This window comes from Dipodomys spectabilis, unplaced genomic scaffold (assembly GCF_019054845.1).
Source record: "Dipodomys spectabilis isolate Male_0828 unplaced genomic scaffold, ASM1905484v1 ptg000157l, whole genome shotgun sequence".
Taxonomy (NCBI): domain Eukaryota; kingdom Metazoa; phylum Chordata; class Mammalia; order Rodentia; family Heteromyidae; genus Dipodomys; species Dipodomys spectabilis.
Genome location: NW_024870834.1, coordinates 23,488,584 through 23,632,762, shown reverse-complemented (window position 1 = coordinate 23,632,762; position 144,179 = coordinate 23,488,584). Strand labels below are relative to the sequence as shown.

Here is a 144,179-nt window from a genome sequence, read left to right as displayed (position 1 = left end):
GCACATTTTGCATGCCAAGCACTGTGCTGTTCTCTCTGCTTTTTTCTCTTTTAGTACACACAATAACCTGTGTCTATTTTACAGATAAGAAAACTAAGGCTCAGGGCTGGGAAGGTGGCTCAGTGGTAGAGCGCTTGCCTTGCATGCCTGAGTTCGATTCCTCAGCACCACATAAGCAAAAAGAAAAAAAGCTGGACGTGGCGCTGTGGCTCAAGTGGTAGAGCGCTAGCCTTGAGCTGAAGAGCTGAGGGACAGCGCCCAGGCCCAGAGTTCAGGCCCCACAACCGGACCCAAAAGAAAAAAAGAAAAAAGAAAACTAAGGCTCAGAAATTTTGTTCTGTGTCCAAGGTGATGTCTGACTTCACAGTTTTAAGCTCTGTAACAGTCTTCACCTCTCTCTCAACTCGTAGCTATACCCCTATTTGGGTCCTCTGGCTTTCTCGCCTGTTTAAAAGCTTTCTTGATGACCCCCCCCATTTCAACAACAAGCTGACACCCAGATGCTTCTCTGCATACTCTGCATCTAAAACAGCCATCTCCGCTGCGTCCAACATCCTGCCCTAGGGATTAATGTTGTCATTAAATATTAGCAAGAGAAGGAAGGAGGGAATCTGGTTTATATGAGGAATCTGGCCACTATAAGATCAGCTGGGCCTGGGGGTGTGGAGTATTGGGGAGGGGGTGACATCTGGACAGCACTTTAGATTTATGAAGAATTGATGTGAGGTATGGGTAGCGGTGAATGTCTGTAATCCCAGCACTTGGGAAGGAAAAGGAGGATCATAAATTCAAGGCCAGGCTAGGCTACAAAGCAAATTCCAGTCCCCTATAGCTCCTTCTCCTCCCAACTCCCCACAAAACAACAACAAAACTGCAATCCCAAGGCGCTGGCATCCTGTTCAGAAACTTGTCCTTCTTGCTGATACGTCATAATTTTTCTCCTTTTTTCAATTGCAACAAAAAGCTTTCAGGAAGCAAAGAAACCCAGCTGTCCTGCACTATTTGGCTTGTGTATTCAAGTAAAGGGTTATAAATGATCTAGAGCTGCATAATCTGCTTCCCTGTCCTGCTCGGGTCTCAAAGCTCTTCCCTGGATTTGGAATGTGCAATCCCGAGAGTGCCTTACAGTTGAGGCCAAATTGTAGGGTTTCCAGCTGTCCTGTGCTTCTGCATACTGTCTGCCCTAAGGGCCTCTCTTGGCTGGTTCCAAGCTGGCAGCCTGCTTCCCACTCCATGTTGTCATGGAGAAGGTTTTAGCAACATACTGTTGGATGGAGGGTGTATTTCTGTCACCTAGAAACAAGTGGGTTTGTAGAAAGGCAATGTGAGGAAGAGAAAGGGCTCTTTAGAGGGCAGAGCTGGTGCCAGGGAAGCTGGCTTGTGGTGTAGGGGCAGAAAGCCTGTGCGGCTGGATGCTATTTGGTATTCCAGGCAGGTAGCAGAGTGCTGATTGCCTGGATTCTGTAAGAATCCTGGGAGCTTCTGTCAGACAGAAGGCCACAGCCTCTGCAGAAAAGTTTACAGATTCTAGGGAAATTGAGCTGCAGTACAGCCTGATCTGCAAGAGGGAGAACGGGTGGCTCTCAGCCATCTAGACACATTGATACAAAGTTATGCTTCACACTGGGGGGAAAAAAGCTGTCATCTGCCCGAGTACGCCAGCAGGCTGCCCTTGACATGTCTGTTGGTAGATCCTCATGGGACCTGGATGTCCAGCCATCTGGGTACCCCTTGTATTATCTCCCTCCCCCACCCCACCCCACTTCTCCAATAGCTCATTTAGAGCATCTGCCACCCCGCTGTCCCTGCTGCTTTGTAGGTCAAAAACAGTTGAATATTGACAATTTCATATTGTTCAATCTAAATGAAAGCTTCACGGTGATTTGGCACTTTTAATCGGGATTAGATAAGAATATTAATGATAGTAAGCAATAGTGTTTTTTTTCTTGCTCTACAAATATAACCTATTGCCTTCTAAATCATTTCAAATTCTGGTTCTCCACATATATGTCAAACTATCAACTTCCAAATGTTGTAATGCTACCAATTTTCCTGGAGAAAGCTGGTTCACTTTCTCTGCTACCTGAAGTAGTGCCTACGTCTGTCCTGTTGCCACATAGAGAAGAGGCATCTCAAGTGTCCTCTAGTAGATTCCAAAGATTAACGGGCTTGATCGTAAGTACAAAAATCTATAAACTTTCCAGGTGGTGATGGCTCACACTTGTAACCCTAGCTACTCAAAAGACTAAGATCTATGGATTGTGGGCAGAATAATCTTCCAGATTCCATGTCCAATTAACCAACAAAGAGTTGGACAAGAGGTCTGGCTCAAGCATTAGCTGTGAGAGAAAAAGCTGAGCAAAAGAATCTATAAACTTTATTCATATATTCCTCATATATTCTTTTTTGTTGTTGTTGGTGGTGGTCGTGGGGCTTGAACCCTGGGCCTGAGTGCTGTCCCTGAACTCTGCTAGTCCCTGAGACTAGTGCTTTACCACTTGAGCCACAGCACTACTTCCGGCTTCTTTTGCTTATGTGGTGCTGAGGAATTGAACCCAGGGCCTCATGCATGCAAGGCAAGCACTCTACCACTGAGCCACTTCCTAGCCCCTCATGTGTATATATATATTATTTATTTATTTATTTATTTATTTTTTTGGTCAGTCGTGGGGCTTGAACTCTGGGCCTGGGCACTGTCCCTCAGCTCTTCAGCTCAAGGATAGTACTCTACCATTTGAGCCACAGCACCATTTCCAGTTTTCTGAGTGGTTTATTGGAGATAAGAGTCTCAAGGTCCTTCCTGCCCAGGCTGGCTTTGAACCGCAATCCTCAGATCTCAGCCTCCTGAGTTGCTAGGATTACAGGTGTGAGCCACTAGCACCCGGCCCTCATATATTCTTTTTACTAGAAGTTTTGGTAAATTTGAAAAGCCATTGGCTAACCTTACCTATATAGACCTGGTTTCTATAAACTATGAACATATCTTGAGTCAGGACCTAAACAGCAACTGCTTTCTCCTCTCCTCTTATTCATCCAGGAGCTACCTTGAGGTTATTTCTATTGAGTTTTGGAGTTGTTTCAACATCTTCAGGCTCACAAAATATTCATTTATACCTCCTGAATTTCTCTGTTTTCTCCTAGTATTCCCTAACTCTTCTTTCCCTCTTTACTTGTTTATTGTTACAGTCTCACATTTTCTCCTTTCTTTAACCTAAAGATGGTTTTTAAGCTGGATGGCTTATGCCTGTAATCCTAGCTACTCAGGAGGCTGGGTTCTGAGGATCGAGGTTCAAGTCTGCCTGGGCAGGAAAGTCTGTGAGATTCTTATCTCTAGTAAACCACTAGAAAACTGAAAGTGGCGCTGTGGCTCAAATGGTACAGTGCTAGCCTTGAGCTGAACAGCTAAGGGATAGTGCCCAAGCCCAGAGTTAAGCCCTATGACTGACAAAAAAAAAAAAAAAAGATGCTTTTTTAATAGCCTCTCATAAATCAGCCCTTTCTCTTACTACAGATTTTGCTCCTTTCTTTCTCTTTTGTTTCTCCCCCTAGGACTACCCCAGGCAGTACCATCAGAATGCATGGAGCATCGGGAGTGGGACCCAGAGCGCAATGTTTGTCAGAGGAGAGGCTCACTCATAACATTCAAATGGATAGATGAGTAGATGGTGTCTAACTACCTTTTTTGTTGTTGCTGTTGTTGTTTTTGGGGGGGGGTCCAGTCGTGGGGCCTGAGCTCTGAGCCTGGGCGCTGTCCCTCAGCTCTTCAGCTCAAGGCTAGCACTCTACCACTTGAGCCACAGCACCCCTTCCGGCTTTTTTCTTTTTGCTTATGTGGTGCTGAGGAATTGAAATCAGGGTCTCATGCATGCAAGGCAAGTGCTCTACCACTGAGCCACCTTCCCAGCTCCTACCCTTTGAGTTCTAAAATAGCATGGTCTAGTAGCCTAGAAAACTGTATAATGGAAATGATTGTACCCACCTCATAGTGGTCTTGTGAAAACTAAGTACTTAAAAATGTTACCTACAAGCTACTCAGGTGGATAAGTTTGGGAGGATCTCAGTTTGAGGAGAACATAGGCTGAAAAGTTCACAAGACATTTTCTCAATAGAGGGCTGGGGACATGGTGACACTCACCTGTTATCCTAGCTAGATGGGATGTCTAATAGTAGATTCTACCCAAGACAGCCATTGGAAAGGAAGCAAGACCCTATCTCAAAAAATAACCAGCAAAATTGAGGCCAAAGGTGTAGCTCAGTGGTAAGAGCAACTGTTTAGCAAGCACAAGTTCACAGGTCAAACCTCAGTGCTAAAATCACTTGCACAGTGTAAGAGCCTAGTAAACATTAGCTATCATCAATCCCTGAAACCCTAGCTTTAGCAATTTTTTCCCTTCTGCTATCCATTTTGCTTACCCAGGGAATTCTTTTCAAACTAGCAGATGTTCCTGAGAGGCACATTCTGATTATTTTATTTTGCTGAAGACTCTAGAGGACTCTGTGGCCCAAAGGGATTTCCTCCTAGGGCATCCAAGGGCAGATGAAAGGTGACAAAGTAGGAATATACTGGCAGCTTTCCCCCAGTTGTTTTTTTTTTATCCTCACTGTCCTCATGTGCAGCAAGAGCTAGCACAGCACACCGTTGTGCACCCCCATACTAGGCTTCTAGACATCCTGACATTAACCTCTACACAAAGTATGCAGGGGTTGGGAGCCAGGGAAGGAGACTGGGAACATTTGCTGAAGTCTCTTAGAGAAAGACATTTGCTAGGGATGGGTCAAGATAATGGAGCAGAATGAGAAAGGTGACGTACTGAACATCTCCTGCTATAGTGCTTTCATCAACATCCAACCAGATTGAGCTGGTTCCAGACCCACATCCTCATTCTATGTGGCTATAGGAGAGGTGGCTCCATATACCAGAATTCCTGCTAGGTGCCACCACATCTGGAAGTGCCACAACCTCCCAAAACAGTGGTTCTTCCCACTTGGTCCTGCCAGGGTGCTATCATAGGATCTGCTTATCACCAAGACAGTGGCACACCTTCCTTTACTTCAGAAAAATACAAACATTTTAAAAGCATTATGCCAGCAGAGCACTATTGGCTCACGCCTGTAATCCTAGCTACTCAGGAGGCTGGGATCTGAGGATCAAAGCCAGCCTGGGCAGGAAAGTCCATGACACTCTGATCTCCAATAAACCACCAGAAAACCAGAAGTGTGGTGCTGTGGCTTAAACTGGTAGAGCACTAGCCTTGAGCTGAAGAGCTGAGGGGCAACGCCCAGACCCAGAATTCAAGCCCCACAACTGACAAAAATAAATAAGCAAACAAATAAATAAACAAAAAAGCATTATGCCACTTTAGTCATCATTGAGGAAACCATAAAATAAAATGTCCTAAATTATCACCAGATGACAATTTTATTGCCACATAAACAAGACAATGTCCTCCCCCACAGCCACCAATCGAAGACAGCTGCATATTTCTAGGACAACCATTATTTTCAGGACCCTTCTTATGGTATGTTTGAGGTTTTCTACACAATGAAGGAAGCAGACAATCCCATAAGGGCTACCATCCAAACCTGGCATCTACCAGCACTACCTGGCTTAAGCTCAACCTACTTCTTTTCTTCTTTCCTTCCAAGTTGAGATCACAGGGTTCATGAATTGAGTGTCACTTGCTTTGTAAGTATTGGCTGACTTCACAGATCCTACCAAGTAGGATCTATTGTCCGCATTTTACAGATGACAAAAGATAATATAGAAGAGTAAAGAATTAGCTAAATCAAGTTATTAGGCCCTTTGGCAAACTCTTTGCTCTGGAGGTGTGGTAATCATGGGGACTGGATTTTCAGAGCTTTGTGGGTGTCATTCTGTTACAGAGATGGTGAACCTCTCCTAGTGAGAGAACACATTGGAAAGGTAGAGTGAAACAGCAACATGAAAATCCTTTGTCACCCATAAGGCTCACTACTGACTGAACAGACACCAAGCTTATATCACAGCTTTCATCCAAAGGCTGCTTCAGGCTATCAGCCTGCTGGAGATGGGGTAAGCCACAGACCCTCATCAAAGGGAGGCTCTATTTCCCTAGAGCTTCTGTTCTCTGAGATAGGAAGATGACAATAGATTCAATTCCTCTATAGGATGCTGATGCTGGGATTGGCAGGGAGTGAGTGTACACCCATGCTTGCTCAGTCGCAAGCATGCTCAGTCACTGTCATGAAAGTCCCATGAATTGTGCAAGTATCAGAGCAAAAACATGCTATCACTAATGTCCTAACAAGGAGGACTTTAAGCTAATTTAAGAGGACTTTAAGCTAATTTAAAAACCACCCTGGATCATGTTATGTGATCATGAGGGGCATGATTGTACAAGTGGAGAATACTAAGCTTGCAAACAGTAATGTGATTCCCAGAAAGAAACAATCCCATGCCCCACATCCCTACACCCGTAACTCACCCGTAACTAACTCTAGCCTTGGTTCTAGCTCTGACCAACTGGAAAGCAAAGCAGCATCAGGATGGTAGAGAAGAGCTGGGGCTCACTGGAGAGCAGATCAAGTAGAAGAACACCTAGCAAGTACAAAGATTTGAGTTCAAACTCCAGTACCACACACACACACACACACACACACACACACACACACACACACACACACACACACACACACACAGAGTCCATATAGCTAAGTATAATTAAAGCAAAACCAGGACAGAGAGAGGAAGGTTGCATCCAGGAGCTTTAATAACAGCACACATCGGAGTCAAGGAGGTGTAAACACACAGAACCCAAAGCACATGGCCAGGTGTAATACTCAGGCATATGCTAGACAACCAAAGCCAAATGTGCTACACAGAAAGCTTCAAGAGTTCTAGAACCAAGAGTTGTGTGCTGCTATGTCCCCGAAAGCCTTTTCAAAAAGAATCAAGAATGCCAAGTTCTGCTGAGAGTAGTGGTGAACACTGATAATCCCAGCACTCAGGAGGCCGAGGCAGGGAGACTATGAGTTTGAGGCTGGCTTGGACTACAACTGATATTTTTGTCTCAAAAATTAAAATAAAAAATAAAAGAGGAAGGAAGGAAATTAAAAAATCAGGGAAAAAATCAGGCTGAAAGTATGACTCATGTGGGTAGAGTTCTTGCCTACTAAGTGCAAAACCAAGAGTTTAAACCTCAGTATCACCAAAATAGTTATTAGGCTGGCTTCTGTGGTTCACATATGTAATCCTAGCTCCTTTGGAGGCAGATATCAGGAGGATTGTGATGCAAGGCCGGTACAGGTAAAAACGTTAGCAAGATCTCATCTCAACCATTAGAGCTGTGTGTGTGTGTGTGTGTGTGTGTGTGTGTGTGTGAGTGTGTGTGGGGGGGGGTAATATATATCTATCATCCCAGCTATGCAGGAGGCCTGAATAGTATGATGAAGATTCAGGCCTGCTGGGTCATAAATTCAAAACTTATTCAAAAGATAACTGAAACAAAAAGGTCTGGGAGTGTAACTTGTGGTTACCTATCTAGCAAGAGCAAGGCCTTGAGTTCAAATCCCAATACTTAGCCGGGCGCCGGTGGCTCACGCCTGTAATCCTAGTTACTCAGGAGGCTGAGATCTGAAGATCATGATTCAAAGCCAGCTCGGGCAGGAAAGTCCGTGAGACTCTTATCTCCAATAAACCACTAGAAAACCGGAAGTGGCGCTGTGGCTCAAGCGGTAGAGTGCTCGCCTTGAGCTGAAGAGCTGAGGGACAGTGCCCAGGCCCAGAGTTCAAGCCCCACAACTGACAATAAAAAGGGAGGGAGGGAAGAAACATGAAGTTTCCTCATATCCCTCTGCCTAGTATTCTTTTAGGACCACAGAGTAGAAACAGTCACATGATCTACATAGCAATCTGTGAGTAGCTTTGATTACTGAGAAGCCTTAAGAATGGGATATTATGGCTCACTAAACTTCATCAGCTCAGTATTAACCAGAATTTTCTTTGAGGGGGGGACTTTTTAAAGTTGAAAATGCTTATGAAATGTTGACTTTCTCCTCTCACCAGGAGCAGCTGAATGAGTCTGGAGGCTGTTTGGTGAATTGGGACTCTGCATGGCCTGAGGTTGTTCTCTAGGTTTGTGGTCATTATTTAGGTTGCCTCTGTAAAAGGAGGGCAGATGAAAGCCCTGGAAAGTGATTAATGTTGCTCCTTCCTCCCCACTTCACTAATTGAAAGTTGGTCACGTGTGTGACAGCACATATTTGACTTGATCAAGGTTCCTCTGGAGGACAAAGGGCAACAATGACCAGTTGGTGGCTAATTGGCAGATGGCTTGCTACCAGGAGACACCAAAAAGACTTGAATTTAGTGCAAGGGACAATTAGGTCTGCCTAAAAATAGGTACCAGACAGGAAGGTAGCTGAATCCAATAGACATCTGCTCATGACATTTCAGTGAAAGTGATATCCTGAGTCAAAGGTCAATGAGATTCCATTTTACTAATAGTGCCTGGCATGTTGCAGATGCTCAGCGAAAATGTGTTGAACAAATAGTGACCTCCCTACCTGATGTGTTCTATAAGATTTCCTCTGGATAGCATTCATTTGTCCATCATTCATATGCCCCATCTTTCCATCCAGGAATTACGTACATACTGTGTGTGAGGTGCTAAATCATGGCCCTAGGGGAGTCAATGGTAAGCAAGATCCAGTCCTCATGTAGTCACCTGTTTCAAGGAACTGTCTAGAGGAGAGGGATGAAGAGGTAGACTTTACAGAATAGCTTGAACACAGACTGTATTCTCTTTGCTAAGACTAGGATATGATTTGTATCCCCAAATGTTCATGTGCTGGAAGTTTGGTTTCCAGGATAATGGTGTTGAGGTGGCGGAGTCTTTAAATAAGAGGGCAGGCCCCTAACGGAAGGTAATTAGGTCATGGGTCTCCACCCTTACGGATGGACTAACTAGTCTTTCAGAATGGGTTGGCTTTTTATAGGAGTAGATGAGTTTAAGAGTAGGTTGTTATGAAGGTGTTTGTTCCCCTGCCCCCAGCACTTCCCCACCCCAACCTCTCCCTTTCTATCTTGCCATGTGACTCGTCCTGTTGTACACCCCTCTGCTAGGTTAGGTCATCCCCTTTGCAGTCCTCCCCAGAAGCCAAGATGCTAGTGTCATGTTTTCATAGACCTCAGAACTATAAGCTCAATATATTTTCTTTAATTTCCAAATTGTCCAGGCTTAAGTATTAGAGTAATGCAAAATGGTCTAAAATGTTCCTCTGTCTTCATTACTCCATAGGCTCTCCACTTTAGGCAAATCTGAGTTACTGCTTCCATTAGTCTACCCATAGTTGGTGTGCTTCTTAAAGGAAATATCCATTTTCTAGTCCAAGTGAAGTGTAAGCATTGGTCATTGCCTGAATAGAACATTGGACTAGCTCTACTGATGATTTTATCTAAAGTGTTTTTGTTTGTTTGGTCATGGGGTTTGAACTCTGGACCTGGACACTGTCCCTCAGCTCTTGAGCTCAAGGTGAGCACTCTACCACTTGGGCCACAGTGACACTTCTGGTTTTCTGAGTGGTTTATTGGAGATAAGAGTCTCACGGACTTTCCTGCCCGGACTGGCTCTGAACCATGATCTTCAGATCTCAGCCTCCTGAGTAGCTAGGATTACAGGTGTGAGCCACCGACGCCCAGCTCTCTAAAGTGGTTTTGTCCAGCTTACATCCTTGGTAACCAACCAGCATTACTTCTACCCCTTTTCCTACTTCACATTTTCTCTTTTCTGAATAAAGGGATGTTTCAAACAGTAAATGTGAAGGTCTGTGGCCACCGTTCAAGGCTGCAGTTCCAGTTCCTTGGATGGTAAGGAAACTTGCAACACGGTACTCTGAGATCAATTCCAGGCACCTGTTCAAATACTGTTTAGGGACGGTTCTTCCCAGCAGAATACATGGCAAGAACCAATCTCCATCCATCATCCTGGCCTCCTTCCAGTATTTCCTCTGTGTGTGTGTGTGTGTGTGTGTGTGTGTATGTGTGTTTGCGTCTGTGTGTCTGTGTAGGTCTTGGGGCCTGAACCTGGGCAATGTCCCTGAGATTTTTTTGCTCAAGGCTAGCATTCTACTGTTTGAGCCACAGCTCCATTTTGGCTTTTTTTTTTTTGTAGTTAATTGGAGATAAGAGTCTCACAGGCTTTCCTGCCTAGGCTGGCCTTGAATTGTGATCCTCAGATCTCAGCCTCCTGAGCAGGGAGAATTATAGGAGTGAGCCACTGGCACCTGGCTCTGCTGGTGTTTTCTTAATGCATTTCAGAATAAAACTTTTTTTCCTCTCTGTTATTTCAAAGACAGTCATTTAATTTTTAAGAATATGGCTAAATGGCACACACCTCTGATCCTGGCAGAAGGATACTGAGTTCAAGGGCAGCCTATGCTACATAGTGAGATCCTGCCACAACAACTAAACAAAGCTGGGTGCTGGTGGCTTACATCTGTAATCCTAAGTACTCAGGAGACTGAGATCTGAGGATCATGGTTTGAAGCCAGCCTGGGCAGAAATGTCCTTGTGAGAATCTTATCTCCAATTAATGGCACAAAACTGGAAGTGGTGCTGTGGCTCAAAGTGGTAGAGCACTAGCCTTGAGCAAAAGGAGTTTAGGGACAGCACCTAGGCCCTGAGTTCAATTGACTGACTCCACAATTGACCCATATATATATATATATATATATGGACCTAACAAAGAACAGAATATACAGGTAGATCTATGTTCTAGTGGATGTTCTGGAGCCTAGCAGAATCATTCCTTACTATCACTAGATTTGATTTCTGGTTTTGCTTTAATTATACTTAGCTATATGGATTTTGTGTATGTATGAATGTGTGTGGTTCTGGAGTTTGAACTCAAGTCTTCGTACTTGCTATGTGCTCTTCTACTTGAGCCATTCTGCTGGCTTTTTGTTGGATACTTTTCTTTTTAGGTAGGGTCTGGCCAGCTTGGACTGTGATCCTCCTATTTGTGCTTCTTCACCATCACAGGGATGACAAGCACACCATGGCCAGCCATTGGAGTCTCAAACTTTTTCTTGTGGACATGGGATGGCCTCTGATCTTTGTCTCCCAAGTAACTCAACCAATGTTATTATACTTGGCTTTTTGGATTCTTTAAAAAGTGATTCATAAGCATTTGCATTTATGTTTTTACATAATTACCCTTAGTGCAAGTCTTTACAACTTGGTGATATTAAACCTTGGCTTTTGTCAAGTCATATATGACCCTATGATCTTCAATATGCTTTTCAAAGTTACTCCTATATGACAGTATGGTCAGTGACCCTTCCTGTCTATGGTGAGTGTACCTGTGGTTCCAGAGTGATAGAACTTGGGAGTGTCACTTGTACATTTTCACAGTGTTTATATGAAAGGAGGTCAGGAATTATGACCTCCATTCCATAGGTGGGGGAAGTAAGACGTAGAAAGGTGATCTGCCAAAGTCACCAGGTAAATCAGAAAACAAACTTGGAAAAATCAGAAAACTTCCAGTGCCTTATCCTAAAAAGCAGATTGTCTCCTCAAGGAATATACATACTTGGAAGTAGTTCTGAGGGTGGAGCTTTCTTCAAAAAGAACTCAGAAACCACAAGGTAAAAGGACCAGAATCACATTAACTCTTTAGTTAAGTGCTCCTGACTCACAGACAATACCAATTGATACAGCTCACTGATAACCAGAAGAGAAAAATTCACCCATTCAAGAATAAGCCTTTGTTCACAGCTCCTTTCCCGGTTTCACAGCTCAAGTATAACATCTAACATGTAACATTCTTCTACACATCACTCCTTTTACATTTGTTAGTGATGGGGTGGGGATAGACAAGGGCTGTGTGTATGCATGCATGTGCATACGTATGCATACATACACACACATACACATAAAGAACCAGTCATGTTAGGGACAATTCTGTCCAGTGGAACACATATGAAATATGTATTATGTAGTTCTCTACCTTGATTTTGCTTTCTTTTTGGTAATTTAAAAATATCCTGACCTTGATTTAATGTCAAAAGTGATGTTCTTGTCATTTGATAAATATAGCTTGGGCTAACTTCTCTTCAAGGAAGAGAAGCCCTCTCAGGGTTAAAATTACCTGGTGATAACTGAACCTTTTGGGACATGAGTAGCCTGGTATTACAAGTGCTTCCCTCCAGAGCTAAATGATCATCTGTGATGCACCGTATGTCCAATGCAGGAATCCATATTCCCAGAAACAAACTGATAGCAGTCTACCTGCCTCCCAACTCCAGGTCAAGAAAGGCACAAAGAAGACCAAAAAGTAATACTGAAGTGGTGCTTTGGATCCAGGAGAACTTGAGGTACCAGAAAAGGAGTTCTAATGGCCCCATCTGGCCGATGGGAAAGTTGAGGCACCAAGAAACCACTTACATACTTTGTTATAGACGAGGGGGTATGGGAATTTTAGGGAAAGACCTTCTTTTTTCTTGGGAAGGGGAAACACACTACCAGCAATAGCAAGCACAATTCTCAAGAGAAAATTCCAACCCTGTTAGCCACCACAAGCAAGCAGCCAAGGATCACTTAATCAGCCTCTGAGTGTGGAACTGATTCCTTCACAGAGGGAATCCTTCAAATTCTCTGGGGCCCACCCTCAAGACTGCATTGAGGGCTGGAGCTTGAGGCAAGAATGGCCTGGGCAGGCACATAAGGTAGCTCTTCACTGTCTATAGGAGCCAGCCCACACTGGAAGGTGGGCATCAGATACTGCCTCCTCTGAAATAAATCACCCTGCAAGGACGCTTCATGGGGAAGAACACTGCTGCCTAAAGAAACCACCACTCCAAAGTCTGTGACTTCCATTAAAGCTAAACAGTATCACCAAACCAATCCATTTCCTGTGCCACATGGAAGAATAGAAGAAAGGGGGAGGGAGGGAGAGAGAGGGAGGGAGGGAAGAAGGGGAGAAAGAGAGAGAGAGAGAAAGTGACCATTATCAGCAGATGATTGTCTACAAAACCAAGACACCTCAACTGGAAAACTATGGGAACTGGATAATTGCTCAGATGTCCGATTATTGGACAAGCATACAAAGCCAGTCGCCTTTTCCATCACTTGTGCATGGCCTGACATTTTTCAGGAGCTGTGCTTTTTTGGGAGGCCTCAGGCTTTGTACAATTTGTCCTATTTTGAAAGATGGAAGTGAGTCACAGAGATGGCCCCTCGGCTGCCACCACTCAAAAGTTGTCTCAGACACCCAAATCCGAAAGATGCCTGGGGCGATCGCGAGCAGGGATTTTTCACCTCTGTGCTTTCTCCTGGGGAGCCCCTTCCTCCTCCAGAAAGTCTTATTTCAACCCAAAGACGCATAGGGGAAGAGGGTTGGCAAAGGCAGATGTTGGCAGATTGTCCCTCATCATCTCCAAATTTTGTTTTTTCTTTAAAAAAGGGGGCGGATTGAAAAGTTACTCTCTTTGCTTCATTGGTTAGAAGCCTAGAGAGTCCATGATGCTGTCCCTAAATTGGGCTCTCCCAGTTTGGTCAAAGTGGTCGGGAGGGCCCATCAAGGTTGTGTGTCCAGTCTGGCCGTCCTTCAGCGGTAGTCATTTGCGATCCAGGCTGGCATGTAGTTGGGCCTCCCGCACCATGCGGTCAAAGGAGCGCGTGTTGGTCTCCTCGCGCACCTTTTCGCGCACGTGGAAGGAGGCACGGGCAGTGGAGCGTGCGCTCTCCAGCGCGCTGCGCCGTTCCCTCGACAGCTGCTCGCTGCGCTCCAGCTTACGCCCAATGGCCTGGAGCAGCTCCCGCCGACGGCAGTCTTCATCCCTCTCCACTTTTTCCTTGTTGGCGCGCTGAGTCCGCTCTTTCTCCAGCCGGGTCTGGACCACGCGTCGAGCCTTCTGCTGCACGGCCTCTTCGGCCACCTGCGCTGCGTGCTGCAGTCGTCGCTCTCCCGCTCGGGCCAGCGCCTCGAGGTGCGCCTGATGCTCCCGCTCTTTGCGCTCCGCCGCTTCCTTGGCCCGTCGACTCTGCAGCTCCTCCCGCCGAGCCCTCTCTCGAAGCTCCCGGGTACGCTGCTCAACCAAATGCTCATAGTTCTCCTGCGCGCGGCCCAAGCTGGCCTCCAGGGAGCTCCGCAGACCCTCTCGCTCCTCGTGCTGCTGCCGTACTCGGCCCCGCAGCAGCGCCTCGTGGCGCGCCCTCTCGGCTCGACTCAGCTCTCGTTTCTCCCGCTGCACCTGGCCCTCCTGCCGCTGCTTGGCGCGGGCCGCGCGCTGGGCGCGCTCCCTGCGCACCTGCTCGGCCCGCTCGCGCCCTTCCTGCAGGCCCTCTTCTCGCTGCTTCAGGTTCTGCTCTTGATGCAGCTTGCGCAGTCGGTCCTCCCGGGCCGTGCGCTCGGCCCGCTCCCGCCGCAGCAAACCCTGGCGCTCCGCTAGCTCTCGTCGCCTCTCCTCGCTGCGCTCGCACTGCTGCTGTCGCCGCTGCGCAGCTTCGCGCTCTTCTCGGCCCCGGCGACCACGCCGCTCTTCCACCTGCGCCGCCCAGGCTCGGCGGCCTAGCTCCAAGGCGCGCTGCTTCTCTCGCTCCTCGCGCTCCCGCCGCTGCTCGGCGCGCACGCGCTGCTGCTCCCACTGGCCGTGGGCCGCGGCGCGCTGCTCCAGCAACAGGCGCTCCTCCTGGTGCCGCGCCAGCATGAGCGCCGCGATCTTCCGGTCGCGCTCGGGCACCCCGCGTAGGCCGCGCTCGGCGCGCACTTGGCGGACGATGCGCTCCACATGCCGAGCGGTCTGCGGAGAGTGGCTCAGGTCACCGAGGCTGAAGCTGCGGCCGGTGAGTGGAACCAGGGCAAGGGCGGAAGGGCGGCCCAGAGGGTTGGGTGCGGAGGACGCTGAGCCCGCGGGGTAGCTGTTCCTGGCCGAGGCTCGCGGAGGCCAGCGAAGCTCCCGCAGGCTCTCTCCACTGTAGGAGGAGGACGATGCTCCGGACTCGGAGCTGAGGGCACCATCCCGCCGGCGGGAAAGGGAGTCCAGAGAGTGACTCTTCCTGCCTGTCCGGGACCCCGCGGGTGGAGGTTGGGTCCGTCCGGAGGAAGGATTTGGAGAGGTCTTTCGGGCGGCACGCGGCGCAGGCGAGGCCGGGAGGCTGGCGCTGCTGCAGCTACTGCTGCTGCCGCCGCCGCCCGCGCTCGGGGCGGAAGCCGAGGCCGAGGCGGCGGCCGCGGAGGCTGCGGGGCCCAACGGCGTGAAGAGGCGCCGCTTCTCCTCGCGCACGATGCGCTCGCGCTCCGCCCGGCACTGTTGTAACTTGGCGCGGCGCTCCGCCTCGTACGCCTCGTACAGCCCGGTGGCCACCCGCATGGAGCGCCCGGGGGCCTCCCGCACCAGGTCGGCCAGCGCCCGCGGCAGCAACTCCACTGGCTTGACGGCACAGCGGGCACAGGCCTCCAGCGAGCGGGGACTGGTGAGCACGTAGCGGCTGCCCTCGGCCTCAGGGCAGTCGAAGTTGAAGAGGTCGAGGTGCAGCAGCGGGGACTGCTCCCGCCGCCCGCCGTCGGCAGCGGCAGCGCACGGGACTTCTGCCTTGCGAGGCACCCCCGCCGAGGCGGAGGCCGAGGCCGAGGAGGCCGCGGGCTGCTGGGCGTCCTGGGCATCGGGAGGCACAGACGCTGTGGCCCCATCCCCTTCCGAGCCACCCGGCTCGGCTCCCTCTTTCTCCTCTTCAGGCACCGGGTCCACCATAGTGGAGCCTCTTCCCTTGTTGGAGTCTCTGGGGATGACAAGGAGGGACATAGAGGAATCCATCTGAGTGCTCTTCCCCCCCTTTTCAGCCATATTCATCCTCCCCAATTTAATCCTCTTTCGGATTAGGCCTGATGAAGCATAAATCCTAAAACAGACCCCCCCCTCCCCCCAACACACATTCCCAACCCGGGCTGGGCGGTGGATGGAGGGGATATGGAGGCTTGGAGAGCAGCCTCCCGTCTCCCTCAGTACTGGAATGCGGGGCCCGGGATGAGGCTCCCACGGCGAATGGCCCGCTAGATGCACCCCCTCTTCCTATTGAAAAGATCTCGGTGCAACCCGCAGCCGGGGAGGCCGGCGCTGGAGGATTCCCGGGAGGATTAGCGTGTTTGTTTGCAGCTTAGGCGGGCTCCCGTGGATGCAGCTGTTGGGGCGGGGGAGGAGAGGAGGCCTGTTCATCTAAAAGGGCATTGCAGTGAGGACCCTATTTGGCCTAGAAAGAAGTTTATGGTTGATTTTTTTTCCCCCACTGCCAAAAGGGACCGGGTGTGGGGCCCACAGGAGATGTAAAGGCTGAGAGGAGTCCCCGAAGGCCCTTCTGGGAGGGGTGATGGATTCTTGCTCCTGCCTCTCGGGCCGGGCTTGCTCTGAGCTCTGCCCGCCTCCTCCACATGCAACCCCCCCCCCCCTTCCTGCACCGGCTGTTTGCGGGGAATGCAGAAGGCGCCTAGATCTTCCTAGATGTATCCGATCTCCTTCAAATCTGAATTGCTCAATCTACCCTCCGCCCCAGTGAGGACTCGGACACCTGCCCCCAGATGCCCACCGGTTCCCTCACCGCATCTCATGGGCGGGGGAGGGCTACTAGAGCTCATCTAGCCGGGCCTCGCCAGTGCCCGCAGCTGCTAGGTCTCCCAAGTGGGTTCACTTACTCCAGGTCCAGAGCTTCGGCCCCACGCCCAGGGCTTTTGTTCGCTGCTCTCGCCTGTGCCTCTTCAATCCCTGCGCCGGCGGGGTCGGTTTACTGCCGGCTGCTGCAAGCGGGAATCCAACCCCAGCTGCCACCGCCAGCGTCTCTCCATGGGGTCTGCGAGCAGGGTGCACACACCCCAGACGCTACCTACAGGAGGGAGGGGGAGTGCGGCAAAGTCTCCCCAAAATAACGCAGCTTTGCTCCCTTTGCACGCACTGATTCTTAAAAAAGGAAGCCCGCTTCCATCCCGGCTGCATCCATCTCCACCGCTACCGTGAAGGTACCGCAGGTCTTTCGCTGCCCCTGGCGCCTCCTGGTGGACACTAAAGTGTGTTGGCCTGTTTGTTTAGAGGGCGATGTGAATAAATAAAAAAATGCAGCGGCTATCTATGATATTGATGTATATGTAACATTGAGGTACATGCACATATATCTTCTAACATGCATATCTGTGTGGATACTTACCATCAATAAAAGATCTTTCAGCACCTTAACTGGGTGAAATGAAGGGATTACTCAGCATATTTCTCTAGGACCCTGAGAAGCAAACAGACTTGATGGCAAATAATTGGGTAGAAATATGTTAACTGATTTAAACTGTGATTTTGTTTTGAAGAAAACTGTAGTTTTATTTTAAACCTGCCTGAATGGTCAAACAGGTTTGAGGCAGGCAGAACATAGGTGACTAGTTAATGCAACATCTTATGATTTACTAGTTTTTTGGTTGTTTTTTTTTTTGGGGGGGGTCCGGTCATGGGGTCTGAACTCTGGGCCTGGGCGCTGTCCCTCAGCTCTTCAGCTCAAGGCTAGCGCTCTACCACTTGAGCCACAGCGCCACTTCCGGCTTTTTTCTTTTTGCTTATGTGGTGCTGAGGAATCAAACCCAGGGCCTCAGCCATGCAAGGCAAGCGCTCTGCCACTGAGCCACCTTCCCAGCCCCTGATTTACTAGTTTGAGATAATAAAACTAAAACCATGAAGTGTTTTGAAATACATCCTCCTTCATTCCCCCCACACACACCATTTTGAGTAGTAGTGGCCATAGGAGATGGATGAGAGGAATTCTTTAAGGAGAGGAAACAAGTGGGCATTGCCCTTAAAAAGCACGATGAACTATGATGTTAAATTGCTTGACACTGTAGTGAAGCTGTGAGGAGCAAATGAAGAATTTTAAGCAAGACACAGGCATGATTTTACTTATATTTTAGAAACATAACTAGCAACAATAGGCTAGGGACTAAGAAGAAGCAGAAAGCTCAGTTAGAAGCCTGGTACCAGTGACTCACGATTATAATCCTAGCCACTCAGGAAACAATGACCACAGTTTGAAGAAAAGAGAGGCTGAGAAGTCTGTGAGACTATTATCTTCAATTAACCAGTAAAAAGCCAGAAGTGGAGCTGTGGCTCAAGTGGTAGTATTCCAGTCTTGAGCGAAAAGGCCAATCAAGAGTGCAAGGAAGGCCCTGAGTTCAAGCCTCAGTATCAAGATCAACTACAAAAAAGTTAGAAAACCACTGCAGTTAACAAAGGCAGTGATGATTGACACCAGATGAGGCAGAAAGGATTGGGACCAGTTAGAGAGCTATAGTATAAATAAAGGGATGTGGGGGGAGGGGCTGGAGTTTAGAAATACAGTAAAAGAAGCAGTACTCCAGAATATCTTGGCTCTGGCATATGAGGAAGGGTCAAGGATAGCCACCTAGAAGAATGAGATAGCTATGTTTACCCTACACAGATCTAGGAGGAAGGATTAATTTGTGGCACCAGGGATAGACAGGTTACTTTTTTTTTTTTTTTATTGCGGGATAGGGCTGCTTAACAGGTTTCTGGGTAAGTTGTGTCAGTTTTGGACTAGAGCTAGGATTTAGGGCATTATCCTATGTAAGGTTCCTAAGACTGTGTGTGAGATCACCCAGGGAGGAAAAATAGAATGGTAAGAAAGGCTGCAGGACATGGATGGGGCTGCTGAGGGGTAAGGAGTCAATGGAGGATAGCAATAAGGAGGGAGAGGAAAGTGGCCTTGTGTAAGCAGAGCACTTCAGGAGATTTGCCCTATCAAATGGCTATATATCCACTTAACGGTTAGGAGGATGGGCTTAAGAGTCTATAAATCAGAGTTCAAATCCCAGCCTGTTTGTGACCTAGCTGTATGATCTACGGTATTCAACTTCTCTGAATTGCTATTTGTTTGCTATAAAATGGATACAGTACATGTCTCTGAAGATAGTTGAGTGAATCCTTTTATTTCTTTTTTCTTTTTTTTTTGTCGGTCATGGGGCCTGAACTCTGGGCCTGGGTGCTGTCTCTCAGCTCTTCAGCTCAAGACTAGTGCTCTACCATTTGAGCCACAGCGCCACTTCTGGCTCTTTCTGCTTATGTGGTGCTGAGGAATCGAACCCAGGGCCTCATGCATGCGAGGCAAGCACTGTACCAGTGAGCCACCTTCCCAGCCCCTTATTTCTTACCTGGTCCCAATCCTCTCTGCCCTTATCTGGTCCCAATCATCACGGCCTTTGTTAACTTCCATGGTTTTGTAACTTTTTTGTTGTTGGACCTGATACTGGGACTTGAACTCAGGGCCTTCCTTGTACTCTTTTTCCACTCAAGATTGGAGATTGAATTAAGTGAGTTGAAACATGTCCAACTCATAGTACATTGTACCATTTATCTAGCACTATCATGGAAAGGAGATACTGTTAACTAAATTTCAGGGAAATGAAGAACATGTCCAAGCTTTCTTCTGGTTGGGTCCTTTATACTTATAGATCATGTGTCTCTAACTGGGAGTTCAGTTCCTCTGCTCAACTTGAAAACTTTGCCTTCTATTTTTCCATTTGCCCCTGGGAATCAGAGGGTTTCCCTTATGCTTAGCTCTTTCATAGAACTGAATAGGAACAAGGATTATTTTCTCCACCAAAGGCATATATTTCGACGGGCACTCAATGTTCATTCTACACTCCCACCTCCAGGTGGCGCCACAGCTCTGCTCATCTACACATAGTTCTGGGGTCAGGCCTGGAACAACGAATGAAAATTTTAATCCCCAGAAGATTGTAGAGCACAATAAAGGGACTCTAAAAAAGTTGTTGTCATAGTTTCCTAAGGAGATGGGGGTGTCCAGCAGGTGCCACTTTCCAGGCAATACACTGCCCCATGCTCTCTTGCCACCCTAATTTCTTCCTTTGTCAAAACTCAGTTCCAGTGTCACCTCCTCGGTGGAGCCTTCCTTGGTTGACTTTTCAGTTTGTGCTGGTTACCTCTCCACTGTGCACAGAATTTGGGTAGAACTGCAAGATGTAACTTTATTATTTGTGTGCTTGCATGTGTGCATGAGTGGGTATGATGGTACGTGTGCATGTGTGTGCATGTGCTAGTCCTAGGACTTGAGCTTAGGATCTGGACTCTGTCCCTGAGCTTGTTTTGCTCAAGAACAGCACTCTACCACTTGACCCACAGCTCTACTTCTGGCTTTTTGGTGGTTAATTGGAGACAACATTCTTATGGACTATCCTGTCCCAGCTGGCTTTGAACCACAGTCCTCAGATCTCAGCCTCCCGAGTAGCTAGGATTACAGGTGTGAGCCACTGGCACCTTGCTACGTTTTTAATGTTTCATCATAGGGAACTTCAAACATAAAAATAGAGTAATCCAATAACTTTCCACAATATCAGTCTGGCTAAACTATAATTTTCTACCTCTTACCTGCTCACTTGGTAGATAGTGGTCTCCGTAAGAAGAGGAAACACATTTGATGACATTTTGTCTGTAGCTCTTGTATAGGGTATAGGTAAAGATTTGAGGTAAAGAATGGAAGTATATTGATCCCATTTCTCCACTTATGCTTTTCTCCCTCTTCTTCTTTTCATCTATGCCTTAGTCTTTAAGAGGAGAACAGTTGTGAGGAGCCAGCTACGCTAAGGAACAAGGGAAGCTTACTAGGATGCCGTCTTCCCCCAAAGCTCTGGGTGTTAGAAATAGTGTGATCCATGGAAGTAGAGCTGTGGCTCAAAGTGGTAAAGTGCTAGCCTTGAGCAAAAGGGCTCAGAGACAGTGCCCAGGCTCTGAGTTCAAGCCCCACGACTGACCAAAAAGAAAAGATATAGTGTGACCCCCCCACATACAGCTCTTCCCCTCCTCTCTCCACCCCTCTACTCCCTTTATCTCTCCCTCCCTTTCTCTCTCCCCATTCTCCTCTCTCTTCCCTTCTTCTGAAGTTATTTAACATCTCTGAGTCTCAAATGTATTGTCCATCAAAATAGGAATTAATTTGCTTTGCAGAGTAGTGGTAAAAAATCACAAACATCTCAGTTGCTTGGTATGCAGTAGGATACTAATTTCCTTTCCTGTGGGTTTTATGTTGATTTCAAAGAATTTACTTCATCCCAGGGGAGGAAAGCTATTACTCTGTACAGCTGGGACAGTGCTGTGGGTCTTTGGGAAACATCAGCTTCCTCTGACCTGGAAGAAGAACTAGATATCACCCTTGCCATATCCAAGCTGTCTGTATATGATGACAGGCCATATTGAAATGAGACAGGGATACAGTGCCCTATCCTGTCCCGTGCCTCCCAATCTACTTATCCACTCTTCTAGTCACTTATCCTTTCATGTCCGACTCCATGTGTTTGAAGGCCTACTGAATAGCTCCAAAATCACTTTTTTGTTGTTGTTATGCTTCTAGAGATGGTGCAGCCCCCATTCTTCCCCCTCCCCCGCCCTGTACTGGGGTTTGAACTCAGTGCTTCCTACTTGCTAGGTTGGTGTTCTACTTCTGAGCCAGGCCTCCAGCCATTTTTTGTTGGGTTTTTTGTTTGTTTGTTTGTTTTTTAGAGTAGTATATTGCTTCCTGCCCAGGCTTGTGCCTGGACTTTGATAGGCTTGTTATTATTTCTGAGTTTGCCCCTCCACATCCAGTTTGAGAGGGAACCTATCAGACTTCTCTGTCTGGGCTAGCCTGACACCACAATCCTCCCAATTTTAGCGTTCCACACAGCTTGCGGTGACAGGCATGTGCCACTGTGCCCAGAGTGAGAAGGGCTCTTATGAGCTTTTTTGCCTGAGGCTGAGTTGGAACTATGATCCTCTGTATCACAGCCTCCTAAGTAGCTAGGGTTACAGGTGTGTGAGTCACCTGTAACAGGCTACAACTTTCACTTGTTAAAATTTTAAAAATGATATACTTAAGTATGTCTTGCCCTTTACGCTTAGTAAATATTCAAGACATTTCCTATGATTCCCAGCCACTTTAACGGCTGTATAGTACTTCTTGTCAGGGACAGACAGTAATTTAGCTAAGGATTTTAATGATGTTTGATGCATACCACTGATATGTTTTTATCAGAATCAAGCTCTGATTTATACTATTCCTCTGTAACTCGGCTAAATCAGAATTGAAACCTAGCATGGCTCAAAGCTATGCTTATCTCTGCAGAGATATTCAAAGACTATATAACAGTCTTTGCTTTGGGAAGGGAACCAATTGCTAGAGGACATCCCCTAAAGTCTTCTAGAGAAGATCTGACTGAACATGTTCAGATAGAAGCATCCTCCACAACAGGTTCTTGTGAGTGTGTGAGGTGTAGGGCAAGGCAGAATGGAGGGAGCCATGGCTGGATGACTGACATGCTCTCTCTTATGACAGTCATGTTCCAACACATTACCACAGCGCTGGGCAGACACCAGGCTGAGACCTTAAGATAGCAAAGAGATCACTGCATGCATGTAGCTGGCTAGGTAACTAGTTGTGATCTTTGCTGAGCCCTGAGTATCTATCTCTTCCAAGGATGCTTTCTGTAAGTCTTTCAGGTGAGGCATAGAGAGGAAGAAGCTCCTTGCCAAAGTGATGAGGAGAGGTGTGGGCCCATAGGGAGACTTCCTGAGGTTCTGAGGACATCTTGATCAGAGCTGGCTTCAGGGACTCCGCCCCACCTCCAGACTGCAGTTTCATGTGACTCTGGAGTTTGGTAGACTGTTTAGAGTATATATATCTCTCATAGGATTATAATCCTAGCTACTCAGAAGATTGAGAGCTGGAGATCAAGTCTCAAAGCCAACCCAGCCTTGGGCTGGGAAGGTGGCTCAGTCGTAGAGCGCTTGCCTTGCATGCCTGAGGCCCTGGGTTCGATTCCTCAGCACCATATAAGCAAAAAGAAAAAAGCCGGAAGTGGCGCTGTGGCTCAAGTGGTAGAGCGCTAGCCTTGAGCTGAAGAGCTGAGGGACAGTGCCCAGGCCCAGAGTTCAGGCCCCATGACCGGACCCAAAAAAGCAAAAGAAACAAAAACAAAAAAACAAAAAAGCCAACCCAGCCTGAAAAGTACATAAGACTTCCATCTCCAGTTAATCAGCAAAAAAAGCTGGACTGTAGGTATGACTCAAGTTGTAGAAAACTAGCCATGAACAAAAGAACCAAGCAAAAGTATGAGGCCTTGAGTTCGAGCTCTGGAACAGGTGTGCACACATGTGCTCCCACACAATGTTTTATGAAGCTTTGTTTTAAATGCAACTTCTGTAAAGGAGACCTCAGGCACTCTTACACTGTTTTAACAGGGCTCTGGGAACTAGCTTAGTAAGTTTGTTTTCCATAATCCTCTTCCCACTGTACATTCACCTTTGAGTTAGAAAACACAATAGAAAACCATTGCTTTTTTTCTACATAAAATGGAGATATGGTGCCATGATTTCCTATCAATAACTGTAAAATCCCTGAAGTCCTAAAAACTGAAAGTTACCTGTCTCAGGCAAGTGTGTAAGGCCTGGCATTCAATCCCCAGTCCCACAAACAAAACAAAACAAACAAACAAACAAAAAAAAACAGAGACAAAAATACAAAAAGGTGTACTTACGGGATATTTGTGCCTAGTAGGAAGGAATGAGCTGGCCACCCTTCTGCTTTCCTTGCCATAGGAAAGAAGTACTCAGAAGCTTCATTAGTGACCATTTTCCACCCAATGATGCCAATTTCAAAGAGATGAGGCCTCTAGGAGGTGGTTTAAGAACCCAGGAGGAACATGAGATTCCATCTCACTCCAGCGTTGTGAATTCTAACAACAAATGATGGTGGGGATGTGGGGACAAAGAACCCTATTGCACTGTTTGTGGGAATGTAAACTAGTACAACCACTCTAGGCAGCAATCTGCAGGTTCCACAAAAAAAACCTAAACGTATATCTTCCCTATGACTCAACCATACCACTCTTGGGAATCTGTCTGCCCAGAACATCGTAAGTCAGGATACTGTAAAGACGCTTGCACATCCATGTTCATTGCTGCACTAGTTACAATAGCCAAGTTGTGGAAACAGCTCCGATGCCCTACAATAGATGAGTAGATTTAAAAATGTGGTACTTATATGCAATGGAATTTTACCCAGCCATTAAACAGAATAATATGTCATTAGCAGAGAAATGAATGGACCTAGGACAAATCACGTTATATGAGGTTAGCCAAGCTCAGAGACACAAACAGCTCATGTTTTCTCTCATTTGTGGAAGCTAGGCTAGATTTAAAAATATAACGGGACATGATAAATTATACAAAACTCTAGTCATTCACATACAAAACTCTAGTTATTCACATGCAGTGAGACCAAAGGAAGATACTCATAGGGGAGGAGTATAAAGGCCCAGTGCCTCTATGCCTCTGATCATATATTAATCAAAATGAACTATAGGAAATGGGAACAAGTTTTTTTTTTGTCTTGTTTGTTCTTTTATCTGTCATTGGGAGGGTAAGAAGGGTACAGAAATGGAGGGACAAATGGTGAACAAATAGCAGTGGTACTCACTAGACATTATGTTGAAAATGAACTATATAACACGTGGGTGGGGATAGGAAGGAAAACTGGGAGAGTGAAGGAAGGGGTGACAGTGTCCAAAAAATTTACTCATTATCCGACTTATCTAACTGTACCCTTCTGTACATTACCTTTATGATAACAATAAAAATATTAAAAAAAAAAAAAAACAGGAGAGGCCAGGCATCAGTGGCTTATGCCTATAATTCTAGCTATTTAGAAGGCTGAGGTCCACAGGATTAAGCTTAACTAGGCAAAAAGTCTGTGAGACTCTATCTGCAAAATAACCAGCAAAAAGACTGCCTGGAGGCGTGGCTCGAGTGGTAGTGTACCATCTGAGCAAGGAAGCTAAGGATGAGGTCCTGAGTTCAAACCTTGGTGCTTAAAAAAAAAAAAAAAAGTTCAGGTGTTCTGGAGAATTTGCAAAAGCAACCAGAAGTGATAGCCTTTCACCTGCTCCTGCTCTTGAACCCAGTAAAAGAGCCAGTCCTACAAGAGTTGGGAAGGAGTTTGTGGGGGGTCAGAGAGCTTTGGCTTTGAGGGGTTCTGGAGAGAACTGGACATATAGAAGGCTAGGAACAGTGGACCAAGCCTTGAGCTGGCTTTAGGAATGTGTGGTAGGAGAAGCCTGAGGGGTCCTAGGAGAGTTTCACAGTGTGAACCCTCAGGGTTTCTACAAGGGTCCCAGGCCCACTGGGGACAAGTGTGAGTATCCTCCTGATGGAGGCTTCTGAGGCCCAAGTGACCTAAGAGAACTTGGATCCCTGAATTTTATGGGGTTCAGGACTCACTGAATTGTTAATTACATAGTCTTTCTCTGCAATATTGCTGTGATTTTTGCCAAATTACTTCTTGTGTTTGTTTTTCTCCATACTGGGGATGGAGCCCAGGGCCCTGTAGGCAAATGCAGTACCACTGAGCCAGATTCTTCTTGTTTTTGAGCATTCATGTCATCAATAATCACAAAACCCATGTCCTTTTCTTAGGCATTTATACAGCAATAATTTAGAATAATCTGTGATAAATCCAGACTATAGTACTATAGAAATAGTGTCTTGGTTACTACGATCACAAAATATTTAAAGGCCCAATAAATTAGATGAAAAAGATACCTTTGTGGATACTCCCTAACACCAAAAGATATCAAGGTGCATTTCTAGGCACCCTCCTTAACTCCAAATTCCACAATATACCGCTAGAATTGAGGACAATTTCTGCCTGAGGCTGAGTATCAAAGTTGAATGTTGAGTATGTAAATCAAATCTGTCAGTTCTTTAAGCTGTGCATTCTTCCATGCCTGGTGGAAAGGCTTGGGCTGGAGCAAGTGTGTGCAGGCCTTCCTTTCTTCCTGTCTTCATTCCTCTTCTCTCCATTCACAGCCCTTCCCCCAGCAACATGGAGATCAAAGTCACTCCTTGGGCCATACAAAGCCTCTGCTGGAAAAGCCACAGAAATGCTGCAGATCTTGCTGGCTGGGGCTGGGAGTGGTGCCAGGCCAAAGACTGGGGAAGGGAAACTTTCCCAATGCTGGCTTAAGCCTCTGGAACAGATGTTGCTGTGGATTGACAGCATTCAGAGAGCTGGGTGGGCATTAGGCATGGACTGGAGGATTGGAAGACTCCAGAAGCTCTTGAACAAAGACTTGTAGACACTGCACCAATGGAGAGACTGAGGAAGGGTCAGCTGTCAAGGATTCCCAGGGGAATTGCTTTGTTTCCCCTCCTCCTCTCAACCAGGAATCCTAGTGAGTCCTTTGAAATATGAAAGAAAGGGCTCATAACAAGGAGATTGTGGGATCATCTCCCTGGCATCTCACCCACAGAGTGCTGGATACAGAATCCTTCCTCTTCCAGCTTTGCACTCAGTCTTCCCATTTTTAGAATGGAGTTTGTGAAGGAGTCAGGATTTGAGTCACAGTAGAAATAATGTAGGCACCAGACCACAAACCACATCTGCATAAAAGCCTACCTGCTCAGGTATCTTTTCAAACAGGTGACTTGAGAGACAAGGGAGAAACTTCTTTCCCCACAGGCAAGCCTGAAGTGCTGCCTCTGACAATCTGAACCTCAAGGTTGCTGAGATGGAGCAAAGAAGAGAGTAAAAAGGATAAGACTCTGGTATAGTGCACGATGAGCATGTGAACAGTACACAGTCCAGTCCCAGCACTAGGATACTATCAGTTAATTGATGATAGATAGATTAGATAGGTAGATACATACATACATACATACATACATAGAAACTAGGAGACTGGAAAAGACATGAAGAAATGGCCAATTTGTGATTACACTGATCTGCTGAAGGGCCGTTTTAGAGAAAAGGCACATTATTCCATAGTATAGAGAAAAGAGTTCAGATTTGCCATCAGGCAGCTGTGGGTTTGAATCCTGGCTTTGACACTTTCTAGCTGGTGACTTTGAGGCTCTTGTTTGCCATTTCTGAGCCTCTGTGTCCCATTGCTAAAGTAGAGCTAATGATTCCTGCCACACGGGGTTGTTACCCATGCGGATCTGCTCTTTTAACTGAGACCTTGTGTGTGCACATGTGTCATTTGTTAGACTTCTATGGCCCCAGAGCCCTCACTGACAGTGTGTCTGGGGCCTGGGTGTTGTATTTGCTGAGCCACTTCTCTTTGCTGCCGTTGTTCTTCTCAGCTCAACAGCCAGGCTCGTTCTTGGGCAGTGACTTCAGAAGCTGCAGTGACATTCCCTGAGAGTTGTGGAAAGACTTGAGTTTCACTGAAGGCTTCAAACAGGACCGGCATTTTGAGGCCAGTTTCTCTATCATGTTGTTTCCATTTATTCTTGGCCTTTGAGAGAACACTTTTCATCTTTCTAGTTCCTCTGAAATTAATTTTTTTTCTCGGAAAAGATTTCTTACCACCAACGAAGGGCTGGGCTGGGGCCCCCAGGCCGCCTTCATGTGCGCAGAGGGAGTCAGGGAAAAGGTTGGAGTAAAGACGGCAAACACATCCCTGGGACAGCAGCAGTCACAGGGTGCTACTGGCTACAGGTGAGGGGCCTCATAAGAACAGGTCATGTCCTAAATAATGGGATCAGCAGTCCCTGTGGATGGGCTTTTGGTGACAACAGGGTGCAGAGCAGGCAGCTGTGTGCCATCTGGGTAGGAAGGGGATGCCTCTTAGATCTGAAAATAGACATGTTTTCTCTTCTAGCTTCCCTTCATGCCTCCTGCCCCTTCCAGAGGCCAGTGGATTCTTGGAGTAACAACTATTCTCAGTAAGCCCCTACCTCCTTCTCCTGCACTGCCTGTTATTGCCCAGTACAGGGCCAGCTGCCTGGCATGTGATCTACACAGTTGTAGATCTTGTGATTAGAAGGACATTGCCTTGGTTTAGTGCCTTCTCATCTTGAAACTTATTTTTTTTTCCCTTTTCACACAATGTCTCATGTAGCCCAGACAGGCCTCAAAGTCTGGATTTTTTTTCTGCCTCAGCCTCCTAAGTGTTGAGATTACAAGGTAGATACTATAACCATTTGGTCTCTGAACCTGTGTTTTTTGTTGTTGTTTAGTTTTTTTGTTTGTTTGTTTGTTTTGTCCAGGTCCTGAGTTTTTGCTCAAGGCTATTGCTCTACCACTTTGAGCCATAACTCCATTTCAGACTTTAGTGTTTAATTGGAGATGAGTCTCTCTGACTCTCCTACATGGGCTGGCTTTGTACTGTGATCCTCATATCTCAGCCCCCTGGGTAGTTAGAATGTAGGTTTGAGCCACCAATGCATGGCTGAAATTTGTGTTTGATAAGTAAAATCCAGTAGATCAACTTTGGGTGTGGGAAGTGAAGATAAGACCATCAGGGATGGGCCAAGGGGAGGTCAGGGCAGGTACCCAGGGCTTGGTGGCTCAAAGTATACACACATGACTGAGGCACTCTGGAGCACTGGACTCAGATTGGTGTTATCCTCAGCACAACAGCGGCAATGACATCAGAGAGAAGGAGCTACATAAGGGGATGGCGCTGGGTCTCCCCGTGGGAAGACTTCCTCCTTGTTCCTAGCTGCAAAAAATAATAAGAGGTCTAGATTTGAGGACAGGAAAAATTAAAAGTTCATTGTAATCCGTGGAAAAGAATGTTTTCAGAAGCTCCTGTTAAACAAGTTATTAACAAGCAAGGCAATTTCAAAATTAATTTTCCTCACTTGAGAACACAATGAAACAATGGCTAAATAGATGTTCGAATTATGCACAGAAGCTGAGGCCACTTTTAGTCTCCTGTATCCTCTAGAAATTATAGGAAATATCAGAAGAAGCCCTAAAAGGCCATTGTGTGCCTGACACAGTTGGCTTACGCTTGTAATCCTAGCTATTCAGGAGGAGGCTGAGATCTGAGGATTGTGGTTGGAAGCCAGCTCAGGCAGGAAAGTCTGTGAGACTCTTACCTACAATTAACCACCAAAAAGCTGGAAGTAGAAGTATGGCTCAAGTAGTTGAACACCAGCCTTGAGTGAAAAAGCTAAGGGCAGACTACTTAGGAGGCTGAGGTAGGAAGATCACTTGAGACCAGTAGCTTTTGTTGGGCAACATGGTGAGAAGCTGCCTGTAATCCTAGCTATGTAGGGCTCTAAGATCTAGGGGATTAAGGTTTAAGGCCAGTCCCAGGCAGAAAAGTCTGTAATATTCCATCTTCAAAATAACCAGCAAAGAGCAGGGCTAAAGGCACGCCTGAAGTGGTAGAACCTCAGCTGAGCAAGTAAGCTTAGTATGAGGCCCCAAGTTCAAGCTTCAGTTCTGTCAAAACAAAAAACAATAAAAAAAGATTGTTAGGTGCATGGCTTAAGTGGTGGAGTACTTGATTTCAAACTTCAGTACCAAGAACAAAAAAAATAGACAAACCGGAGAGGGAGAGGAAGAGGATGAAAGGAAGAAAAGAGTAAGGAGAAAGAGAAAACTGGATAGAGCATTTGGCTAGTGTGTGTGAGGCCCTGGGTTCCATCCTCAGCACCAGAGTGGGAGGGGTAAGACTAGCATAAAACTAGTTTGTGTCTAGAATTAAATTTGTTTGGAAAAATAGTTCCATGAGATTCATTGATTCTAAATGCATTAAAATTTATATTTGGGAGTGATTTATCAAGTTTTTAGAATGATTTATAAGTATTCCAAGATTGTTTTAGTCCATAGAACATCAGCAACAAAAGTTTAGTAGCAGAAAATGCCTTCACAAAATTAAAACTTATTTGTGCTCTTGCATTTGTCAAGAACAACTGACATTGCTTCCAACTAATTGAAAGTAAGTTCACTAAAATGATAAATTGTGATGACCTAATAACATAAATGTGCAGAAAAATCAACCATAAAAATATTTTAATCACTGGGTACCAATGGCTCATGCCTGTAATCCTCATGCCTGTAATCGGGAGGCTGAGTCTGAGGATCATGGTTCGAAGCCAGCCCTGACAGCAAGGTCCCTGTGAGACTCTTATCTCCAATTAACCACATAATTAACAGGAGGTGGAGCTGTGGCTCAAAGTGATAGAACACTAGCCTTGAGCGAAAGAGCTCAGGGATAATTGCCCAGGTTCCCCCCCCCCCCCCCCCCGTGACTGACCCCTCCTCCCCCTAGCCCCCCCAAACATGCTCAGCATATATTAGGCTTGTGTTTGCTGAAGGAGGAAGAAGGAAGGAAGAAGGAAGAGAAGAGGAGGAATGGAGGAGAAAAAGAAGTAGGACCAAGAATAAAGAAGTACTTGTAGTCTATTCCCAATCATAACTCCTCCTCAAGTTAAATATGATCCTGACTTCTAAAGTCTTAAGTTTGCCTGTTTTTAAGCTTGACATAAACAGTAATATAAAAATGAAAATGGCTACTGAACAGTCAAAAAGAGTAAAAAAACCCTTTTCTAATTCTTCTGGTTTTTGCCACACAGACATCATGTCTGGAACTGAAACTGTCAGAGGGAACACTTTTCTGGAATCTAGCAATATTTTGCAAGGTTTGAGAAATTCTAGATTAGCCAAATTGCCCCTGGACTTAGACATTCCAACAGTCTTTGCAACCATCCTGGCTCCCAGGGGAACTTACCTCAATCCTGTTTATCTTCTCCAAACAATGTTCTTTGTCTTGAAAGCCTCAGTCTTTCTTATCTTCTGTGGACACTCACCTGCTGTCTTACTTGAGCAGGTGTTCCCAATTTGCAAATCTATTCTGTACCCGGTTTTGCTTTTATTTTAGCCCCTTCTATGATTTCTTTATGTACAGTGAAACATACAGTACATGCTTTATTTGGTGTCTGGCTTCTTTCGGTCAAAATTCTGTTTATGCAAGATGTAGTAGTATATGCCTATAATCTTAGGTCTACAGTCAAGAGGATCACTGGTTTGAGGCAGGAAGAACATGTGTTTGAGGGCCAGATTGGGCTATAGAGAGAGACCAAGTCTCAAAACAGGACTGGGTATGGAGGCTCAAAGGAGTCTGTAACTAGGAAGATTGAGGTCTGAGGCCCATCACAGGCAAAAATGATGACCTTATAAAAAAGGATTTAGGGGCATAGTTCAAGTGATAGAATAGCAAGAGGTACTGAATATAAACCCCAATACTGCCTGCCAAATTCTATTTGGGGAGATTTCTCACATGTGAATTGGAAGTTTGCACATTTTTGCCTGCTGTGTAATATTTTACCATATTAATACACACAGACTGTGTATCCATTCTTCTGTTGGTAGACATTTGGGTTGTCTTTTTTGGCTTTTGTGAGTTATAGTGTTATAAACGCTATTGTCTTTTGATGAAGATATACATGCATTTGTTTATTTTCTGCCATTAGTGTATGGGCAGATTCTGTTACCTAAGATCTTCATTTCATGGTAGTAAAGAATGCAGTTAGTAATGGGATGTTTGTAAATGCTTGCTATCCAAAGGGGCCATAGGTTCTGAGGCTCTCTGGTTTGAATGAAGTGCTTCTTTCCATGGTCCATTTATCTGTCTTAGAAGATTTTTTCCCTGTTGCCCTGTGTTCTGTGCTGGGGATCTTGTGGTTGTGCTCTGGAGGGAGAGGGTTTGACAATCTTGCCAGTCTAAAGAGCAGAGGTCTGCATTCTCACTCTCACCACTAGAGGTCAGGCATTCACAAAGGCTGAGGACCAACTCCTCACTCCAAGCAGTCTTCCTCTCAGACTGCTACACCTTTATCTCCTTTGATAACTAGAGATTCAACTCCATGGAGGAAAAGAGAGAAACAAAGAAAGTGCAGGCAGGACTGGCTGTTTAGTAATGGTGGCCTGAGCCCTATCTTTAATTTTCCTGAACTTTAGTTTCCTCATGTACAAAATGGAAGTAATAGATTACTGTAAGGTTTGAAAGCATCAGTAGTAGGGCGCTTGGCAGGCAGTATAAATTTAATCCATGAAGCTTCTCTGTGTGGTGTTGACTAACACAGCTGGGGTAAAGCTACACTTTGGATTTCATCCTCAGCACCTTTAAAATAGCTGAGGTTATAGCCTGTGACCAGCCAAAAAAGGGGCCTGTTCCTTGAGTGCCAGCCAACACGATCTGGAGCCAAGAGCTAGGCTAGCAAGAGCCTTACCATCAGGCCCTGCTTTCCACCAAAGATTGGAGGAGAAGGCCACCCTATTCCTCCGTTCCTCCCACCACTTCCTCTTACAGGAAAATGAGACACTAGGGCCATCTCTTGGAAGACAGGCACCACAAGAATGCATTGTCACATAACTGGAAGCAGTATGGGGTATGGACTTTACTGCCTGGGTTGTACTGCCTGGCTTTGAACCACAATCCTCAGATCTCAGCCTCAGCCTGCATAGCTAGGATTATAGACACTAGCCATGGGTACCTGCTTCTCTTTTTCTGAGACAAGGTTTCACTCTGTTGCCCAGTCTATTGGTTGTTTGGATTTTCTGGTGTAAAAAGTGGTTAGAGCGGGGGCTGGGAAGGTAGCTCAGCGGTAGAGTGCATGCTTTGCAAGCATGAGGCCCTGCGTTCGATTCCTCAGCACCACATAAACAGAAAAAGCCAGAAGTGGCACTGTGGCTTGAGTGGTAGAGTGCTTGCCTTGAGCTGAAGAGCTGAGGGACAGCGCCCAGAACCAGAGTTCAAGCCCCAGGACCGACCAAAAAAAAAAAGAGGTTGGGGGTGGGGAGAGGGGGGAAGGGCTGAGGGTATGCTTGTTAGGAAAAATGGAAGAGAAAGGAAGGAAACAGGCCGGACTTGATCTTCCACAGGTGAGGACTGTTTATTGAGATATAGCAGTGAGAGGGCAGCAACCCATGGGATCATGGGTGTGCAGGAGGTGGAGCCTGAATTGGGCTTTTTATGGGGTCTGAGCAAGGAGGCAGAGATGAATGAAAAAGCCATTAGGTCTAGGGAGGTGGGGGGCTTTTGGTTGGGCCCACAGTGGAATGTTTACAGCCAGGCTTAGGTGGATTGTCCTGCCTGCAGGACAAGCCTGTCCATGCATGCCGGGGCTTTTGCCCGGCATCCTTATGTGCCTGGGATACTAGGGTGGGGATCAATCCTTCATATTCCATCTTTAGATACATAAAACATTTGGGCCAAGAGGGGAGAGGCAAGTCCTTTATATAGAGTCTTTGGATACATAAAAAGATTAGGCCAAGAAGCAAGTCCTTCAATGCTCAAGTGATAGAATATATGAAGCCCTGGGGTAAAGTACTGGAAAAAAAAAAAGCCAACACTGTTACCTAGCTTACCTAGTGTGTATTATGAATGAAAATACTGCCACAGTGTTTATTGCTTCTGAACAGTGTGAGGGAAGGTTGCCCACATTGGCTTGGCTAGGCAGCCTCTAGTGCACATCCAGGGCTGGGGTCATAATTGCTGGTTTGGGCAGGTGCCTTTCTCAGCTCTGACCTCTACAAAGCCCCCCCTGACCAGGGGCCTATGGGGTTTGGGAACTTGGCTCTCTTAGGCTCCCAACAAGCTCTAAGGAGGAGTGTCCACTGATGGTGAAGGTTCATGTACTCAAACAGCTAGTTCAACTCAGGATCTTCCTCTTCTAGAATGGGAGCGGCCCATAGCTTAGGCCTTAGAGTCATTGTGTCTGGCCTTCCTGTGTGGACTTTGACTTTCTGTGCCACCTAAGGGTGGCAGAACACATTCACCTCACCTGAGTTTACTTTCTTGGGCGTTGAAGCCTGCCCAGGAATCTTGAATTAAAATATGAAACCAGACTAATTCCTGTGTGAGACTAGATAAGCAAACATGCTGAGGGGCCTTAACTTCCTTATAGGTAAAATTTTTATAGGGCTGTTGTGAGAAGAAAATTCTGGATGTACAAAGAAGCACTTTGAGACAGATCAAGAGAAATGTAGAGACATTTTTGCTATTCTTGTTGGGGGTAGGAAGCACCACATGATTTGTTGGAAAAATTTGACCTTTGGAACAAGCAAGAACGAATTCTGGTTTTACAACATACCTGCTATGTGGTTTTTGATGTCATAAATATCTCTCCAAACTGCCTGTGTAAGTGGTGTTGATGATCCAGGACTTGAAGGATTGTTGCCAGAATTAGAGGTTATAAGGATAAAGCTCCTAACAAGCACCTGACACACAGTAGTGGCTGCCATTATTGCTCTTAAATGTAATAACCATGGCAACATAGACACTGTGGACTTATTCTGAGCCTTCACTCTGATGGAGTCAAGCTTCTCTGCCCTGATACTGGCAAAAGCACACACTCCAAGAGCAATATCTGCCTACTGACTCTTTTCAAAGGACGGACCAGTTCATCCCACTTTGTCTAGGACTGTCCTAGCTTAAGCTCTGGAAGCGCCATGTGTGAGTAACCCTCTCAGCCCCAGGCAAACAGGGATGGTTGGCATCTCTGCTTGACACTCTCTGGAGTTAGTCTAACCCTGCTGACATTTGCCAGAGTTTTTTTTGGGGGGCTGCAGGTGTAGCTCAGTGATAGATCTGTCTTAGCCTGCTTGTAGACTCTAGATTCTATCTTCAGCACAACCTCTCCCCTAGAAAAAAAGAAAAAGATTGTGAAATCTAAGAAGACCCAGCCATAAGCAATATTGGCTGGAAGAACCACCACAAATCCATTTAGAATAAGGCAGGGTCTAAATAAATGAAAAAATAGCCTTTAAATTAAAATTTATTAGGTTGGACGTAAGAAACCAAAAAAATCAGTCATAAAGACTACATATTGAACAATTCCATTTATATGAAGTTTTTAGAATAAACAAATGTAGAGAGACAAAAAGTAGGTTATTGGTTGCTAAGGGCAGAAGATTTGGGAGGACCCCCAGAAGTAACTGTATATAAAAGTGGCTGTGGTAGTGGTTTTGCAATGTTGTGAATATATAATAAGATCTTGAATTGTACATATTAAGTGTATAACTGTGTATTTAAACTGCAAATTAGTGGGAGTTATATCTCAAAATTTTGTGGCAATATTAAGGTTGAATTAAAAAAAATCATTAAATTTTTAGAAATATTGTCAGGCATGGTGGCTCATGCCTGTAATCCTAGCTAATTAGGAGGTGGGGATCAGGAACATGGCTGTTCAAAACCAGCTATATTAAAAAGTTAGAGACTCTATCCCAGCAAAAAAGCTGGGCATACAGGCTTGTCATTCCAGCTATTTGGGAAGTATAGTAAGTAGGCTTGCCATCCAGTCCAGCTCAGGCAAAAAAAAAACCAAACAAAAAAAAAATTGCAAGACCCTTCTTGAAAAACAACTAGCACAAAAATGGCTGGAGGTATGGCTCAAATAGTAGAGCACCTGCCTAACAAGCATTAGGCCCTGAGTTCAAACCTCAGTAACACACAGAAAGAAAAGAAAGAAGGGAGAAAGGAAGGCAAGGAAGGAAGAGAAAAAAGTTTTTAAACAATTTTTTAAAAATTAAAAACAACTAGGGTGGGTTGAGAAGGTTGAGTGGCAATGCTGGAAGGAGTGACATTGCTCAACATGCACTGCATTCACAAACTGCTTTGTTGAATGGCTGCTCCTTTGTACAACTACTTATGGGTAATTTTTTTTAATTGGTAATGCTGGGTACTGGTGGCTAGTTACTTAGGAGGCTGAGATCTGAGGGTTGTGATTTGAAGCCAGCCAGAGCAGGAAAATCCATGAGAAGTGAAGCTGTGGCTCAAAGTGGTAGAGCAGTAGCATTGAAGAACAAGCTAAAGGACAGTGCCCGGGTCCTGAGTTCAAGCCCCAGTACCAACACACACACACACACACACACACACACACACACACACACTTGGCAAGATGTGCATGCCTGCAATCCTAGCATTCAGGAGGTAGAGGTAGGCTAGCCTGGGCCAAATAGCAAGACTAAATCTGTCAGGTGGGGGATATAGCTCAGTCATAAATCATTTGCCTATCACATAGTGCTCTGAGTTTGAGACTCAGTGGCATTACAAAATAACAAACCAAATAACAAAAAGCCTAATGTTTCCTTCTATTTGAGCATCTGCAAGTCTAAGTTATTCTTAACCGCCATCTTTGGGATATCATTTTAGTGACATAAAAATATCACTTACCCTGAGCAATGGAGGATAAATCCTATTTTTTAGGTTAGAAGACCAAGGCCCATATGCAGATTAATAGGGGGCTTGGCCAGGTCTATAAGGAGAGCAGGAGAGCTAAGGAAGGGAGGGGAGAGGCTTGTGATCCGACATTTGCCAAGGTAGAAATGTACTCTGATGCTGGCAATGCAGAGAAGAAGGAAATAAATATTGAACAGAGAAGCTCAAGTCACACAGAAGGGCAGAAGGAAAAGTCCTAGAGAGGTTGTGTGAAGGCCAGGCACTGGTGGTTCACACCCGTAATCCTAGCTATTTAGGAGGCTGGAATCCAAGGATTAATGTTTGAGGCCAGCCTGTGCAGAAAAGTCTGTGAAACTCTTTATCTCTAGTTAACCAGCAAAAAGCTGGAAATGGAAGTGTGGCTCAAGTGATAGAGTAACAACTTTGAGCAAAAAAGCCAAATGAGAGCTTGAGGTCCTGAGTTCAAGCAGTACTCTCTCTCTCTCTCTCTCTCTCTCACACACACACACACACACACACATGTTGTGTGAAGGTTTAAGTAGGGTAGGACATTGCAGATAGAAGGAAGAGCAGGCATAGGCTGCGACATGACTGCAATGGCTTGTTAGAGTTCATCAAGAAGGATGGGGAGACTGAACAGGAGGCTATGTGGAGGGGTAGGAGATTTGAGTACTGGGTGTAGTCACAGTGGGGAGATTGTTTTCTTTCTGAGGACTCAGGAGTGATTAGCAGAACCAAGTAGGGTGCCAGATTCTTTTGTGAGCCGGGGGCTCACTTGCCTTTTCAGATGATCTGACCACTACTTAGGCTTTTCTACCCTTCTATCCATTTGTCTTCTTCCAATTCTTTTTGTATTCTTTTCCCTTGCTCCCTTTCCTCTTGTTCTTCCTGAACCTTACATCTGCTTTGGGGTGCTACTGCCAGGGTTACAGGTTTTACTAAGCTTTTCTGCAGAGCCAGGCAGTTCTCTTGTTTATCAACCCTCTAAGGTCCCCCTCCCCCCCATCCCATCCCCTCCCTCCTCCTTCCCTCCCCCCCCCCCCACGAGGGGGGAAATAAACTGGAAGGCAGGGAAGGCAAGGAAGAAAAAGCAAAAAGACAAGGCAAGGATAGGCTTGTGGAAAAAGCAGCAATAAGCTGTGGGGTCTAGTAGGGGGAGGACTTTCTTGGTGATCAGTGTGTTTATTGGTGAGGGGGGAAGGTAAAGATCTAGGTGGGGCGGGGGGGGGGGGAGAACTACTCCTATTCTGTTTGTTGCTTATTTAACATGCTGTTAATTCATAGCACTTTCCCCCAATGCCTGGTAGAACTCGATGAGGTGAGAAGTCCTGAGGGAATGTAGTCTTATCAAAAGAAGAAAGAAAAAAATTTCGAGTGAAAAGCTCATGTAGTATGCATCAGTTAGGCCCTGGTTCAGTCCCCAGCACCAAAAAAAAAAGCATCTGGTAAAACAAGCCCACCTGGTAGGATGACGCCCCCTATCCCACCCCTAGCCGCAGGAGCACTTGAACGAATAAATGTACGGGTTTATCTCGGAGACAAAGTACAAGGGCCTGGGGCACAAAGATAAAACGCCACAGAGAAACATCACCAGTAAATGACGTAACCATCCAATGAACAAAGTGCTCACATAAGATGTGCTGGAAAGTAGTCCCAGGGAGGCAGGGTTCAGGAACAGAGCGAGGAACCTGGCCAGGATCTGGCTCCAGAATGGAACTTCAGTTGTTTCAACCTTAAGTGTCCCGAAGTAAGACTTCCGAAGATTAGTTAAAATAGAGAGAGGCAGACCCCTGCTTTGGTGGGACTCCAGATCTGCATTCCCGCGCTCAGACCTCCGTTAGGGGCAATTTTGAGGCAGGCAGGCTAGGCACCATAATACTGCTTCATAAGGATGTCAACCTGCGTCAGCGACAGGTCGGAAGGAGCTAACAGGGGAGTCGTGGGCGGAAGAGCACAGCTGTCCACTTCTTTGCAAATGACAGTGTTCCAAATAATATCCAAGTGACAATAATAGCCAAAGAACCGACGAACGTACAGAAGACATCTTGGCGAAAAGCCTCAAGTCGGCAACACTGCGGGACCTCACCAGCTCGGTCAGCGCGACTGTCTCTTTAAGGACCCTCCCCAAGTCTTCTCCTTCCGCAGGACGTCCGACTAGACCTGCGGCGCGCATGCGCCTGGGGCCTCCCTTTCGGGAGGTCAGCCCCCTCCCCCCTCCGCCCCCTCCCCCCTCCGCCCCCTCGGCGGCCCAACGCCGGCGTTTGTGGCGTGCGCGCATGGCCCCGCCCCTCGCCCCGCCCCTTCCCCTCCTCCATCTTCAGAAGGGGCCTCCCCCGCCCGCGCCGTACAGCTGGGCCAGTGACGCTGGCGCCGCCGCCGAGTTCTATTCTCTGAAGCCGGCGACTGCCTCGCCGCCCCGCCGCCCGCCCGCCCGCCTCCTTCCCTCTTTCCCTCCCTCCCTCCCTCCCGTTCGCCTCCCGCTCCTCTCCCAGCGCCGACCAGCGCGAGCCAGACCAGGGCAAGCGGGGGCTCGTCCGAGACCCTAGAGGATCGCGAGCGGGCGCGCGCCGCGGCGGAGCGCCCCCCTTCCCGGAGGTCCCCGCGCGGCTCCCTGGTGAGTTGTCACCGAGGCCCGGGGCCAGCGGGGCCGGCTTTGTGTCACCCGCGCGCCGGGTCGGCTGTCAGGGCGAGGGTCAGTCTGAGGGACGCCGGCCCGAGCCCGGCCGTCCTTGCTCCGCGCTCCGGCCCGTGTCATCCGGTCACCAGCGGCGCCGCCCGGAACCCTGAGCGGAGGCAGCCCCGGTCCGGCGGCCGGAGGGGCCGGCGCCCAGGGGCAGGAGGCCGAGGACTTGAAGGTGTCCGGGCAGAGCCGGGCGGTGCGCGGGGCGGTCGCGGCCGTCCGTGTGGCCGCCGTTCTTGCCTGTCTGCGATGCGAGGGAAGCTGCGGGTCCTGGGCCGGGCCGGGCCGGGCCGGGCGGTCTCGGGCGGGGGTGGAATTTCCTGAGGAAACCTTGCCGCCGCGGGCGCTCGTGCGGGAGCTTTCGGGTGTCCCGCGCCTCCTCCGCTCTGCAGTCTCAACAACTTATTTTCTGAGCCGAAACTTAGGGAAACCACTTCCTGTTTTGTGTCTTTGAATATGCATGTGCATATAGACTTTTTTGACGCCTTTTTAAAAAGAGAAACTGCAAATATTAGTGCCAGTCTGACTCTTCTGCACAGTTGTGGTTAAGTTCCCCGTAACGGTATTGGAAGGGAAGGGCAGGTAGTGCTGGGGACGGCAGGGACTCCAGGAGAGCAGAGGCTGCTCACCGGGAACTTGGGCTGATTGTACTGAACTTCAGGTGGCTAAAGAGAGGCCTGCTGCTGCTGTTGCTACAGAATTGTTTCTGGGTGACAGACAATGTGCTGGGCTTTGTTACTCTTGCTGAGGTTTTGTGTGCTTGCTCTAGCTACCCAAATACATTTATAACTCCCTTCCTAGATCTGCAGATCGACAGTGTCTTTACACTCTTCACAGTGACTACTTCACTTCTTACTGTTTGGATTCCTTTGGCTTTAAAAAAAAAAAAAAAGTATAATGCACAACACACATACACTCATACACTCACACTTTTTTTCTGCTTTGGGAATTCCATACCCAATTGTCACCATTTAGTTGAGGCTAGTAGAGACATGCCCTCGGCACTTAGTTCTGGGTTTTCTGAGCTTTGTATTTTTTTTTTTTTAGGTGTATATTTAAGCAGAAACAGTGTTTTTTCCCCCCAGTGTTAGGGGAATATCATTACACCTCAGTAATAAAATAATTTGGTAGAGCAATAATAATAATAATAATAATAATATGGAAATGTTCTTGGTTTACTATGTGCCAAGGTTGTACCAAGAGTTCGCTTTTGAAAATCTCCCTTAACATTATCCCCATTTTTCCAATTGAGACCAGCACTGCACAACCTGCTCAAAGTCACAAAGGTAGCTTCTAGAGTCTTCCTAGAATCTTTTCAAAGCCATTTCTCATGTTGTAAACATTATATCAAGTTTGCACGCTTACTTTTTTCATTAATTCAGTTTTACAAATATTTGTGTGATACATAATGTCTTCTCAATACTGAAAGGTTTTGGAGATACTGTGAATAAGATAGAACCCAGTCAGGTCTTCATGATTCACAGTCTTCAATTTATTCTGGCTCATGTTGTTAGCTTTCATTGGTGGCCACTTATTGCTTAAGGAATTTATTATGCACAGTAAGCATAGGGACACAGAAGATATTGGTATGAAACTTGCAGATGGGATCCCTGTTTAAAGAGTGACTTTTGGGTACTTCAGTAGAGATGGTACATGAGGCAAATCCTTACCTGCTACATGGAGGGAGATGTCTGGATGCTTAGCGTTAATCTTGACAACAAACCACCATTTCATGACACAGTTGGATATACTTGCTAAGACTAACTTTCTCAAAGCCTAGAAATTGGGTGCATTCAAAGAAGAGTTAGAGAATGAGGTGCTGCAGATGCAGGCTGGCAGGTGACAAGACCTCAGCACTTTGTGGTTTCCTGGCTAGGCTCCATGCTGTGGTGATTGAATTTTGTGCTCTTATGTAATGATGTGTCTTCTGTCTGGGGATTTCCTCCTTGGCTGTTGCTGGGACAGCAGTTCCTGCTGCTTCTGCTTCCTCTACTCTTGCATACATACATCCTCCAAAGGTAGATGACTTCTTTCAAGTTCCTTGCTACTAAACAATGTTTCACTCCCTCCAAGCTTGTCTACTTCTCAGATAAAAATTTACCCTTGACTGGGCTTGGTGGGTTCTGCCTGGGATCCTAGCACTAAGGAAGGCTAAGGCAGGAGGATTGTATGTTAGGGTCTCTCTAGGTAGCCCATGGTTGACACAGTCTTAAAACAAACTCTCCCACCGTCCCCACCCCCACCCCTATCCCTACCCCCACCCCCAATCCTTGACTTTTGTTTCAAACATTTCCTTATGCCTTTCCGTATCCTTAACTTTCATGACACCCAGATTGGTGGTGTGAGGAATATAATCTTTCTCATTTCAATATTCAAACAGATAAACTGGGAAAATGAAGCAGAACTGGCAGTGCTGGCAGTGAGAGAGCCAGGGAGCCTAGGTCTTTCCCCTTTAACTCTTCATTTACCAAGAGAAAATTCACTATAGGCAGTGGCAGGGTCACATAGCCCACTTGAACAGCCATTGAACTGGCTTGCAGAACTGCTATACGTGAAGCATTTTACCATGTCTCTTCTGAGTTGACATGCGATCTCTTAAGCTGAAGATGACAAAACAGGATTCATTTTCCCTCATCTATCTGGACTGCAAAATTCTTATTTAGGGAATATTCTTTCAAACAGCAGGATGATGGGAAGGAGCAAATAGAAGAAAGAATCCTCTGTTTGTTTTGCTGATTACCAGGGCCTAGACAAAGCACCTTGTCTTTTGCTTGGCTTCATTGCTCACCACTGATGTTCTACCACTTGAATCACTGCCTCTAATCCAGCACTTTGCTGATTAATTGGAGAAGGAATATGAAGACTTTTTCTGTTGGACTGGCATTGAATGGCAATACCTAAGCTCTCTCAGCCTTCTGAATAGCTAGGATTACAAGCATGAGCCACCAATGCCCACTGTTGTTGTTTTTAAACTTTGAAAGCAAACATTGCTCTGTTGCATACTTGCTATTGAAGATTAGAGCATTTGGGTTAAGGGTAAACATGAAGAAGTGCATATGTGGTACAAGAGATTCCTCTAGGGCTGGGGATGTAGCTTAACAGTAGAGTGCTTACCTAGCATGCACAAAGCCTTGGATTCGATTCCTCATCACTACATAAACAGAAAAGGCTGGAAGTGGCACTGTGGCTCAGTTGGTAGAATGCTAGCCTTGAACAAAAAGAAGCATTAGGGACAGTGCTCAGGCCCTGAGTTCAAGCCCCACGATTGGCAAAAAACAACAACAAAAAATTCCTCTAGTTTCTCTTTAAGATCACTTTCTTTATATTTCCCCTGTTCTTGGGCTTGAACTCTGGCCTCACACTCCCATTCATCATTTTCAATTATAGCTGGTGCTCTACCACTTGAGCCAACTGTCTACTTCCAGCTTTTTTGCTCATTAATTGGAGTTAAGAGTCTCAAGCCAAGAGCTTGACATCATCAGTATCCTAAATCATATTATAGTACAGGAAATCACAGAGTAAAAGGAGAAACCTTGATAGCTTGGATTTCTCTTCCTCTTCTTGTGAAGGCACTAATGCTATCTTGGGGCCACACCCTGGTGACCTCACCTAATCCTAGTAACCTTTCAGTGCCCCCAGCTTCTGTCTCTACCTCCAAATAGCATTAAAATACAAATTTGAGGATTAAATTTCTAACATGAGCTTTTAGGAGACACATTTAAACCCTAGTAATCTTGGGAGGCAAAGCAGGAGGATCTATTCCCCCTTCCCCAAATAAGACATATCAGCCTCTTCAAAAATATCCCCTCCTAGTGAAGTTTTATGTAGTAGAATAGATTTCACAAAATACATATTCTTAGAATACGTTGCAGCGGGCCACCAGTGGCTCACGCCTGTAATCCTAGCTACTCAGGAGGCTGAGATCTGAGGACTGTGGTTCAAAGCCAGCCCGGGCAGTAAAGTCTATGAGACTCTTATCTCCAATAAACCACCAGAAAACCAGAAGTGTAGCTCAAGTGGTAGAGTGCTAGCCTTGAGCTGAAGAGCTGAGAGACAGCACCTAAGCCCAGAGTTCAAGCTCCATGACCCACAAAAAAAAAAAAAAAAAAAAAAAAGATTTTGCCACATTGCAATATACTTGGAAACTAGACAAATGAGAATTATTTTTATAATTTTTATTGTAGTTAAGTGATTACATAAATTTCACAAATTTCACAACATTGTGAGATAGTGACATTTAGTTAAAGTCACAACACCTAACCTTCACTAGGCAAATTGTCATCGTGGTCTATAAAGTGCAAATTCTGTGAGCTTTGACAATACAACTATTTCTTCCACATTGGGTGATATGTACATTTCTTTCCTTTTGTTTAGTGTAAGCTCTTCCCTCTTTCCCTCTCATTCTTTCCTTCCCATTGCTGCCCTTGAGTTGTTTAGTTCATTTTCATCAATGTCCAGTGTGGCTGATGGACCCCTCTGTTGTATATTTTCCCCTGTTTCCCTCCTTTTTTGTGCCTTCCTAGCTTCCCTCAGATGTGTGCATATATATATATATATATATATATACACACACACATATATATGTATATATATATATATACACACACACATATATATGTATATATATATATATATATATATATATATACCATATATGTGGTTAAGAACATGGGGTCATTTGGTAATGATACAACAAAATGAGTGGAGGTCCTTTGTTTTTCGAGTCCCTGTTTACTTTGTCATATCTCCTTGCATTTTGGATTTAACATTCACATATCAGGGAAACCATGTGCTGTTTGTCTTTGCTCTTGGCTTACCTCTCTCAAAATGATTTTTTCTAGTTCCATCCATTTCACTGCGAATGCCATTATTTTATCCTTTGTAATGGCTGTATAATATTCCATTGTATGTAGGTACCACAAATTTTGGGTCCATTCATATGTAGTGGGCATCTGGGTTGTTTCCATGTCTTGGCTATTGTGCACCGTGTGAACAATGTAATGTGGGAAAGTTATTCTCCTGTTAATAAAAGTGAAAGATGCAGCTGGTGGTTGAGAGCTCCATGCTTTGTGATTGGTATTTGAAGCTCTCAGCAGCTGGGATGGGAATCTGAGACACCCAGGAAGCAGTCAGGCAAGCCATGGAGTAACTGACCTTGAGCATCAAGATATGTACTGTAGACCCCTCAGATTCAAGGTGACAGCCATTGTTCTCTTGGATGATTGTAAGTTTATGAGTATTTCTGTGTAAAAAACCTTTTATGTGAGAATGTAGAGGTTCTGGAAGGCATCAGTGTCTTCTTGCTTCTCGTGCTCATGTCTGTCTTGTGACTGACTGTATCTTTCTTCTTTCCATTTTAGTTTTTTGTCTTAGAAACCATTAGTACTTCTCTATTTGCTTTCTTATCCTCTGGTTCTCACCTGGGTATGGAAGTCACTCCAGTCTGCTAGTAGTCCTCACAGTGGTACTGAGCTGGGTCACTGCAGCTGTGAAAGGCCAGCTGTGCTACTGTCAAGGCAAAGGGACAGTTGAGCCTCTGTGAAGGTACTGGGTATAGAAGCAGCAGGGTGTATAATAGCCATAGTGAGAACTGAGCTGAGTTTCACAGACTCTGGTGTTGTCTGTGATGTATGCTCCCATCCTAGCTCTTACATCTCTAAAAAGAAAAATAGCCACCCTGGAAACATCTGAAGGCCACATGCCAAGAATTCGTGCAGTACTCCCGAAACAGGATATTACCAAAGCATTTTTCTCAAGCAGAAACAGATGTAGTTGCCTATTACTGTTGCTGGTGTTAGTAGAACCTTTAGATTACCTGATAGCTGTGTACCCTAATGTACTATACCCCTATACAAACACATTTGTATTTTTTTGTGGAATCCCATTGCTTGATTTGGGGGAGGTTAGCCTGAGGTTCCTAAAGACAGTAGATAGTGGGTAGGCAGACTGTAGAGGTGGTGACTGACAGTTACTTATTACTCAGAAGAGAAGCTTCTCTGGTGAAAAATTAAAATTAAGTGATTCAGGGCTTTCCTGTAGTTGGAGATTAGATATATGTTCCTCCTCCTTGAGAAAGTGATACAAAGGGAGAGTCTCTATTCACATTTCTTCTCTGGAGTTTTATTTCTAATCTGCTCAAATTCAGTCCACTGTCAGAATAGCTTGCCTGCACTTTCAGAAGTTTAAAATTAGAGTATGGAATCGCTCTTTACATCGATGACTTTGCTGAGGTTTTCTTTGGCTGGAATAGGCTTTGGCTTCTGACAAGGCCAATAAAATGAAAGTGGCTTCTGGGAATGGGATAGGAGCCTGTTTATCCTATTCTTCCTTCTTTGGGCTGTTTTCAGTTGCTATCAATAAACTAAGTGGGTGGAAATCTGAAAAAGAGAATAAGATAGTTTTGCTTATTTTACATTTTAAATTATAGTAATCTCTGCAAAAAGTTTGAGGGAAGATAGAGGGAGAACTTTTTCTTAGTTGCCCATGTAATGGGAAAAAATTACAGGAATCTTGGATTATAGAAGGGCAAACAATTTTCATGATTCTGCTACACTAACACATTCTTTTTATGAATTCTGTTTTTTCCATCTTTTTATGCTAATCTGTGCACATTAATTTTATATTTTTTTCACTTAACATTATTTTAGGAACATTTTCTGTTATATCCTGTATATAGCTATTTTAATTGGCTTTAGTATTCCATTAAATAAATGAGCTATGATTCAACTATTTTCATTTATATGTCAACATAATTTCTAAGTTTATCCAAGATTGTTTTGAGGAATTTTCTGTTTTCTTTTGTTACATGGGCCTTCAAAAAAAATGAACCCGCTTTGTTGACAGATTTACATATCATAAAATGTATCCATTCTTTTATACAGTCTGGTGAGCAGTGGCTCAAACCTGTAATCCTATCTACTTGAGAGGCAGATGTCAGAGGATCGTAGTTCAAGGCCAGCCCTGGCAAACACAAAAAAACTTCATGAGATTCCCATCATATCCAATGACTGGGTGTGGTGATTTATACCTGTTGTCCTAATGAAAAGGGCCAGAGGAATGCTCAATTGGTAAATCACCTGCTGAGCAAACCTAAGACCTGAGTTCAAGTCCCAGACTGCCAAAAAATAGTGCATGGAGTAACTATTTTTAGCATATTTTATAGAGTTGTATGACATCACCATATCTGATTTTAGAATACTTTCATCCATACCAGTGAAACCCACAACCCTGGGCCACCTATGTGTTTGCCTATTTGGACATCTTATGTTAATAAAATCATGACCTGTAGTCGTTAGGATTATTCTCTCTCTCTCTCTCTCTCTCTCTCTCTCTCTCTCTCTCTCACACACACACACACACACACACACACACACACACAGAGTATGTACTGTAATTAATTACTCATTTTATTGAGGAATATTCTTTGTATAGATATACCACATTTTTGGGGTTAATTAATGGGTTATTTACCTTTTTTAGTTATGAATAATGTTGCCAAGAGCATACTGTGTAAGTTTTTGTGTGACATGTATTATCATTTTTCAGGAAGATATTTTATTTTATTTTTTTGGGTCCGGTCGTGGGCCTGAACTCTGGGCCTGGGCTCTGTCCCTCAGCTCTTCAGCTCAAGGCTAGCGTTCTACCACTTGAGCCACAGCGCCACTTCCGGCTTTTTTCTTTTTGCTTATGTGGTGCTGAGGAATTGAACCCAGGGCCTCATGCATGCAAGGCAAGCGCTCTACCACTGAGCCACCTTCCCAGCCCCAGGAAGATATTTTAAAGCTACACCTGTATTTCTACTTTCATGTTAATATTCTACTTGGCTATGCAATTTGTTTGAGGAAGAAGAGTACTAGAGCCAAGTCTTTTGGTCCTATCATGTTGAAGAATTGCACTGAATTCTTTGGGGGAAAACCTTATCTAGTTCAGCATTTTTCAAAATAAAGAGGATAAAGAGGGTTTTTGATGTGAAACCTCAGTTCTAAATTGTGCCATTGTGAGTTTTCTGTTTTTGTGACTGTATGGGGACTTGAACTCAGGGCCAAGGTGCTTTCTCTTAGCTTTTTAGCTCAAGGTTGGGGCTGTACCACTTTAGCCAAAGCTTCACTTCTGACTTTTTGCTGGAGAGATAAGACTCTCAAAGACTTTCCTGTACCGGCTGGCTTTGAACTGAGACCCTGAATAGCTAGGGTTACAGGTTTGACCCATTAGTTCCTGGCTCACCCATTGTTTTTTGTGTATCTTGGGGCTTGAACTCAGGGACTGGGCACTGTCCCTGAATTCCTTTTGCTCAAGGCTAGCACTTTACCACTGGAGCTACAGCTTTACTTCTGTCTTTTTGGTAGTTTATTGGAAATAAGAGTCTTAAGGACTTTCCTGCTCAGGCTGGCTTTGAATCGTGATCCTCAGATCTCAGCCTCTTGAGTAGGATTTTAGGAGTTAGCCATCAGCTCCTGGGCTCTGTCCCTGAGCTTTTGTTTGCTTAAGGCCTAGTGCTCTGCCTCTTGAGCTACAGCTCTGCTTCTGGCTTTTTGGTGGTTAATTAGAGATTCTTACTGGCTTTCCTACTTTGGCTTCAAACTGTAATCCTCAGATCTAAGCCTCCTGAGTAGCTAGGATTTCAAGCTTTGAGCTATTGTGCCCAGCAGCCATTATATTTTAAAGAGTGAATCTTACTTGTTTGCCATAGAGCTGTCCATATCAAATGTAATTTGTAATTCTCAGAAGTGTCTTGTGAAAAATTCTGTGCCTGGGCTCTATGTACCTGCTTCTGCTAATCCTATAAGTCATCCAGCAAGTTAAGGAGGACCTAGTAGGGAATGCAATGAAAACGCATATATAGCCACTCTATGTCTAAAGGATAATGCTAGTTAGAACTGCATTCACAAGGCTCTTATGGTGGACCTTGGATATAGCTGAGGTTAAAAATACAGATCAGACTAGACATCAGGAGCAGCAGATGGTGCTGCTGAGAGTGTCATTTCCTCTACAGGATCTATCCCTGGGTGGTTTCATCATGCCAGCCATCTTACTGAAATAATGCAACAGCACGTCTCCTTTTGTCCTTGTCCTAATTAGAACTAGCATTTGTGATCAATAGCTGGTCCTGCAATCCCTGCTCCTAGAGTCTCTACTAAAAGCTCTTGAAAGTACACTTGTGCAGATTTCCTTTCATCAAAGACAAAACAAAGAACTTACCTGTCTCTGCATTTCTCTACCTAGAACCAAACCCAAAGATTAGTCCCTACAGAAAGTTTCCTCCTGTGTGTATCTACATGTGTATGAAAATGTGTATGAATACAGCCATAACGTCCCTTGGAAAAATTCACTTTCTAAAGTTTTGGGATTTGGAGCAGGCCCTATGGGTTAACACAATCTAGTCCCAGGTCCTAGCAGCTTTATAGGCTGAGGTGAGACTTTTATCTGAAGATTTAAGTTCTTGAATATAGGTATCAAGATGTTATTAAAAACTCTTTGTACAACAAAACAAAGTGTGAAGAGAGACTCTGACATTTCATGAGCCTACAGAGTCTCTCAGAGTGGGAAGAAAAGAATGAAAATCATCTTACTTTACTTCTCCATTTTGTAGAAAAGAAAAATGGGAAATGAATGCTCAAAGCTGAATTTGAAAGGGCCCATGGCGAAGCTAGGCTCTTGATTCTGTCTAGTGCTTTTTTTATGCCAGTATGATCACTTTGTTTCTCCTCTTCCTTAGGCCTGTCCCAGGAAGGGGTCTGGGAGCCAGCAGGGTTTTTCCCTCCCTCCCTCCCTCCCTTCCTCCCTCCCTCCCTCCCTCCCTCCCTCCCTTCCTCCCTCCCTCCCTCCCTCCCTCCCTTCCTCCCTTCCTTCCTTCCTTCCTTCCTTCCTTCCTTCCTTCCTTCTTTTTGCCAGTCCTGGTACTTGAACTCAGGGCCTGGGCACTGTCCCTGAGCTGCTTTTGCTGAAGGCTAGCACTTCACTACTTGAGCCACGGCTTTTTCTGTTTATGTGATGTCCAACCCAGGGCTTCGTGCATGCTAGTCAACACTCTACCATTAAGTCACATTCCTAGCTCTGTGTGTGTGTGTGTGTGTGTGTGTGTGTGTGCGCGCGCACACGCGCGCGCGTGTGCGCACGCACGTGACGCTACTGGGGCTTGAGCTCAGTACCTCATGCCATTATTTGGCTTTTTCTACTCTAGGCTGGTGCTCTACCTCTTGAGCCATACCTCCACTGCAGCTTTTGTTGTTAATTGGAGACAGGTCTCCAGGGTTTGTCTGCCTAGGATGGCCTTGAACGTTGATCCTCAGATCTCAACTTCCTGAATAGCTAGGATTGCAGGGTATAAGCCACTGGTGCTTGTCTGTTCTGTGCTTCTTTATAGTCAAAGAACATTATCTGACCCCAGTCCAGTGGAATGTCTTGTCATTTTTTCCTCAGGGCCTTCAAATGGGACAATGGCAGGTGCTGTTAGCTTCCTAGGCATAATAGGATTGCTTGAAGATCACTAATTTCACTCTTCCTCAGCATCCCATGAGTAGACCCAACCTTTTCACGGCTGTGAATTTGACTTCTTTATTTTTGTGGAATCTCTAACTATATGTTTCTAATGAGCTAGGAAGGAAACAGTTCATAAATGCTACCATTCCCCCATCCTAGTAAGCCAGTGAGCAGAATTTTTGTTAAGTGGATAATGAGGTTTCAGTTGGCATGCTCTGGACATTTCTAGAGAATGAACAAATGGTGTGTTGGCAGGTGCACACCTTTATCAATCTTTGATTTCCCATCTGCCTCTAGGTAGAGACTCTGCCGTGGGAAGGCTATCCACCTCCTTATTTTGCTTGTTACAGAGAAGGATAGCAAGAAAAACAGGCTCTGGTTTTCATAAGAGTTCATTGATCCTTTTTGTCCTATTTACACATACCCTCAAGCCATAATAATTTGTGAGCTGATAATCTGGTTAGGTTGAGACGTTGGGCTAGTGGGAGGCGGTAGGTAGTTGCTACCGAAACCAGAGGCAAGTAAATTTAGTCATTTGTTTGGAATATAGTGAATGCATACCTGTACTGGGTACTAGGTATATAATTGTAACAAAAGAATGGGCACAGTAACTTGGAGTTTACAGTCTAGGGGATCCCAGGAGTTCATGTGGTATAACACCAAAGAACTCTGTTGTGAGCAGTAGACTCACTCTGTCAGGATAACCTCCATGGCTTTGTGAGTAACTTCTATGCTCCTAAGCAGCAGTTACTCTGAGAAGAAGGAAGAGGAGGCTTGGAGAAGTATCCTTAGAGAGCTCCCTAGCAAGCAAGCAAGTTGCTTTTATCTGTAGAGTGGACTAGGTCTAGACATTTCATCTGGTGTAAAGATTCCTGCTGTGATTTTAGACCCTGAATATTCCCTCCCTCCATTAGGAAAGAAGAGAAGGTGAGAGTTAAGTAGAAAGAAATTAGAAGCCAGGCACTGGTGGCTCATGCCTGTAATCGTATCTACTCAGGAGGCTGAGATCTGAGGATCGCACTTCAAAGCCAGCCCAGGCAGGAAAGTCCACGAGACTCTTAATTCCAGTTAACCACCAGAAAGCCGGAAGTGGCAATGTGGCTCAAGTGGTAGCGCACTCACCTTGAGCTGAAGAGCTGAGGGCCAGTGCCCAGGTCCAGAGTTCAAAACCCATGACAGACAAAAAAAGAAAAAAAGAAAAAATAGATTAGGAGAAGGGAGTACATAGGATCAGTGATGTGAATACCTTAGGGTGTCTTTCTTCCTTTTCTCATTGTCCCTACACTTCAATTTTAATGTTAAAGGTATTGATCTTTTTTCAGTACTAGGGATTGAATTCTGATTGATGGCAGCTAGAACTCTTCCACTGAACTACATCCCCAGAATTTTTGTTTGTACCTACCCTGACTGAAAACTCAAGATACTTCTAACTGGTCCTCCTGAGCAATTATAATGTCTGGTTAGAAATGTTGATTTGTAAGGTTTCCTCTCTTAATACTGTGTATCTGTGGCTATGTAACTCCTTAGAACAGTTAAAGATTCAAGTTCCCATATATTTTACTTCTGACTAGTTATTTCTGGGCAGGCCTAGGTTCTAGGCTGGCATTGGAAATTCCCTGAAACTAATGACTGCCTCATCACCTACTCTTAGTTAGATCAGTTGGCTAATAATTGACAGACCAGATGTAGAAGGTTAAAATATAAAAACTATGGTTTTGGTATGGTGTTGCAGACCTTTAACCTCAGTACATTAGACTATGAGCCAGGAGGATGGCCAGTTCAAGGCTAGCTTTGGTTATGTAACAAGACCCTGTCTCAAAAAATAACAACAGAAAAAGTGTGATGTGTGATGGAGGGGTAGGGGAGTTGGGCAAAGTGACATTGAGTCCCTGAACCTTAATGACTAAGAATGAAACAATATTATGAAATTCTAAAATCAAGACATGTGGTAAGAGACTTGGTTTGATTGAAAAACAAATGTAAACAAATTCACACCCAGACTGGTAGCAGAGAAAGAAGACAACTCAAGAACGGTGGTGGCGGGAGGCAAAGGAAAAAAGAAGTATTAGAAGTTCTCTAAAATGGTTAGCAAGGCTCCGAACTCTTTTAAGTGATAATAGTTGAAGACCAGAGAAGTAGCTCTGCTTATTTTCAGGTAAATGTCTTTGCGTCTAGAATCCTGTTGCTTTTATAAAAACTTTAGAAGACAAGAGCTAAAAAACTACCTTACATATTTGCCTCTGCAGTTTGGAGAAATAAATATATTTAATGTCCAGTATGAATTTAGTTGTAGACAAAGAAGTACTTAATACAGGATGACTTATTTCCCTCTTTGTGTTCAGAATTGAGCTTTATAGTGGCACTTTTATTATTTCTACAGTTATAGAATAGAATTACATGGCCCATCATGTTTTAAAAGCATATTTTGAAAAAAAGGGCTGCTCTGTTGAAATGTTGGTATGATTTTTCTAGGAATATAGATGAACAGCGGTAGCATGAACAAATTTCAGAGCTGTTGGTATTGGTGTCACTGTGAATATGAAAGATTTTCATAGGGTGAAAGTAAGGTGACAAGAGGAGGAATTTTTTAAGTTGTGCATATGAATTCATTTGTTAATTGAACAGATATTTACTGAATATCTTCTGCCCTGTAGTTATCTCCACTCAGGGATTCTTTGTAACACACAGTTTAACACTTAATGATGCATTTTGGGGGAGGGGGGAATTGTTCTCCATTGGTTGATTAGATTGGTTAAATTGGTTAGATTTTTCTCGTAGATTTCAGATTCCCTGAGGATGGATTATGATGGCTGGATATACATAATAACAACAAGGATTTCTTTGTTTTAAAAGTGATTTCACATAAGACACAATGAACCTTCCACATACTCTTGAGTTCTGATCTCTCTCTTTTTTTTTTTTTTTTTGGGTCCGGTCATGGGGCCTGAACTCTAGGCCTGGGCGCTGTCCCTCAGCTCTTCAGCTCAAGGCTAACACTCTACTGCTTGAACCACAGCACCATTTCCGACTTTTTCTTTTTGCTTATGTGGTGCTGAGGAATCAAACCCAGGGCCTCATGCATGCAAGGCAAGCGCTCTACCACTGAGCCACCTTCCCAGCCCATGATCTCTTTTTTCAATACTGAGTTTGAATCTGTCCCTAGCTACCTTTGGATTCTGAATCTACATGGATAGAAATTTTTTTTTGGCTGGGGGTGGGTTGGGGGAGGGAATTGTATCTGTACTGAACTACATGTATCAACCTTCCTCCCCTGCCCACTGCCCCATTCCCTAAATGATGCAGTGTAACAACAATTTGCTTTTACATTGTACTAGTCTAGAGATGTAATCTAGAGATGATTACACACACACACACACACACGGGAGTATGCATGTAGGTTATTTGTATATAAGGGACTTCAGCATTCTCAGGTTTTGTTTATCCATGGGATTCTTGGAAGCAATCCCTGTACAGATACCAAGGGGATCTGCACTATAAGGAAGATATTAAGTGGAAAGACAAGATTTTTGGCAACTACTAGGCATATAGCAACTATTGTAATTGTAAAATAGGAATGTTGAGTCAAGCTTGGGGCTCAAATCCTAAATCCAATATTGGTAGCTCATGCTAGGGAACCTCCAGAGATTGTAGACTTGACTTGCTGAGCAACAGCAGTAGAATAGTAGTATCTCATTTCATATCTCTACCCTGTCTCAACACTGTTACTTCAAGATTGATATATCTGTATGATTTTGTGTACCGATAGTATGAAAATATGTGTGTGTACCTAATTTTCTGGAGGAAAATGTTCCCATATAATACAAAGGTTTGTAGTTTTACTTTTTTGGGGGAGGTGGGTATTGCCTTAGGGATAACAACCCTACTATCTAGAAATCCATGCCAGTCATTAAATGGTCCAGGTTGAAATAAAGCAGAACAGAATTTTTTTTTTGGTGGTGGTGGCACTGGAGTTTGAACTTGAGGTTGGAACCTAGGAACTTGTACATGCTAGGCAGGCATTCTACTGCTGAGTCATACCCCAGCTAAGACTCATTATTCTAAATACCTTCTGCAGGAATATTCTGACTCTAAGACGGAACGGTCTCCTCTGAGATGTTCCCATGATGTTTCCAAAGGGAAACATTTTCACCTCAGAACTTATGAGGACTCCTGAAGTTGCCTCCTCCTTTTTGCCGCTTCTAGGAAGAGTCCAGCATTTCCTGTAAGCCAGGTTTCTCTTCTCTGTCACCCTGCCCTTTTTTTCAGAGGCCAGAGATGAGCCTGTATAGCAAGTGAAGTAGGTTAGAGACTGAGATATCCCACCTTACCCATGGCCAGAGTAAAAGGAATATGAAGCAGTGCTAATGTTCTTGTGCAGAGATTTGCTTGCACAACCCATTTTTCCCATTTAGATGGAAAAGTGGAAGAGTAAGACTGTGGGCCAGGTACTGGCGCTTTGCTGTGTTCAATGAAAATGAACAGTTGTTTTCAGAAGTAGGTACTTAGTTGAGGCAGTAGAGGGCAGTGGGCTTTGGGATCTGAATGGCCCCGCTTTCATTCTCAGCTCTGCTACTTACCAGCTGTATGGCCTTAAGCAAATTTAACCTCTTTGATCCTCAGGTTGGTTGGTTGTTTTTGTAAAATGGAAATGATGTTACACTCCCTATCTTTGGAAAGTTTTGCTATGAAAATATTAATGAATACCTGGATAAGGCATTCTGAATCAGAGGGTAAATTAGTGGTATGTATAATTTGAGTAGTTTATTAAGACTACTTTTAAAGATATCCCCTAGGGGCTGGGAAAGTGGCTCAGTGGTAGAGCGCTTGCCTTGCATGCCTGAGGCCTTGGGTTCGATTCCTCAGCACCACATAAGCAAAAAGAAAAAAGCCAGAAGTGGCACTATGGCTCAAGTGGTAGAGCCCTAGCCTTGAGCTGAAGAGCACCCAGGCCCAGATTTCAGGCCCCACGACCGGACCCAAAAAACAAAATATCCCCTAATAGAATTGTTATGAAAATCAAATGAAAGAAAATATTTAAAGCAGGAGGCATGGTCTGACAACTAGAAGATGTTAAGTTTGGGGAAGAAGTGTTGGGGTTTCTGTTGGTGCATGCCAGGGGTTTGTCTTTTTGCTAAGTCACAACTTCTTCAACTGAAAGTGGAGGATAACATGTACTAGTGCTTTTTTTTTTTGTCTTTTAGTCTTTTTGTGCCAGTCTTGAGTCTTGAACTCAGGACATGGACACTGTCCCTAAGCATTTCTTTACTCAAGGCTGATGCTCTACTGAGCCACAGATTCACTTCTGGCTTTTCTGGTGGTTAATTGGGAGATGAGTCTCATAGGGTTTCCTTCTTGGGCTAGTTTCAAACTGTGATCCTCAGATCTTAGTTTTTTGAGTAGCTAGGATTACAGGATTGAGTCACAGGTGCCCAGAGTACATGCATGGGTTTTGAGGAGTAAATAAGGTGGAACATGCAAAACGTGGTATTTGACCTGGTATTTGGCACCTAGTAAATATTCAGTAAGTACTAGTGTTTTCAGCTGTTCTCCTCACAGTTATGTTTGAGTGAGGAAGGAGTTATACTCACTTTAAACTTACTGAAAGTGAGGATCAGAGTGACTAGGTAACTTGTTTGTTTTTTTTCATTTTGTGGGGCTTGAACTCAGGGGCTTGGGCCTGAGCTCTTTTGCTCAAGGCTAGTACTTTATAACTTTGAGCCACTGCTCCACTTTAGGTTTTTGCGTGACTAATTGGAGATAAGAGTCTTAGGGGGGCTTTTCTGCTTGAGCTGACTTCAAACCATGATCCTCATCTCAGCTTCCTGAGTAGCTAGGATAACAGGTGAGAGCCACTGGCACCTGGCCTTTTTTTTTTTTTTTGAGACAGGGTCTCACTATAGAGCCCAAGTTGTCCTTGAACTTGTGATCTTTCTGCCTCAGCCTCCTGATTAGAAGCATGGGCCATGCCTCACTTCATGCTTAGGTGCCTTTTCTTAAGGGCCCATGTTGATTACAACAGAAATAGGGCTAAGACTGTCAAGAGTGGAAAACAGCCAATTGGAGGTCTCACTGATGTGTATATAGAAACACTGACCATGGACTTACGATGTAGCAGAGCACTGTTGATCTGATCAGAGAGGTTAACACTGGTCAGTTTGTTTGGTAGAACCTAGGCCAGCTACAGACCACATCCTTGCCCCACTTCCCATGGCAGATGGACCACATCCTGAGTGACTAAAGGGAGGAGCTTGTTTTCTTTTTCTTCTTTTCTTCTATATCTACCTGGCATGGTAAGTTGACAGCTTTCCTACCACTGTCTTCATTGTTGTTCAAGTATATAATTGTGAGGTTCAGTCCATTAAGATCTAGCCTTCTCTGTGAAGCTGTCCCTGATGATGAGGTTACTGTGACATTCATACTGCCCAAACCTGCACAATCTCTCTCTCCTCTATCCTGGCATGTGCAGCTTTTTATTTTTTATTTTTATTTTTTATTGTAAAGATACTATACAGAGGGTTACAGTTACATGAGTGAGGTAATGAGTACACTTCCTCTTGAACATTGTTACCCCCTCCATTGTTTTCCCCCTAGCTTTTCTGGGGGAAGTTTTCTCTTGACATCCACTTTAGTGGTCCCATGACTGTCTACCTGTTTGGGGTCCTGAATGGTGGAGTTGAAGCCATTCTTGGTAGCAAATAGGTTCTGAGCTTTGCTGTGGCCTTCTGTTCCATGTATTTACATTTTGAGAAGAAAAAGCCCTTAACAATTTCTGCCCTATGACTGTTTTTAGAGAGCAATAAATTCTTGTCCCCAAGCTCAATCCTGAGGCCAAGAGCAGATTAAGCCCCTGAGCTTCCCACCTTAGGTTTTTACCATAAAATTCTCACCCTTCTTCTTTCCTTTCTCCTTATCAGACAGTTCCACATTTGCCCACTGTCTTCCTTCTTCACAGGGGTCATGAACGTTTTACTGATTAGGAACAAATACAGACAGTGTAGTGCCAAAAGTTTTACCAGTCAGTATAGTGAACTCATAGAAGCAGTGTCTTTTTTGTTGGTGGTGGTGGTTGTGGGGCTTGAACTCTTGGCCTAGGTGCTGTCCCTCAGCTCTTCAGCTCAAGGCAAGCTCTCTACCACTTGAGAGCCACAGTGCCATTTCCAGTCTTCTGGTGGTTAATTGGAGATACAAGTCTCACAGACTTTGGTGCCCGGTGTGGCTTTGAACTGTGATCCTTAGATCTCAGCCTCTTGAGTAGCTAGGATTACAGGCATGAGCCACTGATGCCTGGCAGTGGTGTCTTTTTATACCAAATTTTGCACTTGGTGATTTTCATATTGTTTATATTTCAAATGCACTTTTTTCCAAATTTTCATTCGGTGGTGGTTGGCAAACCACATAAGGTATTTTTGTTTGGAATAACTCCTTGCTCTGAGTACTGGGTTCCCCATTAATTATTCCCCTCCAGGGTTTGAAAAATCTGACAGGCTACCCTTGAATCACACCATTTTTCATACTTAGTATCATCCAAGTGCCCTCACCTCTTCAGACAAGTCTGTTCCCGCTTTTATTTTTTTTATGCTGGGCCTGGGACTTGAGCAAAAGAGCTCAGGGACAGTGCCCATGCCCTGAGTTCAAGACTAGTGTTCTACCACTTGTGCCACAGCTTCACTTACAGTTGTTTTTGTGGTTATCTAGAGATGAGTCTCACAGCCTTCCTGCCTGGGCTGGCTTCAAATCACTATTCTCTGATCTCAGCCTCCTGAGTAGCTAGGATTATAGACATGAGCTACTGGCACCCAACTTATTCTCATTCTTCTTGGTTTTCATTCTAGGAAAGATCTTAAAGACATCATGGAAAGGTACCTCTTATTCTTAGCTAATTACAAAATAGAATCTTCAATGGAGAAGGTACCCTCTCTCCCCCTTTGTAAAAGTCTCTCTGAAAAACAAATTACTTAGGACCTTTATCGTGTTTCTCTAGTATTCATCTGGTTTTTGAAGATAGTCTTGCTTAACCTAATTCTGGTTTTAAGGGTGATGATTGAAAGATTTAGAGAAGGTAACTTAAGAAGACCTGAGTTCTGGTTTTATTTTAAAGCTAATTGTGAGTTTGCAGGAGCAGCTTCAGGATATCAGGGGAGAGGAATGCCACCCTGCCATGAAGCTGTCATCAAGGATGGCACTTTTGGGAACTATATATTGAAGACAATCCCTGGCCTACGTAAAGTCATGCCTGAACCAGATTGTATTTCTTACAAAACCAGCAGATGTTCTTGCTGTGAGAATTAGTTTTAAAAATTTTTGTATGTAAATGTGGAATTAGGAGACACTTGCTTTTTACCTTATAGAGACTCAGTAACTCTTATCTTTTTATCTTATAGAGACTCAGTAACTCTTATCTCCATTTCCCTATTCTTTCTGATTACTTTTTCTTCCTAAATAGATCACTTCTCTGGGGCAGGTACAATGAACTAGTGTTGGTTGAAGATTCCTAATTGAAGCACATGCTGACTAGAGAGATACCATTAATGATAAAAGTGCTCATCATTTGGGTCACTCCTTTAGGTTAAGATTTTTGGATTTAGCAAATCTGATAACATGAAAAGAGTGACTATATTGAGTAGCCCAGGAAGAGAGAAAAGGCCCATGGGAAGTTGGACATACAGGAAGTATTAAATGGGTAATACTGTTCTAGGTGCTTTGCCTTGGTGGGGTCTTTGTAGATTAGGACACCAAAGTAGACGTTAAGTACTGTAATGAGCTGTGTTGAAGCTTGAACCAAAATTGGAGTGGTTCCAACAATTGCATTTCTTTCAAGGCAGATAGTAAGCATTAGGGAGATTAGAAAGTTGGGATAGGGGATGATGAGATGAGGAGACAGAATATGCCTAGAGAAAGGAAAAAGGGTTAGCGGGAATTACAGTGCAGTGGTGCTTGGGCGTGGGTTGTCTAGGTGAAGGATGTAGAGAGGAAAGGTCAGCAAAATTAAGCTAAATAGAAAAGAGAGGTTGAAGCGTATATGAGGGGGGTACTCTTCTCTAAGGGATGCTCCCTTGGATTTATTTGAGACCTGAAGCACCAAATAGGTTTTGTGTTTAGGCAGGTGTATTTGAGCCCCCACAGGAAGCATTTTAATCCCTGGTATTTATAGACTGGTCTGTGCTCTACTGAAAAGCAACTTCCATTTAGGAAGGCAGCATTATGTGCCTTTGAAATACCATATTTATGCATTTCCATTTGGCCCACTGGGAGGGCTTGGGTAATACCCCATTATCCTTATTTCCTGCTGCTTCAGAGGTCATTTGAGCTGGGACAGTTTTGACATTTCTTTCTCAGTGACCTCTGGCTCTTCCCTTTCTTCTCATGGATGAGTTAGAGTCAGCCTGGGAAAGACAGTCCTCTTGTCTGTGTTCTAGTTGACTAGCAATACCCAGGAAACAGTATGATTCTGGCTATCCCTTAGCCTCTGACCACAAGTTGTTTTGTTTACAGATTGACCATCTCTGTAGTTAGTCCAATTTAATGAGAATTTATTGAGTACCTGCTAGTACATGTGTGTTGGGATTGGTGTATAGAGTTGATGGAGACAGGTCTCAGATCTAATGAGAAAATGGTGTATAATCAGCTCCTCCAGTCTAGCTAGTTCTTTTTCCTTATTACAGGAAGTGTCTGTGAGCTTTTCAGTGTGGTCTAATTTATGTGGTTATTGTGAGGCTTATATGCAGTCAAAAATGAATTGAACCTGCTTCAAAAAGCATAATGCTCTAAATGTATGTAAAAGTTAGTATTGTAAGGTAGGCTGATAAAAAGGTTAGCATGTATTTATTTGTTTCTTTTGAAATAAAAGTTTGGAAATAGAACCCAGGCTGGCCTCAGATTCCTGAGTGCTGCAATTATAGGCATGTATCACCATTCCTAACTGTATTGAATGTTTTCTTTCTGGTAGCCACTTTCAGTCATGGGGCTTGAACTCAGGGCTTGGGCACTGTCCCTGAGCTCTTTTGCTCTCGAGGCTAGCACTCTACTCCTTGGAGCCACAGCTCATCTTCTGGTTTTCTGGTGGTTAATTGGAGGTAAGAATCTCAGAGACTTTCCTGCCCAGGCTGGTTTTGAACCTCGATTCCTAGATCTCAGCCTCCTGAGTAGTTAGGATTAAATGTATGAACCACCAGCACCCGGTATATGTGTTAATCCTGACAGCAACTTTGCAGAAGTTATTTGTATCAATCTTACAGTTAAAAGAAGACTTAGAAATCTTGTCTATATCGCACAGCTGACAAATAGCAGAATCCGGCTGTTCGAACTCTTGACCACACACTGTGCCTCCTGTAATGACCTTATAGAAGTCCCATCCCAAGGGGAGGCAGCAGTCAGGACTTAAGAGAAATCAGAAAGGAGCAGAGGAAGGTCAGCCTGGTGCCCAAGAAAGAATCATTATTTCTGTACTAAATAATTCAATTATTGGAACTGTTTCTTAGTTTGGAACCATCTTTCTTAGAAAGCAACGTAAATGAAATAAATAAGTTGAGCCGCGGTGAAAAGACACAGTAAGTTCAAATATGTGGTGGATTTTAACTGATGGGGAGGCAAAAGTGAGGGCATGTTTACTCAGTTTATAAACAAGTGAGGAGACCCCAGCAAAATGCTTTGTCCTCTAGCAAAACCAAAACACCTCCTCTTCTGTCAATTGAGTTTTGAAGAATGACTGAATTGGATTATCAACATGCAATGAACCATCTGTGACAGTTATTTTCCAGAGAATCCAGGCACATTGTGTGTGTGTGTGTGTGTGTGTGTGTGTGTGTGTGTGTGTGTGTGTGTGTGTGTACTGGGCTTGAACTCAAGGCCTGCCTGTTGTCCCTTAGTTGTTTCATTCAAGGTTGGTGCTCTGCCAGTCTGGCTTTTTGGTGTGTAATTGGAGATGAGTCTTAATTGGGCTTTCCTGCCTAGGTTAACTTTGAATTGCTATCCTCAAATCTCATCGTCCTGAGCTTCTAGAATTAGAAGGGTTAGTGGCATGAATCACTAGTGCCTGATCAGGCTCATTTTTTGAGGTAATTTCTAGTCACGGAATTTCAGAGGTGAAAGATTTTGCATAAATGTATATACAGACCATGGAAAAGGCAATCTCAGACGAAGGCTGTTAAAGAGAGCACTGTGAATTCTGTTTTACTCCACTCCATTTTGTCAATGGCTTTCTTAACATGTGACATGTATTACTGAAAGTGATAGCAATTCAGGGGAATTACCCATCATCTACTGATCTATATTCTCAAGTCTTATGGTAGCTTTAGAAGTCTCCTAGAATGTCACAAAGCAGAATCTCTCAAGTGTGTTTTGACAATTATCTGGCCAGGTGTGGTGGTATGTGCTTAGACATTTGGCACTTAGGAAGTGGAGGCAAGGAGGATCCATGGGTTCCAGGTCAGCCTGAGCTACATAGTAAAAACCTGCCTCAAAACAAAAACAAAAATTAAACCAAAAGAAAAAAGCATCTAGCCCCACTGTAGACCTTCAGAATTAACCCTCTCCTGGATGTGGCCCTGGCATTTATATGTTCAGTAGGATTTCTTATGTTTGAATTCTGAAGCAGAGTTGGGAAGCCAAGTTCCCCCTCCCAGGTTCCCCACTCCCAGGGTGTATTGCTACAAACAGTGGGTTCACACCTATAATCCTAGCTTGTGGAGTGCTTGTATTGAACAAAAAAGCTCAGGGACAGTGTCTAGGCCCTGAGTTGAATGAAGCTCCAGGACTGGCATGCATGCACGTGTGTGGGCACATGCACACGTACACACACACACACACACACACACACACACACACACTCTCTCTCTCTCTCTCTCTTTCTCTCTCTCTCTACTCTCTCTCTCTTCCTGTTTTCTTTCTTTTTTCTTTTTTCAATTTTTTTTTTGGTTGTGGGTTTGAACTCTGGGCCTGGGCGCTGTCCCTCAACTCTTCATCTCAAGGCTAGTGCTCTACCACTTGAGCCACAGCACCACTTCTGGTTTTCCAGTGGTTTATTGGAGGTAAATCTCATGGACTTTCCTCCCCAGGCTAGCTTTGAACCATGGTCCTTAGATCTCAGCCTCCTGAATAGCTAGGATTGCAGGCATGAGCCACTGGCACCTGGCTTGTTTTCTTTTTAAAAAATGTATTTTATTGTTGTCATAGAGGTGATATAAAGAGGGGTTAACCGTTACATAAATGTGTTAATGGGTACATTTCTTTTGGGACCATGTCACCCCTTCCCTCACTCTTTTCCAGTTTTTCCCTTAACATTCCATTCCTCCTGACAAATTGTAGCATTCATTTTGCACATGGCATCTAGTGCCTGTTTTCTTTTTATGAGAGTGCCTCCTAGATTACAACTTCTTCTGGTTAGTGTTAACATTTAAAATGCATTGCATTATATGATGTGGAGTAAATTTGTACCTCTAACAAGAATGCATGTTTTGGGTGAGACTGCTTGGTTTGAAATCTTGGTCTTACCACTTTCTGTGAGACTTTGGACAGATAATCTAATATTTTGTACTTGGTTCCTTGCCTAAAAATGGAAATGATAGTAATGCCTTTTTAAGGTTATTGTGAGGATTAAATCAGATGCTAGATGTGAAATTCTTAGATTCATGGCCAGTGAATAAGCACTCAGGTATCAGTTAATAATAATGATGATGTTATTGCTGTCTGAGATTTTGTGTTACTGGGGTAGGATTTTTATTAATTTTTTTGTTTTTGGGTCCGGTCCTGGGGCCTGAACTCTGGGCCTGGGTGCTGTCCCTCAGCTCTTCAGCTCAAGGCTAGTGCTCTACCACTTGAGCCACAGCACCACTTCTTGCTTTTTTCTTTTTGCTTATGTGGTGCTGAGGAATCGAACCCAGGGCCTTATGCATGCAAGGCAAGCACTCTACCACTGAGCCACTTTCCCAGCCCCTGGGGTGGGATTTTGAGCACATCTTTCCCCCTATTTGTACAACCAGGCCACAGACTTGTAAAGGTCTGTTTGCCATCTCTCAGAGGATTGATCCTTGGAAATGCTTGCAATCACAGATATTCTCAGGTTGCTTTTTAGTTCTAGTTTTCTGAGGCCCCTGTTTGGAAGGATACAGCATGACTTTCTAGAGTATCCAGAATATGTCACAGGTGGGAGGGAAGTACTTATTTTTAAAATGTCAGAGAACTCACCAACTTGTTATTACTAACAATATGTTCTTCATTCAGTCTGGCCTCTTTTTCCCTTATGCTTATTTATGGCTAGAAAAGAGGGCCAAACTGCACTTTTCCTCTGCAAAAATGTACATTTCAAATTTGTTCCTTCTAGGAACTGACTTAGAAGCAAAAAGAGAGAGAGGGAGGTATAGTCTTCCTATGTAGGTAGCCCAGTTTTGCCTCAAAATCACTATATAGCTCCTGTTGTCTTTGAATTCTTCCTGTCTCAACTTCTCTAGTGCTGGAATCACAAGTATGTGCCACCATGTTCACCTTTAGGCTTGTTCCTTGATAAAAATAACTAGGAAAACACAGGTTAATCATTCCAGAGAAGGCCTTATTCACCCTGTCTTTGTGCTGCTATTTTCTCTGCTTTAGGAGGATCAAAGATGGCATTTTGGCCAGCTGGCCAGAGGGGCTGTATTTCTGGGAGCTAGGCTCGCCCTCCGGTGGCTCATACATAGCCTTTCATTACCAAAGCACCTACTTTTGGACAAGCAGTTGGCAATGTCCATGTAAGGACTACTCCCAGTGCTCAGGCTGAACTCTTGTCAGCCTCTTCCCTGCCTTTTACTAAATGCAGCTGGGATAGCACAGACTAGAAGGGGAAACACTTTCTGTGTAAGGATAGCATTTCTCTTATGCCTTTCAAAATGTAATGCTTCTTTTATCTGTTCTCTTCTTCCCAGAAGAGCTGGCAGTAAAACTATAGTACAGGACTCTTGAGATGTGTTTATCCCAGTGTGATGGACAGACAAATTGTCAGTGCCTCCTGTCCTTATCTTCCCATCGATCCCCTTGTAAATGGAAATTACAGGAAATCACAGCTAGCCCATAAAACCACAGTCAGATGGGAAGGATGGAATGTGTATCCCCCATTCCCAGAAACAAGCAGAATGCTGAACTGATTGACCTTAGTTATCACTTGGCACCTGCTGACCCAGACCATTGCATGAAGATACTGGTAGTTTTCTTGCGTTTCTTCTGAGCCTCTCAGTGACTAAATCTGGCTACTTCTACAGCCTTGCTGACTGGACATTATTGTCCTGTCTGGCTTTCCAGGCTGCTTTTAGACTCTTCTTGCCAGGCTAACCTTCCTTTCACATAATGCTTATCTCAAGGGACTAAGTAAGACAATAAGGCCTATATGTAAAGTGTGGTGGCACTGCTGTCCCTTCTTATGGTGGGTGCTCTTCAAACGCCTCTAGTAGATGCTGTGGAATTGAATTATGTCAACATTATTGATCCTTATTGCCTAATACCCCCTTGGCTGAATTTCTCTGCCTGTGTATCATGGTTGTGTAAACTGGCCTTACTTAAAGGTTCAGCTAGATACTTAATACTTTGTGGATTAACCAGAGTCTGCTAGGTAGCAAAAACTAGAAAACCAGCAAGAACTGTCTTTTGCACTGAAAAATTTAAAAATGGAATTTCTTTTCTATTTGTCCTTGATCTTCCATGTAGTATGCATACTTAAGCATTCCTTCCACAGAAGGAATATTCTCTGTTTATAGCCTCCCGCCCCCCCTCCCCCACTTCTTCATACTTTTTCAGTCCTTCAAAGCAAGATTTAATCAGTAAATTATCTCTGATTATCTTAATTCACATCAGCTTCTCTGGTCTCCTTTTTATTATTTTATCCACTGCCAGTTTATTCATATTATCTCATTATTTAGATCTCTTAATTCAGTGTTTATTACACCTATTGAAATAGTTATCTTGTCTTTTGTGTGTTTTGGCTATTTTTGTCTGGATAATACAGACTTCTAGCCTCCAGAGGTAACAATGCTCGATAGGAAATGTACTGATTACCTTACTCATGTAACTGTAACCCCTCTGTATACTATTTTTACAATAAAAAAAATTTAAAAAAGCTCTGGTGGGGTAGGTGTCTCCTTACATTTTGTAAGCTGTATAAGTAGAAAACGGTTAGGAAATGACAAAACACAGAAAAAGGTAAACCATGTGCTTTCTAACATGGTTTTAGGTAGCCTAGAGCAGAGCAGGGGTTGGAGACGGAGTGCTACCCTGGGAACCAAGACCTGAGGGAAAAAACTAGAAAGGGCAGGCAGAGTCAGACATCTGCCCTAAGAGTTTGTCCAAGCTTGAGAGTCTCTTTGAAGTTATATAGGGTTCACAGAAGAAATGTTTTTATCCTAGAAACTAGGATTTTTAGAGAATGGTGATAAGGACAGATGCTTCCGTTTGAACTGGGTTCTTTGGTGAATCACCCCACAGGGGAACTTTCTGGCCACAGGGGAACTTGTAGCTAATGGAATGGACATGTAGAGGCAACATCGAACAGGCTTGTTAGACTGTTTTGCATTGATTTCTTTGGAGATTTGAATGTGTTCTGCAAATATAGTCATTTTTCTTTGCTTTTATCTTTCTGTCCGTCTGTGTCTTCTTGTCTCTTTTTGTCTCTCTTTAAAGTTCAAATCAGTACGGAGGCTTTGAACTCAGGGCTTCTCCCTTGTTTTTTTTTTTCTGCTCAAGGTTGTTGGTATTCTTACTACTTGAGCCATTCCTCTGCTTCTGGTTTTTACTGGTTAATTGGATATAAGAGTTTCACAGACTTTTCTGGCTTTTGAATTAAGATCCTTAGAGCTCAGCCTCTTGAGTGAGTAGTTAGGATTATAGGTGAGAGCTACCAGTGCCCCGCCTTTTTTTGCTTCTTCACTGATGGGCTTATATATGGGGTTGTTGCCCCACTATTGTTCTGATGGCGGGATACAGTTACCAACACAAGCACAAATGGGTGATTTCCCAGAATTATGAGCCTTTGAAAAATGCTGGTTGTTTTTTTTTTTTTGTTGGTCATGGGGCTTGAACTCTGGGCCTGGGTGCTGTCCCTGAACTCCTCAGCTCAAGACTAGCACTCTACCACTTGAGCCACAGCACTACTTCCAGTTTTCTGGTATTAATTGGAGATAAGATTCTCACAGACTTTCTTTCCCCTGCTGGCTTTGAACCGTGATCCTCAGATCTCAGCCTCCTAATTAGCTAGAATTATAGGTGTGAGCCACGGGTGCCTGGCTTGCTGTTGGTTTTTTAAAGCAATCTAGCCAGGCTACCTGTCTGAATATAGACACATAGTACAATTCTTCTTGGACAATATCACCCACTCCCCCTCATCCCTGACACAAATTTCATAGTTCATTTTTTTATATAATATATATTGAATTCTATGACTCAATTTGTTAACCCTGCCTCTGTTCATTCCCATGCCTCCCATATGCCCCTTCTAAAAAGGCAACAAAAAAACCCAAAAATAAACACCAACAATAACAACAAAAACCTGTTTCCATTTCGTTGAATTCATTTTGATAAGTAGTATTTTAGATGTTCAGAGGAGTTACACCTGTGGGTTCCCCCCAAAGAGTATCTTCCTCCTTTGGTCTCTTTGGGCATAGATGCATAGAGCCTTGTATAAATGATCATGTCCAGTTGTATTTTAGTTCTAGCTTCTACATAAGGGAGAAAACACATGTGCCATTTGTCTCTCTGAGCATGGCTTACCTCACTTAACATGATTTGTTCTAGGTCCATCCATTTCCCTGCAGGTGACATGTGGATGAGTAAAATCCCATTGTGTATATATACTACATTTGTTGATCCACACATCTATTGTAGAGCATCTGGGCTGTTTCCATAATTTGGCTATTGTGAATAGTGCAACAATGAACATGGGTGTGCAAGTGTCTACCCAAAAGTGGTATGGTTGAATCATCGGAAGTTCTGTGTTTCATTTTTTGAGGAACCTTCTCACTGCCATCTAGAGTAGTTATACTAGTTTATATTCCTACCAAGAGTGTAATAGGATTCCTTTTTCAGTTCTCAATCATGATGTTAGCCAATCTAACTGGAGTGAGATAGAATTTCAATGTTGTTGCATGGAAATCAGGGTTTTTTTGGTTACCATTTTTTTTTTTCCTTTGGGTCCGGTTGTGGGGCCTGAACTCTGGGCCTGGGCGCTGTCCCTCAGCTCTTCAGCTCAAGGCTAGCGCTCTACCACTTGAGCCACAGCGCCACTTCCGGCTTTTTTCATTTTGCTTTATGTGGTGCTGAGGAATCAAACCCAGGGCCTCAGGCATGCAAGGCAAGCGCTCTACCCCTGCGCCACCTTCCCAGCCCCAGGTTACCATTTTTTAAAAAATTAGATAGGCTATTATCTGTAGTCCAGGGGGCTGGATGCATGGCTCAAGGGGTAGAGTGCTTGCCTTGCAAACTTGAGGCCCTAATTTCAAACTCCAGTACTGGGGAGAAAAATGCTGCTCAGAAAGCAAGAAATTCTCTGGAAGTTGGTATTGCATTGCCTTCAGGAAGTCAAGTTCTGAAGTATTAGTATAGAGAAGGCAATCTGGATATAACCAGACTTTCTTCTCCCCTTCCCCCTTTCTCCTTCTGTCTCTCCCCAGAGGTTTCCTATGATAGCTTTAAAAGAACTTACTTTTAGGATACAAAGTGCCTCTTCTGACTTTTGTATTAGACCAAACATGGATTTTCAGCCCTTGAGTCAGTTTTTCTGACAGGCTACTTCCATGCCTTGGATATCCCAACCTGGTGTTGACCCTGAAGATCAGGGCCAAGCATTTGTGAAACATATTTTTTTCCTTATGATGCTGGGAATGGAATTCAGGACCTGTGAATACTAATAATCAAGTGCTTTCCCACTTCAGCCCCCATGGTCAGCCTTTAGTGACTGCACCAAAGAGAGAACAGTCAGAGGGAACAGAGGACAACATCTGAGGTAATTTTAGGCAGCAATGATTTCTGCTCATTAGGGTGTTTTCCTCACCCTTGCTTTAAGGTCTCAGAGCTGAGGACCAACAGGCAGGAAGTCGACTCATAAATGGACTTAGCCCTTATGCTCCTTAGCTTTTTTCTGCAGTTTAATTAGCTAGCCAGGTGTTGACATGTTGCTTGGCTTTGTTATGAGCAGGAGGAATCCTGCAGGCATTCAACACAGTTGAATAATGGTCTTCTCTTAGATCTATTGAAAGTTTTACTAGAAAAGCAAAGGAGTGCATTCTTCCACTTTGTACATGCTCTGATCCAGAGTGGGTAGCAGCCTTGAGTGCTAGGGCCTACAGTTGACCAAATGTTGTAGTCAGGGATTGAGGTGACTGTATAGACAGCTTAGGGCTGATGAGATAGACTGATGGCGCCCATCCCTGAAGACTGTATCAAGAGGATGCAGGCAACTTCTCAGAAGTGACTTGTACTCACAGCTAGGTTAGTGTAACCAGCCAGAGAAGGTGGGCCCTTGGGAGATAAGGTTGGAGAGTCTTAATTCAGTCTGCTTGGTTTGGCACACCTCAGACTTTCTGAACTGACAGATCATTTCTCTCAGCTCTCATAACACCCCGTTTTGTTTCTAAGGGGAACCGATTTCTGACAGTATTGTGTATGCACACACACACACACACACACACACACACACACACACACACACACACACACAGAGCATCTTGGGTACTGCTGTATGTACCTTCTGCTTCCTTCCCAAAGAGGCATGTAGCCACTGCTATTTTCTCATGATTCATTGCTGCCATTCTGGAGTTCCTGAGGCCAGTGCTGCTGACTTTGTCTGGGAAAAAGGCCTGAACAACAGTCATTCCTAAGTTGCTCAGAGCAGAACTAGCCCAGTGAGAAGAGTGATGGGACTGCCACTTTGTCCCAGGGGATTAGTCAGAGATCTGGTCCTGATTGGAAGATAACTGAGAGAACTTGGTTCAATGAAAGGTAGAAGAATTGTGTTTTGATTCAGCCATTCATAAGCTTTGATTCTGTGGGCAAGTCTTGATACTCTCTAGGGCAACAGTTTCCTTTTCTAAAATTTGTTAGGAACCTCCGACATACCAGAATTTGTTCCTGGTGAGGGTGACAGAACTCTGTAGCAGAGTCTAGGCAGCATCTACTCTCTCCTGCTTCCTAGCTTAGACATGTGTAGTTTCACCTTGGATGCCCCCTACCTACCTCTTTCTTCTCTGCCCAGCAACCTTCCCAGGTTAAGTTTGAACTGCTGTGGAACTGTGTGTGGATGTGGGTGCCCTTCTTCTAGGCTGCCTTACTACCCTGTGCTCAGCACTTCCCCATTGCATGGCCATCTGTTTCCTTGTTCATCCCGACCTTACTGTGGAGCTTCCTGTGGATAGAGTGTCTTTTATCACCATTGTTTACCTAGCTGCTGGTGCAGTGCCTGGAATGTGGCATAGACATAGTACCAAATAAATGAATGAATGACCCCTCCTAGGCTAGCACATCCCAGTGCAATCTGGGAGCTGTGTTGGGTCTTCCCCTCAACATCTGCTTCCTTACCCCTACCTAGGCTCTCCTTCTGAACTCTGGGTGCTACAGAACCATGAATGACCCAGAGTATTGTTGGCTGCACTCTGTTTTACTGGTACCAAGCTTCAGTGAATTTGCCACCCCAACCTTCCTCCAGGCCAGTCTTGCAAACCAAAGTGGGCCTTGACTCTGTCCTGCTTTTCTTAGTCTGCAGCGCTGGGGGAAGGGCCCACCGGCACTTACAGATTGCTGTGCTGTCAACTGCCTGGGGCTGGGCCATCTGTTGCCTGTGGCGAACAACTTGAGTGGGGGCTAAAGTACAGGGTGAGCAGGGCATTGATTGCATGGCATGGTGCAGCCTCCTTACCCTGACTGTTTTCACTTGGAGTGCTCCACTATGTTTCACTTCTTTTTGGTCTTGGTTTTGTTGCAGCTGCTGCTCCCCACTACTTTGCTAGAACCCTTGCTGTGGCTTATTGTTTACTCTGTGTGTGTGCTTTGCCCTTTTGTCCAGAACTCTTAAGAATCTTTATGTAATATAAGACAGCTGCAACAGAAGGGGTTGAGGAACAAAAAACAAACAAAAAAAAAACAACAAAAAAACTTTAGAAACTTTGGACTTCTATTGATCTCTGTTCAGATGCAAATGATGAGCCTCTTCCCATCAGAGATTATATCTGGGTTCACTGGGAGGTTTTTCATCTCATCTCTTGGAGGAGCTGTGAAACTGTAGGTGTGGGCTGAAATCACCTAAAGAGTTCTAATGGCCAGTGCTTCAAGGCTTACCTCTCTGGCTTTCTGTGGACCATAGAAAGGTTCAAGGGGAATGTTAACTGTCCTCATTATTCTTGGTAACTAACTCTAGGTTTGGAGGTTCTCAGCTGGTAGCTGGTATGTTTGAGTGCATGCCATATAAATGATGTAAAAATGTGGGATTAAGAGAGAGTTACAGAATTGTAGAGTTTGAACTCAGGGCCCGAGTGCTGTCCCTGAGCTTTTTTTGCTCAAGGCCAATGTTCTACCACTTTGATCCACAGCTCCACTCTGGTTTTTAGGTGGTTCTTTGGAGATAAAAGTCTCACAGCCTTTCCTGCCTGGGCAGGAAAAGAGCTGGAATGGAGCTGAAAGTTTGAATTTGGGGGCTTGCACTTGTCCTGCCACCGTGCCAGCCTCCAGCCATTATTTGGTTTCATTTGCTTTTCAGATAAAAGACTTTTAAGTCTGGCCTTGGACTGTGGTACTCCTACCTTCACTCCTGGATAGCTAGGATTACATGTAACTTCCATCATGCTTGCCTTGTCTTGAGATAGAGGTCTGACGTTTTGCCTAGGTTGGTTTTGAACCTCAGTCCTCCTGTCTCTGCTTCCATGGTAGCTGGAATTATAGATGTGAGCTACAACATTAGCTAGACAGATTTTTCTGTTTCTAGAGTTTAAACTTAGGGCCTTTGCATGGTTAGTGTCCTACCACTTAGGCTACACCTTCAGCCTGGATTTTTGTTGTTGTTGTTGGCTTGTTTTTCTTTCTTTCTTTCTTTTTTTTGGTTGGTTGTGGGGCTTGGACTCGGCCTGGGTGCTGTCCCTCAGCTCTTCAGCTCAAGGCTAGTAGTGCTCTACCACTTGAGCCACTGCACCACTTTGGCGTTTTCTGTTTATATGGTACTGAGGAATTGAACTCAGGCCCTAGATTTCCCTAAGAACTATTTGGATACACAAAGTTCAAGCCCCATATTGATACATGGACACACACACATGCTAGTGCGTGCACACACACACATACATATGCACACAGATACATACATTAGTGCTAGGTGCCAGTGGGTCAAGCCTATAAGCCTAGCTGTTCAGGAGGCTGAGATTTGAGGATTGAGATTCAGAGCTAACTCAAGCAGGAAAGTCCATGAGACTCATCTCCAATTAGTCATCAAAAAGCTGGAAGTAGAGCTGTAGTTCAAGTGCTAGAGCACTAGCCTTGAGCAAAAAAGCTAGGGGATAGTGCTCAGGCCCTGAGTTCAAGCCCCAGGACTGTCATACACACACACTCACACACAAAATACTAGTGATGGGGAGTAAGAGCCTCTATTTCCTCCTGGCTTGTATTATTTGAAACAGTAAATCTACTATAATTCCTTGCTCCTCTTATCTTGTGTGTTTGCTTCTCATCCTTCAGTATCCCACAGCTGCTTTTATGGTTTTGCTTTTAGCATTAATATTCAATACTTTGATTGTGTTCTTTTGTTTATTCTTGTGGTTTGATGAATATATCTAGTATGTATGTTTTTATAGTTTTCATCAATTTTTGAAAATCTTTTATCAAATTTTCCTGAACATATTTCTCTGATTCCTTGCTTGCTCACTCTCTCATTAGCTCTTTTTTAAATTTTTATTTTTGGTGCTGGTCCTGAAGCTTCTCAGGGCCTAGGCATGGTTGCTGAAATTTTTTTGTTCTTTTTTTGTTGTTGTTCAAAACTAGTGCTCTACCAATTGAGATACAGCTTAACTTCCCACTTTTCGATGTTTAATTAGAGAGAAGTCTCACAACTTTCCTGCCTGGACTGCTTCTAACTGCTGAGATCTTAGTAGCTAGGATTACAAGGTGTGAGCCACCAGTACCCACTTATATCTGGTTTGTTTTGTCTTTTTTTTTCCCCTGTGGGAATCATTTTGAATAGTGTCTATTGCTGTATTTTCTCTGTTTTTTTCTTCTGCATTGTCTTATCAGTCCCCTCCTATATACTTTTCATTTTAGATACTTTTTTTCCCTCTAGAATTTCAATTCAAATTTTCTTAATATCTTCCATTTTTCTCCCCATCATATTTATACTTTTTTCTTTTCTCTTGAACAGATATTTAAGAGTTTTGTTTGTTTTTGTGCCAGTACTGGTGTTTGAACTCAGTGCCTTACACTGTCACTTGGCTTTTTTGCTCTAAGCTGACCCTCTTCCACTTGACCCAAACTTTCACTTCCATTTTTTTTCTCTGGTTAATTGGACATAAGAGTCTTAGGGACTTTTCTGCTCGCCCTCGCTTTGAACCATGCTCCTTAAGATCTTAGCCTCTGAGTAGCTAGGATTACAGGTATGAGCCATTAGTTTCTTTTTTTTTTTTTTGTCAGTTGTGGGGCTTGAACTCTGGGCCTGAGCGCTGTCCCTCAGCTCTTTAGCTCAAGGATAGCGCTCTACCACTTGAGCTACAGCGCCACTTCCGGTTTTCTGGTGGTTTATTGGAGATAAGAGTTTCACGGACTTTCTTGCCCTGGCTGGCTTTGAACCTCCATCCTCAGATCTCAGCCTCCTAAGCAGCTAGGATTACAGGTGTGAGCCACTGGCGCCCGGCCATCTGTTTGTTTTTGAGCCAGGACCTAGCTGGTCTGGAACTCTGGATCCTCCTGTCTCTTGGGTGCTGGAATTAAATATGTGTGTCCCTTTGTCTGGCTCTATAATAGAAGTTTTAAAATCCTCTTTACTAATTCTATGGTCCTTGTAATTTCTTGATCTGTTTCGATTATTGATTGTTTTTCTAGTTTGGGATGATGTTTTTGTTTCTTTGTATACTTGTTTTATTTAGTTATTTATTTAGCCAGTCCTGGGGCTTAAACTCAGAGACTGGGCACTGTCCCTGAGCTGCTTTTGCTCAAGGCTAGCACACTACCACATGAACCACAGTGCTACTTATGGCTTTTTCTGTTTATGTGGTACGGAGGAATCGAATGCAGGGCTTCATGCATGCTAGGCAAGCACTCTACTGCTAAGCACATTCCCAGCCCTGCTTGCTATTTTTTTTATTGGGCACCAGAATAACTTTTATTTACCTTGGTGGGATCTGAAACTTTGTTTTGCTTTAGATATATGCTTTAGGGAGGTTTTAAGTCAAGGCCTCAAGCTTGCTAGGCAGGTAGGTACTCTACCACTTGAGTCATGCTCCCAGCCCTGGCTTTGTTCTCATAAGCAGTTCACTTATTTGAATTCATTTGAATTTCTTTCTCTTCCTTCCTTTCTTTTTTTAAAATAATAATTGTAAGAGACAGCAATAAGAAAAAATTATATTTGTGTCAGAAATATTGTGCTGGAGGATATGGTGAAAAGGACTAGGATAGAGGCAAGCACAAGGCCCTGGGTTCAATCACCAGTACTGGGATGGGGCACAAAGTTCTGTTAGAACAAATTAAAATCATTGATGCTAGTGAGACTAATATGCAAAGGTATTATGAGGCAAAATAAACTTTCGGGGCAACTAATTTTATTTTCATTACCTGTTACAAGTATTCCACCTTTCTTAGGACTTATACATATAACCTCACTATGTCTAGACTATTGCAATTTAAAATGTATCTATAGGCAGCATATTATTGCAGCCTTAAAAACCTTCATTTCTTTCTTTAAAAGCTCACCTTTATGATTTGTTGAGGCTGGTACAGGACAGCATTTGATTTCCATTATGATGGTCCTGCTGCAAGGCAAAGTCCTGCTGAAGATTCTACCCAAGATTTTTCTGTTTTGGATAGTGAGAGCATGAACCATTTCTGATTCTGAGTAAGCTTGGAAGTTGTGCTGCCCATTTCTTCCCAGTGGTTATTTCCCCAGCTTTGCTAGTTCCTCAGACACACAGATCTACACTCAGCCAAAATCCTTGTCAAAGTTATATAGGAATCTATGCACATCTCTTCAGCCTTTACTCTTTGAAGCTCCTTTCTCTTAGTTATTCTGCTTGGAAATTCTCGCTCTAGATTACTGACTCAACACAGAGAGATTGCTGAACTCTCAGGTCTTTCCTTCCCAATCTGGCATAGAACTCTGTAGGTGCTCAGTATATGTGTTGAATAAAGTCAGTGAATTCCTTTAAAAAGTATGTTAGGAATGAGTCTAGAAGCCATGTCTGGAGGAAAATAACAGAATTCTTCACTAATTAATGGTATTTCTTTCTCATTGGCTATTGTATCACAATGTCTCCCAACATCTTCCAGGATATTTCTGTAACTTTATGAAGAAAACAACAGCAACTCCTCCTCCTCTTCCTCTTCTCTACTCTCTTCTCTTGGAGGGTCTTGCTTTGTAGCCTAGACTGTCCTTGAACTGATCCTCCTGCCTCTTCCAAGTACAGATGAAGTTCTTTTGGTGTCTCTGCCTGAACTTTGACAAAGTTTTTCAAATTACGTTTGGAGTCTCTATTTGAAGTTAATGGAGTATATCCCTTTGATGTATTAGGTTAATGGAATTTCTTCTCAGTGCTTGAATTTAGATCCTGTGTGGAGAGAAGTGGTAGTATGATTGGGGCTAGAATGAACATGTACCCCTTGTTGGAAGACTTCATACTATTTAGGGGCAGGAACTTGGGAGTAATCAAAGAAAAGAACAATTGGCTAGTTCTTATTTTTTGCTTGGGCCTCACAGTCCACTCTGACAGTTTACAGAGTTAATTTGGGAGGAAGAGGACAGGAGGAGTCATGGTTTGGTTATAAATTAGGAGACATACTGAAACTCACACAAGGTAGAGAATTCTGGATGCCAGAAGATACAACTCTTGTCTGGCTAGAGTGTGTGCCTTATTAAGGGCTTATTAAGCTTTGGTAGATGGAGCTCACAAAGGCCTGATCCTCAGGAGAAAATACTCTGGTGACATTTGAGTAGGAAGGAGGGACATGGCAAGAACTGGGACCATATTTGTAGAGAACTTTAACATCTGAGAGACGTTAGGGAGATCACTTCTTGAGGCTCTAGAAATTAGGTTGCAGGAGAGGTAGCAGTTTCAGAAAGAAGGTGTGATGGACTGGCTTTTTTCTGTTGCTGCTGAACATGCCTCTTTTGGTATTGGTCCTGGGGTTTGCATTCAGGTTCTGGGCACTGTCCCTGTGCTTTTTTCTTCAGTTAGTGCTCTACCACTTGAGCCACAGCTCCACTTCCAGCTTTTTTTTTTTTTTTTTTGGTGGTTAACTGAAGAAAGTTTCATTTTTCCTGGGCTGGCTTCTCAGATCTCAGTGTCCTAAACAGTTAGGATTATAGCTGGTGCCTGGTTGTTTTTGATATATTAAATATGGTCAGTTGTGGCAATAGAAAACAGACTAAAGTGCACTGTCCTATAACATTTGGTATGTCAAAGACACTGAATGAATGTATTATTGTATCTAAATTTAATTGCACTTAATACCTTGCCTTTGGTAAAGGTGTAAACACTCCTAATTATACTCTGTCTTTGGGAATGTCATTGGATCTTAGGCATTAAAGTTGTATTAAGTAGACTTTTTTTTTTAAGGGGGGAGTACTAGGGCTTGAATTCAGAGCCTTGAGCTGTCATTCTACCACTTGAACCACACCTTTACTTCTAGCATTTTGCTGGTTAATTAGAGATAAGAGCTTCAAGGACTTTTCTTCTCCAACTAGCTTCTAACCTCAATCCTCAGATCTCAGATCCTGAGTAGTTAGGATTATAGGTATGACCCACTAGCCCACCAGCAGAGAGACTTACCTTTAAACAAATAGTGGAAGGATTACTATTAAAAATGGGTGGATTGTCACTATGCTTTAACAGCTGCCTGAAGATGCTGGGGAAATCTTTAATATAGTTAAATGTGAGGGTAGATAAAGTTAGTTTATGTTGGTTCAGGAGTTGATGTTAGTGGCATTCATGGGAGTATGGATGGTACAGTGGGTATACTTGTTACAGTTCTGTGGATTTACTGCAAGAAATGGTCAAAACCATCCATTGAGGAGCATTGATATGTTTTCTAATTGTCTCATACTACTTCTAAGGTTGAGGATGTATGTTTAACTATACTTTACCTAGTTTAATCTCCCTTTTCTTGTTCCCCACAGTTAGAGAAAGAGAAGGAAAGGATATTTAAAGAATCATAGGATTTGATGCCAGAGAAGTTCAAGATCATCTGTCCTAACCCTATGTTTTCAGTGATGATGACAAAATGATGTACATGACTGTTAAAGTTTTGATGATTCAGTGTGTCAGGCAGTATACTGCTTGTGTACATTTCCCTGTATAGTACTTACAAAGCCCTGTGAAATGGGTATTTTAGTGCCATTTTACAGATAGGGGAACTGGAGGTTCAGATAGATTGGATAACTACAGGGGGGATTTAAGGAATTCATTTCTGTACTTATAGCCTGAAGCAGCTATTAGTGAAGAGTTAAAACAGTAGCTTGTTCGAAGTCAGTTTCTCTAGTTAGGAGGAAAAACATACAATCCCAGTCTCTTTTCCCTGAACTCAGTTTAGTTTTTTTTTGTTTTTTTTTGACTTGATGATTCATTTTCTGTGGTCATTTTGTCTCATTCTTGGTCTTTGCCCCTTTTAATTTCAATGAAATTGATTGAAACAGAGGGGAGGGTGGTTTAGGGCTGTGGTTTTTGGTGACTTTTTAATGTTTATTTTTAAATAGGCATTCTTCCCAGGCTGACTGGGAATGAAACACAAGGCCTGAGAACCAGGAAGTGACACAGACCTGTTTATACTATCCCACTTGGGGGCCTTTGGAAAGCTATCCACAGATGGTAAAAAGTAAACACAACTGTAGCATCTCTTTCCCTTGGGTTTGCTATTTTTGACTTGGAGAAGGTATTTCCTACGCAGCTCCTGATATCTAGCTCCTAAGTATCCCCTCCATTGAAGTTATGTAGATATATTTATTCCTTGTTACCAGACAACAGCTTTTAGTGGTTCTATGCAGACAAAATGATCAGGGTCCTCCACCCACATCCTTTTTGGCGAATTGTTCTTTTGAATGTAACTCTTCGTGCAAGAACACTGTCCTGGGAGTTCACTAGTGTGCATTGAGTTCAGGGTCAGCTCAAAGCTGTTTCCCTTCTTTCTTGTTCCTATCGGAATTCTTTGTTCCTGACTCATTTGCTTTTTCACAGCACTTAAAAAAACAAAAACACTTTAGGGCTCCAGTAACAATTTGAGTGTTACACAGATAAGTATATATTTACTCTCTTAATATATTGTGAATTCCTTGGGTGTAAGAACTATTTTCCACTTTATCTCTGTGGTCATCTTGCATTGAAGAATACAATCAATGGAAGCACAGATCCCTAAGAAGTCAAATTGAGCAAATCAGCTTCTTGTGTTATCGGACAGAGGTGAGGTTTAGTGAAGCTCCCCTTTAAATATAGGAACTCTTCACTTAGGGTTCTTGACGTCAATTGCAAAATAAGAAATTTTGGACAAGTCACAATGGTAAGAAAACTTGGCAGAACTTTAGTAAGTAAACAAGCAAGGAAACAGACAAACAGACAAAAAAGCAGACAAATAGAAGAAGCAGAGTGTGGGTGCTCTCATAGTAACCCAAAGACACACACACAGACTAGGAGACACCCAGAGAGACCCCAGTTCCTTGGGATGTTGGGTATTTATAGGTTAAAGGCAGGTGGTGTGACATTAAGTTATGCAAAGCTTAAGTGCTTTGTCTTTGCTTTATCTGAGTTTCCAGGTAAGAATGCATCCTGCCATAAAACAGATCCTTATCCTTGAAACAAGGAGACATCCTGCTATCTGCATTTTGGGGGCATCTGACCAGGCAGTTGTGAATCCTTGGGCGAGAAATGCATCCCTCAGGAAAGAATGCACTCAGTTGTTCTTTGAAGCAAAGATAGCATTTCTAAGTTTTTAGATACCATATTTCTGAGTTGGCTACACCAGGCCTCAGTTTCCCTAAGTTATCCTGCTTCATTTCCCCCAAAATGACTTTTGTTCCCATAATCTTAAGGGAAGTACATGAAGGAATATCTCCTGTATTTGCTATTAGCTGACCATACCTCATTTTTCCTAGTCTATCTGGCTTCACCTGGACTTTATATGCAAAGTGGGTATTGAAGCCTGTTCCACTCAGCTCTGGCTAAAAACAAAGCAGAGGGTATGATGAAACATAAGGATGTATCGCTGGGACCCAGAACCAATTACAGTCACTTCTGCTTAAGCATCTGTTCTGCTACCTGCCAAAACTTTGAAAATTCATACTCTTTTCCCCTCCTGTTTTATATCTGCTGCTTCCTTGCCATATTGTGTTTTCTACATAAATTATCTCTCCTGGGTGTATATTTTCCCCCTTCATTCAACAAGTATTTGTTGAACATTGAATGAGGCATAGTTGGTGGTCTCTGTAGGCATTGGTTATCTGTAGTAAATCTTGTAGTAAATGCTCAGTAGCTTGAGTGTGCTTCATGGAAAGGATGTACTTGATTGTCCCAAGATAGAATTCAGCTTGATCTTGTATTTAGAGAACAAAAGAGCAGTGAGCCCTTTTCAGCAGGGAAATGGAAAGGGGAAATGTCTAGGTCCTTTGAATGTCCATTTATTTGTAATATAATACAGATATTCTTATCTGTAATACCCGCTATTTAATGAAGTAATGAGTGTGTCTATGTAGATATATTTCCTAGGTCCCCAGATAAAAACAAATATTACTTCAGTCACCAACAGGTATTTATTTAATTTTGGGTGGAAAAAAGGCAGTGCTTAAATACCTTAAAAAATATTTTTGTAACTGGACACTGGTGGATTACACCTGTAATCTAGCTATTCAGGAGGCTGAGAGCTGGGAATGATAGAGTGGCTTAATAGTAGAGTGCTTGCCTAGCATGCATGAAGCCCTGGGTTTGATTCCTCAGTACCACATAAACAGAAAAAACCAGAAATGGCACTGTAGCTCAAGTGATAAAGTACTAGCCTTGAGCCAGAGAAGCTCAGAAACAGTGTCCAGTCCCTGAGTTCAAGTCCCAGAACTGGCCAAAAATCAACTTAAAAAAGGAGGTTGAGATTTGAGGATCACAATTTGAAGCCAGCCTACTACAGAAAAACTTGTGAGATTCTTATCTCCAATTAACCAGCAAAAAGCCAGATGTGTAGTTCAAGCCCCAAGACTGGCCAAAAAATAAATTTTAAAAAAGGAGGTTGAGATCTGAGAATCATAATTTGAAACCAGCCTACTACAGAAAAACCTGTGAGACTCTTTATCTCCAATTAACCAGCAAAAAGCCAGATGTGTAGGTATAGCTCAAGTGAAACAGTGTCAGCCTTGAGCAGAAAAGCCAAACAAGAACATGAGGCCTTAAGTTCAAGGCCCAGTCCCAGCACCCCTGGTGCTGGTTGTACTTATGCTGATAGCCCTAGCTAATTGAGAGGCAGAGATCTGCAAGATCTGGAGGATCACAGTTCAACCAGACAAATAGTTTATAATCCCAGCCACACAGAAAGTATAAATAGGAGCAACATGGTCCAATTGAAGCCTAGGCATAAATGTAAAATCCTACATTAGAAATAACTGAAACTCACTCTCTCTCTCTCTCTCTCTCTCTCTCTCACTCTCTCACATGCAGGGTTGGGAATGTGGCTCAAGTGATAGAGTGCCTCCCTGGCAAGTGTAGGGCTCTAAGTTTAAATTCTAATACTGCTAAAAAATAAAAGTAGCAAGTGCACTTGTTTAACCTGTTGGCTGTTCTTTTGTCTGAACTGACCTTGCGTTTTGAGCAGTCTCAAAGGGATATGTTTCCATACCAGCTTCAGGGGTGCCTATTGGGGATCAGCCCTAGACTGCTAGAACAGGAAGAAAGAGACTTCCCAGGCACTGATTTGAGTGTGCTCATGTTATATTTCATGTTTATCTCTTTCCCACCTCACCCAGACCCAATGAGATTGGTATCATTTATCCAGTTTACAAATGGGAACTGAAACTAACTTGCATTTAATAATATTTAAGCGGTTTAAAGATTCTAGTCCAGTTTGTCCTTCTGTGATCCAACTTCCCCATTGAGCTGCTTTCTTTTATACCAGAGGCATGGAAAGTAAAATGTTTGTTATAGGCCAGCTGGTCAGTCCATGGTGTATTGAAGCTGGGCCAAGAAAACTACTTTCCTGCCTTCATGTTGGAAATTTATGGCAGGCCAAGTTCCTGCTTCCAGTTGCTATCTCCTTGTTCTTTTCCCGAGTCTTTCTTGTTTTGTTCTCTTCCACCCTTCACTCTTGTATCTTCCCTTCTCTACTCTACCCTGCTTCTGCAGTACTGCAGTGATCCTTGTCTGTGGAAGCTGGTGTTTTTTTGTTTGTTTGTTTTTTTAGATGTTTGTTATTTTTGGAAAGTACTTTAGGAACACTGTGTACGGATGGCCCGTACAAATGTGCTGGTGGATTGATTAAGCTCTAAATGGGAAAGTGGATTTTGCTGCACTGCAGAGGAAGATGCTAGAGATTAGTCTTGGAGGATGAAAAAGGGAAAGGCTGCTTTTGTACATCAGTAATATTTCTTCCTTTTAGTTAGAACTTATTTTGACTTATATTTTCAGGAGAAATACTTTTGGGCCTCTCCTGTTTCCTAGAAGACTTTGAATTCCTTAGAACTGAAAGGGACTTTGAGAGTCCATCCAGGTTCATCCCTGAGCTGACTTGCTGAAAGCTAAACACTGCTTCATGGTGGAGCTGCTGTCTTCAGAGTTCAAAGCCCTGCTGTAGTGGTCTTACTGTTAGATTCTAGAAGAGAACCTGAAGGTAGTAATGGAGGAATGTATGATACCCAGAGGGTATGGTGAGCAATTCTGGGGAACAGTATAAGTATGTGGTAAGTATTGCCACAGTTCATGAAAACTTCTGACACCCTGTAGTAGCTTTCAGATGCCTTTAAAAGCTGAGGTTATTTTTGTAATTTGGAGGAGGTAAAAATCTCAACATGCCTATAATCCCAGTATTCAGGAGGTGAAACAGGAGTATATTTAAGGCCAGCCTGGGTTATATGGTGAGACTCTGTTGGTATTTGTGCCTTTTGGACTAGGATCTGGAGTCAAAGGAAAGAATAAGATAATTTTATGCCCAATAATCTCAATTCCAAAGAAGAATGTGTGGCTGTTTAATCACTCAGATATTAGTAGCACAGTGAAAATAGAGATAATATTCCACAGAGGGAAGAAAATAGACTGCATCTCCAAAACTTTAATTTTGGTCTTCTTAGAAGGGCACAACAGGAAGTATTTAGATGTCACCTTGATTGTTTCAGAGTTAGTGGGAGTAAAGAGGGATGACATTCTCTAGACCTTGTGAAAAAAGATGAGGAGAACTTGGAAGGGCCTGGGGAGCTTAGCTATTTGTTAGTCATATTTCTTACCACTCCCCTCTGTCTTATCTGAAATGTAATTTGCTTGCTAAATTCTATTTATACTTAAAGAACTGATTTGTTTCCTACTATCACATGATAGCAAGTTAGTAAAGATGGTTGATCAAAGTTATAAACCTTCTTATATGAGACTCATCCCTTCACATTCCTCCTTTTCTAGCGTAATATGAAGCAAGAAAAGGATTCAAGTTGGTTTTCACTTCCTAGGTTTCACTCCTAATAGATAGATTTGCTTTGGTTTAATAAATAATTTGTTCTAAAAATTACATGTCTGTTGACGCTGACTGTCCACCAAGCATATGGAAACCAAATCTCAGTCCTTCCTCTTCTTGACTCAATGGAGGAGAACTCAATGTGGCATGACCTTGCACCTGCAGGACTGTGACATTCCCCACAGTGTAGGCCTGGACAGCTAAGAAACAGGATGACTTAGCTGCATCCTCAGGCTAGGAGCCCATTTTGAAGGTGACTCTAAGGCACCTTTAATCTTAGCAGGCTCTTGAGTTAATCTGGAAGCATCTGTAGCAACAGCAAGCAACCAAACCATATGAACTTTGGGCTTGATTTGCAGGTTCTCCCTAACAGCAAGAAGCCATTTGTGCTTGGTATCATTTTTCAGGTAGCTCTCTGTTGTGCTGGTTTCTGGCTAAGATTGTAAATAGAAGCACTGGGTCTTACTAGTTTATAGAGTTTTTTCTTGTCTTTTGTCTCCTTTCAGCTGTACCTGAGCCTAGAGAGATAGTTGAAGCAAGCAACAACTTCATTTGGCAAAGGAGGAAACAGGGGGGCTGGGAAGGTGGCTCAGTGGTAGAGCGCTTGTCTTGCATGCCTGGGGCCCTGGGTTCGATTCCTCAGCACCACATAAGCAAAAAGAAAAAAGCCGGAAGTGACGCTTTGCCTCAAGTGGTAGAGCTCTAGCCTTGAGCTGAAGAGCTGAGGGACAGTGCCCAGGCCCAGAGTTCAGGCCCCACGACCGGACCAAAAAAAAAAGGAGGAAACAGGCAGAGAGAAGTTTTTCCCAAAGTCTGAGCCATGGTTCAAGGATACTGGAAGTGAATGTCACGGTTACACTGTGTAGTTAAGTAGTTTTTGGTGTATGGATTCATAACAGGTGGGGAAATCCAGCTTCTGATCTTGCAGTGCTAACAGTCTAGCTCATAGGCCTTTCTGCACCTGCCCACAGTTGGAGCAACAGCTATGTTCATGAGAAAAACACAACAAAAAAACAGAAAGTAAAATTCAGGTTTTCCATGTCTGTTCCTCATCTGTGTTTTAGAGTGGAAAATGGCTGCTTTAGGAAAACCTAAAGAGAAATCTAGAAGTGGTAGACAATTCTATGGCTGAGCCAAGAGACCTTTGAGCCATTTTCAGAACTAGAAACAGAAGCAAAGGGAGTCTTTTTGACCAGCAGAGGTGGACTTAACTTAGGCAGCTCAGACTCTTCTCTGGTCACCTATAAGTTATCTTCCCGTGAGACTAGTGAGTACTCACTTTGAAAAGGAAGCTTAGTTCTTATTCTCTTCAATGACTTTTAAAAATCACTAATATACCAAAAGAATACTGAAATAAAATGCATTATACCCCCTTTTTGTACAAGTTTGAATATCATTATTTCTCTAGGATAACGAATACTCAGTCTTAATTTGTTCTGAAACGTTTTTACTTTTCCTAAGTATGCTAATGCTACAACTTGCAGGGCTTAAAAAAGTTATGTTCAAGCCGGGCACCAGTGGTTTATGCCTGTAATCCTAGCTACTTAGGAGGCTGAGATCTGAGGATTGAGGTTTAAAACCAGCCTGGACAGGAAAGTCCATGAGACTCTTATCTCCAATTAACCACCAGAAAACCAAAAGTAACGCTGTGGCTCAAGTGGTAGAGTGCTCACCTTGAGATGAAGAGCTGAGGGACAGTGCCTAGACCCAGAATTCAAGCCCCACAACCAACCAAAAAATCAGTTCAAAACAGATTTCTAAAAATGATCAGGTTTATAGTATTATCCTTTTTGCACAGTAGTTGGGTTCTCTGGGGGGCTTGGAAGGTTGGCTTTCCTCTGTATTATTTCTGAAATAGTAACCCTTAGAGTGGCATTATACAAAGGCTCTTTTAACTATGCTCTATTTTTTCTTTTCTCTTTCTTTATGCACATTCTTCACTTCTATCACTGTCCATTCTGTACTTGACCAGGTCCTAGGCTTCATGGTGGAGTTAGTCCCTTGGCTAGGGTATCTGCTTAAGCAGTAGGAGAGGAGTCATTTGTTTGTGTAACAAACCAAAACAAAACTCAGGAGCTCATATATGTACATCCTTTCCACAGTTCTGGCTCCTCCCACAGTATACATAAATTTGGCAAATATTTGTGACCTGCTTGTCAGGTGCCAGGCCTCATGCTAGCTGATGAAGATTCCAAATTGAGTATTCACAGTTAACTGCCTTCAAGGAACTCTGGTGAAGTGAGGAAGATAAACAAATAGACTCTTAAAGGTGCAGTCATAGCAGGATAATAACCTGTTAAAGGTGCAGTCATAGCACGGTAGTAGAAGACCAGTTTTTCTGGGAGTGTGCATGGCAGGAAGTGTCAGGAAAAGGTTCCTCCCAGAGATGACCCTGATACTAGGCCCTTAAAGTGATAGTACTCCTGGCAGAGGGAGAAGTCAGGTTCTTAAGGTTTATTTAATGCCACTTTGTTTAGGGAACAGATAGGTTCTCTATAGAAAGGCCTGGTTATATTAACTTGATTTATATATTTTTCTCTTTGAATAACTAATGTGGGTTTTGGCTTTTTTTGTTTGTTTGTTTGGTTGGTTGGTTGTGAGGCCTGAACTCTGGGCCTGGGCGCTGTGTCCCTCAGCTCTACCACTTGAGCCGCAGCGCCACTACCAGCTTTTTCTGCTTATGTGGTGCTGAGGAATCGAACTCAGGGCCTCATGCATGCAAGGCAAGCACTCTATCACTGAGCCACCTTCCCCGCCCCTAATGTGGGTATTAAATATGGAGCTCAAGTGGAGTAAGAGAATAAACAGTGAAAAATGTTCTTCTCCTATTAATAACTTGATTCCCTTTCCTAAAGGCAATATTTAGCATTTTCTTTATATCATTCCCAAAGGATTTTTCAGTGTATGCTTGTATTTGTTCAACATGTATCCTTTGAAAATATAAGCATGATGAGGGACAGTGCCCAAGCCCAGAGTAAGTTAAAAAAAAATCTATATATAGATATATGCATGAGTTCTCTATGGTGTTGAGCTCTGATAATCCTAGCACTTGGGAGGCTGAGGAAGAAGAATCTTGAGTTTGAAGTCAACCTGGGCAGCACATCAAGGTTGGGACCAGCTCAGAAAGTACCGCCCAGTTTTCAGGGTAATGTTTAAATCCCTCAACTTATCCCTGTCCCAAGACTCTATCCAGTAGTACTAGCTTGTACAGTCCTCTGTTCCATTTATATTTGGTACTTCCTCCCTCCCACCACTCCATATAGTCCTATACATCCCTTAGGATTCAATCTAGCATAAGCTCTTCTGGAGTGTAGGTAGCCTTTCCTGACTACCTACACTTGTGCACAAGACTCCTAAGCACAATTTGATGTTGCCTTATCTACTTGAGTATGTGCTGTGCATATGTTGTTCTTTTTTTTTTTTTTCCCTGGTGCCAGTTCTGGGGCTTCAAAGCAGGGTTTGTACTCTGCCTTAGCTTTTTCTCTTACTTGTAAATTGTTTAGAATACTGGTTATAACAGCTGGCACTCTATTACTTGAGGCATACCTCCACTACCAGTTTTTTGCTAGCTAATTGGAGATAACCAGCAGGCCGACTTCAAACCTTAATCCTCAGATCTTAGCCCCCAAAGTAGCTAAGATTACAGGTATGAGCCATGACTGCTCGGTACATGTGCTGTTCTGAGTTGTTGCCTTGGGAGGATAATGGATGCCTCATAGGCATTTCTAGTATGGCTGCATCTGAAAAGGCAGTACCATAGGCCGATTGCTAATCTCTCACTACTCAGTTGGAACCCTGGGCACATCCTTCAGCCTCTTTAGACCTGGGCTTCAGTATCTGTCAATTAGAAGTGTCCCTGTTGCTCAGGTCTTACTGGTAATTATAGTAATGGCAGCCAGGGATTACTGGGGATTCACATATTACATAGGGCCACTTTGTCAAGCATTTGCCTGCCCTTAATTTTTACATCAATCCAATGAAAACTATGTAGTTAATATCCCGAGTTCACAGATGAGGAAACTGGGGCTATGAGGTTCAGTGGCAGCCACAATTGTCCATGACAGAGAAGTATATTTGAATGTAAGCATTCTGACACTCCTATTCTCAGTCACATACACATCCTACACATTTATACATACAGTTTTGTGGACTGTTTGGATCTCTCACAGGCTTCTCCTCCAGACCACTCCCTGAATTACCCCATCTACAGCTTTAAAGGCTCAAGTTAGAGGGGATAAAAGCTGGGGACAGGGCTGGGAAGGTGGCTCAGTGGTAGAGTGCTTGCCTTGCATGCATTAAGCCGTGGGTTCAGTACCTCAGAACCATCTAAGTAGAAAAAGCCAGAAGTAGCACTGTGGCTCAAGTAGTAGAGTGCTAGCCTTGAGCTGAAGAGCAGAGGGACAGTGCCCAGGCTCAGAGTTCAAACTCCACAACTGACAAAAAAAAGACAAAAAGAAAAAAAAAAAGCTGGGGACAGAAGATGTTACAGTCACAGTTATCAAAGAAAGAAGGTCTGACCAGTGTTCTTGGTTCCTGGATAATGCTTACTAAAGGCTCTTGTAGCTGTCCCTCCTTCCAACTGAGAAAACTCATATTGGTATTTGCAGTGGCTTTCTAGAACAGGATTTAAGCCTGAGTCAAGTCATTGGACTGATTAAAGTCAGGTCTACTTAATATCTCTTGGTGGTTCCAAGAGCATTCTTAATTTTATTTTTTTATTTTTTTGGTCAGCCGTGGGGCTTGAACTCTGGGCCTGGGTGCTGTCCTTCAGCTCTTCAGCTCAAGGCGAGCGCTCTACCACTTGAGCTACAGCGCCACTTCCAGTTTTCTGGTGGTTTATTGGAGATAGGAGTCTCATGGTCTCTCCTGCCCGGGCTGGCTTTGAACCGCGATCCTCAGATCTCAGCCTCCTGAGTAGCGAGGATTACAGGCGTGAGCCACCAGCGCCCAGCTCCCAAGAGCATTCTTTATTAGGTGGCAGATGGCAGGTTCCCTTATGTGTGCATATAAAGCCATCTTAGTAGAAAAGGAAGTATATGGGATTTTTAATATGGAAGTATGATATTATGTACAATACTGCCTATAAACTAGAATATATTAATAACTAGGAAATGAAGTCAAATAAGTTAACTAAAATATAGTAGACCACCATTATAATGTATCATCAATCCAACCTTTCCCTAATGACACATAGAAAATAATGTCTATTATTTGTCCATTTGTCCATTAATTGATTTTATTTTTATCTTATTTTATTTATTTTTGTCAGTTGTGGAGCTTGAACTCTGGGCCTACGTGCTGTCCCTGAGCTCTACACTTGAGCCACAGTACCACTTCTGGTTCTCTGGTGGTTAATTGGAGATAAGAATTTCATGGACTTTCCTGCCCAGTCTGGCTTTGAACCTCTATGTTGAGATTTCAGCCTCCTGAGTAGCTAGGATTACAGGTGTGAGCCACTGGTACCTAGCTTGATTGATTGATTGATTGATTGATTGTCGGTCTTGGGGCCTGAGCTCTGGGCCTAGGAGCATCCCTCAGCTCTTCAGCTCAAGGCTAGCATACCACCACTTGAGCCACAGTGCCACTTCCAGCTTTTTTTTTCTGCTTATATGGTGCTGAGGAATCGAACCCAGGGTCTCATGCATGCAAGCCAGGAACTCTACCACCTAGCCAACTTCCCAGCCCTTGATTTTATTTTTTAAAGATAGTTTCTACTCTTCTGAAGTCAGACTGGGCTGGGTGCTGGTGACTTATGCCTGTAATTTTATCTGCTCAGGAAGTTGATCATAGTTGATCACGGTTCAAAGCCTGGCTGTGCAAGAAACTCCATGAGACTTTTATCTCCAATTAACTACCAAAAAGCCAAACGAAGAGCTATGGCTCAAGTGGTAGAATGCTAACAAGAAAGCTCTGGGACAGCATCCAGGCACTGAGTAAGAAGTCAGCCTGAACTAGAGTGGTAGGATTAATTACCAACCACAGTTTGTCCCATTATTGTCGGGGATAGCCAGCAGAATGCTGCGCTTCTTGTCACAGGCTTGTCAGGTGAGCCTTGATTAATTAGTCCATTTTTGAAATTCATTGCTGTGGAGTCAGATCTTCAGAGACTCCTCCAGCCTCTGCCAGGTTAGCAGCAGACTGTGTGGCCTTGGCTCCTGTGGTGCATTCCTTCTCTAGGTGGTGTATTTCTCCCTTTAAAGCACATGCTTTCTCTCTCCTCCCCACTCCTTTCTCTCTTTTTCCCCTTTGGGTTAGTTGAACTTGTTCTGAGTCCAAGTGGCAAAGGTAGAGCCTGTAGCAGCTCTGTCTCTGCTGGAACCACTGAAGCCAGCAGTGGGATAGAGCTTAAAAGTCTGAAAGCTCCACAATGCCTGACAGACATCAAGTTGATGTCCAGGTGAGCTGGAGCTGACTCCTGGCCCTATCATAAGGATCTGTCTCCTGTACAGGACTCTGATGGTAGCTGACTGCAGACTTTTGCATTTCCCCAGGAGGCTAAAAAGCCACTTCTGTGCTTGTCTATTCTCTTGACAGCAGGGATTCAATTGTTACAATTCTTTCAACTTTGTGATTATGACTGCCTTACCAAAGTGCATGTTTCCAACTAAGTTCTGACTGAAGTTTTCTTTACTTACCTTCTTGTTTTTTTGTTTTGTTACAGGTGAATCTACTCCTTGGCTGACTTTGGAATTCTTCTGTACTTAAATTTTTTTCTTTAAAAAAACACTTGGACGGATAAAAGATGTGCCATGGCAGGATAGCACCAAAGAGCAGCTCAGCATTTGCCGTGGCCTCTGTGGGACATGGAGTGTTCCTTCCACTGCTAATCCTTAGTACCCTGCTTGGAGACGGACTTGCCTCTGGTAAGTCCAGATCTGTCTTCGGTGTATTGGAGAGAGGGCCTTAGATAGAGGACTCTTTGGCAAGGAGCTGTGGAGAAAGTAGAGGATGTGTGTTGGAGGTGAGGGTGGGGTGCTGTGATATACAGCAGAGATTCAAGGGAGTCTTACCTCACAGTAGGTAAAGGTATCTGATGGTGATTACATTATTTTTTCATTTCCTCAGCAGGCAAGGTCTGGGACCTGAGGCATGATATACAGTGTTTGGAATCAGATTACCTGAATTCATAGTTTGTTCTTAGTCTTGTTCTGTTCTATGACCACCCTGAATAAGTCACTTTGTTCCCAAGAGCCTTTATCCTCCCCAGCTGTAGAGATAGTAAGTAGTAAGATAGTAATAGTACCTACCTCATAGGGGAAGTACTATAGAGGTACTGAGATAATACAGTTAGTACTTAATGATGGTTCACCCTGTGTATATGTGATGTGCATATGTGCTGGTCTTGAACTTGAATTTAGGATCTAGGCACTGTCCCTGAGCTTTTTTTGCTCAAGGCTAGCACTCTTAACCACTTAAGCCACATTCCACTGCAGCTTTTTAGTTGGTTTCTTATCTTTCAGTCCTTTTCCTTAAACTAGGTAAATCATTGAGGTATGTGACTTAGTGAAACTAGGACCTGGTAACCAACACAAACATCTTAGGCAAGTCATAGGATGCTATGGTATAGTTTTATCTGTCTGTTAATGAAAGGGTTGATCTGGGCAAACTTGAAGCTACTTCAAACCTCCTTAGTCTGTATGTACATGATTTTTAATGATTTGTGCTGTCTGTGCCTTTGACAATGCTCTGAAGACCCTTCTTACATATCTTCATGTGATCCTCCAGACCTGGCATCCTTTCTAAAAAGAATATACTTGGGTGTATCCAGTAGGCGTATGGGTGATATGCTAGAACTGCTTCTCTACCTATAAGTTCTGGTATGATCACATCACTGAGATCAACAGTAATGGTTGGTGCCTTTGCCAGACTTCATTAGAAAGGAGATGGCGATTTCTTGGAGCATGATCTCGGACCTAGATTCTGGAAGGAAACTTTCTTTAGTGGTGTTGGTAATAAGGAGTGGCATGTTGTAACTATTGAGTCCCCATAGCTCAGCATTATTTCTTTCATTACCTTTCTGTCAACTTCTACCCACTTCATAGCACATACAGATAACAATGCAAAGCAATTTTTTTCTTCAGAATTATTGTGAGAAACAATAATTGATTTGTTCTTGTCCTTTGATCATAGCATTTCCCATCATACACATACCTGTTTCTTTTTCTGCTGCTTCTCCTTCTAACCCATTCTGATATTAAACTTATACCTCCTTGTTAGGCATGAGGATTCCTAACACTCCTGGACCATGATGGTTAGGATCCTATAGTAATGAGGATCATGGTTGTATGAAGATTTCAAAGGAAAGAAAGACCAGACTATGTCAGTGCACATGTACAATATCAACAACATGAAGCAGGGCTTATATTAAATAGGCCATTTCAAAGCCAGAGAAGGCCTTTAGAAGTGGTAGTTACAGTATCACAGAGTGTAAAGTCTGTCTTTCTTACCATACTAACTCTATAGCAGAAGTTAGCAAACAGTGGTCTATGGGCCATATACTGCTTTTTTTTTTTTGGAGGGGGTGGGAGGCAGGTTATCTGCTTTTTAATTTTTTTTTTTAATTTAATTTTGTGTGTGTGTGTGTGTGTGTTAATACTAGGGCTTGAACTCAGAGCCTGGATGCTGTCTCTGAGCTTTTTTTTTTTTTTGGTCAGTCCTGGGGCTTGACCTCTGGGCCTGAGTGCTGTCCCTGCACTCTTGAGCTCAAGGCGAGCACTCTACCACATGAACCACAGTGTCACTTCCAGTTTTCTAGTGGTTTATTGAAGATAAGAGTCTCACAGACTTTGTGCCTGGGCTGGCTTTGAACCACGATCCTCAGATCTCAACCTCCTGAATAGCTAGGATTATAGGTATGAGCCACCAGCTCTCTGAGCTTTTTTTTCTTAAGATGTCATGCGTGTGTGTGTGTGTGTGTGTGTGTGTGTGTGTGTGTGTGTGTGTGTGTTGTGTGTGTGTTTGTGTTTGTGTGTTGGGCCACGTAGTTCTTGACCACGGCACCATGATGATCCTTGGGGGATTCCGTCCTCCAGAGCTAGACTTGGTGCTTCATGTCGAGAGACAGACTATCCAGCATAGTCCCTAGCATGGTACCTTCCCAAGTGAAGATGCTGAAGTAGGCCAGCATCTTTGGCTCTTGAGTGGTCAGCAGTTACTATAGTAGAGCTAGTATTATATGGGCTTGTGCCACCATGCCTGGTTTACCATCTGCTTTGTATATTTTTGCAGGCTATTTATATATATATATATATATATATATATATTTTTTTTATTTATTTTTATTTTTTTTTTGCTAGTCCTGGGTCTTGAACTCAGGGCCTGGGTGCTGTCCATGAACTTCTTTTCTCAAGGCTGGCCCTCTACCACTTGAGTCATAGCACCAATTCTGTATGTGGTACTGAGGAATCGAACCCAGGGCTTCATGTATGGTAGGCAAGCACTCTACCACTGAGCCATATTCCCAGCCCTGTATTTTTAACTGAATAGAAAAATTAGAAGAGTGCTATTTCATGACATGTGGAAATTATATGAAATTCAAATTTGTGTCCATAAATTAAGGTTGAGAGGAAACTAGCATGCTCATGACTATATTGCCCATCGCTACTTTTGTGCAACAGAGCTGAAAAGATATGACAAAGATGTCATACCTTTCAAAATCTAAAATATTTAGGCCTTAAAATACTTTTTTTTTCTTTTTATAAAAGAGCACCCTCCCAATCTCCAGCCAGCCAGCGTAGAACAGTTGGTACTCAGTAGGTATGTGCATGAATGGAAGCATTATCAAAGTAGAAAGGAGAGGAGGAAGGACTTCTCAGAGCTATGTCAGACTTGAGGTTAGGTACTTGTTTAGGGCCTTAAGGTTAATGGTAGACTAGTTCCAGAACCTGGCCTAGTACCTGGCATAGGGTTGAATCCTGCCTCTTCTAGGGCTCCTCTAGAGAAGCTGTCTTAGTATGTTAGGCAGCAGTATCAGTAGCAGAACATGAGAAGTCTTTAGCCTCTTTAGCTTCATTAAGCTGCTTTACATAGCCATCCTCTTTTTGTTTGTTTGTTTGTTTGAGACTGGGACTCAAACTTGGTATCAGGTAGGGTGCTTTCCTTCCATTCTCCACCCCATTTTTCTTTTTTTTTTTTTTTTATTTTATTTTATTTTTTTATTGTAAAGCTACTATACAGAGGGTCACAGTTACATGAGTGAGGTTATGAGTACACTTCCTCTTGAACATTGTTACCCCCTCCATTGTTTTCCCCCTACCATCCCCTCCCTCCCTCCCTTCCCCGAGGTTCTTTTTTTTTTTTTTTTTGATTCCACCCCATTTTTCATCTGCCCATACCTTTCCTACTTTCCACCCAAGGTCTGAAATCAATGATCAGGTTCCAGACTAGCTGGATAAAGGGATTATTATTCTCTAATGTGGAAAAAAAAAGTATCTGCAGTGTAGGCTAAAACTGAGATGGGAAAGTTGGCTCTGTTGTGTTGTGTTTTCTTTCCCCTCCCCTATTGCAAATATTTCTCTTATCACCCCAACACCCAGGTCTTTTTTTATTCCCCATAAAACATACTGGCATGAAGCAGAGTATAGGCAAGGAGAAGGGGATTCATTATTCACCACAGTGATGAGAATGTTTTTTCTTCTCTCTGGAGTGGTTTCTGTGGGAGAGAGATACCCATCCTTCAGCCTAAAACCTGGACACACCTGTATAATTGTGACTACCATAAGCAACATGCCAAGCAAGCTTGCCAGGAAGCCAAGACTTACTGTGAAGGCACAAGGAAAGGCAGTTTCTTTCAGGAAAAGTCCCGTCTTCTCTTTCCTGCATTTCTTGCCTCTTCCTTTTGCTGCTCTTAAACACTCATTCAAGAGACATTTTTAACTGGTGCTTGTAACATACATGGCCTTATTACCAATGGCACTAGTAGACTCTAGACATGTTCTTATGACATATAAATTCATGACTATGAGACTCCCACTGGACCATAGGTAAAATGAACTTCCCAGGGGCAATTTGCTGCCATTGTATCTCATCGTAAATATCACAGTCACATTCCAGTCAGTCATGAGCTCAGATTGAGTAGAAAAGAATTATGTGTGAACAGACACTTGAGCGGTCTGGGGTAAAATTATATTGTGTTTGGGTTTCAGTTAACATTCTTGTTTCTCCTCCTTTCCTCTCCCCCCTCCTTTTTTGTGGGTTGTAGGGCTTGAATTCTGCCTAGGTACTGTCTTGAGCCTCTTTATGCTCAAGGCTAGTGCTCTACTATTTGAGCCACAGTGCTCCTTCTGGTTTTTGAGTGCTTTATTGGAGATAAGAGTCTCATAGGGACTTTTCTGCCCACGTTGGCTTTGAACCGTGATCTTCATATCTTAGCCTCCTGAGTAGCTAGGATTACAGGCATGAGCCATGGCACCCAGTGATCCCCTCCCATTTTTTGAGACAGGGTCTCATCTTGTAGCTCAGATTGGCCTTCCCAACATGCTAGGACTATCTGTATGCACTGCCACACTTGACTGGTTTTTCTTTCTTTTCTTTTTTCCTTTCTTTTCTTTGCCATTCATGGGCAAAGAACTTGAACTCAGGGCCTGGGCACTGTTCCTGAGCTTCTTTGGCTCAAGGCTAGCGCTCTACCACTTGAGCTATAGCACCACTCTGGCTTTTTCTGTGTATGTAGTGAGGAATCGAACCCAGGGCTTCATGTGTACTAGGAAAGTACTCTACCACTGAGCCACATTCCCAGCCCTGGTTTTTCCCTCCCCTTCCCTTCCTCCTTCCCTCCCTCCCTCCTTCTCTTCCTGCCTCTGTCTCTTTCTTCCTTCCTTCCTTCCTTCCTTCCTTCCTTCCTTCCTTCCTTCCTTTCCTTTCCTTTCCTTTCCTTTCCCTTTCCCTTTCTTTCTTTCTTTCTTTCTTTCTTTCTTTCTTTCTTTCTTTCTTTCTTTCTTTCTTTCTTTCTTTCTTTCTTCCTTTCTTTCTTTCTTTCTTTCTTTCTTCCTTTCTTTCTTTCTTTCTTTCTTTCTTTCTTTTTGTCAGTCATGGGGCTTGAACTCTGGGTCTGGGCACTGCCCCTCAGCTCTTTAGCACAAGGCTAGCACTCTACCACTTGAGCCACAGTGCCACTTCCAGTTTTCTGGTGGTTTATTAGAGATAAAGAGTCTCATGGACTTCACTGCCTGGGCTGGCATTAAACTTCCATCCTCAGATCTTAGCACCTGAGTAGCTAGGATTACAGGCATGAACCACTCGCACTCAATCATGGTTTTTCTTTCTACAGCTTGGGAATTAGAAGTGTTAGAGAAGCATTGGCCAAGGTTCTTCTTTTCTTGGTCTTTGGGGAGAAATACTAAAAAGATTTTTTTAGGAATAGCAAAAGGAAATATATCTTGTTCTTTATACTTAGTCTCATCATGTAGTGAGAAGATTAGAGTTAAACATAAAATATTTGCACATGCTGCCCAACTTGTCTTCCTTGGACTACCAAGGGACTAGGACCCAGCTGTGTAGCAGCCTCTCCCAGATTTCACAGCTATTTCCCTCTGCCTGTGATCTTAAGAAACCTGCTATATGACCCTAGGCAAATCATTTGACCTCTTCATGTCACCTGTTAAACAGAAAAACAATCCTTAAGAATGTTAGGTTAGTGTTGTTGTGTAGACTAATAAAAATGATTGGCAGACATTTAGCATATAAAACATGTGACGCAATTCTTATATAATAACTACAGAGTTGGTATGCGACCTACTGTTGAATCATGCTGTGCAAGAGACTTCATAATCTTTGCTGTCAATAAAAACACAAAACAGGAAGTATAAAGTTACTGTGAGTTATGGAGAAGAGATTTGGAAGCAGGTGTCAAATATGACCAGTGAGGAAGGAATGATTACTTCAGGAATTCCCTTTGCTTTCCAGAAAGCTCTGTGTACATTGTTTGAGCATACCCAGATGGCTTGCTGACTCATAAAAACCTTTTGCCTTCCATCCTTTTCCCTTAAATTTATTAAACAAACTTGATACTTTCCTTTTTTCTGATTTTTTTCCATGTTGCCATGACACATTAGATCATGTGTAACCTCAGTCACTTAAAACAATTTTAAAACAACAGGGAAATTAGCCAACTGTTTCCACACTACAGAGCAAGAAAGCCAGGAAATTTTTGTTAAAGATGGAAAATATTGAGAACCAGGTTCTTTGGGAGATGATATGCCTTTGGCCTTTAGTATTGCTATGAAAGAGAAATGTTGTCAGGCAGCCTGGCTTACCTGGCCATCTCTGAAAGGACCTGGAGCTGGAGGGGAGAGGCCGATGGGAAACTGACACATAGGAGCATCATTTATGTGTCAGGCTCTGTGATGTTATCACAGGTAAAACTCTCAAAACATGTAGGCAAAGTGAATGAGAAACTGAGGCAGAAAGATGTTAGATAGCTTACTTGGAGACCTGATTGTTAGTAGTAAAGCTGACAAGGATTTGTACCCAGTCTGTCTGACTTTGCTTTGCTACCTGTGGTCTTTGCTAGATGTCTCTGAGACCAATTTCCTGTACTCTGACCAGTCTTCAGAGAATTATTATGATAGAGAAGTAAAGACCTTGGCTGTGTTCTCTCTGTGTGGATAAAAAGGATACAGGAGTCATCTCTGGGTTACCCTTTTTCACTCTGTGGTTGTTTCTCATCCACAGTGGCCCTTGGTTGTTTGGTTCCAGTGGAGGCACAAGGTTGCCAAGGCAGCTAGTTCTATTCTTGGAAAGGAACAATAGGGACCATAGCAAAGTGTTTGCTAAATGAGGATGTAGTTCCAAAACATCCCTAAAGCATCTTCCTGTCAACTGCAATTCCTACTGACAAGTGATGTAATCTCTCCATTTCATAATTACCTGTGACTATAAAAAGCTTTGGAGGTTGTGGCAGAAGGCTGGATGGGTCATTATTTGGCTTCTTGAGCCCTGGTGTCATGAAAAGACATTGAGAAGTTTCCATCTGCAGACTAATTGGTATGTCAGGTTTAGAAAATGGCAAGTATGTGGCACTGCCCTTGCACTGTAACTTTCTAACAAAAGATATCTGAACCAAACTGAACACTTACTTGGATCACACTTGTATTAAAACCATCTATAAATATAAACTCCCACTTGTTAAGCAATGAATGATATGCTCCATTACCCTGGCCTAACTTGCTAGCTTGGAAGTTACTCTTATCTGCTAACTCTTTCAGCAAAGGAGGATTGGGGCTGCTAAAAGAGCAAATTAGGGTCGATACTCAGTCTTTAATGCAGATGAACTCTGCATTACTTCCTTCACATTCTTCTGTGTTGCACAAGAGCATGAGGCTGCAGGAGATGTAAGCAACCTCCAATTCAGATTTCCTGTGCTGATGGGGCTGATGTGACTTGGCCAGAGTGATCTTACCTACCTTATGGTTAGCTTTAGTGTCCAGAGCAGTGTTTCTGTTCTACAATGTATTGTGCACTGCTGACCAACTCCACTAAGCCAGTTTAACAAAAAGAATCTGAATTTTGAATTCACTGGAAGGTGATGGTAAGATTATAATTTTATTTTAAAGAATTGTCCCTAGAATTTGTTTATCCAGCTGTATCTTGCTCTGTGGGATGAGATTCAATTCATATACACCTTAAAATAGCAAATACTACCTACAGCTCTCATAGAGCTACTGAGATCTCTAATGTAGCACTGAATTTCATCTAGCTATCACTTGGTTTCTTCTAACTTTTTTTTTTCCCAGACCTGGGGCTTGAACTCAGGGACTAGGCTCTGTCCTTGAGCCTCCAGGTTTCAAGGTTAGCGCTCTACCACTTGAGCCACAATGCCACTTGTGGCTTTTTCTGTTTATGTGGAACTGAGGAATCGAACCCAGGGTTTCATGCATGCTAGGCAAGCACTCTACCACTAAGCCACATTACCAGCCCCTATCTTGTTTTTGGAAAGGCATTGTAGTCTGATTTCAAAGCATGGCCTGTAGAGCCAGGATGTCTGGGTTTGATTGAGTACGGCCATTATTCCTTGGTATTATCCTTGAATAACTTTACCCTGCATTTCCCCAGAATGGTGATATAATGCAGCCTTCTTCATAAGATCATTGTGAAGGATTTAGTGAAATAACATATGTAATGCAGTTGGACCATTGCCTAGCATACAGAAAAGTAATCCCAGTTCAGACTATTAGAGTTCAGACCCTAATACCATTTTATACCATTCTACACTTCTGACTTTTGTTATGCCACAGCAAATAGGTTCAGACAGATGTGGGAATTAAAAGGCATTCCTTATTCCTTCAGTATCTTAAATTCTACTTCACTCAATTCAGTAGAATACTGAGTAGAATTACTCTAGATTTTCATTTAGATGCCACGCTCTACATGTACATAAATAGAAAAGGACAATTAATGCCTTTTTGAGACGTTGGTGCGTGAGTGAGCTAGGTGAGCTCACAGTAAGCCATTCTCTTCCATGAGGCTGTCTTGGTACTTCAGAACTGCTGCTTGTTAGAACTTGGAGAATTATTTTTGAAATGTTACTGAATTTGAGAATGACAAGCATAGTGACTGAAGGATTACATTGGAATTAAAGAAAAAAGAAATCTCAGCCGGGCACCAGTGGCTCATGTCCGTAATTCTAGCTACTCAGAAGGCTGAGATCTAGGATCCCTGGCAGGAACGTCTATGAAACTTTTTTTTTGTTGTTGGTCATGGGGCTTGAACTCTGGGCCTGGGCGCTCTCCCTCAGCTCTTCAGCTCAAGGCGAGCGCTCTACCACTTGAGCTACAGTGCCACTTCCGGTTTTCTGGTGGTTTATTGGAGATAGGAGTCTCACAGTCTCTCCTGCCCGGGCTGGCTTTGAACCGTGATCCTCAGATCTCAGCCTCCTGAGTAGCTAGGATTACAGGCGTGAGCCACCAGCGCCCGGCTTGAAACTTTTATCTCTAGTTAACCACAGAAAACCAGAAGTGGCACTGTGGCTCAAGTGGTAGAGTACTAACCTTGAGCTGAAGAGCTCAGGGACAGCGCCTAGGCCCAGAATTCAAGACCCACAACTGACAAAAGAAAAGAAAAAAATCTCATCTGTTCTTTCCATTTTGGTTGTCTTTTTGCCTCCCAACCCTCTCTTAAAAACAGGATCTTGTTACAAACTTAGACTGGCCTTGAACTGCCTCAGCCTCCTGAGTACTCCTGAAGAAGGAGTGCATTACCATACCCAGCTCTTACTACTTTCCTTAGCTATCTTTATCAACATTTCTTCTTTTATGAACTTTTCCTACTTGGATTCATTGGCATTTCCAAGATGGAGGGGTTTTTTCCCATTTCATTTAACTTTTTTGACTTGTTAGCGTTGCCAGTAGCCGAATCTTTTTTTTTTTTTGGTTGGCCGTGGGGCTTGAACTCTGGGCCTGGGCGCTGTCCCTCAGCTCTTCAGCTCAAGGCAAGCGCTCTACCACTTGAGCTACAGCGCCACTTCTGGTTTTCTGGTGGTTTATTGGAGATAGGAGTCTCACGGTCTCTCCTGCCCGGGCTGGCTTTGAACCTCGATCCTCAGATCTCAGCCTCGTGAGTAGCTAGGATTACAGGTGTGAGCCACCAGCTCCCAGCTAGCCGAATCTTTTAAAGTACAGTTCTTTAATTATTCAAAATTCTGGGTGGCAGTGCAGGAAAGATAAACAGACTGTCTTTAAGATTTCTTCTTTGTAAAGGTCCTTTTTGTCTTTTTAAATACATGAAAGTATTTTTAGCATTGTAACCTGTAACCACACAGTGGGGGAAAATGGGTTTCAGAAAGTTATGACTGAGTACAAGCAGGGGTATAAAATTTCTGTTGTATGTACCCTTTGTTATTCCTAGTAACAAGTGACACTGAAACACAAAGGTCAAGATCAATTCTTCACGTATATGTGGACACATGTCTCCTTGGAAAAGGACAGGACCTGTATTTGTTGTCACTGGCTAGAACTCTTGACAGTTTGGCCTTGTTGACTGTGGAATGGCAAGAAGCTTAAGAGAATGTTGCTGAGATATTATGGATCAGACAAGGACCTTGCAAACATGAGAACTGATAGGGTTGCCTGAGCTCAGAGGTAGGCTTAGCACGTTTGGGGACAGATGGGAGAAAAGTCTGTCACTATGTATTGTTAAGTGAGATACACCAAATTCAAAAAGCCAAATAGTGTACAGTATGTTTTTTGTTCATATGTGGAAGCTAGACCTAAAAGATACTCTCTCTGTGTCTCTCTCTCTCTCTCTCTCTCTCTCTCGGACATGTACTGGACTGTTGAGCAAGAAAGGGAAAAAGACATAAGGATGAATAATTTTGAAATACATTAATTGCTCATGCCATCTGCGTACCTAACTGCAGTTTCAAAGAGAGCTGTTGATCAATAGTTGATAGGGGGTGGGGAAAGAGAAAGCAATAGAGAGAGAGGGTTATTCTGATCTGAAATACCATGGTGAAACCAGCAGGAGGGGAGAAGCCTTGCAAAGAAGGTGAATGTGGATGAATATTGTTAAAGTATTTTATTTGCATCTATGAAAAATAGAACAACAAAGCCTACTGAAATTGTTTTAAGAGGTAAGGATGAGAGAGTGGTCAAGGAAGTACGTTTGATGTGTGTGTGGAAGTGTTACAATAAAACTCTACTTGTACAACTAATGTATGCTAATTTTTTAAAAAAAGAAAACTGGGGGCTGGGAAGGTGGCTCAGTGGTAGAGCGCTTGCCTTGCATGCCTGAGTCCCTGGGTTCAATTCCTCAGCACCACATAAGCAAAAAGAAAAAAGCCGGAAGTGGCACTGTGGCTCAAGTGGTAGAGCGCTCACCTTCCTTGAGCTGAAGAGCTGAGGGACAGCGCCTAGGCCCAGAGTTCAGGCTCCACGACGGGACCCCCCCCCCCCACACACCCCAAAAAAAAAAGAAAGAAAGAAAACTGTGTCTCTGTTCATCTTACTACTCTGGAGTTTGTATTGCAAAGGACCCAGTAGTGTCTTGAGCCAGTATAGCCTACTAAAGGCTCTTTTTTTTTTTAAGCAAGGTATTTTCTTTTTATTATTTATTTCATTGTTATTATAAAAGTGATATACACAGGGGTTATAGTTACATAAGGTAGGCAATGAGGTACATTTCTTTTTTTTTGGGTCCGGTTGTGGGGCCTGAACTCTGGGCCTGGTCGCTGTCCCTCAGCTCTTCAGCTCATGAGCCACAGCGCCACTTCTGGCTTATTTTTTTCTGCTTATGTGGTGCTGAGGAATCAAACCCAGGGCCTCATGCATGCAAGGCAAGCGCTCTACCACTGAGCCACCTTCCCAGCCCAGCCCTACATTTCTTTTTTAACTGTTACCTCTTACATGTTTTCTCCCAGTTTTTCCTTCCTGACCCCTCTCCCTCACAAGTTTTTTTTTTTTTTTTGAGTCCGGTCGTGGGGCCTGAATTCTGGGCCTGGGTGCTGTCCCTCAGCTCTTCAGCTCAAGGCTAGCGCTCTACCACTTGAGCCACAGTGCCACTTCCGGCTTTCTTTTTCTTTTTGCTTATGTGGTGCTGGGGAATCAAACCCAGGGCTTCATGCATGCAAGGCAAGCGCTCTACCACTGAGCCACCTTCCCAGCCCCTCCCTCACAAGTTGTATAGTTCATAGTGTCTAGTTCGACATAGTGTCTAGTGAGTATCACTACTGCATTTGCTTACCCTTTGTCCTACAATTTCTGTACTCCTCCTTCCCCTCCCCCAAACAGATAAATTTACATACATGACAAAAGGTGAAGAAATAAAAAATGGTGAACAGGAAGAAAAATTTAAAAAGAAGCAAAATAACATAACACTTATTGTTTCCATTTCTTGGAGTTCATTTGGATAATCACTTTATATGATCATATGTCATAGCTATTGAACCTTTGTGATCCTCTCCTAAAATGTGCCATCCTTTGGTCTCACTGTAAATATCTAGAGCCCTTATAATTTATCATGTCCAAATGTATTTTTTATTTTTTACCATCCAGTAGAGATTTATAGGAATTTTCTAGTTACAACAAATGAGGGAAACCATGCCACCTATGTTTCTTTGGCTCTGACTTACTTTGCTTAATGTAATTTTTTCAAAGTCTTTATATTTCTTTACAAAAGATACAATATCATTTTTGGATGGAAGTACAGAAGTCCACTGTGTATATATATATATGCCACATTTTCTTGATCCATTTGTCTGCTGAGGGGCATCTGGGTTGATTCTATACTTAGCTATGGCAAACAGTTATGCAGTGAACATGGTTGTGCTGGTAGCTTTAGTGTGGCCTTGTTTGTGGTCTGTTAGATAAATGCCCAGGAGTGGAATTGCTGGGAAGCAGGGAAGCTCTATGTTTAGTCTTTTGAAGAACCTCCATTCTACTTTCCAGAGTAGTTGAACAAGTTTACATTTCCACCAACAGTGTAGTAGTGTTCCCTTTTGGCCACATCCCTGCCAGCATTTGTTACTGTTAGTTTTCTTGATAATAGCCATTCTAACTGGGGTGCGGAGAAATCTCAATGTTGTCTTGGTTTGCATTTCTTTTATGGCCAGAGATGTTAAGCATTTCTTCATGTGTCTACTGGCCATGCTTCTGAGAAGTCTCTTTAACTTTTTATCCCACTTATTAATTGGGTTGTTGTTTCTTTGAGGGTTTATTGGGAAGGTTGATTTTTGAGCTCTAAGTATATTTTAGCTATAAAGCCCTTGTCTGATGTATAGCTAGTATAAAAAAAAAAAAAACAACTTCTATTCCATGCATACTTATCAAAATTCCAACAACATTCTTCAGTGATATAAAGAAAGCAATCCAGAAATTCATATGGAATAATAAAAGACCCCAAATAACAAAACAATCCTTAGCTGGAAGAACAGTGTTAGAAGAATATCAATACCAAACTTCAAACTCTATTACAAAGCCATAGTAATAAAAACAGCTTGCTACTGACACAAGAATAGGCCTGAGGACTAATGGAACAGAATAGAAGACTCAGAAATAAACCCACAGAACTATAACTACCTAATATTGATAAGGAAGCCAAAAGTGGCGCTGTAGCTCAAGTGGTAGAGCATTCGCCTTGAGCTGAAGAGCTGAGGGACAGCGCCGAGGCCCAGAGTTCAAGCCCCATGACCGACAAAAAAACAAACAAAGATCAAATGGAAGTGGCGCTGTAGCTCAAGTGGTAGAGCGCTCGCCTTGAGTTGAAGAGCTGAGGGACAACGCCCAGGCCCAGAGTTCAAGCCCCACGACCGACAAAAAAAAAAAAAAAAAACACTCGCCGGGCGCTGGTGGCTCATGCCTGTAATCCTAGCTACTCAGGAGGCTGAGATCTGAGGATCGCGGTTCAAAGCCAGCCGGAGCAGGAGAGACCGTGAGACTCCTATCTCCAATAAACCACCAGAAAACCGGAAGTGGCGCTGTAGCTCAAGTGGTAGAGCGCTTGCCTTGAGCTGAAGAGCTGAGGGACAGCGCCCAGGCCCAGAGTTCAAGCCCCCCAACCGACAAAAAAAAAAAAAAAAAAAAGGAAGCCAAAAACACGGAATAGAAGAAAGATAGCCTCTTCAACAAATGGTGCTGGTAGAATTGGCTGTACACATGCATAAAACTAAAGCTACAGAATCAATTCTTTTTTTTATTTTTATTATTTTTATTTTTTTGGGGGGGGGTCCAGTCATGGGGCCTTAACTCTGGGTCTGGGTGCTGTACCACTTGAGCCACAGCACCATTCTGGCTTTTTTCTTTTTTCTTATGTGGTGCTGAGGAATCGAACCCAGGGCCTCAGGCATGCAAGGCAAGCGCTCTACCACTGAGTCACCTTCCCAGCCCCACCAGAATCAATTCTAAATGTAAGGCCAGATACCATGAAAATATTACAGGAAGGGGCCAAAGAAATACTAAGGCTCCTGGGCTCAGGTTTAGGCTTTCTAAATAAAGATCCAGAATCCCAAATAAATCAAAGACTGGATAAATGGGATTACATCAAACTAAAGAAGAGTTTCTGCATGGCAAAGGAAAACCCACTAAGGCTCCTTGATAATGATACAGTCTTTCTCACTTGCTGATCCCTGGCCTATGAAGTTAAATTGGAGACTGCTATAGGCTATATGGCTTTTTGTCCTCACACAAGAGACCATGTTTGTATCTGATGTCTCTCAGTTCTGTTCTGTTCTTGTCTCTTAGTTCTATATGTGTTTACACATAAGGTTATTGAAGGTAGGACAGGCTATGTTGCCTTTTGCTGTAACCAGATCAATAATTGTCCTCAGCAGACCCAACAGATGTGCTGGGGAAAGTGCCTTATGCATAGGGTTGCTCAATGGAAAGGTTATACAGGTTATAGCTTGTCTTCTATGCGAGGAGAAGCAGGACCAACTCCAGAGCCCTGGGAACAGTAGCAGCCTGGAAGCTTTCCTGTTGATTTATGGCTTCTCCTGGGATCCTGTTCCTAGCCTTCTGGCAAGAGAGTGGAGAAGCATGTGAAGTATCTTTAGGCTTCAGGGATGCAGGTGGTGGGGCTCTTTTGCCAGAAAAGGAGAGGACCCCAGAATACTGCCAGAATCCAATACAGAGTGCTGCTGACTGACATACTGAGTGAGGATCTTAGAGCCTAGGATGGGTTCCTGTGACAAGAAGGAAAAAGAAGTCTGCCAGCCATCATTGCCTCAGGAGCCTGGCAGAGTGAAGGTGGAGGAGTATAGATGGAACTAAATGGAAACCATTCTGACACTGGAGAGGAGCTTAGGAGAGTTCAGCTTGTAGGAGTTTGGCTTTATTTTCTCACCCATGCATTTGCAACCATAGTTCCCTCATTCTATTGTGTTTCCTTATCCTCTATCGGTAAAAGTCAGGACTGATGGAACCTCCCTATTCCCCTTTCCTTGAAAATTAGCATCTTCAAGCTATTCTTGTCCTATTTTTCCTGTGGCTAGAGTGCTACTTTTTCCCCATCACTCCCATGTTCTTCAAGGCCCAGTTTAGTCACTTCTACCTGTCCTCTTACGCCTGCAGTTAAAATGGGCCACAGAAAGAAAGTAGGATTTGTATAGCTTCTAAATCCTGGTTCTTTCTCTAGGAACATCAGAAGTTTTCCTCAGAAGATGATTCTAACACCTAGACTCTTGCTGTCTTTAATTTGAATGAATTAGCTAGCTTAATAAGATTTTAAGGAGTTGCAGCTTTGGGAAACTTCTGTTCTGCACATTCTAGTACATAAATCAAATTCACTTCAAACTCTGGTAACCCATAGTTGCCAGAGTTGCTGTGGGACAGATTGAGTGTGGTCTCTTCCTAATCAGTATTAAGTCCTTTAGCAAGAGTGTGCTGACTTGAAGGGCAGGGAGGATAGCAGGTGGTATGTAAATGACATGGAGGATTTTCTGAGAACTTAGTACTAGAATGATTCATGGTGGAAGCTAACACCCAGTCAGCTTGTGAGTAGAGGACAGCAGTAGCCAGGAGCGGTGTTCTGCCCTGGGAAGAAGGTGGAGCTGTGATTTAGTGGAGCTTGATTGTTCCACAAGGACTTGGTGAGCTCCTACTGCCACTACTGTGAAGCTATAGTAGTACTATGTTACACCTGCTTTGGTCAGAGAATTCATGTGCCTTACACTGGAATGCACCCAGGAGGGTGTCCCTGGCACAAATTGGGATGCTCATGGAAGGCTTTACTGAGGGAGGAAAGTCTACACTGAGACCTGAAGTTAAAGAGTTAGAAAGCATGGGAGGTAAGATGGCATAGGAAGATTAAGAATGTAATCTTTTGCACCAGACTGTTCTGATTCTTAGTTCTGCTATGAACTTGTTGTATAATTATTTTGAGGCAAGTTTCACAAAATCTGCCCTCAATGTTTCACTCTGGGATGGTACCATATATACCACATAGGGTGGTGATGGTGGTAGTGTTAGAGATTAATTGCTTTTATTAAGTTATTGTATAGTAACTTGCTGTAGCAAGCACAGACAGCATGGGACATTGGCAGAGAGAGAGAAGAGTTAGTGTAGCATCTGCTGTGCTTACCTTTCCTTGAACTTGCTTTACTATTTCTGTTGAAACTTTGGAACCATTTGCTCTGGTGGGTGAATGTGGTTACCTCCACCTTGATATTCAGAAGTTGAGATTTCCTAAAAAGAAAAATGAAGTCTGATCTTGGCCTGAAAATATAGGGATTTAGGCTGAATGTTGCCAAAAGAACTTTTGGGGAAAGCACTCAGAAGCTATGCTGTGGGTGAAGGTAGTCTTCCCCACCCCCAAGCTGAACATCTGAGTTGGGGGAGGCAGGGAAAAGAGAGGAGAAAGTAACTGCTGAAATATTTGAAGGAGTAAAGGATGCAAGAAAAACAAACATGAGTAGATCCAGGAAATAAATGAGTAAATTCAAGTAAAGAGAGTTAGCAGAGGATAATTTTACATACAATTTATGGGAGAAGATTGGGGATGATAAGAATGGTAGGTAAGCCTCTGTTTGCACAAGAATGGGAAGTGACAGGCTAAGTGACTGTCAGGAAAGCCCAGAGTTCATGCTTCTGGAAATACTCTTGCCTCTGCCTCATCAGCTCCTAGGAAGTGTGTTTGACAAGGACCCCATATTTCTCTGATGCACTGCAAGGGGTCCCCTGTGGTTCTTAGTTGTAGCTGGTGTCACAGGTTCCATGGGGAGAGAGGTGTGTGTGTGTGTCTGTGTGTGTGTGTGTGTCTCTGTGTGTGTGTGTTTGTGAGTGTGTGTCTCTGTGAGTGTATCATCCACTGATTGGGGGAGGAAGAAAAGTAGAAGAGCAGCTGGTCTCAGGGGCCTGTGGATTTAGTCCAGGATTTATCATCTTGAATCAACTGGGGTAATTGGAGAAGTTGGGGTGAGGGTTGTGTGATTTGATGTGTTTTGGGGTTCAAAAAACTATTGTGATTTTCAACCAGTGATATGTCTAGGGTTTTAGAGTGGCTTTCAGCAAAGGAACCCATTCTTTTTCCTGTTGTTCTCAGTACCTTATTGTTAGGCAGTTCAGAAGCTTTGCAGTTCAACTAGCCTCAACTAGCTCTTTTACTTGCAGTAGTAGCAGACCTTGGCTTTGCAGGAGTAGTTAAGATTGTGAATAGAGGGATTAGTGAGATTATATAAAAATACGGGTTAAACTGTAAATGTATATTGCAAGTGACCTTATAGGTCACCTTGGACATCTCCTCCTTCTACTTATTCTGTCTGTCCTAGGCAGAGTGAGCTCTAAAAGCCTGCTTTTAGGGAGTCTTTCTTCAACTTGAGCTCTGCAGTATAAGCAGCAGAAACCTGAGCTGGGGTCCTGACCATCAGCTCCAGCACCATCCCCAAAGAGTACCTCACTGCTTAAGGGAAATGATACTCTGATCCCAATATACGAAGACAATTCCTCCTCCAGAGTCAGAAACTTCTTCCTTGTTATTTGCTTTTCATTTTCATGTGTGTGAGGAATTCTGTTGGTAGGGACTCTGTTTCAGAATACCATCCAAAGACTGACTTTCCAAAAGTAAAAACTTAATTGTGCTTCTTTCCTGCCACTTGCCTCCAGAGACAAAGGATTTAGCGTTCTTTAATCATATCTCTGTCCTACTGAAGATCATAACACTTAATGCAAGGCTTCACTGGCTGTCTAATCTATTCTAACTTCTAAAGTGCCCAGAATTGGTTTTCCACAGTTCTTACTAGGAAATTGCTGTTTTCATAGTTGGCTTGTATAGTGTTGAAGTGATGGGAAAAAGGAAGTGGTAGCCAAGACTTTCTTTTATCTTTTTCTTTTTTTCCACAAACCCCAGGCAGTACTAGGAAATGAACGCTGGTCTGTGTTAACTAGGCAAGCATTGTACCACTGGAACCATGCCCTCAATTCTTTTTTCTTAGTTTTTAGATAGGACTTCACACTTTTGCTTGGGCCAGCCTTGGACTGCAATCCTCTGCCGGCCTGAATAGCCACCGTCACAGACTTTTATCACCATGCCTGGCAACTTTCCTGCAGTTTCTCCTTTCTTAATGGGACTTGCTTGCTACAGTTGTCTTCCTCTGTCCTAGTCCCCTTCCATTCTTCCCCCATCCATCTTCCTTACTCACCATAATTCCTCAGCACTCGGGCAGACCTGGTCATGTGTTTTGGATGTGTTAGGGGTTGAGGCATGTTCAGAATCATCAAAAACCCTGCGTGAGAGGTCCCTCCAGGGTTCTCAGTTCTTCCCCACTTCTCTTCTGTCCACTTTATCCTAGGGTAACAGTGAGTTGCAGACTGTTTTATCCTAGAGGAGTTTGCCACTCTACAGGCTTAGTCTGAACCTGTTTTCTTTCTGCCTTTGTTTCCCTCTGGTGCCTGATGGTGTTTATGTATACAGGCTTTGATGGCATTAGCATGCTTGCCTCAGAACCATTGTCTGGCCCTCTCTTTCCAACCTATGTCTGAGGGGGAAAAAGGAAGATTTCCCAGCCTTAGTTAATTGTCACATAACTTCCCTGATCCAGCCTGGGCAGCTTTCAGGCAGTTCAAGCACTAACTAGCCTGAAGTGTGTCTGTTGAAACAAGGAAAGACTGAGGTTGATTTAATTCATTTTAAGTAAAGTCCACCAGTCTTTTGATGTTTCCATTAATTTCCTTCCTTCTGAACACTCTCCTATTAGCAGTAATTGGAATCCTGACTGTTTTTCATTTCCCCCACCACACTGCTTTAATCTGAGGCAGCTGGATACTGTAGTCTGCTTTTTCATTTACTGAAAGAGTGGTTTGAAGATGATTTTTAATGACTGGCTTTGGGAGTATTTCCTAAAGCTAAGACTGTTGCTGTGTTTAAGTTCACACCCACCTGAGGCCTCAATCTTCTTCACATTGTTCCTATATGACTACTTATACTTAGTTCTTTGTAGACAGATAGGAAAGGGTCCCCATAAGAACACTTTTTATCCCAGGCTGTATATCTACAAGCTTTTCAATGCTCACTTTTATCTTTTAGCACTTATAGACTTCATGGGTATGTCTGACACTGTTCTAATACACATAGGTTCTCTAGTACAAACTCCTGGCCTGTGTGGGAGTACAGAAGCCTAAGCAGATGAGATTCCAGCAGGATGATGGCTACACAGAAACCTTAGGACCTATAGTCCCTGGACATTCTTTCTTTGTCGGTTTTCATAGTTGCAGTTCCTGTATCTTACCCTTTTTCTTCTTTGACTCTCAAATAAAGTAAATAATATAACCAGTTCTTGAGGCCAGAAAAGTAACAGCTAATCACCACTGACAAGCAGTAAAGCAGTTCTTGTATATCATCATATTATCTTCATAATCAATATGTCACAGCCCATAAAGAACAAAGCTAGGATTTGAACCTAGATCCTCCAATTTTAAATTTAAAAAATTAGTAGTAGTAGTAGTAGTATTTTTGGTGCTAGTAGTGGTACTTAGACGTAGAGCCTCTTCTTCTTGCTTGATTTTTTTTTTTTTTTTTTTTGCTTACAATTGGTTTTGTACAACTTGAGCCATACCTCCATTTCCAGATTTTTGCTGGTTATTTGAAAATAAAAATCTCTCAGTTTTGTCTTCCTGAACTGTTTCTGAACCTCAATCATCAGATCTTAGCATCTTGAGTAACTAGGATTATAGGCATGTTCCACCAGCACCCAGCTTCAAATACTTTTTGTAGTATATTGCTTGGTCTGTTGGGGTTTTTTGGGGGGTGGTACTGTGGTTTAAACCCAGGGCTTTGGGTTTGCAAAGTAACCACTCTACCATTTGAACCATATCTCTAGTCCTTTTTGCTTTCCTTTTTTTTTGTAATAGTGTCTTGATTTTTTGCCCCAGCTGTAATCCTCCTATTTCATCCTCCTGTCTCAGCCTCTAAAACTGCCAGGATTACAACTGTATTATCATGCCCTGCTCATTTCCAGCTTTTCAATGAAAATTTGTAAGCCTTCTCAAAAATACTTACACAGTTTAAATGGAATATTTCCGTATCTAGCCTTATAATTTGTGTGTGTACATGTGTGAGAGCAGCGTAAGCAGGGATTCAGCTACAATCTCCAGACCTGCTTTGTTTTTGGTGTTTTTGTGTGTGTTTGTTTCTGTGTACACGTGCATGTGTGCGTGCGTGTGTGCGTGTGTGTGTGTGTGTGTGTGTGTGTGTGTGTGTGTGTGTGTGTGAGATTGGTCGTGGGGCCTGAACTCTGGGCCTGGGCGCTGTCCCTCAGCTCTTCAGCTCAAGGCTAGCCCTCTACCAATTGAGTCACAGTGCCACTTCTGGCTTTTTCTGCTTATGTGGTGCTGAGGAATCGAACCCAGGGCCTCAGGCATGCAAGGCAAGCACTCTACCACTGAGCCACCTTCCCAGCCCAAGACTTGTTTGTTTAAGAGAATCTCCTGGCATTTTCTAGAGCACAGTTGTCCATCCCTGTGATGGTGCACATTATCATCTTGAATCCTTGGGATCATTGTTTTTGTAGCTTGTGTCCAAAGACCAGAGCCCACCAATGATAGAAAACCCAGAAACAACCCTGTATACTAACATTCTTACTCCTGGTGGTATTTTCATTGAAGTAGATGGGTAGATAGCCAGCCAGTTTGTGTCTCCCTCCAAGCAAAAAATAGCGCTATTGACCATGCAAGGCTTCCTCATCTCTTAGTGGTTTTCTTGTCTCTACAAATCTATCATGCTACCAGAGTAACTAAAAATCTCATATTTGACGTGACACACACACAAAAAAATCTCAGGATTCACTGTAAGACTTACGATAAGCTGGGAGCCCGTGGCTCACGCCTGTAATCCTAGTTATTCAGGACGCTGAGATCTGAGGATCGAGGTTCAAAGTCAGCCCAGGCAGGAAAATCTGTGAGACTCTTATCTCCTGTTGGAGATAAGAAAACTGAAAGTGGTGCAGTGGCTCAAGTGGTGGAGTACTTGCCTTGAGCTAAAGAGCTGAGGGACAGCGCCCAGGCCCAGAGTTCAAGCCCCATGACCGACCCCCCCCCCCCCCAAAAAAAGAGAGACTTATGATAAAGGCCATAAATCATAGCAGCATACCCTCACCTGTGCCCTCAGCTTTTGCTCAGTTGCTTCCCTGCTTCCCTGCCTTATCCTTTGTCCCTGGAATCTGCCCAGGCACTGCATTATTTACTCATACACCATGTCAAGAACCCCCAGTAGTTTGCTTATACTAGCCCCTCCAAATCAAATGTTATTTTTCAGTTGTCTGAGGAACTCTGTTTTGTCTCTCAGACCCCACAAAACTCAACAAATATAAATTTTTTGTGGGGGGGAGTCTGGTTGTGGGTCCTGAACTCTGGGCCTGGGCGCTGTCCCTCAGCTCTTCAGCTCAAGGCTAGCACTCTACCACTTGAGCCACAGCGCCACTTCCGGCTTTTTTCTTTTTGCTTATGTGGTGCTGAGTAATTGAACCCAGGACCTCTTTTTGCTTATGTGGTGCTGAGTAATTGAACCCAGGGCCTTATGTATATGCAAGGCAAGCGCTCCACCACTGAGCCACCTTCCCAGCACCAGCAAATATAAATTTTAAGAGGATGAATCCCTTATTGTTTCTACTAGCTCAGCCTTTCCAAGTAAAATGAAACTTCCAAGTTAATATCTGTGTCTTTCTTTCTAGCTGATATTTTTCCACAAGTTCCTATAAATTACTTGCGGGGTTGGCCCCTGTCATTTTGCAATTCAGTTCTTTAGTAGCTGTAGGAAAGGAGGGTGTGTGTGTGTGTGTGTGTGTGTAGCTAAGAAGCTGATATAGACACCCTAATAAATTGCTCTCTAGAGTCTGACCCAAGATTTACCGTTCAGAATGAATGTAGAAGTGTTCCTGAAAGCCAGGCACCAATGGCTCACAGCTATAATCAGGAGGCTGAGATCTGAGGATTGTAGTTCAAAGCCAGCCCAGGCAGGAAGGTCTGGTCCGTGAGACTCATTTTTATCTCCAGTTAGCGATCTCCAGAAGTGGAACTATAGCCCAAGTGCCAAGTGGTAGAGCACTAGCCTTGACCAAAAGGGCTCAGGCCTGAGTTAAAGCCCCAAGACTGGCACCCAAAAAAAAAAAAGTTCCTAAGGAAGACCCTGACTTTCTTCTGTTGGATTATAACTAAGATAGAATGGAGTCAGGGTTTATTACTGCCATCTTTACTAGGAGGATGAGCCTGGATAAGAGGAGCAGCTTGGAACTATAAGTCTAGATCTCACCTTGACTAAGACAGGCTTATCAACTATGTAAACTCAATTCCCCTTTATGTTAGTTCTTAGGTTTGTCTGAGTTGTTTAGCCATCACCTGCAACATCATGAAATGAATACTGTCAAGACTATTAACCAGAATTGTTGTTTAAAAAATTGTCTCTTAAGGGCTGGGAAGGTGGCTCAGTGGTAGAGCGCTTGCCTTGCATGCCTGAGGCCCTGGGTTCGATTCTTCAGCACCACATAAGCAAAAAGAAAAAAGCTGGAAGTGGCGCTGTGGCTCAAGTGGTAGAGTGCTAGCCTTGAGCTGAAGAGCTGAGGGACAGCGCCCAGGCCCAGAGTTCAGGCCCCACGACCGGACCAAAAAAAAAAAAAAATTCTCTTAATCCATTTTGTCTGCAAGGGAATGGTGCACTTAACAGATGACAGCAATACTAGATCTCCTAGATGGAATATAAATTTTCAAGTTCAATGGAAGGACTTTGATGCACCAAGAAGTAGGGTCTGAACCCTCATAAATGTTGTAAACTATGTTAAATATTCTGTTAAATGCTATTGGAATATTAGGTCTTCATGAAACTTCATAGACTTGACAGAAGTTTCCTTAATTGGTCATGTTTACCTTCCTTCCTTCCCTCCTTCCTCCCTCCCTCCCACCTGCCCTCCTTCCCTTCATACCTCTTTTCTTTCTTTTTCTTCCTTTTTTGGTCGGAGGCACGGTGCGGGGGAGCTTGAACTCAGGGCTTTGGCACAGTCCTTGAACTTTTTAATTCAAGGCTGACACTCTACCACTTTGAGCCATGATGCCATTTCTGTTTTCTGGTGGCTAATTGGAGATAAGGGTCTTTCCTGCCTAGGCTGACTTTGAACTGCGATCCTCAGATCTTAGCCTTCTAAGTAGCTTGGATAATAGGTGCATGAACTATAGGCACCTGGTGATGATGCTTTTCTTTCATCTTACTTGAGTACTGGTAGTGTTGTCCAATTTACAATAAGTAATCATTTTAACAATGAAATATGAGAAATCAAGCATATGAACTTATACCTTGCATACCTAGCAGAATGATAGGAATTTTCCTCCTACTCAAGTTTTCATATGTCTCCTCCCATGTGAAACATAGGTACTGTGGTATATGTAAGAATAAATCTTGTAATGAAACCAAATGTATGAAATACAAAATTTAAAATGAGGGTATGGTAATTATGAATTTTACCACCTTCTGAGAAAGTAACTGTGCATTTATTTTTAAATAGCAAGTGCTTTGGTGGTTGTATTTGCCCCCACCTTTTTGGGTCACATGTGTGAAAGAAAGAGAAATTAGGGAGCTAAGATTTCCAAGATGGAACATTTGGTGGGGCTTGGGACTTTAGAAACTAGGATGGGTTTCACATCTGGCCAGATGGAACTACCTCTCTTTCCCTTGCAGCTCCCTTCTGTTCCTGCATGGAAGCAGGCTTTGCCAAGCATGAAAGGCCTAATGTCATTCCTTTTTCTCTGTCCTGGCAAGGAAGCTGTTCTGTTTGTTCCAAGAAGCCATTTTGCACTTGGGGAATTTTTTCTTTTCTCTTATGGGAAGTTGCTTCATCATTTCCCAAAAATATACGGTACCTCTTGTTTAAACAGAGTGCCTATCAGGAGCTCTGGACCCTGCTGCGGGGGTGAGGTGTTGTGAAATCCTTTGTTCAGTGCTTTGATGCAAACTAGAATGTGGGCTGTGTGTCAGTAAAAGTCTCAGAGCTGTCTGAGACAAGCAGAAAGGTCAGATAAGATGATGTTAGGCGAAATGAATCCCGATAAGGACACAAGTGTTTCTTTTTCTTTCTTGCTATTGTTTCTAATGTATTTATAAGGTGATTTTTTTGTTGCTTTGTATACCCCTCCCCCACGGTATAACCCGTTTTCACTATATTTGATATTGGTGTAATTTGGGGAGAGGAAGGAAAAAAACAACTTGTTTAAATAGGGATACGGGTGGACTAAGTGCAACAATGAGACATACAAGATGCTATGTCAAAAAAACGAACTTTACAACTTTGGCTTGGGGGGGTGGGGTGTAGTCCTGGAGATGAGAAGGCAGGGATGGTAGGGGAAAAACAAAGGAGGAGGCAACAATGCTTGATAAGAAATGTACTCATTACCTTGCTCATGTAATTGTAACCCCTCTGTATGTTTTGGGTTTTTGTTTTTGTTTTGTCATGGGGCTTGAACTCTGGGCTTAGGCGCTGTCCCTGCACTCTTCAGCTCAAGGCGAGTGCTCTACTGCTTGAGCCACAGCGCCACTTCCAATTTTCTAGTGGTTTTGTTGTAGATAAGAGTCTCACGGACTTTCCTGCCTGGGCTGCTTTGAACTGTGATCCTCAGATCTCAGCCTCCTGAGTAGCTAGGATTACAGGCGTGAGCCACCGGCACCCAGTTTGTATGGTATTTTCACAATAAAAAACTTATTGAAAAAAAAAGTCTCAGAACTTGCCAAGACTTGGTCAAATATGGGTGTTAGGAGGAGAGACTCCCTAGGACACAAGAGCTAAGGCATTTGTGAGCATTTGGTGTTTCCATATTATAAAAAATGTTAACCCTTCTGGGCAAAGGCTCATTCCATTAGGTGCTTGTCCAATAACCTTATTTTTATGTGCCTAGGATAGTGATGGTGGATGCTTTGCCTTTTGAGAAGCTCATAAGTACCCTGGAGATGAAGATTTAGAAGTGGTGATCACAGTGAATGGGATGTAACTATTTGCCAGATTGTCTTGACATTAATGGTTTAGTTCACTGAGGAAGGAAGTTCTGCCAAAGAGGGTATTGAAATCTGCCTTTGCTGTTAGGTTGAATTGATAGAAGAAAAAGTAGAGGAGGATGTTGAGGAAGAGGGAAAGGAAAAAAAAAAACAACAGTTGGGAGAGCCAGGAGACTGAGCTGAGACCATTCATGATCATGATTTCCTATTTGTTTATTTATTATTAATAATTATTTTTGTCAGTCATGGGGCTTAAACTCTGGGCCTGGGCCCTGTCCCTGAGCTCTTTAGTTCAAGGCCAATGCTCTACCACTTGAGCCACAGCGCCACTTCTGGTTTTCTGGAGATAAGAGTCTCATGGACTTTCCTTCCCCCTGCTAGCTTTGAAGCATGATCCTCAGCTCTCAACCTCCTGAGTAGGATTACAGGCATGAGCCACTGGCTCCTGGTGTTCCCCTTTAAAATTTTTAAAAAAGAAACTGAGTAACTTTGGATTATTATAAGTAAAATAAGAAATTATATTTTAAAAAATGTTATTCTAAAAAAAATGTTATTCTGCCAGGTGCTATGGCTCACACCTATAATCAATCCTAGCTACTCAGGACACTAAGGTCGAAGGACCATGGTTCAAAGCCATGCCTGGGCAGGAAAGTCTTTGAGACTCCTTTTCCAATTATTAACCACCAAAAAGCTGGAATCATAAACATGCTGATCTCAAGATCATTTTATTTCCCGAAGAAGTATAGAAAGTAAATAATGGCTGACAGAAGGTACTGACAATAGCCAGAAAATGCATGACAGTTTCCATTCTAGCTGCTGGGCCTGGAAAGGGTTGTCACTTCCAGTGGACCTGCCCCAAGTGACTGGCACAGACCTATGACAGCCATAGAAAATGAATGGTTCCTCTTTGTGAGACCAGCCTCTAGCCTGTTGGTAGGCCAGGGTGCAGACCAGAATTAGGCTCTCCTGCTAGCCTTGCTACTTTCTGCCATGAGTTTACAGAGAACCAAGGGTTACAGGGAAGAGGTGCTAAGGAGGAAAGTTTTGAGTCTTCAACTTTCACCTCAGTTATTGCCCTTAAAAATAAAGGCTTTCAGGGCTGGGAAGGTGGCTCAGTGGTAGAGCGCTTGCCTTGCATGCATGAGGCCCTGGGTTCGATTCCTCAGCACCACATAAGCAAAAAGAAAAAAGCCAGAAGTGGCGCTGTGGCTCAAAGTGGTAGAGCACTAGCTAGCCTTGAGCTGAAGAGCTGAGGGACAGCGCCCAGGCCCAGAGTTCAGGCCCCACGACCCGACCCCCAAAAATAAAAAATAAAAAAAAAAATAAAGGCTTTCTTCCCATCCCCTCCCCCAGATGTGTGTGCATGCACATGTGCATGTATGCATATACATGTGTCAGTATTGAGGCTTTAAAGTTAGACTTTACACCCTCATTTAGTTTTTCTGTTCAAAGCTGGCACTCTACCACTTAAGCCACAGTTCTACTTCCAGCTTTTTGGTAGTTAAATGGAGATAAGAGTCTTATGGACTTTCCTGCCAGGGCCGGCTTCAAACCATGATCCTCAGATCTCCTTAGCTTCTTAAGTAGCTAGGATTACAGGTGTGAGTCCCTGACACCTGGCTTCTTCCCCTTCTCTTCAAAGCTACTTTTTTGGATTTCTGACAAACTATTCTGAGGAATCTCTTTGTTCTGTTGAGTAACAGAGTACCCCTCCAAAACAGGTTTGACTTTCCATGGCTCTGCCCACATTTGCAGAAGTCTTGTTTTGTTTTTTCTTTGTCTTGAAACAGGAAGATTTGAGGGAACTTGGCAAGCATTGAAGGAGAAAGCTTCAGGCCCAGAGTTCAGCATGCAGCATGCATACTTTTCTGAGTAAGGTGGTTCTGTTTGGTTTTTCAGGGTAAGGACTGTAGGCACAGATAGATTGGCCCTACAGGACATTATCCACTTGCATGGGGTGCTTGAGGCACATTGGTTCTTTACCACAGACCAATTTGTTCCCAGCTGGGAAAGGGATTTTTATGATACTAGGTCTGCTGCAAGGTCTGGTTGGAGGCATCTACGAAGTCTTCAGGGTCATGATTACACATTTAACAAGTCTTTTCATCAACAAGCCACAGAAGCTGGAGAAATCTGAGATGAGCTATCATCTAAGTAACAGGCTCATGCAGGTGCTGACTAGCTTGACTTTTCTGGTGTGGCATTGTAAACCTCTGGCTCTTGATCAGACCTGGTCTCTGTAAAATGCATGTGTGTATGCTTTGTCATGGACATATTTCCCATTTTCATGTGAGCCTGCCTAAGAATATATTTTCTCTAGGTTTGCCACAATGATTCTAGGCTTGTGGGGCCAGGAGAGTGAGTGGGTGTAAGAAATCTGAGTTTGAATAATAACCTATGAGGTAACTCCAAAGCAACATCAAGCAGTCTACTTCTGAGCATTTGTCCTAGTAACAACCTCTATTCTGATTCACTATAAATGAATTTGAACTTTTGTGTGGCAGCTGAGAAAGAACCTCTTAGTGGCTGTGAGGAATGACCTCTTGCCAGCCAACTCCTATACCCTGAGCAGTGTTGTCCATTTCATCTATGCAGATGTGTATGCTGTGGAAGGAACTTGAATTATTAGAGATTTAATGTGAAAGGTAGAGTTTAAAATGGAAATTGAAATGATTGACAGTAGTTAGAAATTAAAGTAATTGAGGGGCTGGAAAGGTGGCTCAGTAGTAGAGCGCTTGCCTTGCATGCATGAGGTCCTGGGTTCGATTCCTCAGCACCACATAAGCAAAAAGAAAAAAGCCGGAAGTGATGCTGTGGCTCAAGTGGTAGAGTGCTAGCCTTGAGCTGAAGAGCTGAGGGACAATGCCAGGGCTAGAGTTCAGGCCCCATGACCGGACCCCCCCCCCCCAAAAAAAAAAAATTAAAGTAATTGAGAGATTTTGGAATTGAGTAAGCATGCCAGAGGTGGGGAGGCTAAGTGGAATACTCACTAACTTAAAGTCTGTAGACCTGCCCACTATGAAGAAGGAAACACACGTTAACGGGTGCTAGTGGCTCACACCTGTAATCCTAGCTACTCAGGAGGCTGAGAGCTGAGGATCGAGGTTCAAAGCCAGCCTGGGCAGGAAAGTCCATGAGACTCTTATGGTAGAGCACTTGCCTTGAGCTGAAAAGCGCAGGGTCAGCGCCCAAGCCCAGAATTCAAGCCCCACGACCGACCAAAAAAAAAGAATAGTGTCTAAGCTGGGTTCCAGTGGCTCACACCTGTAATCCTAGCTACTCAGGAGGCTGAGATCTGAGGGTCAAGGTTCAAAGATAGCCCAGGAAAGTCCATCAGACTCTTATCTCCAATTAACCACCAGAAAACCAGAAGTGGTGCTATGGCTCAAGTGGTAGATTGCTTTGAGCTGAAGAGTTCAGCAACAGTGCCCAGGCCCAGAGTTCAAGCCCCACAACTGACAAAAAAGAATAGTGTCTAAAATGCCCAGATTTCACTGTCCAGGATTGTGCCTAAGAGGTAAAGTATGATCAGGCGCGTGCGCGCAAGCACGCGCGCACACACACACACACACACACACACAGAGTTTGACTTTGAGGAGGGGCCCTTTCAGGAAGAAAGGAGGAAACTACCACACACACACACACACACACACACACACACACACACACACACACACAGAGTTTGACTTTGAGGGGCCCTTTCAAGAAGAAAGGAGGAAACTACCATACACACACACACACACAGAGTTTGACTTTGAGGGGCCCTTTCAAGAAGAAAGGAGGACACACACACACACACACACACACACACACACACACACACACACACACACACACACACACACACACACACACACACACACACACACGAAACTACCATACACACACACACACATACAGAGTTTGACTTTGAGGGGCCCTTTCAAGAAGAAAGGAGGACACACACACACACACACACACACACACACACTTTGACTTTGAGGAGCCCTTTCAGGAAGAAAGGAGGAAACTACCTGGAACCGGTTCTGCTATGATTTACAGTCATGCAGGAACAAAACCTCTTTGTAAATGTAAAAGGCTTTTCTAGACTGTGAGAGTCTGTTCCCTAGAGTATATTCCTTATTGACCTAGTGTCCTGTGTATTAATGTTCCCCCATTAATACTCATTTATATGTTAATTTAAATCATTTTTATTCTGCTTAGATAGATTAACTTACGATTTTAAACTGTGAGGTGAGCTTTTATTTTAAAGGCTAGCTTGTTCAAACATGGCTAGCCTTCTCAAACTGAAAGCCTTTGTTGGGGAGGTAAAACCATCTCTGGGGCTGGGAATGTGGCTTCGTGGTAGAGTACTTGCCTTGCCAGGCATAAAGCCCTGGGGTTCAATTCCTCAGTACCAAATAAACAGAAAAAACCAGAAGTAGCACTGTGGCTTAGAGGGTTATCCTTGAGCAAAAGAAGCCCAGGGACAGTGCCCAGCTCCTGAGTTCGATCCCCAAGACTGGCAAAAAAAAAAGAAAGGAAAGAAAACCGGCTCCTATATTGTGAACAACTTCTTATTCTCCAGCCCAAGTCTCTAAACTTATATGTGTAGAGTTGCTGTATATCTGCTTTAAACATTTTAAGAAAACTAATCAATATCTCACGCTGGATACAATTATAATAGAAAAGATTAAAAATTAATTATAGCAGTATTTTGGGCCCCTTCTATGCCTGCCTTGCTGGCCACCACATGCAGTTGATGAGCATATAGTATCTTTCATACTTGCTGTTACAACATGTTAATTAAGAGAATTCAGCTGTGGCACCAGCTGGGGATGTCTGACTTTGTGGAAGATTGCAATTAGATGTTTTATTTTCTATTTTCTTTTTCCCCTTTCAACTTTGGTGGAATGCCTTTGAGAAAGGGCTTTTAGTCTCAGCAGCATAAATACTTTAATGTGCCTAATTATGTAATCATACAGCTATACTCCTCTGTGTACATACATATCATTTTAGAGATTTTTATTCCCTCTTCTAATACATGAAACATCTAGTCTGATTTTTGGGTGTAGCCAGACTTTTCTGTGCATTTAGCAGGAAAAAGAGGAATGCCAGAGGCATTTAGTGACTTTTCTCTGACTATAATCAACTCTTCTATCTCTTGTCCTCTCGCTGTGGGTATGTCTTTTATCTCCTAAATAAGTAGCAGCTCAGTATTTTTCTAGCACAGTCAGGATAATTTATATAAGATTTGATTTAATAATACTCTATCTTTCCATTAATTTACAAGTACAGTCTTTCAGAATGTATAGTGTTATTTTTCCTTGTCCTGTGTTCCAGGCAGGCAAAGGGCATGAGATGGGAGACGAGAGCTCTACATATAGACACAATGGGACCCATTGATTTCTGGCATTCAGCTTGTGTGTGGAGGGAGGACCTGTGACCTCAGCTGTTAGGACCAGGACCTGAGAGCAGCTGCTTTCTGGGATCTAGTCCTCCAGGGATACACCATCTGTTGCCATGTGAGAGAACCCTGGGAAAGAAATCGACCACAAGACGTCTTTGTATTATTTTCTTTCCACCAGCCTCTCCAGTTCTTTTCTGTCTCCTTTCACTTAGGCAAACCTGAGAAGAAAGATGAATCTGTACTGGAAAACTCATAGTCTCTCCCTTTTCTTCCCCCTTTCCCTACTTTACCACACCAGCTCATCCAACTCCATTGGAAAATACTAGTTTCAGGTGTAGGCAGGCTGATCTATTTTCGTGGCTTCTTTAGCAAAATTAACACTATAGAATAGGTTTTTATTTTATTATAAACAATATAACCACACATTAGGACTGGAAGAATCATTAAAATTTCATCTCTTGTAAGAGGAACCCAATATTTAACATTCTTTTTTTTTTTTTTTTTTTTTTTGTCGGTCGTGGGGCTTGAACTCTGGGCCTGGGCGCTGTCCCTCAGCTCTTCAGCTCAAGGCGAGCGCTCTACACTTGAGCTACAGCGCCACTTCCGGTTTTCTGGTGGTTTATTGGAGATAGGAGTCTCACGGTCTCTCCTGTCCAGGCTGGCTTTGAACCGCGATCCTCAGATCTCAGCCTCCTGAGTAGCTAGGATTACAGGCGTGAGCCACCAGCGCCCGGCCGTATTTAACATTCTTTATGGGCTTGTTTGTGTTGTTTGTTTTTTTCCCTGCCTATTCTGAGGTTTGAACTCTGGGCCTGGGCACTGTCCTAGCTCCTTTTGCTAAAAAATTCTGTACTACTTGAACCACAGTGCTACTTCCAGCTTTTTCTGTGATTTAATTGGAGATAAGAATCTCATAGACTTTCCTAGCTGGGTTGGGTTTGAACTTTGATCCTCAGATCTCAGCCTCTTGAGTACAAGTGGATTACAAACCTCTAGGATTACAAGTATGAGCTATCAACACCTGGCTCACATCCTTTAGTTTTGCATTCAGAGCCTTCCCTGGATTTCTAAATCACTGGCTATCTCCTGCCAATTCTGGATATGTTTGTTACTTCTTCCAAACTACCTCTGGCTTGTTCTTTTCCTAGTTTATCCTTTCCACTCTCCTTTATCTCTGTCACAATTACTTATCTTGTTAAAATCCTCCTTATTCTCCAGTTAGAGCTCCGGTACCATATCTTCCATCTCCATTGATCTCTTCCCCTATTAGATTAATGTTTCAGAACCTCCTGTACTCCATATTGATTTATGTTATGGTCATCTATTAGACAGGAGAAATAATAGTGTTCCAACCAAGCAGACAAGCCAAGTATTAAGCCCAGAGTTCAAGCCCCAGTACTGGTGGTAAAGCGAGGGGTGGGGGGAGCCAGGGGAGGAAGGCAGGGGGGTGGGGAATGAATAGATAGGTAGATAGGGCTGGAAGCATGGCTCAAGTTGTATTGCACTTGCTTGGCAAGTGTACAAGCCTGAATTTAAAACCCAGCATTGCTTCTCCCCCCCCCCCCCCCAAACAATGGATAGAATAAATAGAATCTTTACATAAACTCTGGAAATAAATGGAGAGTAGATATTACTGTCATTATAACCTGATTGGGACTTCTAGTCTATATCCCTAGAAAGATTGGAGTCAAGGAACAGATCTGTAGTAATCTGCTCTTAAGGGGCTGGGAAGGTGACTCAGTGGTAGAGTGCTTGCCTTGCATGCATGAGGCCCTGGGTTCGATTCCTCAGCACCACATAAGCAGAAAAAGCCAGAAGTGGTGCTGTGGCTCAAGTGGGAGCACTAGCCTTGAGCTGAAGAACTGAGGGACAGCGCCCAGGCCCAGAGTTCAGGCCCCACGACTGGCAAAAAAATAAAAATAAAATAAAATAAATCTGCTCTTAAGTTTTTAGTACCACCAAGACATAGATATGCAATTGATGCTGGCTGAATTAAGAAATTTTGGTTAAGAAAGTGAAATGGTCTTGTATGTGCATTTATCTGATTTGGGGAAGGGAAGTGGAATCACAAAATGGTAGACAGAGGACAAAGGATGAACAGTGTGAAGTGTAACAGTGATACTCACAAGACATTATGTTGGAAATTAACTTTACAGCTTGGTAAGGAGAGGGGAATCCGGGAAGGAAAGTGGTAGAAAATGACGGAGGGGGTAACACTTCAACAAGACATGTACTTATCACATTACTTATGTAATCCCTCTGTATATCACCTTTCCAATAAAATTAAATTTAAAAAAAAAGTGAAACCCAGAACCAGAGAGAAACAAGGGAAAACATACAAAAGCAGGACCCATCAGCTGGTTAAAACGAACTAAGCAACTCAATGGCAGTGATAAGAGGGAGGGAATGAGTGGGAAAGAAGGAACAGCTGACACTAAGCAAAAGGAAAGAAATGTATAGATCACCCGACGTCCAAGAAATAACTGTATTGTCAAAGCTCATACAACTCACAAACTCTATAGTCCATGATAAAGACAATTTGCCCCACAAAGGTTAGAATATGTTTGTAACTTTAAGTATCACTATCCCACAATACTGTGAAATTTATGTAATCACTTAATCACAATAAAAAAATTGCAAAAAAAAAAAGTGTAACCAGCTGGGCACCAGTGTCCTACATATATAATCCTAGCTACTCAAAAGCCTGAGCTCAGGGCTGGGAAGGTGACTCAGTGGGTGGTAGAGTGCTTGCCTTGCTTGCATGAGGCCCTGAGTTCGATTTCCTCAGCACCACATAAGCAAAAAAAGCCAGAAGTGGTGCTGTGGCTCAAGTGGTAGAGTGCTAGCCTTGAGCTGAAGAGCTGAGGGACAGTGCCCAGGCCCAGAGTTCAAACCCCACAACCAACCAAAAAAAAAAAAAAAAAAAAGCTGAGCTCCCAGGACCAAAGTTTAAAGCCAGCTGGGTCAGGAAAGTCTGTAGGACTCTTATCTCCAGTTAACCAGAAAAAAGCCAGAAGTGGAGCTGTGGCTCAAGTGGTAGAATGCCACCTTTGAATGAAAAAGCTAAGGGACAGCACCCAGACCCTAAGTTCAAGACCTAAGTGCCAGCATAAAAAGAAAAGGAAAAGGAAAAAAAGACCAAAGGACAATAAGATCTATAGTTATAAATAGTTTTTTTATAATTTATTATCTAATGAAACCATGGTTGGGAGGACAGGAGATAAAAGGGAATTTTTGTTTCGTTATCAGGCATTTAGGCAGTTATCTATAGATACATAGTGTAGATGAAGCTACACCAGACAATCTCCTGACCAGGACTCGAAATTTACCAGAAGCCAGGCACAGTGGCACATAGTATAATCCCAACCATTTGGGAGGTGGAAGCAAGGGGATGATGGGATACAGGCCAGCCTGGGACTACATAGAAAAATTGGGGGAGAGGACACAGAAAATCAAAAGAAGCCAAAGAAGGTGAGAGAAGCATGGTCCTCATCCTGGTAAATGAAAAATGTAGTTGACTCAGTCCAGGTTCACAAATCAGGTGGTTTTTGTTGTTTTGTTTTGTTCTGTTTTGTTTTGAGACAGTCTTACTATGTAGCCTAGACTATCCTAGAACTTGAGATCCTCCTGCCTTAGAACCCCAAGTATTGGGATTACAGGCTTGTGTTATGACTGGTTAGAAATTGGTGTTTTGTAGTTCCTGGGAGCTGGGGCAATTATGCCAGAGTGAGACTGATAAACACAGGTTACATACCACAGACAAATCTTAGTCCTTGAAGGTAGGGCACCTTGCTATGGACTTTGTAGCATGTTAGAATGGATTGTTGCCATTTTAAAAGGTCCTTGAAAGATTTAAGTGTGGCTTCCACAGAGAAAAGCACAGGAAGGAACTCACAGGACAGAGCAAGAAGGAACAATGGGATCTTTGCACTGTGTGCAAAGCAGTCTTACGATCACCTCTCCGGCCTCATCTAGACTGAAGGGAAAAATGAATGTTAAAAACACCTAGGGGAGGGGGTTTGAGAAGGTGGCTCAGTAGTAGAGTGCTTGCCTTGCATGCATGAGGCCCTGGGTTCGATTCCACAGCACCACATAAGCAGAAAAAGCTGGAAGTGGGACTGAAGCTCAAGTCGTAGAGCGCTAACCTTGAGCTGAAGAGCTGAGGGACAGTGCCCAGGCCCAGAGTTCAGGCCTCACGACCAGAAAAAAAAAAAACACCTAGGGGATCTGACTTCTTACTGTCCTTAATCAGCTGATGAAAGTTACACTTCTGGGGTGTGCAAAGCAAACAACAGACTGCTTTTCTAGGGTAGCTTCTTGAGGGAATGTGGTCTGAAATTTTGTGGCTTCAGATTGTTTAAAGCAGCTGGGAAGGTAGCTCAGTGGTAGAGTGCTTGGCTTGCATGCATGAGGCCCTGGGTTCAATTCCTCACCACCATATAAGCAGAAAAAGCCGGAAGTAGCACTGTGGCTCAAGTGGCAGAGCACTAGCCTTGAGCTGAAGAGCTGAGGGACAGCTCCTAGGCCCAGAGTTCAGGCCCCATAACTGAAAATTTTTTTAAGAACATTGTTTAAAGCAGACAATCTCATCCTGCAAAGGATGGAGAGGGAAGAATATTCAGATGGATGGACCTTGTACCTTTTGACTCCTCCTACCCATGCACTTTGATCACTGTTCTTAAGACTTGTTGGTTCACAAGTGCTAAAGACAATACTGCTTAGTCCTGGCAGCTTCAGCTCTGCCCCCTTTTATTGTCCCTTTCCTATTTCATTGCACTGACTAATGGTAGGGCCAGGGCAAAACAACCAGTATATGTCCTAGATCCAGTTTCATTTTGTTTTTCTCCAGAAAAGACCACTCTAATGTCTGTCCCTCTACTACTGCGAGTACTTTTCAAAGACCAGTGATGTTTAGACTACTGCCTCTGTGACTCAGGATCTCTGCAACTGTCCATACCATAATGAGTTACAGAGACTTTCATTTCTATGCAGTTGTCCCTACCTGAGTGAGTAGCAATGGCCTCTTGAGTACTTAGGAGAAATATACACTGTATAGCTCACTGGTGATACATGGCAGGCCCTGTTTATTTGGAGCTTTGGCAGAAATGCCCTAGTGGCCCTATGTATTTTGGGCAGCAGCTAGAAAGGTCACAGCCTGGGACTGGGAATGTGGCTTAGTGGTATAGTGCTTGCCTAGTATGTATGACGCCCAAGGTTTGATTCCTCATTACTACAAAAACAGAGAGAGCCAGAAGTGACACTATGGCTCAAGTGGTAGAGCACTAGCCTTGAGCAAAAGAAGCTCAGGGACAGTGCCCAGACTCTGAGTTTAAGCGTCAGGATTGGCAAAACAAAGAAAGAAAGCAAGAGAAAGAAAGAAAGCAAGTAAGGAAGCAAGGAAGGGAAGGAAGGAAGAAGAGAGGGAGGAAGGAGAATAGGAAGGAAGGAAGCAAGGGAGGGAGGGAAGGAAGGAAAGAGAAAGAAGTCAGATGCTGGTGGCTCACGCCTGTAATCCTAGCAACTCAGGAGACTAAGATCTGAGGATTGCAGTTGAAAGTCAGCCTGGGCAAGGAAAGTCCATGAAACTTTGATCTCCAATAAACCACCAGAAAACTGGAAGTGGTGCTGTGGCTCAAGTGGTAGAGTGCTAGCCTTGAGCCGAAGAGCTGAGGAACATTGCCCAGGCCCAGAGTTCAAGCACCACGACCGAAAAAAGAAAGAAAGAAAAGAAAGGGAAGGAAGAGAAAAGTCATATCCTCATTCTGCATTTCACGGCAACCTTCCTTTCACATTTCCCTCTTAGAAGACTTGAATTCTCAGTTCAAAATTATCCCCATGTCTTCCCCCAATTGCAGTCTTGGTATCTGTGATCCTTAAATAGCTCAATTGTGTGTAGTACGCAAAGATTAGTAAAGGAAACTAGCCTTTTCCTTCCATCACTTTGGGAAAAAGTAGCCCACTGAGATAGGAATAATGTCCTCTGTGAACAGGTAAACTCCCAGTCCATATTCCTCCCCAGATAGAAGTGACAGCAGCTTGGGGCTAGGAAGGTGGCTCAGTGGTAGAGCGCTTGCCTTGCATGCCTGAGGCCCTGGGTTCAATTCCTCAGCACCACATAAGCAAAAAGAAAAAAACTGGAAGTGGCGCTGTGGCTCAAGTGGTAGAGCGGATAGCCTTGAGCTGAAGAGCTGAAGGATAGCACCCAGGCCCAGAGTTCAGGTCCTATGACCGGACCCTGCCCCCCCCCCCCAAAAAAAAGAAGTGACAGCAGCTTGCATCCATATTCTCCACCCTTATGTTAGGCTTTGTAAGTTTGGGGGTGAGGTTTTCCAGTGGCTTGTAATCAGAGAGCTTTCCTATAATAGGGAAAAGGACAAACCAGAACTCAAAACTATACTTCAGTACTTAGTACCTCAGGCCATTACTAAATTTTTCAGAGCCGTACTTTCTTCATCTGAACAAATTGTCATACCACCTTCTTTGTAGGTTGGGAGAATTAAATAGGATGACAAGTTTGAGGTACCAGTGTGCCTGTTGATAAATGTTGATTCCCTTCCTCAGTTTCATCCTCTTAACCAACATAGTTGTTGACATTTGTTTTAAATTCTAGTGTGTGTTTGCAAGCCTGCTGTGTATGTGTGGCTCTAGACTTGGCATTAGAAGTTACTATTAAATGGTAAAGGAAATGAAACCACTACTTGAACCTTTGTACCCAGGAATCCAACTCTGTTTTAAACTCTAAACCCTCAGTTAATTATCACCAGCTCCTGAGGTTGGACAATACCTGAGCACAGCTGACTGAGGCAGTTCTGGAAGTACTTCTTCCTGCAGGTGGGGAACTTCACCTAGACAGCTTAAGGAGATGAACATGATGATAAAAATTAATTTCGGGGCTGGGAAGGTGGCTCAGTGGTAGAGCACTTGCCTTGCATGCATGAGGCCCTGAGTTCAATTCCTCAGCACCACATAAGCAAAAAGAAAAAAAGCCAGAAGTGGTACTGTGGCTCAAGTGGTAGAGCGCTAGCCTTGAGCTAAAGAGCTGAGGGACAGACAGCACCCAGGCCCAGAGTTCAGGCCCCACGACCAGACCCCTTCCCCCCCCAAAAAAAATTAATTTCCTCTGTTTTTTCTTAACCCATCTCTACCATTTTCAAGGGAAGTATGGTAATGTTTGTTAACATACAGGAAATAGCCTTACTTTTGTAGCCATCTTGCCATTCTAGAGATTGAAATAGGTTCAGCTTTGTGAGTCACTGTACTGGGAAGTGGGTAGCTTTAGCACCAGATCTAGAGCAGCAAGATGGAGCAGTGTCCTCTTGCCTGTCCCTTCTGTTAGCATTCCTAACAGTGAGGGGAGGGGCCTGTCTAGCCTGGTAGGAAGCTAAAAGGTAATAGGCCATATGGGCCACATGGAAGCCATTTGTCAACCAGAAACAGCCTAGGGTTCACAGAATTTTGTTGCTTAGCTGAAGCAAGAGGAAAGCAAAGAAAAAGATTGCCCTATTTCTATCCTGTTTTCTGCTGCCCCTCTCCAAATGCCCAGAAATTTCTGAAACAATCCTTTATCTTTGCTTTTAAGCCTTTGGCCTACTCCATTACAAAAATTAGTAGGAGAAAGACCTAGTTTACTGTGTGAAATCACACAGCAAAATGTAAAAAATGTATCAGTGCCTTTTAGGAGCTGGCATCATATAAGACATTTTTACTTAGGTAGTTTTATTACTTGACTCAAGAGTCCCATGGAGCTAGACATCGCTGTTGAATAAGGCTCAGTGGAGACAGAGTAGTTGACAGGCCATAAAACTGACCTCTGGGTCAAACTCAGATTTATCTTCCAATACCCAAGGCCGTATTCTGACCCCACATGGCTGGATGTTGTTAGGACAGTATTTTTTTTGGGGGGGGGGTCCAGACGTGGGGCCTCAACTCTAGGCCTGGGCGCTATCCCTCAGCTCTTCAGCTCAAGGCTAGCGCTCTACCACTTGAGCCACAGTGCCACTTCTGGTTTTTTTCTTTTTGCTAATGTGGTGCTGAGGAATCGAACCCAGGGCCTCAGGCATGCGAGGCTAGCACTCTACCACTGAGCCACCTTCCCAGCCCCATAGGATAGTATATTTTGTTGTTGTTGTTGTTGTTGTTGTTGTTGTGGAGCTTGAACTCTGGGCCTCAGCGCTGTTTCTCAGCTCTTCAGGTGAAGGCTACCATTCTACTACTTGAGCTACAGCACCACTTCCGGTTTTCTGGTGGTTAATTGGAGATAAGAGTTTCACGGACTTTCCTGCCCAGGCTGGCTTTGAACCGTGATACTCAGATCTCAGCCTCTTGAGTAGCTAGGATTACAGGTGTGAGCCACTGGCACCTAGCTGAGAGTATTTTTTTTTTTTTTTGGTCAGTTGTGGGGCTTGAACTCTGGGCCTGAGCGCTGTCCCTCAGCTCTTCAGCTCAAGGCGAGCGCTCTACCACTTGAGCTACAGCGTCACTTCCGGTTTTCTGGTGGTTTATTGGAGATAGGAGTCTCACAGTCTTTCCTGCCCGGGCTGGCTTTGAACCGCGATCCTCAGATCTCAGCCTCCTGAGTAGCTAGGATTACAGGCGTGAGCCACCAGCGCCCGGCTCCGAGAGTATATTTTTATAGTTAGATACCAAGTTAGAGAATAAGAAGTAAACCCTGGAGGAAGAATTTCTTTGTTGTTATTTAACTCATCCCAAATCAGAAAACTTTGTGGCCCATTGTCATTAAAAATAAGACATAATTTGCAAGTGTCTAAAATATAGCAAGCACCATGCAGCTACTATCTTAAGCATCTACTCCCTGCTAGATTCTATGTCAAGTACTAAAAGTACAAAACTGAGGTGATGGTGGTAGAGTACTTGCCTAGCATGAATGAAGCCCTGGGTTCAATTCCTCAGTACCACATAAACAGGAAAATCCAGAAATGGTGCTCAAGTGGTAGATTGCTAGCATTGAGCAAAAGAAGCTCAGAGACAGTGCCTAGTCCCTGAGTTCAAGTTCCAGGACTTGCATAATAATAATGATGATAATGCTAATAATAATAATAATAAACTGAGGCAACAAGCCCCTTCCATACAGTGTGAATAGGCCTTTAGTGGAGAAATGGGGAGGAGGACCACGTGTTTGAAAGTAAGTGCTGAGCCAACAATATGGTAGTAGTCTACAGAGAGTAATGATAGTGTATGGGAACAAAGAAGACAAAGTTACATTTAACATATGACAGACAGTACCAGATACTAGTCCTGCATTATTGTGATTAATCAACATAGAAACTATGTGAAATACATACCTTTTGTATCCTGCTTCAGATGAGGAAATTGAGGAATAGAAGATCTCCCTGAGCTTGTACAGTGTAACTAATATTAGGGCAGCATGCAAGCTGAGCGTCTAATTCTGTATCCGTTGCTAGCAAGCTCTCTGATGTTCTGTCTAGTGATGACTGGAAAGTTGTCCTGGGGTAGGTGGTCTTGGAAACTTGATATGGAGAAGGGTGACTTTGTGTGCTTCAGGTAGGGATCCAGGCCAAGTAGAGGGAAATACACTTTTCTCCAAGTGATTAAGGACTTTTGTGGCTATATCCAGGTGACAAGAGCTTCCATACAAACAAAGAAAACATTCTTCCTTCTTACTGCCTCTGAGACTATTGGCTATGAGTAGAGAGTGAAGGACCTTCTAAAACAAGACAGACAGGCTTTGGGCCAGACAGACTCCTGTCATTTACTGATTTCCCAAAGTAAGTTTTAAACTGAGCTTCTCTTAAGAAAATGGGGTTGGGGACCGAGAAGAACAACAAAAAGCAGCCTATGCCAGGGTGATTTCTCCCTGTGTTCTCCCACTCCAGCACCAGTCCCATACCCCAAGAAAGACTTAAGCTACTACTAGTTGGCCCTCTACCCAGTGTGTGGGAAGTTCTCATGAGAAAAGGGATTCTTTTTTTTTTTTTTTTTTTTTTTTTGTCGGCCGTGGGGCTTGAACTCTGGGCCTGGGCGCTGTCCCTCAGCTCTTCAGCTCAAGGCGAGTGCTCTACCACTTGAGCTACAGCACCACTTCCGGTTTTCTGGTGGTTTATTGGAGATAGGAGTCTCACAGTCTTTCTTGCCCGGGCTGGCTTTGAACAGCGATCCTCAGATCTCAGCCTCCTGAGTAGCTAGGATTACAGGCGTGAGCCACCAGCGCCCGGCGAGAAAAGGGATTCTTACTGGACAATGGGCTTCCTGTCTGGCTGCTTGCAAATGACATGAGAAATCTCTCACTGCAGCCTGTTGTAGACTTTTGACTATTTGACTTGAGGGTCAGGAAGGCAGAAGTCCAAGAGAGCCATGCAAAAGCAGCCCTGGATGTCTCCTAAGTAATGGAACTTTTCCCTTTTTTCCTGAATCAACAGGATCCTTTTCTAGCCCCTCATGTCCTGTGCTCTGTTCAAAACTACATGTCTGCAGGACTTTAACAAGTGAACCTCAGAGAAGTAGTGAGGCTAGTACCCAGTCAGCTTTAGCATGGACATGAGCATGTGCACACATGAGTGCATGTGTACATGCGCGCATGCACACACAGCTTTAAATTTGTCAAATGCTTAAAATAGTGCCTGGCATATAGTAGTCAATGAGCATGAACTGTTATTACTGAGTTTTTAAGGCTTCCTTAGAAAAATACCTTTTGATGACAATCAGCCAGCCATTCCTCCCTGCCCCCCCTCTCCTCCTATATTTGTATTTGTCTGGAAGGAGCACTACCTTTCCTTTGAACACAGCATTTATATGTGTGCCTTGGGGAAAATTACCCAAGTCAGTTGAGCCAATGTCCTCGTTTATAAAATGAGAGGAGTACTTGCTTCATGTAGAGCTAACTCAAGAGAATGCTTAGAACAATGACAGTAATTTCCAGTAACTGCTGTTTTCCTTGTTAGGTTCAAAACAACAAACTCAGGTGTAAGCCATTGTTCTTTGTGTTCTCCCTGACCTTTTTTTTTTTTTTTTGCTGGTCTTGGGACCCGATGTCTGGGCCTGGGCGCTGTCCCTCAGCTCTTCATCTCAAGGCTAGAGCTCTCCCACTTGAGCCACAGCACCACTTCTGGCTTTTTCTGCTTGTGTGGTGCTTAGGAATCGAACCCAGGGCCTCATGCATGCAAGGCAAGCGCTCTACCACTGAGCTACCTTCCCAGCCCCTCTCCCTCCTTTCCTGTGCCTCTGCTCCTAATAGGCCATTGGGGCTAAAAGTAAAAATTTGGATCTTCATATGCCAAGAAAGGATTTTGAAACCAAGCATATAAGGTCTTTTCCTAAACAGTCTTAAGGGGCCCTCAGTTTCAAATACTATCTTCTTTCCACATCTTCCCCTTCCCCCATCTCTCTCACTTTCTCTTTCTCTGGTAGTACTAGGGTTTGAACTCAGTCTTCCTGTTTGCTAGGCATGTGCTGTCCCACTGATCTGTGTTCTGGTTATTTTTGAGGTATCTCACTTTTTGCCCCAGTCTGCAGTTGGAGCATAATCGGCCTGTTTTAGCTTCCTATCCTTGCTGGGATGACACCTGTACACACCATCATGGCAAGTCTTGGAGATTTTTTTTGCCCTGACTGGCTTAGAACAGCAATTCTATCTCAGCCTCCCAAATAGCTGCTAGTATTATAGGCATGAGCCATCCACCCTTGTTTTTCTTTTGCTGTCATTGTTTTGTTTTGTTTGTTTTGACAGGATCTCGCTACATAGCCCAGGTTGTCCTAGAACTCATGATGTATCCCTAGCTTCAGCTTCCTGATTGCTGGAATTATAGGAATGTGTCACCATACCAGTCCATGTTAGCTTGTTAATCCCAATTTCATGACAATTTTTATGACATCATTTTTATGGCTAAATAGTGTTCTGTTGTATTTATGTACTATATTTCCTTTATTTATCAGCTGATGGATACTTAGGTTACTTCCATTTCTTCACAAGTGTATATACTGCTTCAATGAACGTGGGATTCCAGATGCCTGTTCAGTATATTGATTTAGTTTTCATGTAGATATATATCCAGTAGCAAGAGTGCTAAGTCTTATAGTAATCCTGTTTCCATTTTTTTAAGGAATCTCCATACTATTTTCCATACTATTTTCATTGGTGTTTTGATTTTTGATGGATTTATAATGACATAAGCCTTTATCAGGTTAAATACATTATTAAAATTAACTTTATCTTTTAATCTGCCTATAAGAAAACTTAAAATTACCTCTTCCACTTTCCTCTCATAATTTTTGCCTGTTTCTCTTCTTTGTCCTAGGCCCTTCTCTGCCCAGAACAGCTTGAATCAATAAAAAAGCTTGCATTTGAGCCATTTGCATTGTATCTCTGATTTATGTTAAAAGTTGGCAGTGTATGTGTCCTCTACAGATTATAAACTCTTGGCATGGCTCTGTCCCATTTACATCCATCGCCCTCCTGGAAAGCTATGTGTAGAGATTGTTTACTGGAATTAGGACCCAGGAGCACATTTAGAAAACCACCTCCACTGTGCTCATGATTAGTGACAGCCATGGAGCTAGGGCTTGCCTCTTTCTAAAGTGTTCCCAGGAAAGCCTTCCCCTAGCCATCCTTCCTTTCAATATCTTTTTTTTGGGGGGGGGGGGGTGGGTTGTGGGGCTTGAACTCTAGGCCTAGCACTGTCAGTGTTAGAGTGCTTGCCTTGCATGCATGAGGCCCTGGGTTCGATTCCCCAGCACCACATAAACAGAAAAAGCCAGGAGTGGCGCTGTGGCTCAAGTGGTGGAGTGCTCGCCTTGACCTTAGAGCTGAGGGACAGTACCCAGGCCCAGAGTTCAGGCTCCACAACTGACACAAAAGAAAAAAAGAAAAAAATGATGCCTGTCAGAGGATGTAATGTTTGTGGAGCTTGGGAAATCCCCAGAAAAAAATATCAGAAATCCCCACTGAGATGAAATGTACATTTTTATTATACTATGGAGTCTTTTCTGGCCTTGATGTCAGAAACAAGCTAATACTTGTCCCTCATGCTTATTAGCAGTATTTTATCTCCTCTCACTTTGACTCATTATGTTAGTAGGTTTTATTAAAACCAGAACTCTGGGACTGGGAATGTGACTTAGTGGTAGTGTGGCTTGCCTAGTATGCATGAAGCCCTGAGTTCCATTCCTCAGCACCACCTAAACAGAAAAGGCCAGAAGTGGTGCTGTGACTCAAGTGGTAGAGTGCTAGCTTTGAGCAAAAAGCTCAGGGATAGTGCCCAGGCCCTGAATTCAAGCCCCAGAACTCGCCAAAACAAAACCAAACAAAACCAGGACTCCATTGCAATAGGCTCAGGACTTTGTTAGAGTCTGTTGTTAAGTTGTAGATACAGTTTTCTTCAGGCATGATAGGGAAGTATTATAAGTGGCAAGACTTTCTTGTTGCCAGCAGACTTCCCTCTCTGCCTTTGAAAACCAGAATTCCAGAGTTTGGTCAACAGCCTTCTCTAAGAGATGGCTCATGTGCTTCTTGTTGAGGTCTTCAGAGCTGTATCACTGAGAAGACTCCAGTTGAAAGCCTCACTATAGTACTACCATTCTGTGTTTGCAGTGTGTCCCTTGCCTCCAGAGCCAGAGAATGGTGGCTACATCTGTCACCCTCAACCCTGCAGAGACCCCTTGACAGCGGGCAGTGTCATTGAGTACCTGTGTGCAGAAGGCTACATGTTAAAGGGCGACTACAAATACTTGACCTGTAAGGATGGCGAGTGGAAGCCAGCCATGGAGATTAGCTGCCACCTCAATGAGGGTGAGTCGTTAAGTAAGAAAGGGGTTGGGGATCTGTCTGGGTTCTGGGTTCTGCTTTCTTTCAATTTCTGTGGAGTAGTGCGTGCTATGTACAGAGTGCCCTTGGCTGTACTGCAGCCCTGTAGCCTCAATCCTTTGGGATTTCATGTTTTTGTGAAAGACATTGGGGTTGCTGGTGCATGTCACCTTGCATTCCACTGATCCTCTAAAGGGCTCTGTGTCTTTACTGAGGCATCTGCCCTGCTATATAAAGTTCCTTGGATGTTCAGGAACTCTTGTTTTCCTAGACAAGTACTGGTGACCTTGGCAACATTTTACTAGCACAGCGAGCACAATGCTAACACCTTCTCTGGGGTCTCTCATTTCATTTTTCCTTGAATGGAAAGGGACTATTTTGTTATGGAGCAACAGTCCAGCTGGACAGAAGCCCCTCTCCCATCTTGTCTTACATGACAGTAAAAGCTAGATGCTTGATAGGAAGTGTATATTATATAGTCATCTTCAGGTTCCATATTTGGGCTTCTGTACCTGAGCATATTTAACTCAGGACACATAAAAAGAAGGCAGAAACTAATTTGAGATTTACAACAAAGGCTGAGGATAAAGATGGACTTACCACATAGTTATCCTGTCACATGGGGGAAAGCGTGATGGAACATGAGATAGTACAATGACACGTTCACCAGGGTGCTATTGAGAGTGTGATCAGAGTGGTTTATAAAGGTAAGATCCCCTGGGTTAAATGAGTTTAGTTATAATATGGACCTCAATAACTAAAAGTGAGGGGGATTTCTTATTCAGGAAGCAGGAGAGGAAACCTTCCAAGAGCAGCATGTGTACATAGGTTGCTTCATGCTGTCTTCCTGAAAAGACGAGGCTGTGAATTATCTCTATAGCACTGTGCATGGGGTATTTGACTGCATCAGCTCTGGGGCCCATTTTTGTGTATCTGGATAAAATCTGCATCTGGCAATGACTTGTTTTCCGTAGACAAAGAAACCCACACATCACTTGGAGTCCCTGCACTGTCAATAGTGGCTTCCACTGCCAGCTCTGTGGCACTCATTCTCCTCCTCGTGGTGCTGTTTGTGCTGCTGCAGCCAAAGCTGAAGTCTTTCCATCATAGCAGGTAAACCCAGTGCTGCTTTGGGGTAGGCAGCGCAAGCATCCCTGTGGGTCCAGTCTTGGATTAACTGCAGAAGGCTGGTGGTGTACCTCCCTCTACTGGTCTGTGTGTCCTGGGTAACAGAAGGAGAAGGCCCTGCCATGTGTTAAACTCCTGGCACTGTGCTTGTTGATTCATATTACCTAAATCCTCACAGGAGCATTATAGACAAAACACTGAGGCTAAGGGAAGTTGAGTCATGCATTCAGGGTCATACCTTAGGACAATAGAGCTGGCTCAGTTGTGAATCTAAATCTTCTCAACTCCAAAGCAGTGTCATTTCCTCTTTATCAGTGGTATTCATGGTATTGTTCCAGAAGCATTGGCATTACCAGGAACTTGTTAGGAATGTGTGCTTTTAGGCCCAGACCTGCAGGGATAGGGTTTACAGCCCTCCAAGTAAGTAATGCTGACACATGCCCATATTTTTGAGCTACTACCCTAATTCCTGGTTCTAATACTTGCTGTACCTGGGCAGCTCTGACGAACATTCTGATTTATTTGGTTTAGATAGGACTCTAGCTTTAGCCTTTCATAGAAAGCTTCTCAGGTAGTTTTAATGAAGGAAGTGAGGGTTTTTTGCCCATTTATCAGTCTCCTTTTCCCCAGTAGTGCACTATCTATGAATTATCCCAGTCTAGGGTGGGTAAGGTGGCAAGTTTAGGGGAGGGGAAATAGAGGTGAGGCCCTGATGGGAGTGGCCCTGGCCCTGACTGCATCACTAGTCGTGGACTTCCCTCCCACATTGTCTTGGCTCCTGAGGTGTTAGTCTCTCTGTCCCTCTCTCTCTGAGGAGTACATCTTTTATATTTAGTCATAGTTCTACATCAGTCACTGTTGTGGTCCACAGGTGAAGAGGCTCCAAAGTAAACTACGTTCAGTAAAATTCTCCCGGTTTAGAACTTTAAGACAAGGACCAGTCTAAATTTAGGTTTTTTGTACAGTTTGTGATTTTTTTTTCTTCCTTTTATTTTGTTTGGAGGGATAATGTAGCTGTTATTTTTAAAGCTTGTTAATAAAAGAAAAATAATTCAAAAGGGGGTGTTTACTTAAAAAATCAGCTGTTTCCACATGAAGTCAGACCTATATAATCTGCATTTCATGTATGCTAGGGAGTTTTATTTCCTCTATAGTTAGCCAATATGTCTGTTAAAAGTAACCAGTTGATTTTTTGCCTGAGTAGAAGAGAGGTTTGGTTTTTATTATAGACCCCCCCCCATTTAAATTTTTATTTCATACCATGTACATGTGTTCCTTTTTATGTAGTAACAACTTATTTTGAATAACATAAGGTAGACACGTGCCAGGTATACCACTGCTTCTTAGCTCTACTGCTATCAGTTTCCCTCCTTTCAAAACCTGAGCATTGGGAATGAGAATGTGGCTTAGTGGTAGATTGATTGCCTAGCATGCATGAAGCCCTGGGTTCCATTCCTCAGTGCCATATGAACATAAAAGGCCAGAAGTGGCACTGTGGCTCAAGTGATAAAAGTACTAGCCTTGAGCAAAAGAAGCTCAAATGCAGTGCCCAGATTCTGAGTTCAAGCCTCAGGACTAGTTAAAAAAAAAAAAAAAAGTGAGGGGCTGGGAAGGTGGCTCAGTGGTAGAGTGCTTGCCTTGCATGCATGAGGCCCTGGTTCGATTCCTCAGCACTACATAAACAGAAAAGAAAAAAAAAAAAGCTAGAAGTGGCTCTGTGGCTTAAGTGGTAAAATGCTAGCCTTGAGCTGAAGAGCTGAGGGATGGTGCTAAGGCCCAGAGTTCAGGCCCCAGAACCAAAAAAAAAAAAAAAAAAAAAAACCCCAAACCAGAAAAGTGACACCTTTCTGGGCATTATGGCACATGTTTGTAATCCCATCATTCAGTAGGGTAAGCTGGAGGATTGTAGTTCAAGGCCAACCTGGACTATATCTCAAGCCCTTGTCTCAAGGCAAAAGAATGTTCCCCAGACACAATTTCTCACATGAAATTGAATTAGAGAAGCCAGAGACATGCTTATCTACACACAGATTTACTGTGTATCTCATTCATATATAGATGAGAAAGATCAGCACTACTAAACTACAAGTGTTGGTAGACTCATGTTTAGGTAATAAAACTGTTAAAAAGCAAAAGCAAAAGAATGTCTGGGCATTGTCTGCAATCTCTCGTTGGGAGGCAGTAATCAGGGGGATTGGGGTTAGAGGCCAGTCCTGACAAAAAGCAGCACTTAGCTCCAAAAAAAATGGAATGTAGTAGTACATTTCCTGTTATCCCAGCTATGAGGAATTGTAAGCATGAGAATCAGTCTAAAGCCAGCCAGGGCACAAAGCACAAGACCCTATCTGAAAAATATGAAAAATAACTAAAACTGAAAGAACTAAGGGCATAGTTCTAGTAGTAGAGTCCCTGCCTTGCAAGTATAAGGCCCCAAGTTCATACTTCCAATAGTACCAAAAAGGGGGCGGGGGGACCAAAGGAGTGATTTCCATGCATGGTAAGAAAGGAGGAGTGGCTGAGACAGGCACTGGCAGCAGCTGGGCAGTGGGCAGTGCCTCACCTTGATAGAGTTGTCTATCAGCGTTACCTTTGAAACAAACCAGTAAGCTGTCTGTAGACTTTTCTATGCATTCTTCCCTGTATTTGTGTTATAATTAATATTTTTAAGTTTATTTAAAGGGCAAAAGAAGCTTAGAAGTATGAAATTCTGATTTCCAGCCCAGTATCCCATTTGAAGACCATAGTGCTTTTCTCTTTTGCCCTGTCCCTCTCCCTTCACCCCCTTCCTCTCACTCTATCTATGTCAGTCTTCTCACCCAGCTCTTTAAAAGTTTTATAGAGGGCGGCATAATTCATAGACCATAGAATGCACCCATTTGAAGTATACATTAAGTGGTTTTAGGATCTGCATGGTTTGTGCCATGTGTGTACTCTCTTCTTACCCCAGCTATGTTGAATGAATGGCTCTGTTTGAAGGTTGCTAGGTTCTTAGCATTTGCACAGAACACACGTCCAGATGCCTGTAGTACTCAGTGTCTGGAAGTAGGTAGACCTGGATTAAAATTCCAAGCCCATGTCTTACCAGTTCTGTGGCTGTGGCCAACTTACTTCTCTGAATTTTTTGGTGGGCTCAGATGAGGATCTAGTATGATAAATGTTTAAAACACTTAGTTGCTGGATGCTGGTGACTCACGCCTGTAATCCTAGCTACTCAGTAAGCTGACATCTGAGGATTGCAGTTCAAAGCCAGCCCGGGCAGGAAAGTCCATGAGACTCTTATCTCCAGTAAACCACCAGAAAACTGCAAGTGGCACTGTGGCTCCTAAAGTGCTCGCCTTGAGCTGAAGAGCTGAGGGACAGCTCCCAGGCCCAGAGTTCAGGCCCCATAACTGACAAAAACAAAACAAAACAAAAAACAGTGCTATAACTAAAAATACACTAAGTGCTCAAAAAATGGCAGCTTTTGATGGTATTGATGGTGTTTACTTATCTGTGTGTTTATTCTGATTCTTTTTTTGTCTTTTCTTCCTCTGATCCAGGCGTGACCAGGGGGTATCTGGGGACCAGGTCTCCATCATGGTAGATGGCGTTCAAGTTGCATTACCTTCATATGAAGAGGCTGTGTATGGCAGTTCTGGTCACTGTATGCCACCTGCTGACCCCAGAGTGCAGATCGTGCTGTCAGAAGGATCTGGGCCCAGTGGGAGGAGCCTGCCGAGAGACCAGCAGCTGCAAGTCCAAGGGGCCTGCTCCTCTGCCAGTATGGAGGATGAGACTCCTGGCCAGTCAGGACTGTGTGAAGCCTGGGGCTCCCGGGGCTCAGAAGCTGTGATGGTGCATCAGGCAACCACCTCTTCCTGGGTGGCCGGATCAGGGAGCAGCCGACTCGCACACAAAGACACTGCAGACTCAGAGAACAGTGACATACAAAGCCTTTTATCCCTCACATCGGAGGAGTACACAGACGGTAGGTGGTCTGTGCTGAACTTGAATTGTTAGCTGTTTTTCACAGTCCTTGCTGGGAGTGAGAAAAGACTATAAAGCTCTCTAGTAATTGTCATATATTTAACAAAAATTTAACAGTGTCCATACTATTAGCATACAAAACAGGATTTCATCCTTAGGGTCAAGTAGGGACACTTTATTGTCATCTATGAATTTTGAGTTTGTACTCTTTGAGATTATTTATGACCATAGGACTTTGCTAAACCAAAAGATAGACAGCTGAGTAGGGATAGGGTTGCACCTATTCTATTGCTATAATTTTTATGTTCCTGAAAAGTCAGGAATGACAGGAGACCAGGGGTTGTATTACAGAGAGAACAGGAGCCTGTATGTCTCCCAGAGTAGATAACTGCTTTCTTCTAAACAAGAGTAAATCAGGTACTCTGATATTCTCAGTTAACCTCACAATGATTCTGAGTGTAGATAATAAATACCTATTGTCCCCTTTACAGATGGGTGAACTAAGGCCTAAGGGGGACAAATCTCTTGCCTTCTGGTGAATGACAGAGCTAGGATATGAAACCACCTGGTTCTGACTCTAAAACCTGCATTTTAACCCTGCACTACCATGGTATCTCTAGGTAACACTAACTCCTTTGTAGCAGCAAGCCAGCCCTATGGCTGAATTTATTGCTTCCTGACAGTGGTGGCTTAGTCCTGTAATCCTAGCTATTCTGGAGGATGAGATCTGAGGGTCATGGTTTGAAGCCAGCTGGGGCTAGAAAGTCCATGAGACTCTAATCTCCAGTTAATTACTTAAAAATCAAAAACCGAAACAGAAGTGGAACTGTGGGTCAAATAGTATGGTGGTAGCCTTGAGCAAAAATGCTCAGGGACAGCACCAGGACTTGAGTTCAAGCCCCAGCAATGCCAAGAAAAACAAGAAATTAAGTGAAATCCCAGTGTAGTTGAGGATGCAGACTAAGCCTAGAAGCTCCCTCTGACAGTAGCTTTTTCTGTGCTCATGAGACCTTTTAAGAAAAGAGCCCTAGAAGAAACTGTGCTTCCTGAGTGTGCTGGGTGAAATACATGTCTATAAGGTGGAAATTTTTGAATGTAGGTCATGTTTATGGTTTTCAGTCAACAGCTTGCTTTTTTTTCTTTCTTTTTTTTTTTTGGGGGGGGGGGGGGAGAATGTCAGAGGACATGGAAAGGGTCCACTAAATAGTTGATCCAGATTTGAATGAGGGAAGCCACTGACTGCCCTGGAGAGGTCAGCCACACATATGAGCAGATATGTCTAAGGACATCATAGCAACCCTTGTCTCTCAAAGGTGCCATTGAGGTGCCCTACTCCTCCTCTGCTAACTCACACCTTGGTTTGTTTTTGCTTTTGAGAGAAGGCCTCATTTTGTAGTCTAGGCTGGGTTCATGATCTACCTGCCTTGATCTTCTACTTGCTAAGGATGCTTGAACAAGCATTTTTGAGAGCCCATCTTGTACTTGGTGCTGAATAAGGAACAGAAAACACTCTGCTGCAAGGAAAATCAGTTAATTGGGGCATATATGTAGGATTAGTGGGTATGGTGTCACACACCTGCAATCCCAGCCTTTGGAAGACTCAGGCAAGATCACTGAATTTTAAGCCAACCTGCTACACAGTGAGGTTTTTGTCTCAATAATAATAGTTATCATCATCATCATCAAGGAGGGATCATAATGAGGCATTCAGAAAACAAGACACATAGGTTAGTAAGTTAGTGAGTTTATAACAGGCCATCCCTGGGACTGGGAAGGTGGCTCAGTGGTAGAGCACTTGCCTTGCATGCTTGAGGCCCTGGGTTCGATTCCTCAGCACCACATAAGATAAAAGCCGGAAGTGGCGCTGTGGCTCAAGTGGTAGAGCGCTAGCCTTGAGCTGAAGAGCTGATGGACAGCGCCCAGGCCCAGAGTTCAGGCCCCACGACCGGACCCAAAAAAAATAAAATAAAATAAAAATAACAGGCCATCCCTGAGATGTCAGGGCCTGATGTTATAGGAAGCTGGGTGCTTGAATCACAGGCCTAACATCCAGCAAATACTACCAATTAACATAAGACTGAAACTTAGAGAGGAAATGTGATTTGTCCAAGATCCCAAAGCTGACAACTAGCTTTAAGGAGGAGGAAGAACTTAAGTATAGTGGAGATGGAGAGACTAGGAGAAAAATGAAAATGACCGGATCAGCAAAGAGGAATATTTATGTTGATGGAACCAAAAGGAGTTTGGATACCAGGCTGACTGTTGAGGCTTTATAACAAAGGCAGTAGGAAAGATGAGCCAGAAAGGGCTAGAAAAGAGACAGGGAACTGACTAGCTAGAAGTGTGTATGATTAGGACTTTTTTTGGTGTGTGTGAAAATACCGTACAGAGGGGTTACAATTACATGGACAAGGTAATGAGTACATTGCTTATCAAACATTGTTGTCTCCTCCTCTGTTTCCCCTTCCCAACCCTTCCCATCTCCCCGCCGCCACCCCCCACCCCCCCCATTAGGACATTTTATTTGTTCACACAAACTATGGGCCCCTTGTAGTATGGGAAGAAAGCTGTTTGAGTAACCACTGTGATTTTCCTTTGTCTTCCTATAGATATTCCACTGTTGAAGGAAGCATGAGGGCTACTGCTGGCCTCTCTCCTGTCTGCGAGGATCCTCTCTGCCCTTCTTCCTTCTCCCTGTGGGTTGGAGCACCTTCTCCACTCCAGTCACCCCACCAGGATACCTAAGCTGCCATCTGTATCTGTCTGAGGGCCTGCAGGCCACCTTGCTGGAAACTCAAGGAAGATTCTTGCTATCTGCCTGCTAGACAGCTAGAGAAGCTGGCTGTTTGCCTGGCCCAGCCTTCCCATCTGTTGGGGACATATTTGAATGTGCTGGATCGAACCTTCCCTTCCCCTGAGCCTCTGGGTCCCTTCCAGCTAGCACTCTCTGGCAGCAGCCCCCATAGCTATGTGGGCCTGAGTGCTGCTGTGTTTACTTGTGCCTTTCCCCACCCTGTTCAGTTTCCCTATCATGCAGGTGTGTTGCTGTCTACAGGCCTTAGTGGCTCCTGGCCACCTGCATACAGGTTGGACCTGGGGCTGGCATTGCTGCCCCTTGCAGAAGCAGATCCAAGAATGAGAGGTCTTAAATGGTTCTCTTTAGGTTCAGGAGTATGACTCCCTGGGCTTTTCCTGTACTGACTCCAGTCAGCATATTTCTTTTGACTAAGGATAGTGGATTTGAAAAATTATGCCAAAGCCATCCCAGCACCCAGATGTCCAGCTCAGGTGCGGGCTCCTGGCCTGATTTGTGTTGAGAATTTCCAAGAAGCATCCAGAAGATCTCAAGGGAGAGAAAGATGTCTGATATCTGTCTTCCTAATATGCAAGTCCTCACTTCCTGCTTCTAGTATTGACTGCCTTGGCTTGTTTGGTTTTTTTGTTTTTTTTTTTTGTTCCCTGGATGAAGGGAAGTTGCTTGAGGCCCCCTGGGCTTCATCCTAGACAGCTCTGGTTTCTTTGCTGCCTACAGTGCCCTGAGATTTGCTAAAATACCATCAAATGCTCATCTGGGCTTTGGCAGTCCAGGCAGGCTGTTTCTGGGTTTGTGGTGATGGAGGGGAGGCTGAGAGGCACAGACTAAGTCCCCTGGTGGCTGCAGGCAGCTCCAGCCCGGTCCTGAGGATCCTCCTCACCACGGTCATGTGCCTTAGTAACTGTGCCCAGGAAGTAGCCCACTGCATCGCTGCTTTTCCTGCTTCTGCCCTTCCCTATGCCTCTTTGCATGTTGTTGCTGACAGGCCACTCCTTGTCTTCCCTGAACCCTGAGGGATGGGCTGAGAAACAGTCTCCCAGCCCCCTAGCCTTTCTAGTTGAGATAAGCTGATGGTGCCTAGCATCCGGTTCCCAAAGCCCCTTTAGGATGAAGCTTGGAGTATAGGCCCTGAGAGGGGGAGCTGTGGTGATAAGGAAATGCTCCAGTCACTGTGATGGGCCTCTTCGGCTTCACATTGAATGCTAAACTGGTTAGACAGCTGAGCTTCGCCAGGCTGCTCCCATCTCCAGAAGATAGATGTGGCATTAAGGAATGTTTGCTTTTGCTTTTTTTGTCCCTGAGCTCGGCGGGGCTGGGAAACTTAGAAGCTGACCCTGTTCTGCACCTCTGCTCCTCCTGAAAGCCTCTCTAGGACAGTAAAAATAAAAGGCCCACTGTATTTTCAGTACCTGACTTAACAGAGTTAGCTCCAGGTATAAGTGGCCTCAAAGATAGGAGAATGGTTTCCTCCCAGCCAACCACTCTCTACCCTCACAACGCACTTTACTCTCTGGTCATCCTGGCCTCCTGCTTCCCTTGTCTTCTTTCCTCTCAGGGTAAGGGCTGTGCCTGCTGTGCCTGCTGGCCACTCCCACATGTCCCCATCCAGGAATCCTGTCTCCTGTGCCCAAAGTCCAAGCATGGTTGGCTAGGAAAAGGGCTAGAAAAGGTGCCGAACTCAAGCCTGGAGAGATGTGAGACTCAACTTCTTAGTGGGAGCTGGCATAGGCCCATCTGGGAGAGTTCAAGGACCCAGCTGTCTTACCACACATGGCTCTCTTTCACCTTCATAGCACCCTTCCTCTTTCTCCTAGAAGGAAGCAGGGAGAAGTGGGGAGCTGAGCCTTCCATGTACATTCTCCTATCTTCCAAAACCTGGTTTCTATTCTAGAACAGTTTTAAAATGGAAAATCCTACTACCCTTTTCGATCTCTAACCTGGGTGTTTCCCCCTAAGAGATTGCACTTTGTTTCAGGTTTATTCAGCCACATAGGCTTGGCCTTTGATTACATGAACCTCCTTCCTTTCCCTGGTGCCTCCTTCCATCTCACCATCTATTAAACTGCTCTGGGGATTACAAACCCTGGTTTGTATATCTGCTAGGGAGTAAGAAGTTGGTACAAATGAACTCCACTACCTTCTCTTTTACTGGTTTTGAGGAGGCTCACTGGCTAGTGTGGGCACCACAGCTCACAAGATTACAGTTGTTTCCTCCCTTCCCACCCCACCCCCACCATTGCCCCAAACAGTTGTTGTTGTTGTCGTTGTTGTTTGTTTTGTTTTTTTTTGTTTGTTTGTTTAATCACCATCCATGTGCTGCTGCTTCTGGGGCTTTGGGGCTTCATACCTGGCAGAGTGCTGGGGACTCCACAAATGCCTTGGGATGGGACTTGGCTAGAGAGGCAGGACAAGTAGCAAGTTGCAGTCTGTTGGGAAGGAACCTGGAGCAAGAGCAAAGAAACTAGCCACAGCCCAGCTTTTCTGGGCTCACCTCTAGGAGAATCCCACACAAGACTTGTCCAAGAGATGGTCAGCACCAAAGGACTTTTCTAAAGGTTGTTTTGAGTGGGTTTTGTTTTGGTTTTTTGTTTTGGCACAGGTTTTGTTTTTGCAGGTTTTATATCTTGGTGACTTAAAGTCACACTCTTAATCAACTTTCAAGGGCCAGAATATGGTGAAAATCACTTAAAATTTCCGTCCCTCCCATGCCTTAGTTTATTAGCAAGTAGTCATTTGTATGTTGTGTTCCTGTTTCACTGGATATAAACTGTGAAATGGGCTGAATCCTGGCCACTTTGTTTTGTTTTATAAGGCATTTCAGTGTACACTCTACAAGCACTCCATTTGAAAGAAAAAAAATACACCGTAATACTATCTTCCTCATTCACCTTGCCCTCCTACGCCCACCCTCAGCTTTAAATTTCTGTGGAGAAGCCAGATGGCAAGACAGACAAAGGTATACTTTTCCTGCTTTATGAATGGGGACTAGGGATAGATTGGCGCTTGGCCTTTTTCCTCTTAATCCCATTGGAGCTCAAACACTGGCTTCCTGCCTAACAATGTCACCTCCGTTTCTGGGAACATCCTTGCATAGAGAATGGAATTTAGGGCAGACATTTTGAGGTTCCATCCCCCCATTTCCTCTTCTTAAAGAGCAAAGAGGGGCAACAAGGAAGTGGCATACAGTTGTTGAGGCTTATTTCCAGATGTGTTTGCCAAGGGCAGCAAGGCCAGGGTTTCTCTCCTGGGGCCTGCCAAGTCTCCTGCAGAGCTTGGAGAATATTTTTCTTGTCAGATATTTGGGTTGAGTGCTCTGATTTCTGACTCCTTGGAAGGAGAAAGGTGGTAAGCTCGGCTTTATTAGCTTTACTTAATTTCCAGTTCAAAGCAGTAGAATTTTGAACAAAGCCCCCAATGGTGAGCCCTCTACCAAGCTGCAGAGCTAGCCAGAAAGGATGCTAAGGCCAAGCTCTTGGGTTGCTGAGTAGGAAAGGGAGAGTGTCATGGTTTGTGTGGTTGAACCCATATCTGCCCTGGCTTCCTTTGGTTGTTGCACCACTATGGGATTCTTTGCAGAATGGTACTCGTATCATGGATTAAAACAACACATGCAGAAATGACAGCGCAGGATGTCACTCAATCAGTTTGGGTTTGCTTTATTTTATTTTATATATATATATTTTTTGGTATCCTGTACATTGCAGTGGGTGTGAAGATAGTATTTTAATATTTGTACAAAGTTTAATTTAATTTTAATTGTTCTATGTATATAACTGCATTTCTAAATAATAATAATAAAAAAATTCTTATGAAACCAGCTGTGGAAGATGTGATCCTTCCAGAAAGTTTTTGTAGAAACCCTGTGTTGAAAAGTGCATGTAGACAAAAGCTCATGAAATGATGAAACAGTAACTGTGGGGGAGGCTGCCTGACGAGACGGAGGAATCAGCCAGGAGGTGCTCAGGGCACAGAGATGGTGACCACCAACCGTCATCAGTAGAAATCTGCCTCTTGTTCTGGTGATCTTAAAGTGCCAGCCACTGTACTCAGACTCTACAGTAACCTGGACATTGTAGTTTGGACCTACGTGAAATAACACATTGGCTAGGAGGTCAGTTACAAGTGTGTGTTGATGAGAGGATCGGGGACATACAAGGTAGGGTGAGGCTGCAAGAGAGCACCCCTGGCTGAAATGACATCTGAGTTGAGAGGCAAAGGGCCAATACACAGAGTCTTAAGTGGCATTGCTACCT

General features: G+C 43.7%; 2 protein-coding genes across 2 annotated transcripts; one reads left to right on the top strand and one right to left on the bottom strand.

Annotated features, from left to right (window-relative positions):
- Positions 1-13,596: 13,596 nt before the first annotated feature.
- On the bottom strand, positions 13,597-15,732 carry Ccdc177 (coiled-coil domain containing 177). The gene has a single exon (XM_042692470.1). It carries the CDS (start codon positions 15,730-15,732, stop codon positions 13,597-13,599), a length of 2,136 nt encoding a protein of 711 aa, XP_042548404.1.
- Positions 15,733-38,359: 22,627 nt separating this feature from the next.
- Susd6 (sushi domain containing 6) lies at positions 38,360-143,740 on the top strand. The gene is made up of 6 exons (XM_042692557.1): positions 38,360-38,604; positions 87,623-87,824; positions 131,805-132,002; positions 132,992-133,130; positions 136,685-137,112; positions 139,721-143,740. The coding sequence occupies exons 2-6, from the start codon at positions 87,704-87,706 to the stop codon at positions 139,744-139,746; spliced, it is 912 nt and encodes a 303-aa protein (XP_042548491.1). The 5' UTR covers positions 38,360-38,604; positions 87,623-87,703; the 3' UTR covers positions 139,747-143,740.
- Positions 143,741-144,179: the final 439 nt, after the last annotated feature.

Bases quoted from the DNA above. Each gene is read 5' to 3' on its own strand.
- Ccdc177 (XM_042692470.1), bottom strand. From the start codon at position 15,732: ATGGTGGACCCGGTGCCTGAAGAGGAGAAAGAGGGAGCCGAGCCGGGT.
- Susd6 (XM_042692557.1), top strand. From the start codon at position 87,704: ATGTGCCATGGCAGGATAGCACCAAAGAGCAGCTCAGCATTTGCCGTG. The intron at 132,003-132,991 runs GTGAGTCGTTAA...TGTTTTCCGTAG, and splicing joins TAGCTGCCACCTCAATGAGG to ACAAAGAAACCCACACATCA. The intron at 137,113-139,720 runs GTAGGTGGTCTG...GTCTTCCTATAG, and splicing joins ATCGGAGGAGTACACAGACG to ATATTCCACTGTTGAAGGAA.